The sequence below is a fragment of the Sminthopsis crassicaudata genome, chromosome 2 (genome assembly GCF_048593235.1).
Source record: "Sminthopsis crassicaudata isolate SCR6 chromosome 2, ASM4859323v1, whole genome shotgun sequence".
Classification (NCBI taxonomy): domain Eukaryota; kingdom Metazoa; phylum Chordata; class Mammalia; order Dasyuromorphia; family Dasyuridae; genus Sminthopsis; species Sminthopsis crassicaudata.
In genome coordinates this window covers 481,420,383-481,564,561 of record NC_133618.1, presented here as the reverse complement: position 1 = coordinate 481,564,561, position 144,179 = coordinate 481,420,383, and the positions used below count along the sequence as shown (strand labels likewise).

General features: G+C 38.7%; 1 protein-coding gene and 2 long non-coding RNA genes across 4 annotated transcripts; 1 reads left to right on the top strand and 2 right to left on the bottom strand.

Annotated features, from left to right (window-relative positions):
- Window positions 1–59,050: 59,050 nt before the first annotated feature.
- Window positions 59,051–108,194, bottom strand: LOC141553633 (uncharacterized). Its single transcript, XR_012485558.1, has 2 exons — window positions 108,051–108,194; window positions 59,051–59,264 (listed from the first exon to the last, which is right to left on the bottom strand). It is a non-coding gene; the product is annotated as an uncharacterized LOC141553633 (long non-coding RNA).
- Window positions 85,694–99,334, top strand: DNAJA2 (DnaJ heat shock protein family (Hsp40) member A2). Of its 2 annotated transcripts, none has more exons than XM_074293306.1 (9): window positions 85,694–86,165; window positions 87,949–88,008; window positions 88,884–89,107; window positions 91,683–91,763; window positions 91,882–92,015; window positions 92,583–92,779; window positions 97,724–97,868; window positions 98,035–98,162; window positions 98,491–99,334. In XM_074293306.1, the coding sequence occupies exons 1-9, from the start codon at window positions 86,088–86,090 to the stop codon at window positions 98,677–98,679; spliced, it is 1,236 nt and encodes a 411-aa protein (XP_074149407.1). In that variant the 5' UTR covers window positions 85,694–86,087; the 3' UTR covers window positions 98,680–99,334. The 2 variants fall into 2 exon arrangements, with proteins under 2 accessions (XP_074149407.1, XP_074149406.1); XM_074293305.1 differs by lacking the exon at window positions 85,694–86,165 and adding an exon at window positions 86,227–86,819.
- A 13,210-nt stretch (window positions 108,195–121,404) lies between the features above and the next one.
- LOC141557529 (uncharacterized) lies at window positions 121,405–142,905 on the bottom strand. Its single transcript, XR_012486815.1, has 4 exons — window positions 142,464–142,905; window positions 142,197–142,273; window positions 124,771–125,049; window positions 121,405–121,587 (listed from the first exon to the last, which is right to left on the bottom strand). It is a non-coding gene; the product is annotated as an uncharacterized LOC141557529 (long non-coding RNA).
- Between the last annotated feature and the right edge of the window lie 1,274 nt (window positions 142,906–144,179).

Here is a 144,179-nt window from a genome sequence, read left to right as displayed (position 1 = left end):
AGATAGCATAGCTATTAGCTTACAGAGACACAACCTCCTTTGTTTCTGTTTAGAAATACTTCTATTTTATAAAACATGGTGTGGTGACTCACAAGAGTCAGGAGATTATGGCTGGCTATATAGACTTAGCAGTCTATATAGAGTCTGGATAGAAAGACTATATCTATACAGTGATAGACTCTATCTATGGGTAATAACTGAACTTGTGAGAGCTGATGAGATCACTGAGAAAGTATAAAGAGAGAAGAAGCAGGTCTAGGAAAGGAGATGCCTATCCTTATTTAATGGAGAAAAGAAGATAATGATTCAGAAAAGAAAACTAAGAAGTCAGATTCGTAAGAAAACCTGCTGATAATACTATCAGCAAAGAGAAAGTATCCAGGAAGAAGGAAAGGTCTACAATTTCATGACTTAAAGAGGGATAGAGTAGAATGAGACCTAAAAGAAGGTCACTAAAGTAAATACTTAAGAAATAGTTGTTGACCTTGGAGAGAATAAGTTCAGCAAAGTAGTGGGATCAGAAGCAGGTTTTGAGAAGTGAGAGATGAGAAATTAAAGCAATGAATCTAGATAACTTTGGAAATTTGTATGTAAATGAAAGAAGAGCTATGGAATGACCTTTTAAGAGAAAGGCTTAGTCAAGAGTAGAGTAGTTAAGGCTAGAATTGTTCATGTTTTTAGAGCATAGGGAAGAAGCCAGTGAATAAAATAAATAATAAATTTTTTGAGCACTTATATGCCAGGCACTGTACTAAGTGCTGGGCATAACAATATAAGCAAAAAAGATGGCTCAGCTTTCAGGAAGACAAGACATAAGGAGGGGGTGGGGGACATAGTGGGTGCCCTTGAGGGTGCCACTGTCAAAGAGGTAAAGTTCAAAGAGTCAAGGCAAGAATGAAATAATATGGATGGGGCCCCCTCATGAAGCTAAGGAACCATTCCTGAAGATTCTTTAGGATGAGAAAGCTATTAGCAAAGAACTTAGAAGTTCAGAGAGTGGTAGAAAATGAGAAAGAAAGATCACGAGACAAAAGGAGACAGAAACAAGGGCACAGACAAAGGGATTGTCCTTTGACTTTGGCAAAGAGCAGTGCCACCTCTTCCTCCAAAACTTGAGCAAAGAAATAGAGTGAGTATTTATGTCGATATATTGATGTGTCTCTTCTCAAATTTAATAACTATCAATGAAGCAGTGTGTCCCATCCCTGCTACCCTGGGGTCTCTTGTGCATCACTTGGTATCATTTCCGTATGACAAGGGTAAGTATTCCAATAAGAATTGGAATGAGAAAGTCCTTAAGAGATAGCTCTAGTTACATTTCTGGTGTAGTGCTTCTTTCAAGACTCTGCCCCATTATCCTATGGGCATGTTTTGAGAACCTGCATTTAAATACTCCACAAAAATTTTTCTATATGCTTTATAGAAACTCCAAAGACATTGGACATATCTCCTGGAGTTTCCTGGCAGAAAGCAGTCCTTGCTTGTACTTGTCTGGGAGCAAGGATAGAGCAATGGGGTGGGGGTGGGGGTGGGGGTGTCCTGAACACTCTGTTCCATTGGGTTTTGGCCCACACTGCCTGGAAGATTTCACCCAGCCCAGGTGGGTAAGAAGAGAAGAAAAGAAAAGTTAGAGCATGCCAGTCAGAGAAGAGACCACGTCAGCCTTGGCTCCAGCCAGCACACTGACTTCTAAATGACTTTACTGGCTTCACTGAGAGGCGCCAGCTGGTCGGCTTGACTGGTGCCCTGGCCTGCTGCCTCTGTGGATTTGAATCCTGGTCATCTTTGGGTCAACAGTATAAGTGAGGCTGCCCAGCTGGGCACCATTCCTAGAGGCTGTCAGCCTCTAGCATACCACCTGATGCCCTAGGCTAGAAAGGACTGTAGCAACCCAGCAGGAAGAAAATCCCTTCTGTCCCAGGATGCCCAATTGTGTCTCCCATCTCATCAGAATGACAGGCTCTGTGTCACACTCTTCCCTCATTGATGGAGAAAAAGCAGAATCTTCCCATACTCAGCAATAGGATCTTAGATTCAGACTTAGTCACTTATATTTCCCTCTGCCCTTTAGGTCTCTTAATGCAGCACTAAAGAAATAAATCATTCCCCTAAATCAAGACTTCCTCCTCTCATATGATCTACCCTGGTCAGAACAAATGTATTTCAAGCTGCAGACTTCTTTCCTGCAAATACTTCCTGAGAATGTACTCTGTGCAAGACCCAGACATAAGTGTGGAGAGGGGTAGGACAATAAATAATTCAACAAGCATTTATTAAGTGCCTCTTCTACACAATTCACTTTGCTTGGGAAGAGACAAAGGTAGAAAATGACATGGTATATGCCCTCAAATATCTTATAATTTCATAGAAGTGTAAGATGCACATAAATAACTATAGATTTTTTTCTATCTGGATCTATATTTTCACAGAAAAAGGGAGCTTCTATTGAGAAAACTCCCCCAATTAATATAAATCAACAAAAGCTCTGCACTTATAAAATTAGTTGCCTGGGGAACTCAGTGGATAAGTTGCCCAAGGTTACACAGTCAGTGTATCTCAGAGATGAAACTTGAATCTAAGTTTTCCCAGCTCCCAAGTCGACTTTCCAAGCTACCTCTCACAGTAATACAAGCTAGAATGAGAAAAGTGGTTTTTGAGAGTTAGAGTGCCAGATATATTATGGAAAGAAGATTCTCTTGCTGTTCAGAATAGAGCAGATCATAAAGGAAGAAATACTGAAGAAAGACGTTGAATAAAGGGCAAAATCTCAACAATCAAAGATGATAGGAAAAGGGCATTCAAAGCAGAAGAAAGAACATGAGCAAACCTACACACACACGCACACACACACACACACACATGAACACATGCACACATATACACACACATACATTCCCCATACATTCTCTCCTGGGGTAAAGGTACACTTTCCTTTCCATCAGCAGAATATTAGAAATGCCTTACAAGGTCAATCCCATGTGCAAGATTCCTAATGTCTTGTGTCCAAATCTAATGAATTTATTCAGTCTCTGATGGGAGCAATAAGAGAGAAATTATGAAAGAGACTGGATATTCTCTTTTCTCCTCGATTCTCTCTCAAGGTGGAAGGAACTACCTGGAGAAAATCTGTTTAAATGAATCTAAACTTAGGATGCTCACTTTTATTCATTTTAAAAAAACTCTCTTTTAGCCACATAAATCTTTTAAGTAAATGTCCTTTCTTTCCTCCATCACCACACCCCTGAGCAATATTGGTAGTCCTACTCCAAGGGTTCTTCTCATCGCAAGTCAGGTCTCAGCAACATATAGGGTGGATGCAGTCAAAGGATTTAGTCTACCAAAATTAAGAAAGGCTCATTACCACAAGATTTGCTGCTAAGTGACAAATTTACAGTGACTCATGAAGCATTTATAGTAATTTCATCACAATTCACCTCTTGGAAGTGGAATGAGTACCTACCTAAAATCCCAGACAAATATTGGCCCCAGGAGACAGAATTATAAGCAACAGGTAGATATTGCAAAGTGAAAAATTTAAACTTGCTTTTAAGGAAAAATTTACTGAGCTATTCTAAATTGAAATAGTCTGTCTAGGAAGGTATTGACTCCTTAGAGGGCTTCAGGCAAAGGCTTGATTTGTATGTTTGCCATAGAGGGCATTCCTGTTCAAGTATGAATTGGACTAGAACAAGGCTTCTTAAACTTTTTTCACTTATAACCCCTTTTTACCTGAGAAATTTTTATGTGACTCCAAGTATATAGGTATATAAATCAAACATTCACTGATAATAAATCATAATCTCATGATTCCCACATTCAGTTACAAGACTCCATATGGGAGTTGCAAACCACAGTTTAAAAAGCTGGGAACTAGATGAACTCTGAGATCCCTTCCAAATCTACTATTCATGATTCTATGATGTTGGTTGAACTTATCTTGAGCCTCTATTCTATACAACTTCTTGAGATAATGAAATGGTTTATTCTTCACTGTGTAAAATAAGATATATCCTCCTTTGGTTTTTTTCCCTTTCTTTAATTTCCTTTTTCAAATTCCCAAGAAAACACTAATATTGGTGTTTTGTGATTTTAGTGAACAACAATAACAATAATATGTTTTACATATTGAGTTAAGGTTTTCAAGGTATTTTATTTGTGTGGTTCATGCTCTCCCTCCACCAATCTGTCCTCCTTAAATTTTTTTCTAAATATTCAGTATGATACAGTGGAAAGTCAGTCAATAAGCATTTATTAAGCCCTTACTATGTATTAGACATGGTGCTAAATTCTGGGAATACAAATGCAAACAAAAAGAAAGCTAGTCTCTGTTCTCAAGAGCTTAAATTAGATGTTTATCAGCATCCCTCTGGGTGGAAGGAATTTCCAATGTGTAAAGTCCAGGTATGAAGTGATCTTTAAGGGGGAAATCATTTCTTAGGCATTGTAAAGAAAGCCCTGGAGAGTCAAGAGTACAGGAGGGAGAAGAATGAAAGCAACTCTAATTTGGAGTCAGAAAATGTGTGCTCAAATCTCAGTTCTACCCTTTTACTATTTGCATGGGCTTGGCTAGGTCATTTGATATCCATTGTCTGCTCATCTATAAAATGAAATAGATGGACTAGGCATCTAAGAAATCTTTCAGCCTTAAACGTATGATACTATGCTTTCTCAATTGTTTGTGTTTCCACCCATTTTTCAGTCATGTCTTTGTGACACCATTTAGGATTTTCTTGGCAAGGATACTATAGGGGTTCACCATTTCCTTTTCCAGATTCTTTTGCATATAAAGAAACTGAAGCAAACAGTTAAATGACTTACCTGGGATCACACAGTTAATAAGTGTCTGAAGTTAGATTTGAACTCACAAAGATGAGTCTCTCTAACTTCAGGCCTGACATTCTACCCTCTGTGCTTCCTTATACCCTGTAATCTTTATCATTTTAGTTTATCTCCTGTATTCCATTCAAAATCTTAGCTCTGCTCCTCTGAATTTCCTTTTTGTTTCGTTGTAAAACTCTGAAAGAGTAGTAACTAGAGAATGCTCAACGACATTCTGGGGACACATTGCACCATGGTTTTTCTACAAAGGAAGAATAGTGTTTGTGGTTAATAGTTCTAATTTCGTTAAGAGTTAGGTCCACTGTATGTGCCAAAATGTTTGTGGCAGCTCTTTTTGTAGTGGCCAGAAACTGGAAGATGAATGGATGTCCATCAATTGGAGAATGGTTGGGTAAATTATGGTATATGAAGGTTATGGAATATTATTGTTCTGTAAGAAATGACCAGCAGGAGGAATACAGAGAGGCTTGGAGAGACTTAAATCAACTGTTGCTGAGTGAAATGAATAGAACCAGAAGATCGCTGTACACTTCAATGCTGTATGAAGATGTATTCTGATGGAAGTGGATATCTTCAGCATAAAGAAGATCCAACTCACTTCCAGTTGATCAATGATGGACAGAAACAACTACACCCAGAGAAGGAACACTTGGAAGTGAATGTAAACTGTTAGCACTACTGTCTATCTACCCAGGTTACTTATACCTTTGGAATTTAATACTTAATGTGCAACAAGAAAATGGTATTTACACACATATATTGTATCTAGGTTATATTGTAACATATGTAAAATGTATGGGATTACCTGTCATCAAGAGGAGGGAGTAGAGGGAGGGAGGGGATAATTTGGAAAAATGAATACAAGGGATAATGTTTTTTTAAAAATTACTCATGCACATATACTGTCAAAAAAAAATTATAAATAAATAAACGTCTTTGTTCCTTAAAAAAAAAAAAAAGAGTTAGGTCCAGCACCACTTACATTAGGCTTTTCCTGAATAACCCTACTCCTAATGAATCCTGCTCTAAAACTGCCACATATTTACTTTGCATAAATCTTGTATATACTTATTTAACCTGAGGAATAGCTGTTGGATCTCCCAGGGGCTGGGGCACAACGCTGACTCTCTGCTCCGTACCTAGACATGTGGTTTGAACTCGTTCAGTCCTGGGGACTCCAGCTTCTAATGAGAGAGTGACAGGATTCTGTTTTCTCACTCTTTTGCCTGATTTAGAATACACACACACACACACACACACACACACACACACACACACACAAGCAGATGTGTGCTCTTTATCTCCTATCTTAAACCAAGTTGGCCCTTTCCCCACTCCTTTCTCCAGAAGCAGCTTCAAATAAGTCTGATTCAAATTGTAATTGAAAATCGAAGAAGGCAGCTTTCTGAATCCAGGAAGGGCAACTAAGCAGGATGGCCCCTATAGAGTCTAATTCTATCTGTCTACATATATATGCATGTGCTATCTCCCCTAAGAGAAGGTAAGCTCTTTGATTTATATCTCTAAAGCCTCCCACAGAGCTTGGCACATAGTAAGTGGTTAATAAAGGCCTAATTGATCCTTTCTGATAATGCTCATTAACACAAAATGCATTGTTAAATTCTTAATTGTATTGGGCTGAAGATTATACTGAAAAATAGGCAACTAGTTGACACAGGTGCCAGGCCTGAAGTCAGGAAGATTTATAATTTCCTGAGTTCAAATCCGATCTAGCCTCAGCTACTTACTAGCTATAGGACTGATGGGAGTAGACTGAAACTGTGTTCCCCTTTAATCTGTAAAAGAAGGGAGATTTGGAGTCTCAGGCCCTCCTCTGGGAAAGCACGTTGTCCCAGACAAGTTAAATTGTTTCAATTGAAGATCTTGATCAAATCACCCTCCACTGATGTTTTGGAAGTGGCAGGGATCCCCTTCAGGAAATCCCCAAGACTGGGGAAAAGCCTTCAAAATGGTTTTATTCAGTTGGAGATCTCAGCCTGATATTCCTATTGAGTGGCTTGAAACTCCAAGATAAGGACTCTCTTTTCAACTAAAAATCTAGCCCCTGACAACATTGAAGGAATCTCATCCAATGGAAGTCCTAGCCCCAAACTGCCAATAAAAAGACAACTCTGAACCCCAAATCTTTGCAGAGGACCGAAGCAGGATTATGCCTTGCCAAGGAACCTCTCTCCTTGGCAAAGCTGCCCTCCAAGACTCCTGCCCACTGTGAAGATACCCTCTTCTCAATGATAACCTTATTTCTCTGACAGGACCTTGCCACTAAGGAGTCTATTTTCCTAGCAAAGCTGACTTCTCAGTGCCAATAAAAATCCCTTTTGCCATTCAGAATTTTTGGATTCTCAAATTCTTTCACATTGGACCTGTATGCCGACCAGAGGGGATTCCCCACCTCAATTCTCACACCTCTCCACTACTACTAGACCCATATCAGGATCCTGAGCAAATCATTTAATTATGTTTCCTTCAGTTTCTTCACCTGTAAAATGAATGGAGAAGGAAAAGGAAAACCACTCCTGAATCTTTACCAAGAAAATCCCAAATGGTGTCACAAAGAGTCAGACACAAATGAAATGACTCAGCAATAACTCCTGAAAAATAATCATTATCCCAGCAAGGTTATCCATTCAGGGATCACTCACTCAAAACCTGAGGATTCAAATAAAAATTCCCTTTAATAAAAAAAATATATATTCAAATCCTCTCAAAGCAGCCAAGGAAAGTAAAAGCAACTAAGGTCTTTACAAGGAAATTAAAAGCAATTGGCAAAAAGGTACCCTGGAGTCGGAACTCTTCATCAAAGTCCTAAAAACTACTTTAGCATTCATCTTGCCCAAAATCTCTCATTTACATCCCAGATCAATCCAGCTAGGGATAAAATTAACTCAAACTCTCCCAGATCTGCGCCCTAGTCCCTTCTCCCACAACAGTCCAGGTTGGGATTATGGGAATGTGAAGGGTTAACTCAGGTCTCTTCAGTTCCACCAGAATCCTGACTCACAACAGACATAGTCTCCATTCTAATGGATTTTTCATTTTCATTTTAAATTTTAAACAGACATGTAGAAACCAATATACCTTTGTAGAACCCACAGACAACTAAACAGAAACAACGTTGAAGGGCCCTGGCCTTCCAGGCTTGGGGTTAGCTGGCTAGGGAAAAGTTCTCTCTCCTTCATCAACCCCCAGGTTTCCCTTTCTTTTAGCACAAAGGTGCTTAGTAACCAAGAGAACGGCACTCAGTAGTTTGTCTTCCATGAACCCAGATAGGAGTTTCTCCTGCTTCTCCCAGAGTTGTCTCCAAACTAATGGGAGATGCTGATGCTTTAGCCTTTAATAGAGCTGGAGAACATCCCAATATGTTATTTTGTCACCATCTGGAAGCAGTGCATTGACAGCCATGAGGACTCCCTCTGCCAGGGCTCCTGACTGGAGACATTGTAAATTGAGGTTACACTGACACCAGCTGCTCTGGTCACTGTGAACATGCCAAGCCTTCATTCTCCCTCTTTTTCCCTCTCTGTTTATCTCTTTTCCTCTGCCCTTCCTCCTCCCCTCTCTCTCTCTGTGTCTCTCATTTCTCTGTCTCCACCACCACCACCACACATACACACTTTTCACTTTATTCTGTTCTTTTTCTGATTCCCTTCATCCTTCTGTCTCTGGGGCTCCATTTCTGGAATTACAGTTCTCTGATTCAGTAAGGAAAGCTTTATAGGCAATTCTAAGCAGTCCTGAGTGACCTTTTCATACCCATGTAACAAGTTTTCCAGCAGTCTTTCAATCAATAGCAATTTGAATCCTCTAGTAAGAGCTTGTTCTGATTCCTGATCCCTTCTTTGTCAGTCAGGTAAGTGAAGATGGAAAGATCCTTGTCACAGAGTGCGGAAGGTGGTCACGACCAAGGAAGAGGGAAAAAAGATAATCACCTAATTCATTACTCTTTGAGGATGAAGGAGATGTGGGGCAGCTACACGGCATAGTGGATAGAGCACAGACCCCGAGTTCAAATCTAGCCCCAGACTCTTGATACTTAAGTATATGAGCCACTTAATTTTGATTGCCTTGTGTGTGTGTGTGTGTGTGTGTGTGTGTGTGTGTGTGTGTGTGTGTACAAGAGAGAATGAGGAACAGATACACACACATACAAACACATACACACACACACATGGGGGGGGAAGAAAGAGAAAAGAAGAAGAAGAAGAAGAAGAAGAAGAAGAAGAAGAAGAAGAAGAAGAAGAAGAAGAAGAAGAAGAAGAAGAAGAAGAAGAAGAAGAAGAAGAAGAAGAAGAAGAAGAAGAAGAAGAAGAAGAAGAAGAAGAAGAAGAAGAAGAAGAAGGAAGAGGAGGAGGAGAAATAGAGAGATAGAGACAGAAAGACAGAGAGACAAAAAGACAGAGAGACAGAGAGAGAGAATAAGAATAAAGGAGGTAAGTTAAGAAAATGAGAAAGAGAAGGGAAGTTACAAGGTGGTAACAGGTTAGAGACTATTCTAAGCTAGTGTTTCTGTAGCATTCATTCCCCTTTGGGCTTACTCTCCAACTCCCAATCATAGTGACAGTCACACCCTTGCTCAGGTGGTTTGGATTTTTGTGGGTCACAGTGTCTCAGGTGACAGGTCAATTCACTTCTGGTTTATATTAATCAAATTATTCAAATGCTATGCTGGTTCCTCCCCTGATTTGGTTGCTATGGCTATTGGCTTTGGTTGCTAGTGAGATCTCTGGTGGCTCTGATGGATCCCAAATTCACCTGGTACTCCCCTCCCAGAATGTTGTTTTGTCCTTCATTTTCTAAGGGGACCAATGATATTATTCAGTGATGTCTTGACCGGTAAGTCAATTGCATTTAAGTGATGCAGTTGCACAAAGGTATCAGCTCACTCTCTCTTCAAGAGTAATGGAAAGTCAGGACGATGGTGATAACCTGGGTTATTATAGATAAACTTTAGTTTATCTCTAAGCTCTACAGGCTCCATAGCACCTGCTTCAATGGCCTTCATGACTGTATGAACAAATTCTCATCTACCCATTCCATTGGGGAAGTCTTCTGATTCTTGGGTAGATATCCCTTTACTTCACCAAGAGGTCTGAGATCTGTCAATTATCCTTTACCAGTTATCCTCAATTTGGTTTAGCCCATTTAAGAGAGGATTTAACTGGGCATGTTACAGCTTCTTAAAACCACAGATGAGGGTTGGGTTAAGATGGAGACTAAAAGTGGATGAACAACCCTGAAAACTGTTCTGTAAACTCTCACAGAGGATGTAGTAGTCTTCCTCAACACCCCCTAAACCGTATTTGCCAAAGAGCCAAAAAGAGAGAAAAGAAACAGATAAAATGTATTCATTGGCACATAATGGCCAGGTGGGAAAATAAAGCAGTCATCACCTTCCCCCTTCCAAAGGCTCATAGTAGTTTTCACTTCAGGCAAAAAAAAAAAAAAAAAAAAAAAAAAAAAAGTGCAAAAGATACCAAAGAAGGGGCATATTAGATCATTTTTTCTTTCTCTCTCTCTGTGTCTCTGTGACTCTCTCTCTCTTCTCTCTCTCCTCTCTCTGTCTCTCTGTCTGTCTCTGTCTCTGTGTCTCTGTGATTCTCTCTCTCTCTCTCTCTCTCTCTCTCTCTCTCTCTCTCTCTCTCTCTCTCTCTCTCTCTCTCTCTCTCTCTCTTTCTCTCCCTTTCTATGCCTGTCTGTCTGTCTCTGTCTCTGTCTCTGTCTCTCTATATGAACTTAGTTCCAATGCCTCCAGTCATTTATCCTTATAGCTCAGATATCAATTCAAGAGTTTTGGTTTTTTGGGGGTTTTTTGCACTACACAATATAGAACTGTTTTATAATGGCCAAAATCAGTTTCTGAAAGGCAGGCAATTAGTTTCTGGCTTCGGACTGGGTCCTCACTCAGTGAGTGATCTTCCCATTATAACTCCTTTATCTTTAGCCCACATCCAGACTTCCTTTTTCATCACCACTACCCTCACACACATATACTCAAGTGCTGTATCTCCCAGCAGCCAAACCTCTAATTTCCTATGCCTGTGGGACATAGATCAAAGCCACTGGTATTCCCAAGTACATTTTCCATTCATTCCCCAGGACACTATGGGAATATGGATCAAGGTGACTGTAAATTCCTGCAAAGTTTTATTGAGGTTTGGGGGTATTGGACCCCAAAAACACATTGAGGTTACAGGCTGGTGTTGCAGAAGAATGTGTAGGCTTAGACCTTCTCCAAATCAAGAAGCAAAAATTTTATTATCCTGTTAAGAGCTAGCAAATCCATAAAGGTTTTTAGCAAGGAAGGGGATTTAGCAATTAACAAGGGGACTGCAGTGGCAAATTGGGGGATTATGCCAGTTAATAGTAGGTTAAACTCCTAAGTAGTTTGAAGGAGTGGATTTACAGTAGGATTAGGGTTTAAAGGGGAAATTTAACCTGGAGTTGACATCATAATTTATGGTAAACCTTGAGATTCTAAAGATTTTGTCTAGGCAAGTTATTAGACAAGAAGCAAAATGCCCACTTATGAATAAAAGGCCCATCAGTGATCCAAAGCAATCCCAATAGACTTTGAACAGAAAATACCATCTTCATCTGGAAAAAGATCTAAGGAGACTGAATGTGAATCAACAAATGCTAGGTTTACTTCTTTTTTCTGTTTTGTTTTTTTAATTTCTCCATGGTTTTTCCCTTTTGCTCTGATTTTTCTCTCCCAACATAATTCATAAAGTAATAAGTATTAAAAAATAAACTTACTACAAAAAAAAAAAAAATGAAAGGCTCAGTGCTCTTCCCTGATTGATTCTGGGAATAGTTAGGCTTCCAAATTCCAGAATTTCAGGGTCTCTCCAGATACTCCTTGCTACCAAAGACCTTGGGGTCTTATTCAGCCCCCATCAGCTTCCTGTGTGAAGATTTCCTTATTTTCAGATGTCCCCAAGAAATAGTTATCTTGATAAGAAGATAAAATAAAAGACTTCTCCTGTCCTGGATCTTGTCAAACTCAACTGACCTAATCTGACCTTGTCCCCATTTCCAGACCCATGAATTGCTTGAGACAGACCAGACATTATCACTCATTATCACTGACTAATTTTGCAAATGTCTTAAACTCTCTCTGCCAGAGATTCTCAAGCTTTCTTTAAGGATTTATGCTTGTTATATAAAATAACTTCCCTAGCAATACTTTGAGCTATCCCAACCCTCCCATCTGCAACCTGGCTATTCCCTCTGCCTTAGTAGCCCATGTAAGCCTTATTCCCAGTCCCCTTCTTGGGTACCCCAGCACTTGCTGTTTGATATCTTAGGTATGCCCTGATTAAAGACTTCAATTTTGCTACATCAGCAGTTTTATTTTGAATTCAGATTGACAACTTAGAACAGGAATCAGTCGGAAAAGACAGACAGATAAACACACACTTGGTAGGTGCTGGGCACTGTGTGAAGTCCTGGTGTTTGGTAAGGATCACAACTCCCCCCTTTCAATTAGTCAATCAGAGACTTGTCTTAGGAGAGGCAAAAATGATTTTTTTTTCATGTTCTCATGAAAAAAAGGACACACCCACTGTCAGCCAAAATGGCATCTGCAAGGGAGTGCAAAGGTGAGCAGTTCTCAGCAAGTTTATATAGTCCCCACCCACCCCTGGCTCTTGCTGACATTGGCTGGCCTTCACAGCTTAGGCAGGAATTTTCCCCAGGCACAAAAGAGTCCAAAACAAAGGTGCTTGCTCAAGAGGGAGGGGGGTCCAAGAGAAAAAGCAAGTTCTAGCAAGGAAAGCCAACCTCACCCCTCCCTTATCTAGAGTGAGGGAGGTGTGGGGCAAGAATGTAAATGCTCGGAGGGGGCTTCCTGGGGTAAAGCTAGGGGCAAAGAACAAAAGATTCTTCTCCAATCTCAGGGCACCACCTTTCATTACAAAACCCAGGCCCTGCCCCTAAGGAGCCTCCATTAAGCTCCACCCTGACTGATGGGATCTGTGATGTGTGATTGGTCACCAAATGGTGGCAGGTACCTGCAGTTGGGGTTTGGTCAAGAGAAGAATCCACAATGGCCATTTTCTTTGGAAAAAAGTAATTAGGGGAAGAGGTTCAGACAAAATGGAAGGACACAGTAGTCACCAGGAATGGTAAATATGAAATAAGATTGGGAGAGCATATGAAAGACAAGTTTCTCAGTGGAATTCACAATTACCCAGTAGAAAGGGAGCACCCCATGAGGTTGGGGATGTCCTTAGCTGGCAGGCTAAGTCCTCGAAGGGACCTAGCACCCTAAAAGAGTTAGCTCAAAGGAGAAGTGGGGTTGAGAAACATCATGGAGTTAGGAGAGATACCCCGTGGCATGAGGGGAAGGGAAGGGGAAAGAACCAAAATGCAGAGTGCCATGGTGGACTGACTGACCCAAAAGCACTGAACATAAGTTGTCTTATAAGGAGAATTTAGTCTTAGGGATTGACATAACTTGGATTTCTGATTGGATTACTTCCGTGGAAATAAACTGATCTTGGTTATCAAAGGCTTCTTCCTGCCTGCCCCAGAGAATAATTTTTATCAATTCTTCAGTCTCTTTCTGCCCACCATACCCGCCATTCAGGATCTCATCACCATCTACCCACCAAACTCAACCCTCCAATTCAAGTCCCATTTCTCCGATTCAGCCTTCATAACGGTGGAAATCAAACAAATATGCATCCACTTCTCACATTGGTAAAAAGAGAGTCTATTCTCAAGGAGATTTCTAATGGAGGGGGACAACACATAAATGGGAAATAGCAAGGAGAAGAGTCAAGAGAAAGGTTTAAAGCAGGGACAACACAGCTGGGGAAGAGGTGATGGAATCCAAGGAGGAATTTGTAGTAGGAATGAATCAAGATTGGCCGTGGCCCCTCATGAAAGAATATTCTGAGGCTGAATCAATTGGAGAAATGAATGGAATTGTATTTGGTTTCCATGGAGTTATGAAAATTAAATTGAAGAAATGAAACTTAAATTAGAAAATTTAAACCCAAGGATATCAAAGAATAATCAGGGGTGGAGGTTTTAGATTTGAGCAAGATTCCTCTGAACTTACCTCCATAAGGCTGTAAGCTTTATATCCCAAAGAGATGATAAAGGGTCCCATATGTGCAAAAATGTTTATGTAATGGCTATAAACTGGAAACTGAGTGGATGCATCAATGCTAAGTGAAATGAGCAGAACCAGGAGAACATTGTACACAGCAACAATAAGATTATTTGATGATCAGTTCTGATGGACATGGCTCTCTTCAACAATGAGATGATTTGGACCAGTTCCAATGGACTTGTGATGGAGAGAACCATTCAGAGAGAGGACAGTGGGAACTGAGCATAGATCACAACATAGTATTTTCATTCTCTTTGTTGCTTGTTTGCATTTTGGGTTTTTTTTCTCATTTTTTTTTTCTTTTTGATTTTATTTTTCTTGTGAAGCAAGATAATTGTATAAAGATGTATACATAAAAAAAAAAAAAAAAAAAGATTGTAAGTTCCTTGGGGACTTTCGGTAACACCCAATTAATGGAGAATGGGGGGAGGGAGAGTGAGATTCTTGACCTTTAGGATAGGACATAAAACATTGCCTTTGCAGTTCCAAAAGTGGTCTTCTAATCTAGGCACTCATTCTTGCAAGAATGTAAAAGAAATCTTTCCTGCATTTGTCAGTGAATCTGTGGAGTTCTTGGTAAGATTTTGTACCTTACAGTCACCAATATTGAGATACTGAGAGCAAGCTGCAGGGTGGAGGTTTCCCCAGAGTGGGAAGGAAAGCAACTAGTGAAGAGGCAGAGAAGACTGGGGAGTGAATCTATCAAGGAAAAGGATGAACAATGACCTTTTTTCCCACTTACCTCTATTTCTGGTGAAACAGGGAGCCTATTTCTTCTTCTATCAGATTCAGTGGAATGGTTTGAGTAATCAGTTATACAAATCACAACCAAGGTCCCATCTAGCACAATATCCAATAGGAATGCATTGCAGGCACAAAGATCATATTAAAACCAAGAGGAAATAAAATAGTAGAATGATTCTCTATCTCATAAACAAATGGAGATAATCTTTTACATATTCCCAGGAGGGCAGATAGAATATAAATCTCATAGGAAAAATTTTAAAAGGAGTGAGAAAACTGTTACTGTCCCCAACTCTTCTCTGGATGCTTAATCATCCAATTAACATTTACTAAACAAGCACTGATGTGGTTCAAGCAAAACGATGTGGGTGATGAAGGCACCAGATCATGACAGGCAGCAAAAGTTGGGTTCAGTCATGTGATGATCATGGCCTTGAGAATGGCCATTCTCTTTAGCAAAAGATAGGTTTATTTAGGGGAAGGGGTACAGACAAAATTAAGGAATACAATAGACACCAGGAATGGTGAATATGAAATAAAGTGGGAGAGCATTGTTGAGGGGGAAAGGTATCCCAATAATGTTAGGGGTTCCCAGGTTGTTGTCATAGATGTGGCAAAAGAATTTGCAAACACAGTTCATTTCCACAAAAAAAAACAAAACAAAACAAACAAACAAAAAAAAAAAACCTAAAAGGGACAAAGATTTATTAAGCTGATAAAAGTGAGCTAAGTTCCAAAAAGGATTAGTAGAGAACTAGGAGCAGGAAGATAAATTTATAGGACAAAATTAGAGAGACCAGAGCTTCATGTTACTTATTTGCCAATTTTATGGCTTGCAGGTAGGTTTGAGGGGTAGCCTATTCATTATTGTCTCAGGAGTTTGGTTATCACTGACCAACAGATTGTCTATCTGAAAGTCAGCAGTGTTTGTAGGACTATATTCTAGTATTCCTAAGGCCAGGAGACTTAAAATCATTGACAGACAGATTGTTAGAAGAATAGCACCCTAAGGTCAGGGTGTTGAGGTTCAGAAGGGACCCCAAAAGGTTGAGGTCACAAACTGGTGTCACAAGGTGTCTCAAAAGAATTTGTAGGCTTGAACTCATATCCAAGTCAAGAGGCAAAATTTATTGTAATTGTAAGCCCAGATGAACCGGGCTAAGTTCCAAAAAAATTTAGTCCCAGGTTATCACTGACCAGCAGATTTAGGACTATCCTAAGGCTAGAAGACATTAGAATCATTGACACATAGATTATCATAACAATAGCACTCTAAGGTTAGAGAGTCTTGGAACTAATATATGTTCCCTAAAGACTAAGGGAAGAATTATTATATTCCTGGCCCAGAAGACTTTTACAATCATTGATGGACAGATTGTTAGAACAAAAGCACTCTAAGGTTGAGGCATTTCAGGATCACTGATTTTAAAGCAGAAGACTGGCTTAGTTCATTCACTGTAAGGAGGAAGAGTGGGGTTGAGAAACATTGTAGAATTAGGGGAGATACCACGTGGTATGGGAGAAGGGGAAGGGGAAAGACATCATGAGGCAGAGTGCCATGGCAAACTGACCCGCAGCAGCCATGGGATGGCCCATAAGAAAAGATCTAACCTCAGGGACATGAGTGGGATTTCTGACAGGATATGACAAAGTGAGACTGCTTCAGACCTCTACAGAGGGTAGTTCTCAGGGGTTTGACAGAACATGAATTTCAGACTATACTATCACCCCAGAAAGTGGGACGATAGAGCTAAACAGGTCTCTAACAGAATCTTCTTTTCGCCTGTCTCAGGGATTAATTTTTATTAATTCCGCTGCTAACATTGAAAACCTCAGCAACTATTAATTGCCAGGTACTGTATTAGGAAGTAGGACTACAAAGAAAGAAAAAAAAAACAGTTCCTGTCAAGGGGGTCACAGTTTAATACTCAGTAACTAACATATTTCTAACCTTCTAGAGTAGGCTGGAATCTGCTGGAGCCCCTCAAAATTGTTCTTAGAAGGGAGCAGACACAGGAAGTAATGGGCTAAGATCTTGCATACTTTTTCCAGGTTAGTCTTTTGAGGATTAGTTAGTCATTTAGTCATTCAACAAGTACTTATCAAGCATTGTGCTAATCACTGGTGATACAAAAAAAAGGAAAAACCACAGCTTCTTGAGTTGCTCTCATTCTAAGGAAGAAGATAATACGAGAACCATCATATATATATATATATATATATATATATATATATATATATATATATATATATATATATATACAATACACATGTATATGTATACAAAATATGTGGATATTATAGTATAAATGTAATGTGGACTTTGAACCAGCTTATTTCCTTCCTCATATCCTGGGAAGGAACCTACCCAGCTATTATCAGCCATAATCAAATCCCAGACTATCATGTTTGTGTAGCATTGTCTAGAATTCCAATCTTCTGAGTCTGTCTAGTTAGCATCTTTAAACAACCTGAGATCTTGATTAGCATATCTTTAGACTAGTCTATGACCTGGTCAGTTAAATACATTCCTCCAGTATAGAGAGCTAGATAACGGGGGAACTCTGTGTAAGGTAGAAGGCCCTTTAGCCCAGAAGAAACCCCTGACAATGTCTGGTTTGGCTCCCCATTTCCCTTGGTGTTTACCCCTTTTCCTCAGAAGTCAGGGAGTTCGTGACCACCTGTGTTCTATTTGAATCAAGGGATACTTTCAATAGCAGGATGCTCATAGCACTTACTCAGGGTGATTGATGAGATAATGGCTCTCTAGTTAGCACAAACTTAGTGTGCTGTAATGATGTAATCATACTGAGGTATTTAAGGGCTGAGAGGACTGGAAATATAGACACGCTCTCCATCTTCAACCAACTGGGTGGCTCTCCTGCCTCCTTCACTCCTCCACTAAAGACCAAAACTGGTCCTCCAGAGAGCTAGTCCTGCCATTACACTCCAGGATAAAGAGCCTGTCTTTATCTCTCCTAACTCCTCCCTGGTTCCTATCCTTACCTCCTAGGTCCTGCCTCCACTGCTCTGAGACTTTGAAAGTTTGTGTATTCCAAAATGCAACCTGTTCATTCATTTGTGATTCTGCACTGTAATTCCTGAGCCTATGAAGCTATTTTCAATTAAATAAAGTAGCACTCCTTTGCAACCTGTGATAGATATCTATGAAAATTTCTTTATGCCATAAACTATTAGACTATTTTAAAAATAACATTCTTTACATTTATGCTCTCCCAAACTTATTTCATGTTACCACTTCTGGTGCCTATTTTATCTGTTCAAATAGGAGGTGGTCTCTAAGGAAAGACCTCCATAGTGAAATGGAAAGGAAGATCAGGGAGGAAGGGAAAGTCAGACAGAAGTCCTGAAGAAGGTAGGATTCAAAGTGAGTCTTGAAAGGAGAATTCAGGAGATGAAAGAATGGAGGGAGATCATTCTAGGAACTGAGTCAAAAGGTGATGTATGGAAAAGCTAGAAGGCTAGTACTGGAACAAAATAATTGGAGAACAAAATGTATAAAGACTGGAAAGGCAGGAAGAGGTCATGCTGTGACTCCTTTAAATGCCAAACACAGGATTTTATAATTGATCTTGGCAGTAACAGGAAGCCACTGGAGTTTATTGGGTAGGAGGTAGGGGTGTCAGGTGAGCAGACTGTGCTTTCAGAAAATCATCTTGGCTGCAGAATGAAAGATGGATTTTGCAAGGGGAGAGACCAGTCAAAAGGTCAAGGAGAAAACTGATGAAGGCCTGAACTAAGGTGCTAGCTGTATGAAGGGATATTTTGGAGATATGTTGTGATGGTAGAAATGACAAAAGTTGACAACAGATTGAATATGGAGGGTGTGTGTGAGTATGGAGTCCAGGATGAGACTGAGGTTGAGTGTCTTGATGGCTGGGAGAACAGTAGCTTTATATCACTCATTTTATATCACTTTATATCACTCAGTTTCTAGCACAGTGTTTTGAACAAGGAAGATAATTAACTCAGCAAGTAATTTCTATGTGTAAAGCATCATTTGAGGTGCTATTAGACAAATTTTTGAATTCAATTAATGTGACCTAACATTAATTACAAAAGCATCTCCGACTTATTGTTGAATCACCTTAAAATATTGTGGCTAGCTAAAAGCCCCAGATCTTTTTTTATATTAACTGATGGCAAGTCAATTCATTCCCACTAAACAAGAAGCATACTATTATAGGGGTGGCAGTAAGAGTCAAATTAGATAAAAGGGTTTGAAGGGAAAGGCAAGCACTTTTTTGGACATGATGAGCTTGAAATGCCTGTAAGACATCAGTTTGAGACATCCAAAAATATGTTAGTATGTTAGTAATACAAGAGTAGGGCTCATGAGAGAAATTTTGAGGGGGGAGAGAAAGAGGGAGAAAGGGAAGGAGGAAGGAAGGGAAAAGGGTGTTAAGGGAGAGAGAGAGATAATAGGCAAATGGATAAATGAGGGAACCATAAGAATAGAAATCATAATTAAACTGGAAGTTGATGAGATCGTCAGAGAAATTATACAGAAGGAAAAGAGGAGACAATAAAACAAAGCCTTTGGGAATAACTGCAATTAGTGGTAGTGACAAAAATGAAGATTCATCAAAAATTGAGTAGTCATGTTGAGGTTGGGAAAGGGGGACCTCAAAATTTTGGGGTCCCACACCTGTGTTGCAAGGTGTCTCAAAAGAGTTTGCATGCTTGACCCCATCTCCTTAGCCAAGGGACAAAGCTTTATTGAAATAGTAATGCCATTACAAAGCAGGCTGGAATTCTAAGGGAATTTCAGCAGAGAAACTGAAGCAAGGAGATATATTTATCCAGGTTTCTAATTCTATGGCTCAAGGGTAGGGATAGAGGGTTGATCAAATTATTACTGGCAAGATTACCATTCAGCAATGAATTGAGGAGTGGTCTTATTGTCTAAGGAGTTTGATCTGTGGGAGTTTCCTGAGGCCAGAAGCAATCTGACTAAGGAGTAGTCAGAATCAGATCGGCCTTGGGAGTTTCCTGAGGCAGAAAAATCTAGAATCACCAACATTACCAGAAGTCCCCCTAAAATCATATTACATCAGTCAGATGGGTAGAAAAAGAACCAGGAGTTTGAAGGGCCCTAAAAACCTAGAGTGAAACATCCAGGAGAAAATTGATATAATCATGATAAATGATGGGGTTTAATCAGACACTTCCCACTCCACCAAAATGATGGGGTTTGGTCACTAAATGATGGGGTACAGAGTGATACCCAAGAATATATTAGGGTTACAGGTCAGTGTCACCAATTGTCTCAAAAGAATTTGTAGGCTTAGACATCCTTCAAATCAAGGGGCAAAGATATCATTACGCTGCTAAAAGCAATTACTTGACTAACCTGAAAAAAGAATTTGCTATAACAAGGAGTATGCCATTAGCTGATGGACTGAATTCATAGATAAGTTACCTAGTGTGACATTTTAGCAAGCAGACTAACCCCCAAAAGGAGTTAGTTATTATAACCAGCAGAATGATGCTATAAGGCAAGAGTATGCCATTTCCTGGCAGGCTAGCCTTAAAAAAAGAGTTAGTGAAGAGCTACAGTATGCAACAGATCTTTTATAGGGGAAATATAATCTCAGGAGTTTGACGTTATGTCTTGGCTTTCTGCTTGTATAAAGTAAACTGCAGTTATGATGAGTTTGTCATAATAAGTAACAAAAGACCTACTTAAAAACAAAAGGCCCTCTTAAGCCAGAAATGATCCTATCAAAGCTCCTCCCTACTTGCCTCAGGGAGTAGAGAGGCTTCCAGATTGTTTACAATAATTCAAGCTTTCTCTACCAAAGCCAAGTTGGCTATCCAGGATCTCATCAAAAGTGTACAGAAAGATCAAAATGACAAAGATCAAAGAGAACGAAAAGGCAAAGATCACTCCAGACAAAAAGACTGCTAGGTGGTGTGTACATGGAGTGCAAGATCTGGAGTCAGAAAGACTCATCTTCCTGAATTTAAATCAGGTTTCAGACTCTGGCCGATCTGGAGAAAGACACAGAAAACCACTTTCCAATATAAGACACTCCATTGTCTTTGCCAAGAAAAACCCAAGTGGGGTCATTAAAAAAAATCAGACACAAACAATGACTAAAACAATTTCAGATGGAATTATGAAGTCAGCTAACTTCACTTTTGGTTTCTTCTTGTTGTCTTCCTATTTCTACCTCTCTTGTCTCCTACTTTGGCCAGACAACTATTCAGTATCTCATCCCCACAGAGGTTTACTCTCAGGAATTTGTCATTGAAACCCCCATAAAATGTTATCTATTAGAATTTAATTCTGATCTTTCCCTGGAGTGTTTGAGGATGAAAAACCTTTAAAATCCAAAAGGATTCATTTTAAGGTGATAGTGTTGTGCCACAGTTTCCTTTTATTGTCCTGCCTCAGTTTCCCTAAATTGTTCTGCCTCAATCCCCCTGGTTGCAGCCCCCCTTCCTGACCATGAGGACTGAGATAATTAGGGCTGGAAGCCCTGACCATTAGCATTCCATAGGCAGATAAGTTACTAAGAGAGATGCTTATATGTCTCTTGTTCCAGACTTTCTGTCTCTAGTGACTACCCCCTTCACTCCCAATTTATCAGAATTTATGGTTTTACCCCCAATCTGTCAGAACCAAATTGATGGGTTCATTCCTGGAAATTCTCAAGCTCACCAGTGTTCAGACTCCACCCCTGCCTTTGTCACTTGGAGCCATATAAAAATCATTGGAATCTCACATGTGATGCTAGATTCTTTGAGAGGAAAGTCCAGTTCAGCCCTGGAGGCAGAATGGATTCTGCTCTGCTTTCAGACTATCTCTCCCTCTCAGAAACTCAAATAAAATATTAAAAACTCTCTAATCTCTAGCTTGCCTCAGTTTCTCCAGCATTACAATAACTAATAGAACTGAATATGATATAGTGAAAAAGAGCCCTGGATTTCAGTCTGAGGATCTGTGTTCAAATTCTGGAGGGGATTGAGGAAGTTTTTTTTGTTTGTTTGTTTTTTGAGTTTTGTTTTGTTTTGGTTGTTTTTTTTTTGGTCTATATTCAATATTAATTTATTTCTAAAGTTAAAACCTTTTCTGTCCCTAATTAATAATATGCACCATAAAAGCTTAAAGAACAGAAAACCATATAATTGATTCCAATTGCAGCTGCTATTGGCTTTTCTAGGGCTGCTTCTTTATCTGCAGATTAACCTCCATTACTACTAGGAGTCTATAGGATCAGAAATCTGGAGCCAGAAGTGACCCCAGTGGCTACTATCAAATCTAACGCCTTCATTTTACAAGTGGGGAAGCTGTAGCCCAGAGAGATTAAGTTACTTGCTCAAAGTCAACAATCTATTAAGTGAGGCAGGATTTAAATTCTTATCTAGCACTCTGTCCACTGCACCCCCTACCTGTCCCTTCAGGTGGAGACTTGTAACTTCTGGGTTCTCAGACTTCCTTTCTAGACCACCTCTTCTTCCCCAGGACCATGAGAAATATTCAGTAACTGAACCAAGTTTAAGTTGCTAAAGAGTCTATATACCTCTTTAAAAATCAAGGCTTCAGTTTGACTCCTTCCTCTCAATCTAGTATTCCTGATGGTTGTTTTTCCCTTGATTTAGTTAAATGTGCATTTAGGGTTAGGGTCAGGAAGGTAATTCTAACCCTAATCCTAAAACCCTACCTGGAGTTTTCTTAGCAAAGACACTGTAGTGTTTTGCCTTTCTTATTTTACAAATGAGGAAACTGAGGCAGAATTAAGAGCTAACATGTGTCTGATGCCAGATTTGAACTCAGGGAGATGTCTCCCTGATCCTACACCCAGAACTTTATCCACTAGCTACCTCAGTGTTACAGAATTTAACTTCTGGCACGAAAGAAACATAACAGCAAGAATCAAGCCACAACATTGACAGTGTTTGATAATGGCAGTGTGCAGAATGGAAAACTGAAAAAGAACAAGAAATCTAGACCTGCAGACTTTTGTGAACTTTGATTAGGGTGAAGAAGAAAAACAATATTGTTGCTTGTTCTCTTGTTGCAGAAAAGGACCAATGATTTCAGGAAGAACCAAAGATTTCCAGGAAGTCTTGACTTATGTGTGAACTGTATTAAAATGAGGTAGAACTATTCAAAGTCATCAACCTCACTCTTTCCTCTGGAGCCGCCAGAATCCAGTGGCAAGACAAGTCAAGGCAAGAAGGCTGGCGATGGCCAAGAGAGTGAAAGCCCGGCAGCAAATATATGCCAAAGATGATTATCCCATTCTCAGGAGCATGAGCCAGGTATGTTTCACATCTGTGTGACTTCTCTGGGTCTCAGCAGCTCATTTATAATATAAAGGTGTTTTCCACTGTGATCCTGTGATGTCCCAAAGCTAGGAGCCCTGTTTGGCAGTAATTTACTAAAACGACCCTAACCCTGTCTCCCCTTCTCTGCTCCCTCCTTTCTCTTGCCCATCAAAGCTTAGACTGAAAAAGGAGCAATGCTCTCTCTCCTCACCTGCCTCCTGGCTTCCTCCAAGTCTCAGCTAAAATCCTTTCCCAGTCCCTCTTAATTCTAGTGCTTTCCTCTGTTGATTATTTTCTATTTATCTGACATGTAGCTTGTTTGTATAGAATTGTTTGCAGAAGACGCCCCATTAGATTGTGTGATCCTCACAGGCAGAGATTGCCTTTTCCCTTTTCTCTGCATCCCCAGTGTTTAACAGAGTACATACTAAGTGCTTAATAAATGCTTATGGACTAATTGAACCTACCCTCTGCACAATATTTTGCATCTTGAAGAAAAGTACTTCATAATTCAGCCGCTGAGAATGAGGTGAACTTCATCACAAAGCTTTCTCTCCATTTCAGAGAAAAAGAGAAAGCAAAAGGACTTCCTTTCTTTTTTATTATCTGGAGAAAATCATTTTAACAAACTGAAACTCCCTCTGGTGGTAAGAAGTGATAAAGATTCTCAAGCACTCACAATACAGGATGAAAATGAAGTTTTCGCTCAACTTCTTAGCAAGGTAGGCCCAGGCAGGAATTTACTTGTGAGGAACATTTCAGAAGAAATCTCTAAAAGATCTTGGTGTGCAGTCATCCCAAAGCATGTCTAGAGGCTGAAAGCAAAAAGAGGTGGAGGTGGGAAGCACTGATAGGGATGGCAGTGGTGACAATCACAGGAGCCAGAGAAAAGGAGTAGAAACATGTGGGAGGTGTGGAGCAGTGACAAGCACAGAGGGAAGATTGACTGGAGTTCTCTGGCCCCACTCTGGTATCACCTTCCAGATTCAAGGGTGGGCAGGGAGGGAGGGGGGGAGGCAAAGAGATCATGATGTGTGAAAATGGCTCCAGTTTGGAAGGAGACGCTTGTACTTAGTTGTTACTCTATCTTTTTTAGGAATACCCTATAAAAATTCTTTGATATTGATATATTAAATTAATACTGGGGCACTAATTATTGGATTATTCAGCTACATAAAAAAGACACTATAATTGGTGACTGATGAAAATGATGAGGAGCATGATAGCATTTATGAGACAGCACTATGCTAAGTGCTTAACAATTATGTTCTCATTAGGGAGGACATACTAGAAAGGGAGAGAGCTTAAGCCAATGGCCTTTGAAAAATATCTCATAACCTCTGAGAGATACCCCTGGAACTCAAAGGAGAACTATAGCCAGCTGCTCTATGGGATCCCCACTAGTCAGTGTGAGTAACAAGGACCATTTGAGTTTATATAGCTCACACAACTAAATCTAAACAAGATATTTGAACTTAAAGCAACTTCTTTACAAAGCAAAAATAAATGGGGAAAATTTGACTTCAGGCTCCCATTCCTATAGTTTGGGTCACTGTCCCCACAAAAGATTAATGACACCAAAAAAAAAAAAAAAAGAAAGAAAGAAAAGAAAAAAGTCCATGTAACTTGAGCAAGTAGCTTGTGGGGCAGCAAGGGAGGGTATTGGATAGAGTTTCAGACCTAGGGTTAGGAAGACATCTTCCTGACTTCAAATCTGGCCTCAGATACTTACTGGCTGTATGACCCTGGATAAATCACTTAACCCTGTTTGCCTCAGTTTCCTCATCTGTCCAGTGAGCTGGAGAAGGAACTGGCAAACCACTCTAGTATTTCTGCCAAGAAAATTCCAAATGGGGTAAGATAGAGTTGGACACAATTGAAATGGCGAAACGTCCACAAAGTCTGAGTGCACTGTCTTTGTGGGTTCAGGACACTGAGATGAGCTGCCTATGTCCCAGCTCCAGGCCTTGGCTGTACACTGCTGCTGCAGCCACCCATATCAGCCATTTGCCTTCTACTACACTCTGCTCCTGGCTTGTGGCTTCCCTGACTTCCAGCAACTCTGAAAGATGCTCCCTGAAAAATGCCTGGTGGGTGTTCTCCCAGTAATCCCTGAAAGCACAGTGGGCACCAGTGTCATGATTACTTTCCTATGAGCACATTTTCTTAGCCCCTTGAAAATGACTGAGGTCAGTAAAAAAGGAGGAAAGGACTGTCCTTTGTCTCAAGAATGTTTGTAACATATATATAAAAGGTTCATTGAGAAATATAGGATCAACTTGATAAGACTAAAGTGACTATTTGATTGAATCTTCTTATGGAGAACATGAATAAATGATTACCTGATTGAGCAGATCTCATCAGTATCAGTCAAGTATCTCAGCCTGGGATCCTTTTAATTTATTTACCTCTCCTTGGAGAGGAGTAAATGAGTAACAGGAATTGGGGATAATTTGATTAATTTGGTTGTGGCAAATCAAAACTACTCTTTTGTGCTGGATACATAGCTGGCAGAATATAGTGTGTGTTTTTTTTTTAATTTCAATTAACAAAAATCTATATTTTCTCCCTCTTGTCTCTTTCTCACTGAGGGAAAAAGCAACTTTATAATAAGCAAAAAAGCTTTACATCAAGAAAAACAAATTGACACATTGGCCATGATGGAAAAAATACGTTTTTCATTCTGCACATTGAATCTATTATCTTTCTATCATGCAGATAGCATTCTCATTATTGGTTCTCCAAAATAGTGGTTGATCACTGTTATATTGATCAGAGTTCTTAAGCTACTCCTCAAGTGATTTGACATCCCTTTATTTTCCAATTTCTTGTCACCACATAAAGGGTGTTATAAATATTTTAACTGAATTTTATATTTTTAATTATCATAAGTTTGTTTTTCCCTCCCACCTCCCTATCCTTATTAAATTTTAAAAATCTCTTACAAAAAAAATATTCATAGTCAAATAAAATCCCTGCATTATCTACTTCATTCATGTACAAAAAAATTTTCATTCTAGACCCTGAGTCCATCACCTCTCTTCTCAGGAAATGGAAGCAGACTTTATTATTGTCTTAATCAGAGTTCTTAAATCATTCAATCTTTTGTTTTTATTTTTACAGTGTTGTTATTGTAGAAATTATCCTCCCAATTCTACTCACTTCACTCCTTAGCAGTTCATACAAATCTTTCCAAGTGTCACTGAAACTATCCTCTTCATTATTTTTATTGTCCAATAATAACATTCATATACAATAATTTTTTAGACATTCTCCAGATGCTGGGTATGCCCTTTGTTTCCTGATCTTTGCCCCTACAAAAATATCTGCTATTTTGTGTATACACAAACATTTGTGTATACATAAGTCCTGTTCTACTTTCTTTGATGTGATAGTTTTATGCTTTTGATGAAGGTGAAAAAGAAGAGTATAAAAACTGACTTGAAGCTTAATATTAAACAAACAAATAAAATCACTAAGATCATGAAAACTGGTTTTATCACTTTCTGACATATAGAGGGAGAAAAAAAGGAAGCAGTGTCAGATTTTATATTCTTGGGTTCAAAGATCTGTAGATGTAGATTGCAATCATGAAATTAAAAAATGCTTGCTCTCTGGAAGAAAAGCTATGGCAAATTTGGACAGCACACTAAAAAGCAGAAATATCTTCGTGCTAACAAAACTATGACTTTTTTCCAGTAATAATGTATGTTAGATTGTGAGAGTTGGATTATAAGAAAAGCTGAGTACCATAAAATCAGTGCCTCTGAAGAGTGCTGGAGAAGACTTTTAAAAGTCTTTCGGATAGCAAGGAGATAAAATCAGTCAATCCTTAAAGAAATTAATTCAGATTACTCATTGGAAGGACAAATACTGAAGCTGAAGCTTATATAATTTGGCCACATAAAAACACAGGATTCAATGGAAAAACCCAAATGTTCAGAAAGATTGAAGGCAAAAGGAGAAGGGAATGACAGAAGATGAGATAGATAGTGTCATAGAATCAACAAACATGAGCTTGGGCGGATTTAGAGAGATAGAAGAAGAAAGAATGACTTGCTATGCTATGATTCATAGAGTAACAGAGAGGTAGACATAACTGCATGACTGAACAACAATACTGATGGTATATCTTTGGGTCAAAAGGCATGCACAGTTTAGTGACTTTTGAGCATTGTTCCAAATTATTTTCCAGACAGCTACATTAACAGTATAATACTGTATTTTTTTTCTCACAGCTTCACTAACATTTGTTACTTTTTTTTTCAATGTTGACGATCTGATGGGTATGAGGTGAAACCTCAGAGTTTCTTTAATTTCTCTAATTATTGGTAATTTAAAACTTTTTTTTTCATATGGTTGTTAATAAATTGGATTTCTTCCTTTGAAAATTACACTTGGTCTTTCTTCTCTTAACCATTTATCTGTTGGAAAAAGGCTTTTATTCTTTTTTAAAATTAAAAAAAAATTATTAAAGCTTTTTATTGTCAAAATATATGCATGGATAATTTTTCACCATTGACCCTTTTAAAACCTTGTTTTCCAATTTTTCCCTTTCTTCCCCCATCCCTCCCCTAGATGGTAAGTCATCCAGTCTATGTTAAACATGGTAAAAAAAAAAATATATATATATATATATGTTAAATCCAATATATATATACATATTTATACAATTATCATGCTGTACAAGAAAATAAAGATCAAAAAGGAAAAAAAGAAAGAAAGAAAATGCAAGCAAACAGCAACAAAAAGAGTGAAAATGCTATGTTGTGATCCACAATCAGTTCCCACAGTCTTCTCTCTGGATGTAGATGGCTCTCTTCACCACAAGATCATTGGGACTGACCTGACTCACCTCACTGTTGAAAAGTCATGTCCTTCAGAATTGACCATCAAATAATCTTGTTGTTGCCTCCTGGTTCTACTCATTTCACTTAATTCATGTAAGTTCAGGACTCTGAAAGCATCCTGATCATTTCTTATAGAACAATAATATTCCATAACATTCATATAACATCACGTATTCAGCCATTCTCAACTCCATATATATCTTGGAAATGAAACCTTTATTATAGAAACTTGTTGCAAAGATTTTTCCCCCAGTTACCTGGTTCCCTCCTAATTCTAGCTACATTAGTTTTGTTTCAGCAAAAACATTTTACTTATCAGGGATCAAATTGTCTGATTTATCTTCTGTGGCCCTTACTTGTTTAGTCATGAACTCTTCCCCTCGCCATAAATCTGAAAGGAGGTGGCAGTCTTTTAAAATTTTTTTTACTAAGTCAATTGGGGTTAAATAACTGTGTGCCCAGGGTCACACAGCTAGGAATTGTTAAGTTTCTGAGGTCAGATTTGAACTTAGGTTCTCCTGACTTCAGGGCCGGTACTCTATCCACTGTACCATCTAGCTGCCCAGCAGTCTATATTTTTTTACTTTTTATTTTTATTTATTTTTTTATTTTTAAAAAGCTTTTTAAATTAAATTAAATTTAAATTTAAACTAAATTAAATTAAATTAAAAAAAAAAAAAAAAAGATCCTGAAAACAGAACAAAAACCTAAATTCTAAGAATGGACCAGGTCCCTGAGCAGAGTAAAGAAAGCCTGAAGAATTATCCAATGGCCTCACATTGGAAAAAAAACAAAGAAGGAATTGTGCCCAGAAGGGAGAAGCAAAAACCTCTCCCACACTATTCTCTGATACTCAGAGGATTATTGTTTTTTAACCACCTTGTTTATTTCCTTCCCAAAGTTGTTCAAACCCTTATATTACCATATATCTAGGGGACAGCATAAATCACTGAGAATAAAAGTTAATATTATGTCGTATTTTGGAGCAGCTAGGAGGCACAGCAGATAAGAACACTAACCCTGGACTCAGGAGCACCTGAACTAAAATCTGACCTCAGATACTTATTAGCCGTGTAACCATGGGCAAGCCATTTAACTCTGTTTACCTCAGTTTCCTTATCTGTAAAATAAGCTGGAGAAGAGGTTGGCAAACCACTCCAGTATTTTTGCCAAGAAAATCCCAAATGGGGTCAGGCAAAGTCAGACACAATTGAAATGACTGCTGGACTGGTTTGCCATTTTCTTCTCCAGCTCCTTTTACAGATGAGCAAATGGGCAGACAGGGTTAAGTGACTTACCCAGGGTCTCACAACTAGTCAGTATCTGAGATTTGAACCCAGGGTTTCCTGACTCTGGGCCTGGCACTCTATTCATTGCATCAATTCGCTGCCCAAGAGTTTTGAATTTTATCATAAAGGTAATAGGACACCTCAGAAGATTTTTAGCACTGGTGTCAGTTTGGCTATTGTGCAGAGAATAAATTGGGGAAGGAGAGATTAGACCCATAAAATAGGGGAGAACAAAACCTAGCCCAGCCAGTACAGAAAGAATGGGCATTATGGTTTGGTTCTTTTTTTAAATATAAGCACTAATTAATTAAATATAACCTATTATGGGTGGGGATAATGTGCCACTGAAAGAATCTTATTACTGATTCTGGGCATTGTTCATCAGAAAGGTAAGAAACTACTGAAACTTTCTGCCTGCTCCTTAGCATATATGGGGATTCTCATAGTCCTGACAGTGGGATTCGATATGCTCAGTCCCAGCTGGATGGAAATTTTCTATTCTTGTATATGTCACACTCAGCAAGAAGGAAGGGAAAGTTTGGGGCCAGCAGCAAGTACCTTTCATTAAGATGGTGATGAATTCTGAAGACAACTTATCATGATGAGCATCGCCTCTGACATTTGTCATCACAAGGAAATTGTCTTCTAGGCCATAGCTTTTTTTTTTTTTTAACCTGATAGTATCTATAACAGCCATAAAGTATCTTAAAGATAGAATTTCCCTCATTTCCCTATGCAAAAGTTTATTTTGGGCATATGAAAAATGTATTATAATAGTCAATGGGAAGTATTCACTTGCTGAAGCTTGTCTTCCATAGCCTCTCTCCACAAACCCTGCAATAGATCTATGTATACACTAATATTAGAACACATTTATAATGATCTACTGTAATTACACAGGACAAGAGTTTGATTATTTTACAGCTCTTTATTTTGTTAGAGAGCAATTGAAGCATTAAATCACATTAGACAATCCACGCCAGTGCTGTTACAAAACATCTTTGTATTTGGAGCAAATTTGGAATGTCTTTTCTAATATCACAGATTATTCATCTTCAGCTTTGAAATCCTTGATGTCCACATTCTCAAATTTTGGTATCAACAGAGAGAGCAAAAAGAGAGAGAAAAAAACTACAAACCAATTTCTCTAATGAATATTGATGCAAGATTTTAAATAAAAAACTAGTAAGGAGATTATAGCAATATGTTTCAAAGACTATACATTATGAAGAGATGGGAATACCAAGAATGTAGGACTGATTAAATATTGAAAAACTATAAGAATAATTGATCATATCAGTAAAAAACAAACAAACAAACAAACAAAAACAAACAAGAATACAATAGGTACAGACAAAACTTTTAACTAAAATACAACATCCGTTGCTATTAAAAACCCTAGAAAGGATAGGAATAAATGGAGTCCTGTAATGAGAATAAACTAAAAGCCTTACCTGTATGGTCAGGAGTGAATCAAGGATGTCCATTATACCCACTCTTGTTCAATATTGTATTAGAAATACTAGCTGAGGCGATGACAAGAAAAAAGAAATTGAAGAAATAAAAATTGCAATGAGTAAATAAAATGATCACTCTTCAGATAAAAAAGGATTAGAGAATCCTAGAGAATAAACTGAAAAACTAGTTAAAATAATTAACAATTTTAGCCAAGTTGCAGAATATAAAATAAACTCATGTAAATCATCAACATCTCTATATATTAGCAACAAAACCTAGCAAAAAGATATAGGAAAAGAAATTCCACTTAAAATAACTGCAGAAAATATAAAATACTTGAGAACTTACCTGCCAAAAAACTAAGGGACTTTATGAATATAATTGCAAAACACTTTTTCCACAAATAAAGACAGGTCTAAATTATGGGAGAAATATTCATTGCTTGCAGGCAGGCCCAATCAATGTAATAAAAATACCAATTCTATTGAAATTAATTTACTTATTCAATGTCATATTGATCATTCTACCAAAGATTTTTTTAATAGAGCTAGAAATATATGTAGATAGATAGATCAAAAGGTCAACACTATGAAGTGAACTAATAAAAATAAATATGAAGGAATGTAGATTAGCAGTACCAGATTTCAAACTATGTTATAAAGTGGCAATGATCAAATAATCTGGTATTGGCTAAGAAATAGAGTGGTGGATCAGTGGAATAGATTAAATGACATAATACATAGTAGGATGTGACTATAGTAACCTAGCATTTGATAAAACTAAAGATCCAGGTTTTAAGGGCAAGAAGTTATCATTTGACAAAAATTGCTGGGAAAATTGGAAAGATTTGGTAGAAACTAAGCATAGATCAACATCTCACACCATGTACAAAATAAGATCAAATAGGGAAATGATCTAGTGATGAAAGGTAATATACAAGTAAATTAGGAGAGCATGGAAAAATTGATCTATCAGATCTATGGATAAGGGTAAAGTTTGTGATCAAACAAGGGATAGGATAATGAGAAATATAATGAATAACTAACTTTGAGGAAATTAAAAAGAGTTGTATAAACAAAACCTGTAAAGGGCTGAAATTCTTGAGTTAATGCACTGAAGACAGAGCAATCTAGCACTTAAGACTAATTACCAATTGGACAATCCTCTATCAGAATATGCTTGGAAAATGGCTCTTCCCACTATCCTGTGCTGGCCCAATCATTTAGTGTATACAGAGAATTGTGGGAGGGACTAGGGGGTGTAGTAAGACTAGCCAGAGTCACTTCTGGGTGGGAGACAAGAGGTGAGATTGCAGAGATCCTGCATCCATCCCCTTCACTTCTCCTGCTAAAGACAAAGAATAAAGACCAAGGACTTTTGCTTATCCTGACTCTGGCTGATTCTAAAGTATCCAGGGTGATAACGTGGTCATCATATTCAGGGTGCTAACGTGGTCATCACAAAAACCAATCAACACAGCCAAAATTAGAAGGAAAGCAGGAAACTGGAATAGTTTTATAGCAAGTTTCTCTGATTAAAAAAAAAAAAAAAAAAAAAAAAAGCTTCATTTCTCAAATATATAGGGAACTAAGCCAAATTTATAAAAATATGGATCACTCCCCAATTTACGTGGCCAATAGATATGAATGGGAAAAGCTCAATAGTCACATGAAAAAATACTCTGTATTGCTATTGATTAGAGAAATACTGAAGTACTACCTCACACCTATCAAATTAGATTATATGATAGAAAAGAAAAATGATAAATGCTGGAGGAGATGTTGAAAAATAGGTACATTGTTAGTAGAATTGTGAATTAATCCAACCATTCTGGAGAACAATTTGGAATTATGCTCAAAGGGTTATAAAACTGTGCACAACCTTCGACCCAATAATACCTCACCTAAGTCTGAATGCTAAATAGATTAAAGAAAAGGGAAAAGACCCATTTGTATAAAAATATTTATAGCAGTTGTGTTTTGGGGGGGATATGATTGTGATGTAATACTATTGTGGCATAAGAAATGAGGAACAGGATGGTTTCAGAAAAATCTGAGAAGACATATATAAACTAATGCAAAGTGAAGTGAACAGAACCAGAACATTGTATCTAATAATAGCAGTATTATGATCAATTATGAAAGACTTAGCTACTTTCATCAATAAAATGATCCAAGACAATTCCAAAGGACTGACATGAAATGTAGTATTTATCTCCAGAAAAATAACTGACAAACTCTAAGTGTAGATTAAAGCATATCTTTTCCCATTTCTTTAGCTTTCTTCCTTTTTTTTCCATTTTTTTCTGTAACATGACTAATAGGGAAATATATTTTGCATAGTTCCACATATAAAATTTATATCATATTATTGCCTTCTCAGTGGATAGGGGCAAGATGGAAGGGAGGGAGAGAATTTGGAAGTCAACATTTTTCTAATGATTTCCTTTTTTTATAAATGTTGTGAAGATAATACCTTGCTGCAATAATCATTTCAGGGAGGAAAAAAAAAGATACTTATATAGAAGTTTCTGAATTTTAGCCCACCCAGCAAACTCTAAGAAACATTTGTCATTATATAACGCTAGTTTACTTCACAGTAAAACTTCACAGGAAAAAATCTTTTCCTTCATGGCACAATACTAGTGGGAAAATGGGAAGAGAATTAAGAAGAGGGGGGAGGAGAAAGGCAAAAGGAAAGAGCCTGCCAATAATGAAAATGAGAAATCGTCCAGCTATTTGGAAATATCAGTTGTTAAGTCAAGAATTTAAAAGGACTGGCCTTGTTTTTTCTCTTTTCTGACCAATCATGTTAGCAAAATAATCTTGAAGCAATACACCCTGCCCTCTTAGATTGGGCCTAGCTCATAGTCACAAGTGAATGGATAGATCAAGGAAAATGAGCCAAGGACCAGAAGGTTTGCTTTACAGAATGGCAAGTGATATCCCAAGAGTTACAAACGTCTGGATAAAATAGCTTCTTTTAAAAACAAAACAAAACTTTTCATCCAGATTTTATGATTACATAGATACAATCTCTATCACCTCATCCAAACCCGTGAGTCAAGAAATTCTACTGACTTGAATGCAAATGAGATTAGGAAAATAATCACATATGACCTACAACTAGTAATTATCTGTGAGAGGTGATAAGGGCCCTGACAAGACAAAGACAAAATATCTTACAAAATGTCAAGAGAATTCAAATAGTTGGAAACATCTATTTCATAAGTTTATTAAAGTATTTTTTTCTTTTGGAGAAACCAAACTCTCCATACTCCATTCATTTTACTTTATATAGCAAAGTTTAAGAAAAACTGAAAAGTCCAAAAATGACCATTTTTTTCTTGCTCTGTGCTGATTTTTTAGGCATTTTTTAAAAATAAGGAGAGAACAATTCTTTCTTATGAACAATCTTTTTGATAGTGGCTATAAACTAAAATAAGAAAATAAAAATGCGTAAGTTATTCATTCAGATGGTATCACTCCTCCCAGTAATGGGAAAAGGTTCATTTGTCCTCATTCTAGTTCCATCAAAACTTTTCTTAGCAATTTGTCAAAAGTGGAGGGACAAAAATCTCTTACTGTATAGAAATGAACAGAGACCCATGACTCTTTCATGCTTTATCTTAATAAGAAAAAACAATTACATTAAAAAAAAACCTATCAATGATTAGAGCCTTCATCATACATTTTTATGGCACTTAAAGGTTGGTCCTTTCTCATTTAATTTTCTCAATAATACTATAAGATAGGTACAATTGTTATCTCTATTTTACAGGTATAAAAACTGAGGAGATACAATCTAGCTAAAGGCCTGAAGGTCCAATTCATTTACAAAGAATCACAGTCTCACTTTATTTTGAAACTTTCCTCAGCTTCAATGACAGAAAATTATGGTGCAGGTTTCAGGAATGTTACTTGGTAATGGTAGTCTGGTCACAATTTCCTTCGATATGTACCTTTTCTTTGAAATATAAGTGACACTGAGGTGTCTAGACAAATGTACCTATTGAGGTGACCACAGTTGTTCTTACCTGAATTGATAATTAGTCTTCCTAAAACTCTAGCTATTTCATATTCTCCATGAAAGGAAGGGACATGATGAAAGAGGAGATGTGTTTCTTTTTTTCTTTATTTATTTATAATACACATTGCTTTATGAATAAATCAGAGCAAAAGGAAAAAATCATGGGAGAGATTAAAAAACAAAAAAAACAAAAAAGGAAGTGAAGATAGAATTTATTGATTTGCATTCAGTCTCCTTAAATCTTTTTCTGGATGCAGATGGCAATTTTCTGTCCAAAGTCAATTGGGATTGCTTTGAATCACTGAACCACTGAGAAGAACCAGGCCTTTCACAGCTGATCATCCCATATTCTTCCTGTTATTGTGTACAATGCATTCCTGGTTCTATTCTTTTTGCTCAGCATCAGTTCGTGTAAATCTTTCCAGGTCTTTCTAAAATCAGCTTGTTCATCACTTTTTATACAGCAATAATATTCTATTATCTTCATGTACCACAGGCTGTTTCCCATATGATGGTCATGCACTTCTTTTTCAATTCTTTGCTACCACAAAAAAGCAGCATAAAAAGAGCTTCTACATTTTTGCACATGTGGGTCCTTTTCTGTCCTTTATGATTTCCTTGGGATACAGACCCAGCAAAGGCACTACTGGGTCGAAAGGTATGCACAGTTTTATGGCCATTTGGGCATAGTTCCAGATTGCTCTCCAGAATGATTATCCCCTTATCATTTTCCCCTTTTTCTTAACTGACCAGAATTTAGCATAAATTCAATCAATTTACTGATTATTATTTGTCTATTGTGGATGTTAAGCCCTTTACACTTTTCTCTCTATATTCTCTCTCATTGATCGCTTCAGTTCCCATGAGCTTAATTATCATTGCCAAACTAATAATTTACACATACATTCATGTATACAAATATATATATATATGTGTGTGTGTATATGTATACACATGTACACATACACATATATATACCTATCTCCCGACTTAGTCTCTCTTCTTTAATTTCCCATTACCAATTGCTGATTGGACATTTCAAACCAGATGTCCCAAAAACATCTCAAATCCATTAGAATTTGTTATCTTTCTCCTCAAACCCACTTCTGAACTTCCCTACTTCTGTCATAGGCACTACCATTTTTCCATTCTTTTAGATTCATAATTTTGATATTGTATTAAATTTCTTACCGTCTTTTATGGTATAGCTCCAACCAGTTATCAAATAATGTTGCTTTCATCTCCATAATATCTCTTAAAATGTACTTCTCTCCACACAGCTGCCACTTTAGGCCTTTATTTCTTTTCCCATTCCCTATCCTAATTAATCTCCTTTACCTAAAGTCACCACTATAGTCCATCTTCTACATTTCTGCCAAAATGTAATGTAACATAGAAATGGTGGCTAAAAAGGAAGGTCCCGTTACAGTGAAAGTACCAATGGGTCTTCTTTTAACAGGCTATACTGGGCTTCACAGAGATACATGTAGAAAGATATGAGATATGGTCTGGCTTACCCCATTTCTGTTGAGATAATTTCCAACTCTGCAGAGCAGTAGGAAAACCATGCTTGGGTCCTCATTTCTCTACTTTCCTACTGTAATGCTGGAGAAACTGAGGCAAGATAGGATTAGAGAGTTTTTAATATTTTATTGAAAGGGAGAGATTTATTGGGACCAAATGGATCGATGGTTTGGTCCCATCCCAGGGCTGAATGAAACTATTGTCTCCAAAAATTCAGCAAACAATATGAGTTCTCCATGACATATTTATACACAGTAGATAAACAAAGGCAGGGGGATGGAGTCCAAACCCTGGTGAGCGGGAATCTCCAGGCAGGAACCATGGTTCTGATAGGATGGGGGGAGGGATAGGACCATAAATTCTTACTAACTGGGAGGTAAGAAAGTGTTTGTAAGGACAGAAAGTCTGGACTCCCCCTTTTTGAGTTTACACATTGACAGTTTATAACCTCTGAGTAATACCAGTCTTAATGAATCAGAGGGGGAGGTTGCAATTAAGGGGATTGAGGCAGAATAGTAAAGGAAACTGAGGCAGGATGAATAATCTGAGGAAGGGCAATTTAGGGAAACTGAGCCAGGACAATAAACGAGAACTGTGGCACAACACTAACTCCAAGAGATGTTGTGGTATGGTGATTGAACCCCCAAAATATTTTGGGGTTTGGAACCAGTGCTGGAGAATGTATCAAAAGAATTTGTAGGCTTAGACCATCTCCAAATCAAGAGGCAAATGTTATATTATTACACTATTGACTGGTAAGCTAAATTTGAAAAAGAGAGTTTAATGAGATTAACAAGGGAAAAGTTCACTAACAAAACTTGGAATTTGCCATTCACAAAGGGTAAGATACCATAAGGTAGGCTAGCGTCCTAAAAAAGTTAGCAGAGTGTTGGGCTAAATCCCCAAAATGAGTTAGTCATTGTGAAGATTAGCAAGTGGACCAATCCTAAAAGGAATTAGCATCCAGTGGAAAAAAAAAAGGGGGGGTACCAGTAGTTCTTTTATAAGAAAAAAATAACTTCAGGTGTTAACCTCATAACTTGGACTTTTAATTGGATACAGCAACAGGGGATCATGATACTATTGGTTAATGCAAGGAATTCGGGGACCTACTGCAATAAAAGTCCATTTAAGATAACAAAAGGTCTCCTTAAGAACAAAAAGAACATTTAAAGAAGGATAATTGGATCAATGTTCCTCTCTGATTGCGTCTGGAAATAGTTTGGCTTCCTGATTGTTTACAGTAATTTAATCTCTCCTATATTAACACCCCTTTGTAAGACCGACCCAGCAACTAAGGACCTGGGATTTTTATTCACCCTCATCAGAGTATTAGTCAAAACTAATTGTTGTTATTCAGTCATTTCTGCCATGTCTGACTTTTTAGTTACCACATTTAGAGGTTTTCTTGGCAAAGATACTGGAGCACTTTGCCATTTCCTATTCCAGTTCATTTTATAAATGAGGAAACTGAGGCAAACAGTGTTAAAGTGATTGATTTATTTAGGGTCACACAGCTAACTGTGTTCAAATCTGAGGCCAGATTTGAACTCATGAACATGAGTTTTCCAAGTGTTCTATCCATTGTACAACCTACCTGTATTTGGTTGAGGGGCATTCTGGGAAGATGATGAAGCAAGTCAGAAATTTCTAGACTTCCCTAAAGTCAGGAGGACCTGAGTTCAAATGTGACTTCAGTCACTTAATACTTCCTGACTGTGTGACCCTGGGCAAGTCACTTAACCCCAATTGCCTCAGCAAAAAAAAAAAAAAAAAAGAAAAAGAAAAGAAAGAAAGAAATTTCTAGGCTTTCCAGGTTTCCCTCGAAAACTGAAAATCATCAGCAAAAATAAAGGGGCAAACTAGTTGTCCTCTTAAGAAAATTTAAGAGGAAAAAAGACAGGATCTGCAGGGGCTGAGGTTTGGCGTGAGTGAGTTTGGCTTGGAGATGATTCCATTGAATCAATAAACAGTAGGCCCTAATGGCAGCTCTGTTGGGAAGCAAAATAAGAGTCAAGAAACTTCACCTCAATTTTTGCCTCACAAAAATCTTTTTTTTTTTTTTTTTTTTTTTTTTCTGAGGCTGGGGTTAAGTGACTTGCCCAGGGTCACACAGCTAGGTTTAAGTGTCTGAGACCAGATTTGAACTGGGGTCCTCCCGACTTCAGGGCTGCTCTATCCACTGCACCACCTAGCTGCCCCTCTCACAAAACTTTAGGAAAGAGAGAGCATGTGTTAGGTGAGTGTGGTACCATAAGGAGCAAGAACATTTTCAGAACAGCATGAGTGAGGGTCCCAACTGAGAATTAAGGGAGGAGGAGAGTCCCTGAAGTTGAACCCTTGGACAAAACTCAGAAAATAACAGTAAGAAGGACCTGAGGCTCAGGGCAACGTTACTCACAATTCAGGATTAAAACTTCGTTACAATAATAAGCTGCTAAAAAAAAAATTTAAAACAAAATAAAAATAAAAGTAAATAATGTCAAATGGCCACAGACCCAAAAAAAGCACTTGGAAGAACTTAAAAAGAAAGATTAAAGAAAGATTGGGGGGAGAAATGAAAGCAAGAAAATTATAAAAAGAAAATTAACCAACTGGAAAAAGAAGTATGAAATCCTGAGGAAGAAGAAAATAACTAGTTATTATTAATAAATTATATAACTATAATTAATAGTATTAGCTGCACTGATAAAATTATAAATAACTAGTTATTATTAATTAATTATATAACTAGAATTAATAGTATTAGCTGCAGATAAAAATTATACATAAATGCTATTATTTCCCCCAATTTAGAGATAAGAAAATGAAAAGGGAAATTAAGTAACTTTCCCAGAATTATACCTCTCATAAGGGTCTGAGGCTGTTTTGAATTTAAGCCCACCCAATTTCAACTTCAGTGCTAGTCACTGTCACAGACTTGCTGGCCTGCCCTTTGTATTTATTCTTTGTGTATATGCATAGATACTTGTTGACTCCTGCATTAGAAAGTAGTTTTCAAGAAAAACAATTGTTTTACCAATTGTATTTGCATTCCTAGTGCTTAGCACAGTGCTTGATACATGATAATTTCTTTTAAAATAATTATTGAGGGGCAGCTAGTTGGTTTTGTGGATAGAGCACCAGCCCCGAAGTCCGGAGGACCGGTGTTCAAATCTTATCTCAGGCACTTAACACTTCCTAGCTGTGTGACCCTGGGCAAGTCACTTGATCTCAATTGCCTCAGCAAAAAATAAAAAATAATAATTGTTGATAGATTTACATCCTAATAATGATATTTTATGTCTGATAAGTGAATAAACCAGAGTATCTGAAAAAATCAATTAGGTATTGTGACAGCTTCCAGAAGAAAAACTATTTAGAAAAACTAATTTCCCTAGTGCATGGTGAAGTTGATGAGAAAACCCCAAAACTGAAAAATCCTTAAAAAAGAAAGCCTCCTTGGACCCTGCCTCAGGGAGGGGGCTCTAGCCCAACCACAAACAATTTCATCTTTGTTATCTGGGTGGGGATGGCTCAGTCCCAAAACCCATAGAATTCAATTCAAATTCTAACCCTGGCTGAAACCTAGCCAGGAGCCAATCTGGGACCCCACCCATAGGCCCCTTTAGCTAAATCTCTCATTATAAAAGAGCCAAGCTGGAGTCCTCTCTTGACAGAGGGTCTAAATGTGCCCTCACCATGCCTGGCACCAAAGTCTCTCTGCCCACTGGAATCCTATTTCCAATGCCCTTTTATCTCTACCTTCAACTTTACTAACTAGATTTTACTTCCAACCCCATAATAAACCTCTTTTATCAATCTAGGTTTTCGGGTCTATAAATTCCTTTACAGGGGACTCTTGCGCTGCCACTAGACCTCATTTAACTCTGTATCCTTGCGCCGAATCCAAAGGGGATGCAGGGGAGCTCTATTTGACTCCCTGTATCCCAAACCTGCCACTAGACCTCAATTAAACCCTAATTTCATTTGGGTACCCCAATTTTAGACCTCATCAAAGTCATTTTGTCAAAGATGATTGCTGACCTCTGGCATAACTGGTCTATAGCTACACACACAGACACACACACACATATCAAGCTCTCTCTATATATATAAAACAAACGATAACTTAGTGATCTCATCAGTTCTCATAAGTCCATTTATCACCTCTCTGAAGATAACTCAATGTATCCAGCCTCCTCTTTCTCCTGAACTCTAGTAGCACATCTCCAAATACTGTAGGTAATCTCCAGCTAGTTGTCTCATAAATATCTCAAACTCAACAAGTCCAAAACAGAACTATTTTCTTTCCCCCTCCTCCCAAGTTCTCCATTTCTCTCAAAGATACTACCATCTTTCACAGTCACTCATTTCCAATGTCCAATCAGTTATAAAGTTTTATTCGATTTATTTCCACAATATTGTCTTCACAAACACCTGTCACTCTAATTCAGGCCTTCATCACTTCTTACTTGATCTGTTATAATAATCTTCTAACTGGCCTTCCTGCACTCAGGCTTTGACTCTCTAATCCATCATCCACACAGCTGCAAAACTGGTATTCTAAGTGTGCAGATCCTAATTTGTTTCTCCCTACTCAAGAAGTTCCAAGAAAGGTCAAAGGATGTAAAGGACTTCATGTGAAAGATTCATTAAAAGGACATGGACAAGGCTGACAAAGATGGGTTAGGATATACTTTGTCAGAGAAAATATCCCCATTACTGTGATCATAGGTAGGTAAAGTATTAAAAGAAGACTTAGCAGTGTTTTATACCTAGGGAACATAAACTAAGAATGTAGAAGGAAGGGATTTCATAGAAAACTGGAGACAAATATGTAGAAAAAAGGGATAATGAGTACCAAGATATTCTGTAAGCCTCATTCTATGCAGTATTCCCTAATGCAAAAAAATATTGGCTTAACAACCAAGAATAGATTATTCTGCAAAACTAAGCATGATCTCAGAGGAGAAAAAATATATTTTTTTAATTTAATAGTGAATTTTCCAGAATTTCTGATGAAAAGATCAGAGCTAAGAATAAACTTTAAAATATAAATAAACACAAGAGTAAAGAAAATCTCAGAAGATAAATTTATTTACAGCTGGTGTGGAATAGGCAGTAATTTCTCTCCCATACCTGTGAGATACCAGAGTAGCTGGAGAGAAATTCAATGTTGTCCTGCTAAAATAGCATGGGAAATCAGAGCACAAAGATGACCCTTTAATTATCTGTAAAGCATATTTCTTAATTTTTCTTTTTATTCTGAGCACCAAAAAAGAGAACAGTTCAATCTAGACACAACACAAAAAAGAATATTGGATATGAAGTGAAGAGTCTTCATTTCACATGGCTTGATTTTTTAAAATATATAATAAATTTAACACATTACTTTCAAAACTGACTTGCTTGTCTGTGCTTTCTAAATTTCCTGATCTTCTATTTTGAACATTTAAAAAATGGCCTTTTTTAATATCACTATTGCTAAAAATGTGTTAAATAAAATGAATCCATATAACGGCTATGTCCAACAACATATATATATCTGCTGTGGGTTGATCACCTCTCTGTCAGGAGGCTGGCAACATGTTTCATCATAGCTCCTACAGAGATGTGGATATATGGCTAATTATTGTTTTAATTAGGGTTCTTACACACACACACACACACACATAAAATCCCTCCCTTATTGCTACAAACCATGTTGTTGTGAATTGAGGCCAGGTGAAAGGGAAGGGGGTATGAGCCAGAACCAGGAGATTTAGGGTTTTCTGACCCAGGCCCCTACAAAAATCAGGGGACCAAAGAGTCTTATTACATCATTGCCATTCTCTGCCTCCTTGAATTTGCTCAGGCTACCCTCTATGCTTAGAATATGCCTTCTTCCTGAATTCTTAGCTTCTTTCAAACATTAGATCAAACCTCCTATACATAGTCTTCCCAGATCCCCCTACTAAAAGGTTTATCTGTTTCAGATTTTCTAAAATAAATTTCTCCCATCACTACCTGTTTACTATTATGGCCATCTCTGTATAATACATAAGTTAATATGCCTTCTGCAAACTTATTTCATATATAGAGCTGGAAGTGAAGATAAGCTAAGAGTTGAGAGCTCAAAAATCCTCTAGTCATGCAACACTGCCTCATAATTCAGCCAAGAGAACAGAACTAGAGAATTTGCAGATCCCAGGTTCATGGGTTTTGTTTAAGCTAACAGAGCTTTAACACTACCTCAGAAGGTTAAAAAAAAGAGGACGTCAGCAAAAAAATGGCCATGCCCAGCAAGAAAATAGAAACTTGAAAAAAGAGGGACCTCTCCCATCAGTGAGTTGTTGCGCAGATTGCTCTGCTAGGAAAAAAAAAGACATCAAGCACTTACTCCAGAGTTGTGAGTTGTATAGATGTACCCTGACTGCAAACTTTGGTATTTAGTAGACTTTGTCTTTGTAAGTAGAAGAGACAAACGGGATGTAAGAGGAAGAAGGTAATATATAGTGCAAAGTGCTGGATAGATCAGAGACTTGTCCTCTCCAAGCCAAACATTCAGATGCAACAAAAGCAACATCCCCTACCGTAAGACTTAATGTCAACAGATTAGAGTACTTCTCCACACCTGAAATGTCTAACTTGGAAGGAAACAGACAACACAGAGTTGACAACAGTGATGCAGAAAAGGAAGGAACAACTTTCAGAGATCTGGTATACAGCACCCCATTTTACTCATTTGGGTCAGAACACTCACAAACATCAGGATTGGTTTGATGAAATGATGGGGAAATTCAGAAGTTACTAAATGACAAACAAAAACACAAAAATCAGTAAGATAGTCCATCCATCTCTGAAAAGGCAGCATTTAACTCCAACAAAAATAAAGTCCAAGCAAAACCTAGAGAGGTGTAGGATTCTTGACTCAGTAAGAATGCAGATGAACTTCAGTTTTATACTGATATAATCCAAAGTACTTTTATGATACCCTGAAACCTACTTATAAACCAAAGACCAAAAACATCTCAATTACTCAGCTCTGATGGAGACACATTGATTAGTGATAAAAATCTGATCCTGGAGAGATGGGCTTAACACTTCCATAGTGTTTTTGATATGGTATAGCTTCTAGGGAAATATAGCAGTGGTTTTGGGGTCCCCTGGCCTTGGGACTTCTGTCCAGCAATCTATCTGATTCTAAAGTCCTCTGGCTTTACCCACAAGTACACACACACACACACACACACACACACACACACACACACACACATTCTGGAGACCATTTCTCAATTCATTACTGACTGATAATCTTGTCAGCAAGAACCAGATTCAGGAGACCACTCTTCCTTCTTACCTATAGAATTAGCATATAATAAAAAGTGTGTCTCCTTGCTTCTGTTTCTCTGCTAATTTCTTTTAGAAATTCAGCTCACTTTTGTAATGGCATCACAATTACAATAAACTTTGACTAAGAGATGCGTTCAACCCTGCAAATTTGTTTGAGACATCTTGTGACACTGGTCTGTGATCCCAAACTTTTGGGACCCTCCTTCCCCACCTCAACATTCTCAGTAGCCATCATCAATCCATTGACCATATGGCCAAATCCTCTCTAGCTGAACTTCCATTTGAAGAAGAGATTCTGAATGCCATTAGACTCCTCCCATGTGGCCATGCTCCTGATGCTGATTCTATTCTAGCAGAAATTTACAAAGCAGGGGTCCAACGTTTATGTAAAAGCTGATTAAAATCTTCTAGGTTATGTGGCAAGAGGAAGTTTTCCCCTAGGAGGTCAAGAATGCTTCCATTATCTCTATAAAGAAAAAAGAAATGAGTTGCTCTGTGACAATCATGGAGGAGAGGGTCTCTGTCTTAGTCATTGGTAATGAGATTCTTGCCATAATACTCCTAAATAATCCATTCTTTCACTTGAAAGATGGTCCTCTGCCTGAGAGTCAGCTTCAGAAAGGGTTTAGGAAGGGCTGATATGGTGTTTGCTGCCTGACACCACCAGGAGAAACGCCAGGAGCATAATAGAGGTCTGTCCAGAGATCTGTCAGTCACAAGGGGTTTTGGGAGATCTTGGTAAAATTTGGGTGTGTGGGGATTAAAATTATCCCACCTATAATAAGGCAGCCTGAGGCAGAGGTCTGAGCCACTGGCACCTGGTTCCCTCTAATGAAGTGGACCTCAGATCTTCCTCATGCTCTGAGGTGCCTCCTCCTTCCACATGAGATGGAGGAACTTCTCTTTATTTTGGGCAGAAGAAAATGGCACAAGCTCTCACAGTCAATGACCTAAGTGGTCATATGATAGTCACATATTCCTATTGGACAAAGGATTAGTTTGGAGGTACAAAAATGTTCTGGGGGACTTTCCATGCAGTTGTGATCTCTGTCATGCTGGACTTGGTCATCATTATAAGGCAAAACAAGGGGGGAAGGCTTTAATTTTCTATAGTGAAGCAAGCAAACTTAGAATCTGCAGCTCCAAGCTCTGGGACTTTATATGATTCTATCAAAGTGAGTAATATTGATCAGAATAGAGGAGGAGTCTAAAATGAAGTATTTCTCTAATTCACTCAGAGAAGGTAATCAGAATTGCATGTCCGTTTCATGATGACATGCTTGCATGGGTTCTGGATAATGGAAGATACTTCCGTATTTTCCCAGTCATCAATGGAGTGAAACATAGCTATATGTTTGTTCCCATGCTTTTTAGCATGATGTTGTGATATCTTCAGAGAGGATGAAAACAACATCTGGGTCAGTTATTGACCTACGAGATTCCGATGGCAAAATAGTTAACAAAAAAAAAAAAAAAAATCAAGACTACAGTAGAGGGAGAATTGGTGCTCAATTTTTTGTTCACAGATGATTGTACACTCAGGGCAGTCTCAGAGGTTGAGATGCAACAGAATAGGGATCAACTCTCTTTGCCACTTGTGCTCATTTTGGCCACCCAATTAACACTAAGAAACGAAGTTCTCCTGCAGCCAGCACCACACCATCTGTATGTAGAACCATTTGATACAGCAAATGGAGAAATTTTAAATGTTGTGAGTAAGTTCATTCACCTTGGCAGCACACTTTCCAAGGATGTTCCCAGAGATGAGCCTGATGCACGCATTGCCAGAGCCAGCTCAGTGTTCGGGAGGCTCTGGAGGAAAGGATGGGAGAGGGGAGGGATCAGGGTGCCTATCAAACTGAACATCTTCAGAGCCATTGCACTGATTTCATTGCTGTATGCTTGTGAAATCTAGACAACACCCCGATGCCATTTGACTAGTCTTCAGAAGATCACTTGTCAAGATAAAGAACTAGACCCCGAGGTCTTTTCCTGAGCAGAGCTGCCAAGCCTTCACACTTCACTGCAGAGAGTGCAACTCTGAGGCGCTGGACATGTTGTTCAAATGCCAATTGTATATTTGCCTGAAAGACCATTCTACAGAGAGCTCCCACAAGGCAACTGCCATGGAGGTCAGAGGAAGGGGTGCAAGGACACACTCAGGGTCTCTCTGAGGAATTTGGAATTGAGTGTGAGACATGGGAGACACTGGTGTAGGACCACTCAGCAAGGTGTGCTTACCTCAAAGAAAGCAATGTGCTCTGTGGAAAAAACAATGGAGCAATGCAGAAGAAATGGGAGATTTATTTAGAGACATCTCCATTTCCAATGTTCATAGGGACTATTTGGTCTGACATATGGTAGAACCTTCTGAGCTCGTTTAGGTCTGATCAGCCACAGTAGGACACATTGTACATTGACCCCGACATAATGATGCCATTTTGATCTTCTTCAAGCAAAAAGGACAACAAATAGGTACTTGTTACCTGCTTGTACGGCTTCTTGCTATGATGCTCTAAATTAGTAATTATTTTCCCCCACGAACATTGCACATATTAGTAGGAGAGCATGTTCCTTGGTTTAAAGGTAGAATGTTATATTTATTTATTTATGTTATCTATTTAATCAATTTTTCTGATCTAGAATTAATGGAATTTTCTTAGTTGGTTTCTTAGTGGCCTCCACAGTGGAGATTCAAGAGTTTCCTCTGGAAAGCTCCAAACTGCTGATATACATGTGACAGAGTGAGCAGACCAGAAAGAGAAAAGAGAAGAGTTGGGATTGGGACCTCCTTTCCTAGCTAAACAGGTTTTATTCAATTATATTTAATTGAATGTTTCATTTGCTCATATGCTTTAAGTCCATCTCCACAGTGTCATCTCTCTGAGTGCAAACTTCTAAAAAGCAAGGATTATGACTATATGCCTGTTAGCTTAGTCTATAAGCAACTAGCAGAATCACAGACGTACATATAGACTTAGCAGGCATTTGCCTGCTGACTAGCAAATGTGGCTTGAAAAGGAAGAGTATTTTTCTTGTCATTTTTCAATTTCACAGAAAAGATTTTGATTCTTAAGAGTTACATTCCTCTCTCTAGCTGGAAAATTAAACTGAAAGCTCAATTGGAGATACAATTCTGTCCTGTAAGGTCTTAATAGACTGGAATCACGTTGGAGTTTTCCAGAGCAGAACTGTGAACAATCAGAGACTCTGTTTCTAAAGCAATTCTGGAATGGAGTGTCTGCACATGAAAAGACGATCTGCTGAACTCATTTATGGATTCTTTATGACCTTCTTGACCAATTTCTGATTTTAGCACCAGAGGCCTGCTTCAATTATAACTTTAAGAAATGCCTTTTCTGATTAAAAAGTGTATGCAAAGGAAGACTTGCCTTTAATATATCTATTTTTAACAGTGGCTTATTTTATGAAGAATATTTTTTCAAAAATTAGAATTTTCTTAATCTCAGCAATCCACTCAAATCCTCTAAGGAAATAACTAATTTATTAGCAATGATAAGGATTTTTTTAAGGTCTTCTAAAACAAATAAAAAAGTCTCTAATTTTCAAGGAATCACCAAAACTGTTTAAACCCTTACAAATAAATTACTTGTTTATTTCAATAATCCTTTCTTCCTAAATTCATAAAGAAAGTCATAAAAAGGATAATAGAATCAATAAGTAACCACACTGGCCATTATGGCTGAGTCTATTGGCCACATGAAAAATAGAAAAATAAAAAAGCAATTGCTTCTTATTACCATGACATGGAACCTGTTTGAGTTTTTAAAATTATTTGACTCAATTCATTCCTGGTATGATAATCACATAAGTATACAATAGAATTCTGTTAGAGCTCAAACATGATAATTATAGAATTAATTTCTTCCCTTTAGTTAATGGATTCTCAAAGAATTATTTGATCAGGACATTTATGGAAATCAAAGTAATTGCTAATTACTACATACACACTTTACTCTGTGTTGCTTGGGTGTATGCATAGCTAGATCCAAACTATTTTTAATGCCTTCTCTCTTCTTTAGGAAACTATCACTACTAAAGAAAAAAAAAAAACAAGGTTCATAAATTCATTCATTTATTCAACATGTATTTATTAGGCACTGGGCACAATGCTAGGCACCAAGGATGGATACAAAGACAAAGAAACATAGCAGTCATTTATATTTTGGACATTTGTCAATGTTCTTAATGAAATATGATATACAGAGATCAGTGTTATCTGCCAGGTAGGGTCTGACCAGGACAGAGCACAGTCCTGCTGAGTGGATTCTGAATTTTCACTCTCTACTTCATCCAACTCTTTTTTTCCATCTCCATTATACTTGTACCAATAAGCACATCATTGTACTGTTCCTCTCCATTCCCCATTATACTAATCCATCAGTTGTCAGCTATAGTATTTTGTAGATTGCTGACATGTCATCTTTTATTTTTCACTTAGGCAAGTTACACATTTTTAGCTCCTTTAATCTTTCCTCATATTTCAGCCCCTCTAACCTTTTAATCACATATCATTCTCCCACACAGGGTGGGCCTATGCCCAGAAGGCAGTCAGACAGCAGCTAAGTTACACAGAATCTCAGAGTTGGAAGGGCCTTCAAAGGCCATTTAAGCCAACCTGAATCTGACCAAGAATCCTGCCTACATCATCCCACAAGCAGCTATTCAGCCCCTCATTCAAAACCTCCTGGGAGGCAGAATCCCCCTGGCAGTAACTCGTTCCATTTTTGGACAATTCAAGTTATTCTAAATACCTCTAATTGCTAGCAAAGTTTTTCTTACATTGTGCTAAAATGTGCACTCTTAAACTTCAACCCAACTTTTGCACTTCCCTGAGTCAGGAGTAACAGCAGCCTCAATCTCTGGAAATTAAACTGAAAAATTCTCAGTAGCCTAGTGGTCAGGCCTCTTCATAAAGCTGTTCATCCCTGTTTCTGACCTACATTCTCATGTACATGGCAGGAAGAGGGGAAAAGTTGGGAGGAAAAGAATACCATTGAGTCTCTTGGTAACAAATCTAATGTCTATATAGTGAAAATTTGTACATGCCCAAATCTCCTAATATGGAAGCACCCTGCTTTTGGAAATAGTTTTCCTTCCATCCTATGTTATCCTATAACATGGTTGGGAATAACCTTCTATAATTCGTTGCATAGTTGGAACAGGCTACATCTTTAAAACTGCCAGACTCTGGGACAGCCTTATTCTCTTTCCTGTGAGCTCTTTTCCTGCAGCATCCAAAGCTTGAAGATCATATACAGTTCACTCACAATGTGGATGCCATGAACTGAACTGGGGAGGGAGGGTACCTTCCTTCCCTCCCTCTCTCTTTTAAACCCCATCATTCCAATAAATGGATTTGGGATCTCTATTCTGTTTTTGTTCTCAGTTTCATTTGCAGACAGCAATCCCCACTAGTCCAGGAGTTTGAGCTATGGCAACCATAGAGTCAGGATTCTAGGAAGGGTATTGCATTCAACTAACCTAGTAGGGAAGTAATGAAAAGCCAAAGTATCTGGAACTCAAACCCCATGATAAGTTTTGGACTTGGAACTTCAGATTTGCTCTACAGGAATTAACTAAGCTATTTGTATATTTGTTTTTATATCTTTGAAGTAAAAATTTCTTTGTAGCAATATGAGCATCAAGTGGGTAAATGAAATTGAGATGCAAGTAATTGAGAGAATACCATTGATAAGGGCAGAAGACATTAGCAGAGAGTCTAAGTACCCCAAACTCCCCTAAGGGTACTAGAGAACTCTGGGAGAAGGGTGGAATGTAACATATCTAGTCTTCAAGCGGCAAGCCAAGATAATCAGTGTTATATCGATAAAGCTAAATTGATGAAATACACAATTTAGGGAATGATTTCTTGCCTTACAAAAAATATTTTTCACTTTTTGGAAGCTCCTTTGAATAGTCAACTTCCCTAATACATTTAAAATTCTTTAATTTACCAACATTCAATTGACAGAAACAACCTGTATGAGAAGAGGCACCTTTCTATCAACAATCAGCAAGCAATTACTAAATTCCTGCTCTGTGCCAGGTACAGTGATAGCACTGGGGACACAAAAACAAAAGTGAAATAGTCACTGACTTTAAGGAGTTTGCAATCTAGCTAGGGGAAATAAAACATATATATATATATATATATATATATATATATATATATATATATATATATATATATATATAAAATGACAAGAAATAATTACAAAGTAATTAGGGGAAATAGAGTAGAAATAGTACAGTTGAGCTCTCCCCAAAACTTCCTCCAAACATTTGTAGAAAATGCACCAAACTGGATCTTCATGAGGAAATTCCAGAAAAAGTTACAATAAGTCATTTTTCAAGTCCAAATTGATATAGGGAGACAGAGAGGTCTATGGACACTGGAGATGGATTCTGACTAGAAATGCTAGGCAGAGAATATTTTAGCACAGGAAAAGGCTATTCACCAGAACAAGCAAAAATCCCAGGTGCTTATCAGGGCATCCCCAGACTCATACCAGGACATCTTAATGAGGAGAGGTGCCAACAAATAGTTTTGCTTTCCGTTACTCAGCTCCAGGGTGAATTGATGAGGAGAATTTGTGCCCAATAGGGGTGTTCACTGGGTAGAGAGACGCTGAGTGATATGCTAAGGAAGGGGCAGATTCAGAAGCAAGCAACATGAGCATAAAGCCTGTAGAGGAATAATCAGGACAAGGATTCTAGACCAAAGGGGACCTTGTAGTTCTATTACTCTGAAACAGCATAACTTTCCAGCTAGCTGATAGTGGCTGAGTCTAGCAGTAATTTTATGGTTTAGACAGACCCAAGGCTGAGTCAGGAGCAGAACTTAAATCCAGAGAGAAGCAATCAATTTTTCTTGGATTAGACCATTTTGAGAGCTTTTAGGATTCTGCCTGAACTGTCCCTGAGCTTCTGTAATAACACTCAATAACCTCAAGAAAGCAGTCAGAGAAAAAGATCAGATCCCTCCAGAAGTGCAGCAGAGTCTAGTTTTAACTTCAAGTCTAAAGTTAGAAAGTAGACTGGAAGAATAAACAGAAGAAGAATCCCATCATACAAAACTATCATTCAAGATACAGAGAAGAGAATGACTCCAAAACAGCTATAATGAAAGCCTTAAAGAAAAACATAGCTTGGATACATCTTGGAATTACTGAAAGGAATGGAGCAAGAGTTTTAAAAAATGGTTTTGTCAATGAAATGACAGTGCTGAAAGGGAAAATTGGAAAAGAAATGAAAGTTAGAGAAGAATTGGAAGGGGAATGAATAGCTTGGCACAAGACCTACAAATCTAAACAGCACACACCTATAAAATTTTCTTGTTCAGTTGTTTTTGACTCTCTTTGACGTCTTTTGGTGTTTTCGTGGCAAAGATACTGGAATGGTTTACCATTTCCTTATCCAGTTCATTTTATAAATAAGGAAACTGAAGCAAATAGGGTTAAGCGACTTCCCTGAGTCACAGCAGCTGAGGCCAAATTTGAATGCAAGTCTTCCTGACTCCAGGCCCAATGTTCTATTCATTGCACCACCTAATTGTCTCTTAAAAATTATAATGGACTAAATAGAAGACAATGATTCCATGAGAAAAAAAAAAATTTAAGCAAAGTCAAAAAAATCTTTTAAAAAATAGAAGAGAATATAAAATATTTCATAACAAAAATTGACTCGACAAATTGAAAAGGGCTAAAACTCTGAGTTGATGCGCTGGAATCAGACAACTGAGCACTTAAGGCTATTACCGTTTGGACAATACTGTATAAGAATATGCTTGGAAAATGGCCCTTCCCACTATTCTGTGATGGCTGGATCTTTTGGTGTATACAGATAATTGTAGGAGGGATTAGGGGGTGGAGTAAGACAAGCCAGGGTCACTTTGGCAGTAGACGAGGAGAAGGGAGGTCGTGGAGATCCTGTGTCCATCCCCTTCACTTCTACCTCTAAAGACCAAGAATAAAAACCAAGGAATTTTGCTTATCCTGACTCCAGCTTATTCCAAGGCATCCAGGGTGCTAACTCGGTCTTCATAACAAACAAATAAAGGAAAAAAAGATTTTAAGTCACAGGATTATGTGAACCCCATGACCAAAACAAGAACCCAGGCAAAATATTTTGAGAACTCTCAAAACTGCTCAGATCTCTTAGAACTGAAGAGCAAAGTGAAAATAGAAAGAATCCACCAATTTCCTTCTGAAAGAAATCCCTAAATAAAACTAAATGAAACATTACAGCCCAAAATCAGAGATTCTAGGCTAAAGAAAAAAAATTGTTAAAGCAGTCAGAAAGTAAGAATCCAAGTACTGAGGAATCAGTCAAGATCACACATGACTCAGTTGCCATCATTATCAACAGGTGGAGAACTAATACCATATTTAAGGAGTCAACAGATATAAGATTATAGCCAAAAAATAACTTATCCAGAAAAACCAAATATCATTCTAAAGAGAGAAAAATGCATCTTTAAAGTGAAAACCAGCCTTACAGGCATTCATGATGAAATGATCAAGTCTGTGTAAAAACTTTGAATCTCAAACACAGAATTTAAGTGGGGGTGGGAGGAAGGTTGTAAGGGAAATATGAAGGAATAGTGATAAAAGGCTAAACAAAAAGTGTTCACATTCTAACATGTGGATGTTTCCCTACTGAACCCTATTAGCTTGAGGAATCATAGAGGGAATCTAGTTAGACAGAATGTCTGGGAATAATACTATAATATCTGGATTTTAAGAGAAGAATGGAAAGAAAGAAAGACAAATAGACTGGGGCAGGGAAAGGAAGATTAGGGAACACTATTTCATGTATATAATTTAGATACAAAGTTGGCATCCATACAAACAAGAGGCAGAGGACAATAAAGGGAGTAGCTGACACTTGAACCTCACTATTATCTGAACTGGTCAGAGAAGAGATGGATATTTACATCCATAGCTGGGTACAAAAATATATCTCACTCAACAGGGAAATGGGAGAAAGGAGAATTGATGGAAGAGTAATTTAAGGTTCTAAGCAAAATAATCTCTAAAAATGTAAAAAAAAAAAAATAACTTTGAGGTGACAAAGATTGGGAATCTGAGGGGGTGCCCATCAACTGGAAAATAGCTGATCAATTTATTATATAAAAATGTGTTTAGGATATTATTTTGCTCTAAGTGATTTTAAAAAGGGTTTCAGAGAAATCTGGGTAAGTAGGTATGGCCTGATACAGAGTCAAGTACACAGATACAATGATAGCAATATAGTAAAGGCAAAACGCTTTGAAAGAACTCAGTGTAATCACCAATTATGATCCCAGAGGAGTAATGATGAAATTCGCTGTCCATCTCCAGATAGAAAGGTGAAGGACTAAGAGTGAAGAACAAATGGTTCTGGATTTTCTTCATTTTCAATTTAGGAATGAGGTTAGGATAGAAGAGAAAGATAGAAGATTTTTGCTGATTTTAAAAAAATAATTTTTTTTAAAATAAGAATTAAAAGAAAGGGGCACTAGGAACTGAAGGGATCAAAAAAAGTTTCAGGTAGGACACAACATTTGAGGTAAGCCTTCAGGGAAGCTAAGGATCCTAAGAGGTAGAGCTAAGGAAGGGCATGCTTCATGTGAGCACAGACAGTACAAAGATACAGAGGTAAGAGTTGGAGCACCATGAGTTAGGAAGACTAAGACCAGTTTGGATAGGTCATAGTGTTTGTAGTTTGTAAAAGGCTGAAAGGAATATGGAACCAGCAACCTGCCATCAGGGTGGGAGGGAAGGAGAGGAAAAATTAGAACAAAAGGTTTGCAATTGTCAATGTTGTAAAATTACCCATGCATATATCCGGTAAATAAAAACTATTAAAGAAAATAAATAAATTTTTAAAAAAAGAAAGAAAAAAGAATATGGAACTAGGTTTTGGGTGGCTTCAATTATACTCCTCTACTGAATTGCCCCAAACCAAATACACCAATTTTATAGAAAGATTACCCTCCTACTCTATACGGGCCACTTAATATCACCTCTAGTATATAAGCAAGGACATTATTCATTTATGAGTCTTAGGAAATCACAAGTTCCTCCCAAGTTTAATATCAGAATCTACCAGAAATTAATACAACAGAAGAAGGTCCCATTTTCCCCCTGTATTACTGAATGTGTTAGAATACACTTTAAAAGATCCTTATATCATAGAACCTTAGACCTGGAGCTGGCAAGCACTTTTAAAGTCGAGTCAACAAGCACATATTAAGTACTATGTGTGAGGCACTGTGCTAAGCACTGAGTTTACAAATACAAGACAGAAAGACAGCTCCTGTCTTAAAGGAACTTGCATTTTAACAAAAATGACAACACATATAAGAGAACTGAAAAGCTAAGTATGAGGTATTGAAGGAAGGCCACAAAATGAAAGATGGGATGGTCTGAACCTGTCCTTAATATGGACATTGCAGGAAGGATGCACTAATGGAAGATCACATGGGTGAAAGGAGAAAGAGCTGAATTACAGTGGTGAAATCTAGAGTATGTCATTGAGAACAACCTTCTCAGTTTACAGATGAAGAAACTGAGGTCCAGAGAGGTTAAACTTTTTCAGAGTCAGCCATTTAGTTCTGTAAACAAGAATTCAACTCAGGTCTTCCTTAATTCCATGTCTAATGCTCAATTCATTATACCACCCTATCTTGTCTAAGATAATAATATACCTCTTTAAAGTTTTCATTTTTTTCTTTTAAATTGTTAATTTCCAATGATTCCTTCCTCCCTCCAACAAATCCTTCTTTTATGACTAATATGTATAGTTGAGCAATCTATATCTGAATATTGGCTATGTCAGAAAATGTGCATATGTTTTATTCTGTTTATACTGTTCAACACCTCTTTGCTGATAGAAAGGAAGTATGCTTTATCAAGTATGATGAATTTAGCAGTTAACAAAATGCCTGGCAAATAGTAGGAATTTAATAAAAGCTTGATTGATGGCTCAATGCACTGATCAGAGTTCTAACATCTTTCAGAAATGTTTTCTAAAACATTATCGTTGGACTTTTTATGTTTCTTATTCATTTTCATCTGCAAATTCCACAAAGGTTGTTCCTGTTCTATGTCCATTAAAAAAACTAGTAAATTTGAGGGGGCAGCTAGGTGGCGCAGTGGATAGAGCACCTAATCTGAATTCAGCAGGACTTGAGTTCAAATCTGATCTTAGACACTTAACATTTCTTAGCTGTGTGACCCTGGGCAAGTCACAAAAAAAACAAAAACAAACAAACAAAAAAAAAACCTAGTAAATTTGAATATTTGAAAAAAAAAAATCCAGGTGCTGCAAATTCTGCCATTTTATTAGCCAGAACAATCAATCAATTGGCATTCCCATGTATATGCTTAATAATGTTCATAGTGATATTGTTGAAAAACAGTGTTAATAATAATAATAAATTATAATAGCTAGAATTTATATAGTTCTTCAAAGATTACAAGCTCCTTGCACTGGTTATATCAAGTGCTTTCTGAGTTAACAAAGAATGTGTTCAGTCTAATGTTTAGTGTTAAATTTATCTTTTCTGTAGCCTAATGTATTTGACCAATTTATTATATTTTGTTGCATTGAACTGAAACATAATTTAATGCAGTAGTAAAATGTGTCAAATCATGCTTCATATGCTTTTACATGCACATGTGTGTATAACATACATATATGATATTTTTCTATTAAACAAAATGTTTAACTAGTACATGTCATTCACTTAAAGTTATCACATTAAAGATGATTCAATAAGTTTTCAATTCTGATGTTTGAGCTCATATAAACATAGCTTCTATCTATATTTATTTGCTTTCCCAGGCCTTTTAAAAGGATGAGTCAATATTTATGTAACACTGAGATTTTTGCAAAATGCTTTACATATCTCATTTTATCTTTTCCACTAACCTGAGAGGTAAATGTTATAGGTATTGTTTCCTCTTTTGACATATAAAGAAACTAAGCCTAAGAAAGAGTCACTTATAATCCAACCATTCTGGAGAGCAATCTGGAATTATGCCCAAAAAGTTGTCAAACTGTGCATATCCTTTGATCCAGCAGTGCTACTACTGGGCTTATACCCCAAGGAAATACTAAAGAAGGGAAAGGGACCTGTATGTGCCAAAACATTTGTGGCAGCCCTTTTTGTAGTGGCTAGAAACTGGAAAATGAATGGATGTCTATCAGTTGGAGAATGGTTGGGTAAATTATGGTATATGAAGGTTATGGAATATTATTGTTCTGTAAGAAATGACCAGCAGGATGAATACAGAGAGGCTTGGAGAGACTTACATGAACTGATGCTGAGTGAAATGAGCAGAACTAGGAGATCATTATACACTTCAACAACAATACTGTATGAGGATGTATTCTGATGGAAGTGGATATCTTCAACATAAAGAAGAGCTAATCCAATTCCAATTGATCAATGATGGACAGAAATAACTATACCCAGAGAAGGAACACTGGGAAATGAGTGTAAATTGTTAGTATTTTTTGTTTTTCTCCCCAGATTATTTTTACCTTCCGAATCCAATTCTTCCTTTGCAACAACAACAACAACAACAACAAAATTCAGTTCTGCACATATATATTGTACCTAGGATATACTGTAACATATTTAATATGTATGGGAATGCCTGCCATCTAGGGGAGGGGGTGGAGGGAAGGAGGGGAAAATTCGGAACAGAAGGGAGTACAAGGGATAATGTTGTAAAAAATTACCTATGCATATGTACTGTCAAAAATGTTATAATTATAAAATTAATTTTTAAAAATTAAAATTAAAAAAAAAAAGAAAGAGTCACTTATATGCCAGGAATCAAACAGGTAGAAAAATGCCCAATATTCTTCCAATCCAAATCCTCCTGGCTCTAAATCCTAGACTTCATCCACTATGCCATGCTGATTAAACCCTGACAATCAACAATTTCCTCCCTAGATACTTGGTCATTTATCATTGTTTATTTTTTCAACCATTTCTTCATTCCTATGAACATTTTTTTTTAATGCAAGTTAAATTAAAATTGGGAAATCATGCAAGACATTCAAAGATCTCAAGCTGCTCCCAGACACAAAAGCTCATCTTTTTAATGCCAATATTATCTCAATGACACTATGAGGATGCAAATCATGGGCGCTCAATCTCAGAAGAATCATAATTGTGAATCTATATTGATAAAATTGTAAACTCATAAAAACACTGAAGCATAAATTAAAATAATTTGCAAGTAACATTTTGAAAAATTATAGTTGGCAAATGCTTTGATACAACAGAAAATGGACTATCTCCCTTGTTCATACAATCTACTAGTATTGTGTTTTATTAAAAATATATATTTGATTCAAAAATGGTTTTTAGTCCATATATTCAAAATACTTTTTTGATATTCATAATCCCATTTTTTTAGGCATTCATAGATATTATCTTCCAATTATTTTATTTTGCAAAGCAGTAAAATGAATTAAGGATTTTTTCAAATGATGGAAATCTGCAAAAAGAAATCAATATGGTATTTCTAAATTTGCCAAGTTCCTTTGTCAAAAATTAAGTAGAAATTGTTGAGTAAGAATATGGGGAAATGATTAATTTGTATGAACCACTGTGGAGTATTTGAGGCCATTGCTTCATTTTGGGTTCCTGAGGCTCCATCTGGACATTGCCCCATCTCAAAATATCCATTTGTTGATGACATTGAGAGGAAGACTAAGTTGCAAACTGAAGTGTGCTAGAAAGTCTGTTACTGTTCTGGTATTTCTAGAATGGTAGCACATTACATCTTCAGACTGCTGCCTAGAATGTCTTCCTTTTGCTGAATCAGAGGAGGAGACAGGTTAAAGTATTAGCATTCCAGTGTTCCATGACTGGCTGACTGAGCTGTCAAATAGCACCAAGTCAGCCAGTTTGTGTGTAAACAGTAATTATAATTGACAGTTCACCCAGATCCTTTGATGTTGATGTGTACCACAACTAATTTTGGAAACTTATTATTATAAAATTCTTTCATATATCCTTTATTAATATTATAAACTATATGATACCTGCATTTGTTTAAATTGTAAATACTCTTCCTTAGCTACACAAAGATTCAGAGTCTTTTGAGGTCATTATTTAAACAAAATCATAGTTGAAACTCCAAAAGCTATATCAGCCCGTCACAAATAACACATGAATTCAAAAGCAAATGGCTTTTAGCTAAAACAATACAGTAAGATAAGTAATAACAAATTTAATCAGGTCATAAACATTGGTTATATCTATGATATCTATATCCCAAATCTTCAGGGAAACTCTTGTCAATTCCTCTATGTCATCAACATAGCAGTGAAACCAAATTCATATTTCAAGTATTGAAGTAAAGAATTCAAAGCTGGCTGATCACTGTTCCTTTCCATCTCAATGCAATAGTTTAGTCCATTAGTGAAAAAGCACTGATTTGGGGGCCTAAAGCCATTTTTGAATCATTTTGTTGTACCATTAGAATAATCTAAATAGGATACCAGAGTCTAAGACCAAGTCAACCCCATTTTCTTTCTCTCCTTTCTTTTTCTTCTATTTTTGCTCGTGTCTACACTCATTTCTCTGTACCAGCCTTTCACTGTGATGTTTTGAAATACTTTTTTTAAATTCCCAGAGGAAAATCAAGCAAGAAGTGTTACACCAACTTCACTGGGTAAATTTGGGAGATACATTGGAGGCTTCAGAGAGCATCTAGAGCTATCCCAGAATCGGGAGTGCCCGACAACAGTTTCTGCATCATGCCCTGAGAAATATACTGAGGATAAACTGGACACAACAATAAATCTCAGAACTATACAGAGGTACTGATACTCAGAATCCAACCCTAAACATCTTGAATATGCAAAATGAGAGTGTACTCACAGTTTTAGAAGATATCTCTTTGATATCTTTAATGTCTTTGATATACCTCATAATTAAATACCCTTTCTAAAAGTTAATTAACTCTGCCTGATAATCAATAGTAATATACATTACTAGAAAATTCCAATCCTTTAGTTACCCTTATGATCTTGATGGGAGGACTAGTCAGCTATCCTCTGGGGATTCAACCTACCAATGTTAGTAAAACTTTGGGAAGTACCCCTGAAGAATACAAAATATATATCTATATCTATATCTATCTATACATATAGATATAGATATATACACACATATACATATATACATATATATATATATATGTCCTTGCATATATACACACACACACTTAATTTCATTTTGACTTTAAGGTATATAATATTGCTATAATTTTGGAAGAAACATTTATTTCATACCATTCTACTAGATTAGATCTCTAATTATTATCATTATTTTATTTAAATAACAAAAGAAGCTTTGACCAGAAAGGCTAGAACATTAGATTCCTATTTTCTTTAAAGTTTCACAGAGAGAAAAAAACCACAAGGAAATATGTAAGATAAAATAAAATATTTGTATAAAGCAACCCAAAGACCAATAAATTTTAATAAAGTTATATCTGGGAATCTGCTCAAGAGTAAACAGAAACAGGTTTTTAGATACAGCATTCTTTATGTAAATTTACCTAATGACAATAGATGAACAAATAAATCAAGACAGGGATCTACCTCAATGATTGCAGCTCTGCAAGGAAACACAGAATGTGATCACTGAGATTTCTTTTCACAATGGTAGAGAAATAATAATAAACTCCTGTCCATTAGTTAAGCTTTCTGGGACTTTCTGCCTTTCAGGTCTAAGACTGGCTGCAAAAAGAGAGAGAATAATGCATTTTAGACTCATGGAGCTTTTTGGACCATTAAATTCTGACCAGATGATCCATTTTTAATAGATTCTATTTAACTCAATGAGGCCTGAAGTCATTATATCTTTGAAATTCTTTCTATGCAGTCAAAACCAAGTGTGGAAATGAGCAAGGCCTAAAGAATTTAAACACTGTATACAGTCAATATAGAAAATTGTAGCCCATGTATGTAATGAGAGTTCGAATGCTTATAAACTAGGGATCAAACCCCCATTCTTAAAAATACAATACAAAACAAAAAACTTAATGTTTCTAATAGTATGAAATTGTCTAATAAATTAAGAGGCACTGAAGTAAAAAGGTAAGATATAGAGTCAAAAGACCTGATTTTGAATCCTGATTCTACTCTCCAAATTCTAAGCAAATCTCCAGGCCTAAGTTCTCTCATCTCTAAAAAGAAATTGTTTTAGATTGTCCCTTCTAACTTTAAATGCCATTAAGTCAGAATAGAATGTTCCTGCAACATGACTTACTGTTTTAGATCTATACTATGCATCCTAAAACACAAGATCATACAGTAACATCCTGTCTCTTGGAGGTAGGGCTGTTCCTGACAGTCTTATTATAAAGAGGTTAAACTGCAGTTTTTAAAATTTAGATTTGGGGCAAGAGATTTAGGGACAAGTCTCTATCTAAATTGATTCTCTTCCCTTTTTACATTTAGATTTTTAGGAAGGAAATTGATTTTTAAAAAAACTTTTAAATACTTTTCATAAAACAATTCCCCAATTTACCTCCACTATTACTATTATTAATGGGAATGAATTTGGTTTTAATTTTCTTCCCTAAATCTTCAAATTATTATTTATTTAAGGAAATGAAAAACATTTATTCTTTTCCACAGCTCTAAATGATTCTAGTGACTCCAATTTTAGTGTTAGCCATCCAATTTGGTGTCCAGTTAGTTCAGAAAATAATTTTCTGCTGAATTAATTCTATCAGTTCACAGCTGTCCTGATCTTTTGATATGACAATGAATCCTGCTTCCTTTTAAGTTATCATTGACAGCTTATACCTAAGTATTATTCCCCTACTCTGCCATTGCTATTTTATTCCCTGTTCATCCATCAAATACATGATAGATACTTATCAAATAATTACAAAAAAACAAGAATCAAACCATTATCTTGTAACAGAGGATCAGAGAAATTCCTTTGTGGGATATAGGACAGGAGGTCTCTCCAGCTGTTGGAAGACTGCCTTCCCCTTTTATATGATTTCAAACATTCCTGGGGAGGCTACTCCAAATAAACATTGCTTCAGGATCTGTGCAAATAAAGTAAAACTCGTATCTTAACAATCTTTCTGCTCCAGCCAAGTGTGTCAAATTTCATGGGCTTCAAAGGCCCAGTAGAATTTCAGACTAACTGCCCCACAGTAATGGTGTAATTATCAGCTTCCATATATCTACTATCAGGCACTCCTCTGGAGGAAGAAAATGGATAACAGCATTGTCCCCATTGCACAGAAAAGCTAACTGATATGGTACAATGGATAGAACACTATATTTAAAACTAGACATCCTATTTTCAAATACTTGGTTTTCCCCCATTGTTACTAAAAGAAGATATATTTAGCTATAAAAAGAAAAGAATATCCAACAAATATTTTTATCGATAACAACCTGAGTTAATTCTGAATGAAGTTCCCTTGTCTGACTTGCCCATTGTGGTCTGCCTACCAAAATCAGAGAGCATCTGGAACACCTTGTATCATTTTATATTCTATAACAAGAGATGATGTCAACTATCTTTAGACATCTGAGTCAATAAAATCTCAAGAATGGTTCCAATCCAATTTAAAGAAACACTAACCTAATTTGAATAGGGTCAAGGGTTAATATATTTCTCTTACCATTATTCTACTGACTTAGACTATGACAATGTCAACTGAGGTAGAAGCAAATATGCGTAGTCTACGAACAATATAAAACAATATTGTGGGAAACTTTTACAAGAACCTCTATTATCTCATCAAGATACTTGTCTTCCTTCATGTTATGTGCTCTAATATACTATTTCCAGGACTACTTTTTGTTTGCCTTTCTTCCTGTCTGTGACTTGGATAGTTATCCTATAAACTCTACCTTAACTCAGCATCCAGGTAGCCTGGATGACCAGGAAGCAACTTTGGGCTCTAAATCTACACTTTTATGAGCAATTGGCTGGAGCTTATATGGAATTATTTGCCTTTTTTCATGGCAAGAGACAAAGTCTTTAGCTTACATTGATTATTTACAAGAAGTAGGTTAGAGTTTTACATTTTATCTGTAAAATGTGACTTTTTTTTTACCACAACAAAAGTAAAATGTTGCTTTGTACCTGGTGTCTTTTATTAAGATTTACTCCCCCCATTTCTCACCGAGAATAATAGTCGGGAGTCATAGGTCACAATACAATAGAAATGTTAGCAACCAGATTCAAGTAAGGGCTTTAGTGGTTCTCATGAATTCCATGACTTTGTACTGCTCACATTAAGCTAATCAGAAAAGTAATTAGTCAGTTATCACAAACACCATCCCTTTAATTAGTTACCACAAATTTTATCACAAACTCATTTTTATAATGCCACAAAGTAGATGCAAATGTTATTACTTGTGTGCATCTAAGGAAATGTAATTTTAAAAATTTTGTAATAAATCCCAAAACTGTCAACAAAGACAATCAAATAAACATACAAAATAATTAAAAACTTACTCAAAATACCACAAACCACTTCATTAAAGTAAAACTGAATAAATTAAAAATCAGTATACAAAAGGGAAAAAATGCTCTTATTCTATGTTTTCTTCTAGGTCTTTTTTTCTATGTACTTCTGATTTTGTTTTACTTTCTTTTTAAATATCACTGTAGTTAATGTATACACAATTCTCTACTGAACCTTCTCTCACTTATCATTTTAATCACTTTCTATAGGTCTTCCCAAATTTCCATGTATTTTTCATATTTTTGATTTTTTAAAATGGCAACATAATGATCTATTATCCTAACATATAATAATTTACTTTATTAATTTTTCATTTAACTTTTTAAATTAGCAACCATTTTAAAATTCATTCTATCTCTTGCCCCAATTTGAAAAAAAAGAAAGAAAACTCTTGTAACAAATTTGAAGTCAAGAAAAACAAATTCCTATACTCAATCTGATGAGGTTCGTATCCCCTCGATTCCTGGTGGTGATAAAGTTAGTGGCAATAAGAGAGTTGTTAAAATCCCCGCTAGTTGGCCACAGGTTCAAAATGAAAGAATTCACTCATCCCAAAATATTATTGGCAAAATGAAAGTTTATTGTTGGATAGACCAGTTTGCCAAGAAACTGACTTCTATAGTGGCAAAGTCCTATCAGGGAAATGGACTTTGGCACTGAGAAAAGAATGCCTTCTCAGTGGGCAGAGGGTCCCAGCAGCTGAGCAAGCTATTTTAGGCCTTCTACAAGGACTGAATTTAAGGAAACCTATTATATGGTTAGCTCTTGGTGGGGGGTCTGGAACAGCCAGCCATGCTGATCAAACCAGGATTTCTCAATTGAATGAGAATTTAGAATTTCAAAAACATCAATGGGAGTTGATTTGCTTCCTGAGAGGATGGGTCCTCTTCCTAGACTCCTTGGAGCCTGGGAGATCCTGATCTCTCAGATCAAAAAGAGGACACAATTTTAATTTTAAAGGGAACAGTTTCAGAAAAGGGAACACAGTTTCAGAGTGATAATCTTAAAGGGAAAATAGCTTCCGTAAAGGGAAGTTTCCCTCCCTCTTCAAATCAGTCCAAAAATTATATCAATTTATTTAAGCATTCTATAACTGCTAAACACATAAGCTATTTCCAATTTTTAACTTTTATAAATAAAGCAGCATAAATATTTTTGTATAGGTTAAGACCTTCCTTTTCTTATGATATTTTTAGCATCAGGTCCTAGTAATGATAAGCAGCACAGAATAATGTTGAAAACTCTCTTTTGAATCAGGCAGGCCTAGGTTCAAGTCCTATTTCTGACCTATAATAATAAAGCATTTATTCTTTGAGCAACTCACTTAAACCTATTTGCCTCAGTTTCTTTATCTATTAACATGAACTGAAAGAGGAAATGGCAAACCACTCTAATATCTTTACCAAGAAAACCCCAAGTGAGGTAACAAAGAGTTGGACACAACTGAAATGACTGAACAATAACATTTATTTATTTATTTATTATTAATAGTTTTTATTTACCAGATATATGCAAGGGTAATTTTACAACATTGACAATTGCCAAACCTTTTGTTCCAATTTTTCCCCTCCCCCCTATGGCAGGTTGACCAATACATGTTAAATATGTTAAAGCATAAATTAAATACAATATATGTATACATGGCCAAACAGTTGTTTTGCTGTACAAAAAGAATCGGATTTTGAAATAGTGTACATTTAGCCTGTGAAGGAAATCCAAAATGCAGGCGGACAAAAATAGAGGGATTGGGAATTCTATGTAGTGGTTCATAGTCATCTCCCAGAGTTCTTTCTCTGGGTGTAGCTAGTTCAATTCATATTGCTCTATTGGAACTGATTTGGTTCATCTCGAGGGCCACATCCATCAGAATTGATCATCATACAGTATTGTTGTTAAATCATATAATGATCTCCTGGTCCTGCTCATTTCACTCAGCATCAGTTCATGTAAGTCTCTCCAGGCCTTTCTGAAATCATCCTGTTGGTCATTTCTTACAAAACAATAATATTAACAATAACATTTATATAATGCTTTAAGATATACAAAGCACTTTACCCATATTATCTCATTATATCCTCCCAACAACCCTTTGAAGTACGAGCTATTATTACTATTACCATAAAGCTGAGATGTTTTTAATTCAAAGAACTTTATTTTACCAGCTGTCATGTTTGACCCTAATCATTTAGTCCTTCAGTGACTGCAGCTAACACACTAAAAATGCAAGTTGAAAATCAGTGTTGATAAAGGAAATTTCTTTCCTAGAAATTCCCCATATCTATATAGTCGCAAGTCTAAATAACAAACCACAACAAAATTTAGAAATAGATAGATTTTTTTTTTTTTTTTTTTTACCTTTATGGTATATTTTTCTCCAATGTATCAGTGTTTGTTCCTCTGAAATCCCAATGTCATTGACTTTTTTTTTTTTTTTTCCCTGAGGCTGGGGTTAAGTGACCTGCCCAAGGGTTGCACAGCTAGGAAGTGTTAAGTGTCTGAAACCAGATTTGAACTTGGGTCCTCCTGAATTCAGGGCTGGTGCTCTCTCCACTGCACCAACCTAGCTGCCCCCATATCACCTATTTTAAAGAAATGTGGTAGGGATATATATTTACTCCTACAATAGTGCTATGGCTCAAAAAAAATCTGTGAAATCACTTTTTAAATGACCCTCCCATCACAAGGAAATATATTTGTGTGTGAAATATAGACATAATACACATGCAACTAATAATAATTACTAAAGTTAAATATGGTTTCACACCAAGGAGAATTACACCGAACTAAAAAGAATTTTTGAAAAATATTATATCTCCCTTATCCCCTACCTGCAGGCTGCAAGATGACATACCTCAATTTAGAGTTGGGGAAAATAATTGTTCTTGCTATGCCATTTTAGTAAATTCCTTTACAACAAACTAATATTGGCAGATGAGTAATGGGAAAAAACAGTGGTAGAAGCTCATAACCTACAAATTAAGTTAGATTTAGGAGTAACCACAGAGTGACTCCTAGAACACAAGGTAGTAAGTGTTCCCTCAGGGGATCCAATGTTCAGTCATCTCAGTCATATCCCATCTCTTTGTGACCCCATTTGGGATTATTTAACAAAAGGGAAATGGTTTGCCATTTCCTTCTCCAACTCATTTTATAGATGAGCAACTGAAGCAAACAGAATTAAGGGGAATAGACCAGTGGCTATTACTTATAGATTCTCTTATATTGATTAGAAAACCATTTTTAATAACCACATAATATATGAACATGGGGGAAGGGTTAGTATTCTATTCTCACTATTCCCCCCACTTGATATAATCACAGAAAAGAGCACATAACTGAAAAAGAAATATGTTAATGAAGTACAAAGTCACAGCTTAAGGTAGCATAAAAAAACGTTTCCCTTATTGAATTGGAAGGGAATCTTGTTATCCACTAGTCACACTTCTCAAGATCTTTTAAAAATTTGCTAGTTCTGGGAGGTTGTGAGATGTTACTTCAGAGTTGTTTTAGTTTATATTTTTCTAATGATTTAGAGCATTTTTTCCACCTGATTATTATGAATGGCTTTATTTTCTTCATCTGGAAATTGTGTGTTCATAACCTTTGACCAATTTTATTCAATTTCCTCTATATTTTAGAAATGAGGCCTTTATTAGAAACATTGGTCGTAAAAACTGTTTTCTAGCTTTCTGCTTCCTTTTTAATCTTGGCTGCATTGATTTTGTGGAAAAACTTTTTAATGTAACAAAAATTATCCATTTTGCATTTCATAATATTCTCTATTTCTTCTTTGACCATAAGTTCCTTTTCCAAAGATGTGACAAGTAAACTACCCCTTGTCCTCCTAACTTGCTTATATCGCCTTTTATGTCTAAATCATGAATCCATTTTGAATCTTGTCAGACATTGGTCTATGCCTAGTTTCTGCCATACTATTTTCAAGTGTTCTGGCAATTTTTGTCAAATACTGTTTTCTATCTCAGGAGCTGAAGTCTATGGCTTCATCAGACAATAGGTTTGAGCCACTGACTATTGTGTCTTGTGTACCTAACCTATTGCCCTGATCCACCATAGAGAATCTTTTAACAATGGAATAACTATGGATTCAGGACAGAGTTAGCCCTGGAAATAAAAAGTCAAGCTGAAGAGAAGAATACCCAGGGATCCCAGTAGAGTGATTTTGATGCCATTAGGGAACCAAATGATGCGGTTAGTGGCAGGGCAAAGAGTTGTGGGAACTCCTCTTTGGTTGGTGCAGGTCCAATGTGAAAAAATTCATGAACCCAAAATATTAGACTGGCAAAAGGAAGCTTATTGTTGGCACTGCAGAAGCCAGCTTTTGCTAGGAAGACTGACTTCTGAGTGACAAAGTCCTGGCAGAGAGATAAAAGGTCCTAGCAGAGAAATCCTGGCAGAGAGATAAACAGAGGGGCTAACACTGAGAAGAGAATGTCTTCTCCAGTGCCAGGGGTCCTGATAGGCAGTTGTGCCAAGGAGAGAGGTTCCCTAACACGGTGTGGTCCTGCTTTGGGCCTCTGTAAAAACTGAATGAACAGAAACCCATTTTATGAGCAGATCTTGGGAGGGGGGAGGCTATCAGGATCACCCAATTGAATGAAATTACTTTGAAGGCTTTTTCAGCCTGAATTTGAGTGGGGATCCTGCTATCAATGGGGGCAGGGAGGAGGGGAATAATTTGCCTTAGAAAAGGCCAGCCAAGAGAATATGCTCTTCTCATAGACTGGGAGACCAGGAATCTCCCTTCTTTTATAGATCAAAAGGGGACACAATTTTAGAGTGAATATTTTACAGATTAAAGAACAGTTTCACTGCCCCCCCCCATCAATTTCATCTAGCAAAAATACTATCCAGAAGGCAGCAATGTATGGCACCACAAGAAAAGGGCACGTGTTGCTATGGCCACATGACCTCTATGAGTATGCCTTACTACAAATGCATTCCAAATTTTTGCACAATATTCTCATAAGTGCTAAGGATCTTTGTGGAAAAGTACTGCCCCCATCCAGGTTTATTGGGGAATGTTTCATAGCTATGAATGAGATGAGGTGAGATCTTTTAAGACAGTTGTGAAAATCGAGTAAGGCTTCATCTACTTCAGTGTTTGAGTAGGCCTAAAGGACTGTGAACATCAAGTCAAGGGCATAATTGCGTTCCCCTCTCATGATATCTCCTCCCTATTTCAGCCAAATATGGGCAACTATGTACTTATTGGTCAAGTTCAATTTCATGGGCAGATCTCGCATTTAGAGTGTAAGACTCTCAGCCAATGAGGATGAGGGTCAGTGGTGGGAGGGGGCGTTTTGCATTAGGGATTAAAGGGGCTGTCCTGCCCACAGGAGGTGCTTCCTCTCTTCGATTGTCTGCTGGAAGGGTGGGACACCCTTCTCCTAAGAATGTACAATCAACTTTGCTTTTCTCTAGAGCTCTCTCCAGCTTTTTTTATTAAATGGTGACTCCTCACCATTTCCGTACCACACAGCTACAATTTGTAAATGTTTGTAAATGCCTTTTTTGTTTTTAATTAATTTTGTCTACTGGATTGATATGGATTGTGGTGCCTTTAAGAAACTAATCCTTTCAGATGGATTTATTCCTTTCTGATTCCCAGCCCCTCCTAGCTGATGCATTTACAATTCAAGAAGCTAGGACCTTTGATTCACAAATCCTGGTCAAAAGCTCCCTTTGAATTCCAATAGAAGATCTGGGCTCTCCTAGCCCCCATCTGATCTGAGCCAACTTGGGACACCACCCACTGGCCCCTTTAGCTAAATCTCTCATTATAAATAAAAGAGCCAAGCTGGAGTTCTCTCTTGGCAGAGGTTCCTAACATGGCAGCCTTACACCTGTCATGCCAAGGATCTCTGCCCACTGGAACACTGTTTCTGGTGCCCTTTTGTCTCTACCTTCAACCTTACTAACTAGACTTTAACTTTACTTCCAAACCTCATAAAAAACCTTTTATCAATCTAGGTTTTCGGGTCTGTAAATTCCTTTTACAGGGGACTCTTACACGGCCACTAGACCTCATTGAACTATGTATCCTTGCGCTGAATCCAAAGGAGTTACAGGGATGCTCTGACTCTCTGTACCCAGAACCTGTCACTAGACCTCAATTAAACTCTAATTTCATTTAGATACCCCAATTCTAGATCTCATCAGGATGACTATTAAGGGTATACTCACTAGCTAGGGCTCATATGCTCTACCTTTAGGAATATGGACCCATAGAGGTTCTTTGGAGTAGTTATACTGTTAGGGGTCTAACCTGAAAAGCTGTGAGTGTTAAGATGAAAAGGTAGTCCATAGTGGGTGTTATGTTTAAGAACCAAATAAAAATACTTAACTTGAATTAATATGGAATTTCTTAGTGAAAATTGAATTTTAGACTAATTAGATCTGTTTGCTCTAAACAAATACTAATTTTTTTTTACTACAAGGTCATCAGACAAGGTTGCACTCACAACTGCAGTAAGTTATAAATCTATCTCCCCATGAAAATGCACAAAGGAATACATGGTTCCTCTTCTTTCCTTTACCTGGATGTTTCAGGAAGCAGAGCCAAATATTTATCAGATACCCAAGGAGAATCAAGGAAGACTATTGAGAAGAGAATATTGCTTTTCATAACTCATAGACTTATAAAGGAAGAAGGTATACCACCTATCTGAGGGGTTACAGGTTATAGAATTGAAAAGTAGAGCCCACAGAGAAAGTTAGTTTCTGAAAAACCTCACAAATGTGATTCTTCTATGAAATCATAATACAAAAACAGACTTCAAAGAGGGAAATATTCTGGTATGGAGGTATGTTTTGCTCTCTAAACACACCTCTGCTAAGACAAACTCTAGAATACAGTTTTAACTTTTTTGATGTCATGGATGCCTTTGACAATGGGGGGAAATCTATAGAATCCACAGAATTATGTTTTTAATGCATGAAATAAAATACACAGACTTACAAAGGTTACAAATTACATTTTCCATTTAATGATTAGAAAATTATGAAAATAACTATTTCAATTATATCAAAATATTAAAGTTCATGGATTCCACATTAAGAACTCCTGCTCTAGTCTTCCTATCTGGGCCATGATAGAAAGCTAGTCCCCTCGGAAAAGGAATAAATGTTAAGTTATTTTATGTAGCAAAAACATATATTGGGTAAATAAGAAGGGGACTAAGAAAAAATCTTAAAAGCTTAACTGTATCCTATTAACATGATTTATTGTTTCACAACTCTCCCAGTCTAAATTTTTTCCAAATTTCCTCCTCTTGAAAATTGCCTTTTTTTTAAGTCTTTTTTCTCTTGCATGTCATGGCATCACTTTCCTGATGTCTCTTCTGAGAACAAAGGGGAAACAATAGTACAATCATCTTATATTTAAAAGGTTTTGTGACATCAGCTAATCTACAATACAATCAAATGTCTACCATAAATACTTTTGACATTGGTTCACTTTATTAAAACTTTATTGTATATAATTTGCATTGTATTTTGCAATTCGTTTCAAAAGACCTTTGAGTGAAAGTCTGTAATATAAAAAAGTAATACAAATACGATGATCATGATTACATAAAAATGAATTCAGAAAAAGAGACCACATTTTTTATCTTAATTTTTCAACACAGTTGAGGAACTCTCAGAATGAATATATAACAAGAGTAAGCTTCACCAAAGAAGAGTTTTGTAGGACAAATTAAATGAGATGTTTAACAAACCTATCTAAATTACACATCCAGTTATGTTAATTACTCACAAGTGAAATCTTTCAAAGCCAAAATCTGTGTATAAGCAATATTCCCAGTACACCTTTTAATTTCAGCATTTTATAATCAGTAATAATACTTTTGAATTGACCCATTTGTATCAGTGCTGGTTAAAATTAAATGATCCATTTAGAAGTAGAAATTAAAATAAAGAACTTTTAAACTATCTCAAGCACCACCTTATTCAATGCAGAAAATGAATTTATAATATTCTGTTTCATAATTGAAAGGAAAAAGGACTTCTGCTAAAACCTTAAATTTTTCTTTGGTAGAGACCTTTGAGAGTAGCTTATTCCCAGGCAGAATACAAAAGGTGAGATTTTTTAAAAGAGGATTTTTCATACAGAAATATGCATACATATACATATGTGTACAAAGTTACATATAAATTTAATTCAACAAACATTATTAAACACCTTCTATATGGAAGAAAAAGTCCGGTAAGATATAATATGCAAACAAACAAGTAGATGAATATACAGATGATATATATGCACAAAAAACACATATATGATAATTTGAGGAAAGACTATCAGTAATTTATATTTCTTGTGGAAGATGACATATTAACTGTCTGGCAAGAAGCTAAAGATTCAAAAAAGCAGAGCTGAGGAAGAATGGAACTTCATAATAATCTTTAAAATAAAGTTAATCTCAACAAATATAAACAACTAATTAGAATTTTTAAAATTTCAAATAAAACTTAGTACCTAACTATGAACTTTAATAAAATAGTTATAACTTATTTGTTCATATTCTCCTTTGATCTCTTTTCTACCTGTCTACTTATAAAGTTTGACTACTATTAAAGTCTTGTTATGTTACACATATACTAGAATTTCATTGGCATAAGGAACTCGCAATGAGGAAATCCTTTTTACCAATATAGATCAGCCCAACAAAAAAGCTCAAAATAAACACAAAAGAGGACATATTGGAAATTAGAGGAGGAGGAGATATATTAGAAGCAAAAAAGACCACAGAAACAACAAAACATCCCAGAAAAAGATGTCAGAAGTAGCTTTGCAGATAGCCATAAAATGGCAGCTCTACGGAAAGAAACATATATGTGCCAAAATGTTTGTGGCAGCTCTTTTTGTTGTGGCTAGAAACTGGAAGATGAATGGATGTCCATCAGTTGGAGAATGGTTGGGTAAATTGTGGTATATGAAGGTTATGGAATATTATTGCTCGGTAAGAAATGACCAGCAGGAGGAATATAGAGAGGCCTGGAGAGACTTAAATCAACTGATGCTGAGTGAAATGAGCAGAACCAGAAGATCACTGTACACTTCAACAACAATACTGTATGAGGATGTATTCTGATGGAAGTGGAAATCTTCAACATAAAGAAGATCCAACTCACTTCCAGTTGATCAATGATGGACAGAGGTAGCTACACCCAGAGAAGAAACACTGGGAGGGGAATGTAAATTGTTAGCACTAATATCTGTCTGCCCAGGTTGCATGTACCTTCGGATTCTAATGTTTATTGTGCAACAAGAAAATGATATTCACACACATGTATTGTACCTAGACTATATTGTAACACATGTAAAATGTATGGTATTGCCTGTCGTCGGGGGGAGGGTTAGGGTTAGGGAGGGGGGGTAATTTGGAAAAATGAATACAAGGGATAATATTATAAAATATATATATATATAATTTTTAAAAAAATGGCAGCTCTATAAGGTAGAGATGTAAAGTATTTGTGGAGGCAGAATGAAAAAAAAAAGAAAGGTATAGTCAACTGCTAAGAAATGGATATATGAAAAGTATATAATGTATTACCATAATATATGCACTAATTTTTGTCTATCAACAGATTTTAGTGGATTAGTTACCATCAATTACACACCAAGAAAACTATGTCAAAAATTCAACATACCAATTACCCATCAAGCAAACTATGCAAAAAATTCCATATGCCAAGAAAACCTCACAAAAATCCAACATGCCAATTACACACCAAGAACATGTCTATTGCATGCCAAGAACACCACATCAAAAATCCAACATTATCCATTTTTTTCAAATTTGGGAGTTCATTTATAACTTGTTCAATACCTTATTCTGACATTGGGTTATTTAAATTTTTGTTCTATTCACCTAAGCCTATATTTTATAAATAGCCATTGGTGGCTTTATTGGCATATGATTGGGTAAAACATTTTCCTTTTTAAATTTTTAAATTTGCATTCTGAATTCATATCTTCCAGTAATCTTAACTGATCTCATAAACAAGATTTTTTTTAAAAGGCTTTGTTTTTATGTGTTGTAGAGTTTTCTTTATTTAAATTTGGCACCCCTGATTCCAAAAAAATTCTTTAATGTGAATGTCTTTTTTTTTTTTTTTTTGCTCATTCTTCTACACTTATATCTGTGGACACCAAAAACAGAGTATGACTAAGAGAATACTGTACAGTGAATTCTAGTATAACAGAAAAGAAAGATCAAAGCTGTAGACTAGAAAAAACCATATAAAGGTACTCTTAAACTTGTCCAGGATATAGGAAGTCCAGGGTTGACTGAGAAGACATTCCAGTGACATTCCAGGTTGAGGAGCAGTCATGGATCCTAAACTATATAATGAACAGCAACAAAAAAAAAAAAGTTCGGAAGCAAAGAGGAGTTGTACAGCTCTAATGCCAGGAATTGAGTAGAGGTTTCAGTTCCAGCCTCCAGCCAATCCACTAGAAGGAGACTAACTTCAGCAAAACAAAAAGGAGCTTGTAGTTTTATCATTTTGAACCAGCAGGGCTTCTAAGATGGCTGAAAGTTGATGAATGCAGTATTAATCCACTGAAACTTCCAACAAGAAATGAGGCAATAGGATAGTTATGCAGGGGCAGCTAGGTGGCGCAGTGAATAGAGCACCAGCCTTGAATTCAGGAGGACCCGAGTTCAGATCTGGTCTCAGACACTTAACACTTCCTAGCTGTGTGACCCTGGGCAAGTCACTTAACCCCAGCCTCAAAAAAAAAAAAAAAAAAAAAAAAAAAGAAAAGAATAGGATAGTTATGCAGATATTAACCCAGGTCAGGAACTTGAAGAGTTCAAATAAGGGAGGGCAGTAATCAGACTTTGCTCTAAAACCAATTTGAGAATACTGAAAGTTTATTGATCTTTAGTCTAAATTGTCTCTGAAATACTAAACTATACTCAGTAATCCAAGAAAGCAGCAGGAAAATTTAAGAGAACAAAAGCTCAGTTCAGACATTCCCCCTCAGAAATGTGGAAAGCCTGGTTCTAACATTAAGCATAATGTCAGGAAATAAACTGGAAGAATGAATAAGCAAAAAGAAAAGAAAACAAAAAAACCTATCATAAAATTATTGTGATGACACAAATTCAAAGACAATGATTGTAAAGCATGTACAAGCAAAGAAAAACACAGCTTATTTACAACTTCAAGCAGAATTCCTGGAAGAGATAAAAGCAGGAGGGTTTTTTGAGAGCTAAAAATTGATTTTTTTTTTAAATTGTAGCTACCAAAGAAATATTTGGAAACTAGGAATAAGAAGTATAAAACCTGATTGAAAGAAGAAACTCCATGAAAATTGGAATGACCAAATAGGAGCTAATGACTCTATAAAATAACAAGAAATAAAACAAATTCAAAAGACTGAAAAAGAAAATCTAAAGTGTCTTATACCAAAAACAACTGACCTAGGAAAGAGGACAGAAAATGTAAGAATATATATATATTAAATGCCATGATACCCCTCCCCCCAATTTTAAAGAAATCATAAAAGTAAACTCTCCAGGATCTTTTAGAAATGAAGGCCAAAATGAGAAATGTTTTCAAACTATTGCCTTCTAAAAAAAAAAAAAAAAAAAAAAGAAAGAAAGAAAAAGAAAAAAAGAAAGAAAAAACAAAACTTCAGGAATTCTCAGTTATAGAGCAAACTCAAAAGTTTCTGAGTCCAAGATAAAAATATTGCCATACAGAAAAGTATTGAGGAGCCAGTGAAGATCATACAAGATTAAACAGCCACCATGAAAAAAGAAGCAGAAAACTTTTAAGGTGATATTTCAGAAGGCAAAAGCTGACCAAAAGACATAGGCTTACAATCAACAAGTACTGGCCAATAGGGACAGTTTATAATCCTAGGAGGTTGAAGGTGAGAAGTCAGGAAGGATGGACTTTTAAGGAAAAAGGAATTCTAAACATTCTTAATTAAGAGAGCTATGTAGAAATTTGAAATATAAACACTGGAGTTAAGAGAAACAAAAGTGGTACACAAAATCAAACAACTTTAAGGGACTAAATGAGAATAAATTGTTTACATTGCAGTATAGGAAAATTATTAATGCATCCCTCAGAACTTTGTAATCATTAAGTGTCTTAGTGGAAATATCATTAAAAGGTCTGTGAAAGGCTATGTTCTAATCTTGTTTTGATTTTTTAAAAGAATAATGAAGAGAAGGGGAATACATTGGGAGGGGGTGAAAGAAAATCCTCTCACATAATTGATGTGCAAGTAGAAATCTCTAGAATAAGGACCTTACTCTCATACAGAGTTGGGTTCAAAAATAATTTAGAAAGAAATCTAGGCAAATTTTTAATATTCTCTTTGGTAACTTTTGAGTTCCAAATTCTCTTCCTCCCTCTAGCCCCTACTCTACTCATTGAGAAGACAATTTATTAATAATAAATGCAAAGTCATGCAAAATGTAGGAAGACAAGCAACTTCCCTGAGTAGGCCCCACCAGTTTAAGTGCCAAATTTTAACTACTAGAGTACCTAAGAGGAAAGTAGCTTTTGAAGAGAATATTAAAAGTCTGTGAACCCATTTTGGGGCTCTGGGTAAGTGAAGGAGAAGAGGGGCAAGGGAAGAGAAGTAAATTACATCAAAACTAGAGTACCAGTGCTAAACTACAATGGTTCCTTATTACCTCTGGCAGCAAATATAAAATCATCCATTTGGCTTTTAAAGTTCTTCATAATCTTATTTTCCTCCTACCTTTCCAATTTTCGTTACACTTTATTCTTTACTTATTACTTTTTAATCCAGTGGGTAAAGCAAGGGTGTCCATTATCACTTTACCATTCAATATATTGCTAGAAATGCCTGAAGTCTATGGGATAAAGGGAAAACTAGTATCTCTAGACTGGTGAGGAGGCTGCTGAGCTTTTTTAGGGCTGCTTTACCTCTTTGGTATCCACTTTCCACCCAACTCTCACCTGTAGCTCCAGGAAGCTGCCACATGCACAGCAGCTGCACCCCATTAAACCATTTCAGCAGATAAGGCTAAGGGCTGAGGGTAACCTAATGTGCCTTAAACCTGTCAATGAGTTCGTAGTTGTCTACATCAAACTTATGAATACTTTTCCAGCAGAATAAGTGGATGTGAACTATTTGGTTCAATGGACCATGAAGGTAGCAGAAGCAGTTGCTGTGGAGTGCTTAGAGCTTTGTTAGACATCAAAGATAACAAGGTCATTCACTGATGCTGAGCCATTGACAGTTGGCTGGAATTTTGTTTTGCCATTGGACTCCCGGATGACTTTAGAAGTGAGACCAAATGTCTTTCTGCAATTCTGCCTTACAAATCCAATTTATGGGCAAGTCAAAAGGCATTACTCACATCATTTTGCCATTTTCATCTTCCTTGGAGTCTCCTGGTGACAGGCAAGTGACGAAGCAAAAGTTGTACATATGTTGGCAGCTAGAGTCACAACACTGAACATAGGTAGCCCAAAACAGAGCATCTTCTCACTGGACTGAAGCAGCGCGCACATAGCCCCCAGGTGTCTGAGCACTGTTTTTTTTAAGAAACAAATGGCTCACCTGCTGACATGAGGTAGGGGTTAGAAAAGGTGCTCTGAAAATTGTCTACTTTAACTAATCTATCCCTGGCCTGCTTATGGAGCAGGCAGGGATCCTATCCTATAGTTGAAACAACCAAAAAATGTAGAAAAAATTCTGTGAAGATGATTCCACTTATCATCAGCAGTATATGGAATGTATGCATGAAATCCAATGTATCTGAAAGTCAAATAGCTCTTGTTGCAAGAGAACACAAATATTCCATATAGTAGCAGCCCTGAATGAAATGATGTTGGCAAATAAAGACCACCTTAACCAAGTCAGAGATTGATACACATTTTTCTGGAGTGGTTGCCGTGATGTGGAGTGCCATGAAGCTGGTGTAGGTTTTGCAATCAAAACTAATCTAGTTAAGAAGCTTGTATGTCTCCCCAAAAGAATGACAGGCTCTTTGCTACCATCATTAGTGTGTATGTTCCCACCATTACAAGGCCTAATGTGAATGATTCTCATCATCAATGTGCCAAAAGAGAGCAAGCGTATAATTTTGGGTGATTTTAACCACAGTGTAGGCACAGACTATCAGACATGGCAGGGAGTCTTTGGAATGAAGTCAGAAACAAAAAGTCACTACTAAAGGCTTGTTTCATGACCTTTCCATTACCAATACAGTCTTTACCTAAATACAATAAAACTTCATCAATACATCCTGAATAAACATTGACACTGAATAGACCCCAAACACTTCCAGAAAAAAATGCTCAGAACTTCTAAACATAAAAAATGAGATTCCAAAAAATGAAAGAATTTATAAATGTCCTCCAGAAAAAAACTTAACATTCATGGGTAGGATGGATGAGTTAATAAAAAATAATAGTATCTGAAGTAGTTTTATTTATTCATAAATTTCAAATTTACTTATTCAGGACCATACTAATGAAACTACCAAGAGACTGCTTGATAAAACTAAAAAAAACAACAAAACTCATTAGGTAAAACAAAGTCAAGAGTTTCAAAGTAATTAATATTTTTTAAAAGTGAGAAGGAGAGAGTTTAACATTATCAGATTTAAAACTGCACTTCAAAGCAGTAATCATTGAAATAATTTGGTGCTAGCTAAGAAACAGAGAAATCCAGAGTTTGATCAGTAGAATAGATACAAAATATATGGCAGGAAACAGACATAATAATCTTAGGTTTAATAACCAAAAATTTCAGCTATGATGATAAGGGAATGGTATTTGGGTTAAAAACAAGCAAGAAACTTGTTAGGACAACTCACTCTTTATTGATAAGCTTCAAAGGATACATGACTTGGACAGAGATAAATGATACCATAAAAAAAATCAGAGGAACATGGAATAAATTATTTGTCAGATCTATAGGTAGGGGACGAGTTCCTGATTAAACAAAACATAGAATGACAAAAGCTAAACACTTTTGACTGCACAAAATTTTAAAGTATTTTTTTCAACAAACAAAATCAATATAGCTAAAATCAGAAAAGCAGATAAATGAGAAGAAATCTTTGCAGCAAATTTCTGTGACAAATATCCCTAGCACCTTTATGTTAGAGAAATGAGCATCTTAGAGAAACATCTCTAAGACATTCTAAAATGTATATGGAAATGACTCGTTTATAAGTCATTCCCCAAATGGTAATATGGTAAAAGAATATGAACAAGAAGCTTTCAGAATAAAAGCAAATGTACAAATAATCATATTTTTAAATGCTTTAAGTCAGTAACAATTGGAGAAACACAAATTAAATCTTAGGTTTCACTTTACAACTAAAAGACCGAATTTGACCAAAAACAAAAAACAAAACTCAAATGCCGGAGGAACTATGAAATAACAGCTATATTAATTTCCCAATGGTGAATGGGAACAACCATTCAGGAAAATAATTTAGCACTATTGTCCCCCCTAAAGTTATTCAACTTTGTATATTTTTTTTATTTGACACTACTACTATTACTAGGTCTGTATTCCGAAGAGATCAAAAGAAGAGGGAAAGGATCTATATGTGCAAAAATATTTATAGCAATTCTATTTGGGCTGGCAAAAAAAGACCAAACAAACAAACAAAAAAACATTAAAACTGAGGGAATGTCTATCAAATGAAGAATTTGATAGACTTAGTTAAACAAGTACAGTATTTGAATGTGATGGAATACTATTATACTGTAACAAATGAAAGGGATAATTTGAAAAACGAGGAATATCTGAAAGAACTGCTGCAGAATGAAGTGACCAGAACCAGGAGAACAATTCATAACAATGTTCTAAAGGTGATTAATCAACTTTAGAAAACTTAAGAACTCTCATTATCACAATGACTAACCCTAATTCCAAAGGACTTATGATTTAACAGGATACTCCTAAAAGGGAGGTGATGGAGTCAAAGTACAAACTGAGACATAATTTTTTTGGACATGGTCAATGGAAGAATTTGTTTTGCTTGACTACATATTTTGTAACGCTGGTTTTGGTTTTTTGTTTTCTCAATTGGGCATGTAAAGTGAAGGAAGGGATGTAAAAGGTAGATCTTCATTTGAGGAAATGAAATTTAACATAAAAAAAGAAATTTAAGAACATTGGCAGAAGATAAGAAAAAGAAAATGCAGGGAGGGAACAGACCAATTCTATATGAGCCAATCTAATTGATCTTGAAGGTAAGAGAGATCTAGAAGAAAGCCCCAAGTGAATTCAAGATCTAGTAAGCATTATCTATGCTTGTAATGGTCTACATGCCAGTCTGGGCCCTTCATCAAAATGGAGGTTCCAGTAAAAACTCACCAATGGAAGAAGGCAGTTGCAGAGTCAATAGGGGAAGGCCGCTGAAATTAGGAAAGTTAAATATGTTGGGTATACTCCCACTGTTGATTCCTGGGAAGACATGAACATGATCCAAAGAGAATGAAAAGGCATAGATGCTCTACAATTTGCATTGTTGAAGGTAGTATCCTGTCAAGTTCTGAATTGTAAAGTTCTGGTTGTCTCTCAATTGTAATCCTTCTCTGGGAGGAGGTTTCTTTTCTCTGTGAATCTTTTTCTCTGTCCTCTTCACTTGCAAATCCACGCAACATCTTCTTGATCCAATCTAGAACTGACTTTCTTCTTTTATCCTCCCTGAGAATGGGAGTGGAATAACTCAGGGGCTTGTGGGAGAAATAACCTTGCTCTATTTTAGTGAAAGCCTCTCCCTGATCTTTCTGTCCAGGGAGGACACCCCAAGCTTTTATTGCAGCCTCAGCAATTTGCTCATATACTGTCATGGGATAATTAATCTGTTCTGAATTCTCTCCATATTGACCTTCACCAGCTAATTGCTCAAAAGTGAATTGTGTTAACTCCTATTTTCAAATTGCATAGAACTTGGATCTTGCATAATTCATGAAACTCCGCAAGCCACAATAAGTTTTGTCCAGGTTCTAGACATGTCCTTGCTATGGATTTCCAATCATTCGGGATTAGGACTTCATAAGACAAACCATCTAGTAACATTTTAACATAAGCTGATGTAGCCCCATAAAGGGTACAACCTTTTTTCAAATCTTTAATTTTATTCAAATCTAAAGGTTTATATCTTCTTTTTTGACCTACAGAGTCAATATGCATGTATAAAATCACTCATATCCTGTCTTTCTCTCTTAGCCTTAACCAATGCTTTTTCTAATCTTGTCATAGGCTGCTTAACAGGCGATTCTGTTTGTACTTCTGCCTCTTCCCCTCCTCCTCCTTGCTCTACCCCTGAAGGGTTGAGGGAAGAGATGGGAAATGCTCCTGTTGCTCAGTTTTGTACTTAACTCCATTGTTATCTGATTCATCCTCTTCACCTAGTTTAGTTGGATCCTCCCCCTCTGGCTCCTTTAGTCTAACAATTTTTAAAGCTATGTGGAATAAATTGTAGGTATGAAGTGTACCTTTGGAAATTAAGTTTGGTTTGGAATTGTAGTGTTTACCTAATTGCTCTCCTACTAATTCCCATTCATCTAGATCCAATTCTTTTTCCAGAGAAAAACAAGGACATATGACCTGCACAGTTTTTAAAAGTTCAATAATCTCCTCCATAATTATAATCAATCCTTGGCTTTTCATAACCTTGCTAATGCTCTCTAAACATTTTCCTTGAACAGAAGGCATTTGCCCCATTTCACTGAAATTCTACTTTAGCAAAGTTAAACAAAAGTTTAACAAAGTTTCCTTGTTACTCAGCTTCTGGGTCAGAGAGACTTTTCCACTGAAATCTGGATCAGAGGCTTTTCCACTGAGATCAGGATCTTGTCAGTCCCTGTCAAAATGTCAAGGTACGGGCTAGCTCCTCTGAAAGGCTCAGAATCAGTCCTTGTCAGGATAAACAAAAGTCCTTGCCCCATGTTGTGGGCACCAAAATGTCAAGTTCTGATGGTCTTTCAGTTGTAATCCTTCTCTGGGAGGAGGTTTCTTTTCTCTGTGAATCTTTTTCTCTGTCCTCTTCACTTGAGAATCCACGGGAAGTCTTCTCCTTGATCCAATCCAGAACTGACTTTCCAGACTCTAACTTCTTCTTTTATCCTCCCAGAGAATGGGTGTGGAATAACTCAGGGGCTTGTGGGAGAAATACTTCAACCAATGAACTTACTCCTCTTAAACATGTAAGCTCCTCCCCAGAAGTTCAGAGGGATAAAACTCCCTTTAAAGGTCGGAACTAGATAATTGTTAAGTACCGGCTTAGCACTTAGTAAGAACCTAATATCTCATTATCTCATTAGCACTTAGTAAGAACCTAACAGTATCCACTTTTGAGCATGAGTCCATCAAAGAAGTACCTTAGCAAAGTCCCAACATTATGGAATAGGGAGAAAATCAAAATATTCAGAACTAGAAAGATGAATACCTCTCATTTTATAGAGACAGAAAGTGAGAATAACTTTTTATAATGACATTACAGAATCTGGAAAGGTAGAAAGCTTTTGGCAAGGAACCACACTAGAGCCTCCTTCAGGTACCAGAACAAAGAATGGGGATACTGCACTCTAGTGAGAAAAGGAGATAAAAAGCTCAACTGTATATTTCACAATTTTGCTGAGGGTTAATTAATTTAGGCTAACTTTAAGGGATATACTGGATTCCTTACCTGTAAAATGAATGGGTTGAAACTAGACAATTTCTGTAAATCTATGCCCTCTAAGAACATATTGCCAAAAACAAATGTATGCTTTTCCTTGCTGTTCAAATAAATAATCAGTGCATATAGCCAGAATTAAAAATTTAATTTTCTTGTTGTTAAAATAGATTAGAGCCCAGTCTTGGCCTTCCAGTTAATGTCAGAAGAAAAAAAAAAAAACAACTACTAACTCAATTAAATTTTAATCATTTAATTTTCAATAAGTGTTTGTTAAGCACCTCCTATTGTGATATCCAGCAAGAGCTAAGACTTGAGAGAAGCACAAAGAGCATTTTAGTTTAGTAACAGAACATCTCAGAGTGCAATGTTCTTTCCAAATGAGACACAAGCTTACTGCTACAATAATTTCAATGTGTCACACATAGAACAGAATGATTTTACTGTGTATCACTGAATATTCTTTTCTTTAAAAAAGACTGAGACTTCCAATGCTGACTTAAGAGAAAAAATTCCTGGGTTCCTTTCCTCTGTTTTTTTTTTGTTGTTGTTGTTTGTTTTGTTTTGTTTTGTTTTGTTTTTTTCCCCAATAGAACCAGAGAATATTTCCTTAGTAGAAGACATTTGCCAACTGAAGTTAAAATTGAAATACTGTCTTCATTATTGTAATCTAGAAATTGTAATTCAAAGCTACTGTTCTTACATTTTCAAGGTATCTTTCTCTAAATCATAAGTGAAGGCTGATAACCTAAATCTCAAATGGCAAAAACTTACATTGATGAATATGAACTCTAGATGATTGTTTCCTGTGAGTCTAGTAAATGAACTCCAATGGCTTCCTATTTATACCTTTAGGAACAGTTTCCTCTGTTTAGTTTTTAAAGTAATTTATTACCTGGTTCCAATATATGTTTCCAACTTTATGTCTTTCCCCAACCCACTCTGCAACCCAATCAAGCTGGGTTTCTTGATGTTCCTCACATATTATTCTATTTTCAATCTCTTTGTGCTGCATAGTACCATACCTGGAATATACTTCCTCACCTTTGTCTCTTAGCCTTGTTTCCTTAAAGATTCAGCTCAAGTAACATCTACATGAAACTTTTTTTGCTTTCCCTAGTCTAAAAAACCCGCTTTATATTTATTTTGTGTATACTACATTATGTGTATATTGTCTCCGGATTAGGCTACTAGGGCCTTAGATATCAGTCTGTCCATTTTTCTTTGCATCCTGAGTGCCTAAGGACTAATTGGTATAGTACATAAGATTGCTCAGCTGGCAGTTAAGAAAGACCTGAGATCAAATCTTAAGACACTTAAGAGCTGTGCAATCCTGGCTAAGTCATATAACCCTGTTTGCCTCAGTTTTCTCATTTGTAAAATGAGCTAAAGAAGGAATGGCAATCCACTCCAGTATCTTTGCCCAAAAGACCCTAAGGACATACACTGACTGAGATGATTAAACAATTCCTCAGAGTTTCACACAGTGCCTGGTCCTTAGTTCAACAAATGCTTCTTGGTTGATTATGTGATTCTACCCATCAGGATCTAATACAGTTACAGAATGATTCTTTTTTTTCCCTGGAAGTAATTGGGGCTAAGTGACTTGCCCAGAGTCACACAGTTAATATTAAGTATCTGAGATCAAATTTCAATTCATGTTCTCCTGACTTCAGGGCTGGTGCTCTATTCACTGTACCGCCTAGCTGCTCCTCAGAATAATTCTTAAAAATTCATTCCTTTATGGGCAGCTAGGAGGACCCTAGTTCAAATCTGGTCTCAGACACTTAACACTTCGTAGCTGTGTGGCCCTGGGCAAGTCACTTAACCCCAGCCTCAGAAAAAAAAGAAAAAAAAAATTCATTCCTTTTAGTTAAAAATGCTGTTTGGTATTCCCCATACTTTCTTTCCTGTCTTCTTACACTTTACTCCTTCTACCCCTTGGGCTTCCCTGCTGTTCCACAAACAAGACACTCCCTGTTTCAGCACCAGGTATTTTCTCTGGCTATTCCTCATGACTGGAAAGCTCTCACTCCTTTACTCTAATTCTAGCATGTTCCCTCTCTTAATTATTTTCCTATTAATCTTGTATATAGCTTGCTTTATATTTGTTTTCATGTTGGCTACCTTATTAGATTATAAGTTTCTTAAGGGCAAGGATGTCCTTTTGACTCTCTGCATGCCAACTCTTTGTGACCACATTTGGAGGTTTCTTGGCAAAGATGCTAGAGTGCTTTGCCATTTTCTTCTTGTGCTCATTTTACAGATGAGAAACTAAGGCCAAATGGGTTAAATGACTTGCCCAGGAACAAACAACTAGTAGTGTCTGAGGCTAAATTTAAACTCTGAAAGATGCGTCTTCCTAATTCCAAACCCAGTGATCTCTCCACAGTGTCACCAATGTGCTCTACTGGCATTTAACAGGCACTTAACAAATGTTGATTGATTGATTGATTGAAAGAAAATTTGAAATTTAAACTATTCAAGATAAATACATTCAGATTTGGAGAATTTAATACAGTAAAAGAATATGATGTATTAAAAGTTGAACAACCCTTCCAAAGGCATTTTCAATTCTGTCATACCGCCTTAAATAAGAACTCTGACATAGATTTTTCATAGACTTAGTTTAAATTTAAAAACCAATATTTTCTTTCTTATTTCAAGACTCCAAGGATCTTTAATTTAATTAAGAATGGGTATTCCTTCATTCAATGGATCAAGACCCTTTACTAAGTCCTGAGACTCTGTGACCAGCAATTTCATCCTGATTTTATTATAATTAATATTATATAGAAAAAAATGTTATTCTCTAACACTGACACAACCAAAAAGTTTCTTCAATTCTTTTGAAAATTGGTTAGGATGGGGGCAGTTAGGTGGCCAAGTGCATAGAGCACAAGGACTGAAGTCAGGAGGACCCGAGTTCAAATCTGATCTCAGACACTTAACACTTCCTGGCTGTGTGACCCTGAGCAAGTCACTTAACCCCAATTGCCTCAGCAGGAAAAAAAAGAAAAAAGAAAAAGAAAATTGGTTAGGATCATAAATCTAGTACTTTAAAAGAGTTGACTAAAGCATACACCATTAATTGGCCTGAAGATTAAAAATGAGCTTTTGAGAACCTAATGACTATAAGTTTATAGTTTAATCTTTGGTCAAATTTAGCTAATGAGACATAAAAATCATTGTTACTATCTATAATTTTTGCAATCTTTTTTTTTTTTTGAGTTGGCATTGCCAAAGTAACTTTTGCAGCAAGAGATCAAGAGGCAAAAAAAAAAAAAAAAAAGATATTGTTCTATCTTTCCCATTCATGGTAAAAAACACAGCCTTGGATCAATAGTCTTGTATTTAGGACAAAAAAATTCATTGAAACACCGACACTATTCTGTACTCCATTTTAAAAAATGTTAGTCTGAAATCACTTATGAAAACTCGTAAATATTGCTTTAAGATTTGTAAAACTTTATAAATAAATTAGGAATAAAGAAATAGCCCACAAATAGATAGGAATCACTATGAATTGAGTTCCCAACCTACAATCAGAAAGCCCTGTGTTCAAATTAAGCTCCTGAGATTTCCTAGCTGTGTGATATTAGAAATGTTGCTTAAACACAAGCAGCATTATTTTCAGTCCAGGACTAATTGGGAATAAGTAATTTCGGCACTAAATGCTTCAGGGGCCAAAATTCTAAGCAAACGTTTTGCAAATGTTGTGATATCCTCCTTTTCCTTCCCATTCCCATTCTCTAAATAAATACATAAAGAAATGAAGCAACAAAATAAACCTGGCAGAAATCGGAAATGACTCTAAACTTGCACTTTAAATCACTTGCGGAACTATCTCAGCTGCACGGTGACTCAGCATTTTATAACGCCAGAAACTAAGTGAGATAAAGGCCTTTCTCTTCAATTGCACAGGCTAAAGGTACCTCAGAATAAAAAGTAAAGAGTTGGAAAATTTTGTGATTAGTGTGTAAATGGCTTGACGTGGTACCCGGTAACCGACCTGGGGCTCACTGAAGTGGATCACAGTGTCTACAACTGAAAAGGAGGAGGGAGACTCGTTGGCATATTAGTCACAAATAACCAAGTAGGCTACAATGAAGCAGAGGGGGAAAAAAAGATTACCTGTAACTACCCTTAAGTCATGAATGTTTTACAATCAGCAAACCAGCAATTCAAGTATTGGGAAAGTATTTCCTCACTTTTTCTTAATGCAAACAAAACTGAATCAATATGAGGAGAGAATTAAAAAAAAAAAAAAAAAAAAAAAAAAAGTAAAATTAAGTCCCATAGAAAACAATCCATCTCTATTCAAACTGAAAGTAGCGAGAAATAGAAACTAACTCTGCCAGAAGGTTAGAAAAACCAGACAGCAGGCAGGGGGGCGGGGGGGGGGGTTAAGAAAGCCGCCCAAAGACTGGGGCGTGAGTGTGGGAAGAGGGAAAGGAGGTGTGGGGAAGACAGAGGAAAATGCCGACTAAGGAACAGGGGGCTCCCCTTAGGCCAGAGGTAACACGTCCCACAGAACGGACCCTTAAACATTTAAGTGAGTCAGCTTCACTGGGAGAGACAGTGGCGGGGGCCGGACTAACGCGGGGCCGCCCGAGCAGTCAGGGAGGGAGCCCCGCCTTTACACCAGCTGCGGGGCCAGAGCACTGGCCACTGCCGGTCAGTGATGTCCCGCGGGGACAAAAGTCCAGGATTCGAGGGCAGATGGAGAGCGCCCTAAAACGCCCCCAGCCGAAAGAACCCACACACTGGGAGGAGTCCGGCAGGGGCCAATCGCTTCTCTGAGCCTCAGTTTCCCTGGCTGTAAATAGAGAGGGCAAGTCTTCCTCGCAGTTTCCAAAGTCCCCCACCGCGACATGACGTGGGATCTCCGAGTCGGAGAGGCCTGAAGTCCACGTCACATTTTCCTTAGTTATTTTCCTCGCACAACCAAGAAACAAAAAAGAAAAAAGAAACCTTGGAGATATCTTCCGCTTCTACGTCAGGAGTCAGTGCCCCACCACAAGCCGGCTTCCCCTCCCTTCCCCTCCCCTCCTTTCTCCTCTGCTCTCCTCCGCTCCGCTCTGCTCCTTCCCTTTTCCTCCCTTCCCTCCTCTCCCCCCTCCCTCCCCTCCCTTGCCAGCCCCGCTAAACTAACCCCGCAACTGCTGGTTCCAAGTCTCTTAGATGGGGGGCGGGGCTGCGCTGCAGCGTCCAGCGACCGAGGGGGGCGGAGCTGGCTTGCGACGTTATACGTGAGGTCAGGGTTCAACCCCTCCTCTTCTTCCCTCCTCCACCTCTCGCGTCTCCTTCTCCTCAGCCGCCGCCGCTGCTGCCGCTCGAGGGCCCGGGTTCGCCGCCGCTTTCTGCAGTCTCCCGCCCTCTGCCCCGCGATGGCGAACGTGGCCGATACAAAGCTCTACGACATCCTCGGGGTTCCTCCAGGCGCCAGCGAGAACGAGCTGAAGAAGGTAGCGGCATGCGCGGGCGGTGCGGCGCGGAGCCGGCTGGCGGGCGACCGGCCGGCCGACCGGCGCGGGGTCGGGACTCAGGCTGAGGCGCGGGGCAGGCTTAGAGCTGGGCAGCCCCCAGCGGGGCGAGGGGCCAGAGGCGGGAGGAGTTGTACGGCGTACGGGGTTTGGGGCCGCACCGGGGCCTGCCGGGGAAAGCGGAGCAGGCCTGGCTAGGGCCCACATGCGGCGCCCGGGCCTCGGCCTCCAGGCGGCTCCCTTCCTCCTTCGGCTTCCTGCTGCCGCCGCACCGGTAGCTCCCCCACCCCCACCCCCCCGATCCTACTCATCCTGCTGACCTTGGGAGCAGCGATGCCGGGCGGAAATGGAGGCCGGGTCTCCCTGGGGAAACGTCCTGGGGCCTCCTACTTGCTTTTTCATGCTGTACCTTCCCCTAAACAAGGAAAACTCTCGAGGCCCAGGCGCAGAAACCTCCGCCCTGTGGCCGGCCCCGAAAAGCGCCCCACCTCCCTCGCATCCCGGTGCCGAGGTCACCACCCCTGGAAGAACAGGTTGAACCAAGGCACAGGGGTGCATCCTCGGCCCGGCTTTTACCCCCTTCTTAGAAAAGCAGCCACAGATAAAAGGGATGTGTGCATTGGGACCAGAGAGAAGGTTAGTTGAGAAGGATCTTTCCACTGTGTCATCAGTGGCTGAAGCCCTTGCCCCTCCTGTGGGCCGGTGCTAGGAAAAAGCTCCCGGCAAAAGCCGGCCCGAGCTCCTGTTGGCACTGGAGCAGCTGTGCGTGTGAGAACTGTTTTCGTGGACGCTGTTGCTACTTCATAACATGCCTCCTCGGCATGGGTGACTAACCTGGGGCGTAGCACATGGACACGTTGGGCTGCATTGTTGTGAAGCCTGGGCTAAGTGTCGGTTCTACTTGGTCTGAAGTAAACACTAGAGAGCCCTCCCTTAGGAAAAAAAAAGAAAGAAAGAAATGGAAGATCCTGATTCGTTGTAGTGCTTCGGTCTTTCATCTGTCAATTTCAGAATTCTTAAGATATTTGATTAATCTTCACAGCATTCTTTGGACATAATATCAAAATTTGTGAACTAGCTGAAACGGAACCCTGGCAGTGAGGCAGAGGACTGCTGGGAGTAAAATCTCTGAAAATGGGCTTCCTGTCACCTTACCGGAAGTGATTTACTATTATATAATTCATTTCTCTGCAGGAAGGCATTAGTAAAATTTGTGTTTAATCTTTTAGTTTAGCATGTATTTCCATTTCAGTCAAGCCAAAGAGCGCAATATGACTTAATTATCCACAGTATTCCTGTAAGAAAACAAGTTGTACGCCTATTTAGTAGTTTCGTTTTTCCCCGTTCCTGTTTGGGTAGTTGGCCGGGGATTCGCACTTGTACTAGAGCTTATTTACCATCCGCTCTGAATATTCATTAATTCCTAGCACATATATAAATGACTGAAAACTTTTTGCTTGATTCTTTTCAATAAAATACTCAAGAATAAGTGAGGGTATGAAACAATGTTCCATTTTTTTTCTCACTATTTGTATCTCATTTTTTTTAACTCTAAAGCAATAATTGTAACTGGGATGTTTTGGCTACATAAGCAAATCATATTCAAACTGAAATTATTAAATAAAGTATCCTGGTGGAAAGGAGGTATATAAATTTAGGATATAAGCTTGATGAATTTTTTTTTTAACACTTCAAATTCTTATTGAAAAAAGTGTATAGTCTTTTAAGCTATTTATGTGAATAACTTTATTGTCCTTTCTTAAAGGCTTATAGAAAGTTGGCCAAGGAATACCACCCTGATAAGAATCCAAATGCTGGGGACAAAGTAAGTTTTTAGTTGTCTTTTACAAGGTATTTCATGTTTACGCTTTATGATTACTTTTGGAGACTATTATGCACAAAATTTTTGGATTTCTCCCCTAAATCATCTTCATAAAGTAAATCCCTGCCCTTAGAGCATTTGCAGTCTTTATGGGACTGCAACATATACAAATATACATATACAAATAACTAATATAAAATAACGCCTAAGTATATGAAAATTGCAAGGAAAGTATCTTAATAGTTCTGAATTGGGGTGAAGGTAATTGCTGAAGGGAAGGAAGGAAGTCTTGAGTTGATATTTGCTTTGGACATTAAAGGGTTGGTTTGTAAATCAGTGGTTGGGAAAGACAATTACTAAAATGAGAAACAGCCCAAGCAAAAGTACAGAAAGACATCATAGGATGACGGGAAGATTTATATGTTGTGACCTTGAGTGAGTCACTTGTTTTCTGGGCTTAGTTTCCTCAATATTGGATTATATGACTGAACATTATTTCCCTATGTGATAAATTTAGATGGACAATATTTGTTTATACTGCAGCAGGTTTTAAATTAGAGGTTGATTGCTGTACCCACTGTATGGCTAGACAATATAAACAGATTTTAATGTTAGCCTAACCAAAATATAATCAAGAGGATAATTCGCTGCAGTGGGAAAATAGAAAACTAAGTGAAAATATTTTTAGTATTAATGAATATTAGAGAATTAATTGTGACTTTTTTCCTCTTCTAAAAGTCTGAGAAAGAAATCTCATAAATCAGAGAGCCCTGAAAAAAGTAGAAGATCCACCCTCTAGCCCTATCTAGTCAGCCAAATAGAGGAAATCTAAAGTCTCTTCTAGCACTAAAATTCATTTTTAAAATTTTCTTTTGTAGTTCAAAGAAATCAGTTTCGCATATGAAGTTTTATCAAACCCCGAGAAACGGGAGTTATATGATCGGTATGGAGAGCAAGGCCTTCGAGAAGGTAGTGGTGGAGGCAGTGGCATGGATGACATTTTTTCTCACATTTTTGGTGGAGGATTGTTCAGTTTTATGGGTAATCAAAATAGAAGTCGAAATGGTAGAAGAAGAGGTGAGGACATGATGCATCCACTCAAGTGAGTATTTTTTTTTTTTTTTTTTTGTAATCCAGTTGTTATAAATTAATGTATTTATTGAGAATTAAAATTAATTCTATAGAAGTTTTAGAATTGCCAATATTTTGTATGCCTGTACCACATGCTTGTTTTAGGAAGAGGCAGCAGGGGATAGAGAACTCAACTTCAGGGAGAGGAATGCTTAGGTTCAAGTCCATTGGCCTACACTTTCTGGGTTGAAAGCCTAAACAGTTCATGATTTTGAGTATTGAAGGTGCCAAGTGGCATGGTGTGTATCAGAAAAAAATATTTTTGTTTATGATCTTCCATGAAACTGGTTTTATTATACAAGTCACATGGTTATGCTTTAGTTATGATTTTGGCCTAATTTAATGTCACTTTTTTGGAAGGTGCTTTGTGAAGTGCTTCTGAGGCTGATTGTTATATGACAAATCTTCAAAGCTGTTCTGTTTTGAAGTAATTAAATATTTGTTTTAACTCTGGTTAGATAGAACCCATCAAATTCAGTGACTTTCATATAAAGCAGTAGATTTGTTTGCAAGTAAAATTGGATTGATTCCTTAGCATAAGACCCTAAATTTCTATTGGAGTATATTGGCTTTTAGCCTATACTAATCTGCCAGCATATGATCAGTCTCTGACCTTGATCTTGCACTTGGAACCTAGAAGTCCTCTAAGATTTGAAAATGGCTGTTTCACATTATGTAACATAGGAAGTTTTGTTACCTATTAAATGTTATATGGATTAACAGTAACTTTGAAGAATTCCTTAGTTTCAGAAAATTAAGTACTCTTAGTATTTCTAACTACCTAGCTTTCACATTTGAATAAAAAATGAAATCCTTTATGAACTTAATCACTTTTATATTCAGAACTACTGGGATTTAAAAAAATGTATTTTCCCTTTTTTAATCTGTGGGAAAACTTAATGTTCTATTCCAGGGAGGTATGGATTTAATTCATATTTTCATATCTGTACATCTTCCAAGTTTGAGACTAGAGTTTCTTTGTATTATCTTATTTAGTTGTGATATTAAGGTAATGTGGAGGACTGTGAGGTTTGAGGTTTTGTTTTTGTTTTTTCCAAATGACTATAAATACTGTTATGGTTCCTTCATATTTTTTTAGAACAAACCTTGGGTCTGTATGTTTTCAACTAGGATTGTTTTGTACCATCTAAGATGATTAGTTTTCTCTATTTGAAGCTCTTTTGGAGCTAGAAGAACATGAACACATACAGTACATTTATTTACCTTTAAACCATTAGGTTAGATTAGATATTTTCAAATGTAAAATATTATTCTGAGCTGGAGAGATGTCATTAATTGGAAATGTTACTCAGTGTTTTATCCTAGAATGTCTTAGGCCCCTTTACATGCAAGTAGAGCTTAATGATAAATTTGAGTTAAACTCCTTTTTTCATTGGGGTTTGTGATGGTGTTCCAGCCTAGTTTTTCCAAATAGTGTGACTCTAGCAGATTCTGTCAAGCTAGAAAGTTTTCTAGCATGGGTTCAGATAAATCCTCCATTGTGAGCATTTGCCTATCCCATCATTAAATTAATTGCAGAGTGATTAATTTTTCAGCTTGTGTGTGTGTAATGTTTGTTAAAAATACTAGCTTGAAATTTGCTGGAATAAAGAATGAGAAACTTGAGGGTTTCTTTTGTTGAAGTTATATTTATTGTAATTTTCAAAGGTTTCTTCCATTACTTGAGTGAAAAACATTTAGTAAAAATTTACTTTTGTCAAGCACTGTGCTAATTGAAAATAAAAATAAAAATTGAAGATTATCTCTGGCCTCAAGGAATTTACATTCTAATGAGCACTAGTAGCCAAGGAATGTTTTGGTTTTTGGAAGCTACTGGAATGTGAGAAGAGTGCCCTGATTCCATTCCTTTGCTCCTCCCAGAAGCAATGAGAGTATTGATTTGCTTACCATTAAGGGTGCTAGAAGAGGACTGGTTGCAAGAAAGATGAAGGTGGAATTAATGCTCTGGAGCCACATAGATTACAGTGGACTTTTTGAGCTTACCCTCATTTAACTTAACAATTGGAATAGCTCAGACACAGAATGATTCCATTTTGGCTCTAGTGATAGTATATTATCTGCAGTGTGTTCTGCAATTGCAATCGAGAAAGGATGCCTTTTTCTTCCACTCTGCTTTTGTTGAAAAGGATTAGAAACATTTTATTTAATCTGGAGGGTGACTGTATCCTCTATACTAAGGACTTAAGAACACACATTAAGCTTCTCCCACCCTCTACTTCTGCTCCAACCCATAGTAGAATTTTGTTCTTTTCAACAGTCTTATCAGTGCATTTAAAAGAACAAAACCCAGAAAGCTGGGCTTTATATTCTGATATATGAGGGGTCCACCTATAAGAAAATCAGCTTCATAGTATAGCTACAACAATAAACAATAAAACATCAGTTGGATTGATTTTAAAAGGATTGCTTAGTAATTCTCTATTGTAAAAGTGTTAGTGAAATTGGATATGAAAAAAACATGTTAGTGCTAGAGGCTGATTCAGCAATACTAGAAGTTGAGCTTAATCTTACTTTAATATTTTCAGGGTGTCCTTAGAAGATCTTTATAATGGCAAGACCACCAAACTGCAGCTTAGCAAAAATGTTCTTTGTAGTGCATGTAATGGGTAAGTGTATATTTTTATTTTTGTCTTATTAGGAAGATTTCTTTCAGTTATTTTAATAACAAAATCTATACCATGGGTTTTCTGTTAAGTCTCATTAAGAAATTTGCTTCATTTTTAGCCAAGGTGGCAAGACGGGAGCTGTTCAGAAATGTAGTGCATGTCGAGGTCGAGGTGTGCGAATAATGATAAGACAGCTGGCTCCTGGGATGGTACAGCAGATGCAATCTGTGTGCTCTGATTGTAATGGAGAAGGTATGCCTACATTTCTTTTCCTTTGCTTTTGTTGAAAAAGGTTGGAAATCCAGCAAATGGAATGAATAGCTGTTATTTTATTTTTCAATGTTTTTATTCACCTCTTTGCCTAGTACTGACAAAATTAGATGTTCTGTGATCTGTTCATCACTAGAATAAATGACTATTACCTCTAAACTGGTTTGAGATGTTTCATCTCCAATAAGATAAATGATAAACAGTTCTGTTTTCTTCTTGAAGTATACAAAACTTAGAATAATTTCTCTTTTCATTTTAAAGGTTATTTGAATGGACTGGGTGACAGCAAATTGATAGTTAACATTTAGATAAGTGAAGAATTTAAAATTAGTTTTTACTTACAAGAAGGACAGGTATTGATGGAGACAAAGTAACACTTTCTAAGTGTGGTTAAAATACCTAGGGTTACAGGCTGAAATATGCTTATCCACTTTCTGAAAGAGATATTAGTGACAGATTTTTTTTTTTTTTTTTTAACATGGTGAGGTAGAATTTGTTTTGATCATGAATAGCATATTTTTAAAATGTATATATCATAATTTTTTCTAGGAGAAGTAATTAATGAGAAAGATCGTTGTAAAAAATGTGAAGGAAAGAAGGTGATAAAAGAAGTGAAAATTCTTGAGGTCCATGTAGATAAAGGAATGAAACATGGACAGAGAATTACATTTACTGGGGAAGCAGACCAGGCCCCAGGAGTGGAACCTGGAGACATTGTTCTTTTGCTACAAGAGAAGGAGCATGAGGTAATTTCTTTAATTGATATAACTAGATGTGTGACATCAAGCAAATTTTGTTGTCTATGGTAGCCATGTAATTTTGGTTGAACCTAAAGGGAAGTTGACAAATGGTTTCTATTGAAATTGTGGAAGGTAAAGTTTGAGGTAATGGGATATTAGCACCTCAGTTTAGTTATCATTATTAATGGAAGTCATTGATAAATGTGTTTAATAAATTTATATTGAATTGAGGGTATAATATAAAATAAGTGTTTTGTGTTTTCGTGGACTTTTTTTTTTTTTTTTTAAGTCAATTCAAAAATGAAACCCTGCTGTCACATCTTGCATCCATATCTGGTTGAGTGAGGTCTGTTTACATTGTTAGACTGAAACAAACACAATGCTAGGTAGGAGGAAAGTTGCCTTTTAAAGTCAATAATGGCAGATTGTTCACCATAGAATTTTTGCTTGGTGGGCTAGATTAACCAATTCTCTAAAGTAGAAAACAAAAAAGGTTGTGAAAAGGTGGTAAGATGACCACCCTGGGTTTTGACTTAAGAGAATGATAGAATATAATGCACTGTTAAAACTTAGCTTAGTTTTCTTTATTTTCCTTGTTTGCCTCCTGTTCAAAAACAGTTAAAAAAAAAATAGAAGGGTAACTAGATGGTGCAGTGGACAAAAGCACTAGCTAGCTATGGAATCTGGAGGACCTGAGTTCAAATCTAGCTTCCGACACTTCCTAGCTACATAACCTTGCACTTAATTCCAAATTGCCTTGTAAAAAAAGAAAATTGAGCCGTTGGCCAAAATTGAAATATTTTCTTTCAGCTTCACCCTCTTGAGGAAACCAGAATGCTATGAGCTAGGACATAAAGCAGCACTTTTTTGTTTCAATGTAAATTTAACCAGCAAAAACAAATCAGATAAATCAAAAGTTGACATATCTTACCCTAAAACTTTATCCTTTAATAAGACAGGCAAATGTCTGTGAGTTAATGAACAGGCAGAGAAAATGGTTCTGTTCTTTGGCCACTTAGGACTTTACAAGTTTTACCTTATTTGACCCTGGTTCTGATTTTCGTTTGTTGAATGTCACTTTGTCTAATTTCTTATGTCCTTCTTTGCTATTGCTCTTCATAGCTATGTAATAACTCTGATATGAGTTAATTATTCTCTAAATGGTTAGCTCTAGGTTTTGATCTAGTCACAGGGGAAAAAAAACTTCATATTGCTGTCTCATCAACAAATTAGCATGCCTTTTTCCTCATCTTAAATTAGATTTTAACCCTTTTTTCTCAAGTTTTGCTATTCTAGTAAAAAAAAGGTATCTAAAGGCTTTAATTTGCATTTCTCAAATTACTGGGCCATTAAAGCATTTTTTCATGTCATTTAAGTTTTTATCTCCTTTGCAAATTGTCTTTTTATCCTTTGACCACTGCTACATTGAGAATTTTATGTTGTCTTGTAAACTGTATCTGATTTTGGCCGTTCTTTCAAATCTGGTAAAGGGATAGAGCATGGGAGAGGCCTATGTAATGGCATAGAGATGGAAAATATTGTGAAGACACAGCAAGTGGGCCATTATAAATCCATCGAGAAATTAAAGTGTAAGAAAACTGGAAGTGTAAGTTGTAGGAAAGGATCCGGTTATGAGAAACTTTAATTGGCAAATACAGAACTTTTTATTTTGATCTTCTAAGTAATAGGGGAGCCACTGGAGATTTGAGAATAAAGGAATGGCATGATGAGAACTACCTGTGCTTTAACAAAATCACTTTAGCAGTTGGGTGTAAAGCAGAAAGACCTATTGAAAGGCATTTGTGATTATTCAGATGAGAAGTCATAAGGACCTCAACTAGAGTGGTAGATATGTAAGTAGTCAGAGGTATCATAAAAGAAACGTTGTGAAAGTAGCATAATTTCTGGCCGTAAATTAGATGTGTGAGATGGATTAGCCTGAGTATAGAGAGAATGGTAATGCCTTTAATAGTCAAGAGAAATTCAGAAAAGGAGAGAGGATTTGGTTAGAAAGATCAAGTTCTGTTTTGGATATTTTGAATTTTTGATTGCAGGACAGAACACCCAGTTTGAGTCAGTGATACTACACTGTAACTCAAAGAGACTAGGGCTAAATAGGTAGATGATTTTCATCTGCATTAATAACTGAGCTCAGGGGGACTGAAGAAATCACCAAGTGAAATAGTATAAAGAGAAAAGATGACCTGTGTAGAAACAAACTTGAATACCTTTAGGAATTATTTACTATTTTTTAAAAAATGTATTTAGTGATAATTTTTTCCCCATGCAGATGAGAAGCAGATAGTTTCTGTTGGAGGAAGATGTGACCACAAGTTGTCTTTTGTGGAAAAGCACATTGAATAGATATCTCTTACCACTCTTTTAAAGCACTACCATGATTCCCTACCAAATTTGTTGTCTCAAAACATCAGAAAATACATTCTACATTTAGTATATATAATATACATTTAAAATGTGTTTTTTAATATTCTGCTCTTTTGTTGCATCTATTATAATGGGTGTAAACAGTCAAGAACTGTATTAGGTATTTAGCTTTCTTGGATCCGTGTAGCAGGTTGTGCTTTGACCAAGAGATTCCCTTGCTGCTTCTTAGAAATTTTTTAGAAATGCCTTATGCTTCCTCAGTTTGCCGTGCTAATAGAATAAACTGAAGTAAACTTTTTTTTTTGGAAGATACATACTAATAAAATCCAAGTTTGAGGTACTTTCCATATGTTGTATACTTTTATTTTTACCTAAAAGTTCAAAAGCTAAAATTTAAGCAAGCAAAAGCAAAAATAAATTTCCTTACATCAGAGTGAGTGCCTAAACATACCAGAACCTCAAAGGGGTTTTCACATTAGCATTATTCAACCCAAACTATATTAAATTTTCCACTTCAAACCAATAGCTCTTCTAGCATGAAGGAGGAGGCAAGTATACCTTCTATTTTGATGTTTTAAAGCAAAACAATGATCCCTGAATCTAGTATCTTTTTTATTTTATAAAGAAAAAAGTTGAGGCCCTGTTACGAGGATTACCATGGTTATTATACAGCCAATAGCAGAGTCAGATCTCTAGAATCTGGGATTCCTTTATCCCTGTCCATTCACTATCCTATTCCCTAATTTAAAATCTGTTTTTCCCAAAGCATTAGCATACAAGATAATTTTTTTCCTAAGCAGTTTATTTTATTCTGTGCTTAAAAGCTAAATATTTTCTATTTTTCATAGTTCACCTGTTATGAGAGGCAATATAAAGTAGTGTATAAAGAACTGCCACTAATTTCAAGATGTCTTCATATTCGTAATCAAATTCCTAAGATGTCTTCATATTTCTAATAAAATATTAGTACAGCTCTTCAGACGACATAAGACTTGAAGAGGAAGAGCTGATCCAGTCTCCGTCCCTAATGTTATAGACTAACTAGACCATTTATAACTATCATTTTGGAAAAATGAGTGCAGAGTTCCAAACCATTTTAGGAATTGGGTTTTGGAAGCTTGCTTGTAAATTGATTACCACCCATATTTCTGTTTAAAATGAGAGCTTCTCTAATCCATCTCCTAACCTAAAGGATTACTATAATGGTTCAGATTTCAAATACGTTAATAATCATTTTAGTATGTTTAATAGACAGCATCATTGGTGGTATATGCACTAAACTTGAAGTGAGGATAGATCTGGATTTGAATCCCATCTGACACTTTAATTCTGTGACTATGAACAAGTCATTTTGACCTTTCTGAATCTTTCCTCTTGTGTAAAATGGGCATAATATCTGTAGTATCTGCAAGGTATGGTGAAGGGGACTAAATAAAAATATACATGGAGTGCTCTGTAAATATTAGGAGAAATGTGGCTTTTGCTATTTCAGTTTCTTGAATTGCCCTATGCTAATTAATATATACCTATCCACTTAGGGCTAGCTGTTTATAGTTAAGAAATTCTTATTCATTATTCACAAGAGTTGTAAAATTGAATTTGTTATTTCTTTTGATCCTTACAGCTCTTTTTAAAGTAAGAGCTATTAGTCTCATTTTACAGATGAGGAAAACCAGACAAAGAGTTTAATTGATTTGCCCAGGGCTTGCCAGTAATTTGAGCTGAGTTTTCCTGATTTGAAGTGTTCAATGCACTGTGCTCCCAACCTGCTTGTATATCTTGAAATTTTATGTCAGCATAATTTCTTCCCCCGCCCCCCCCAGATGCAATGAGGTTAAGTGAATTGCCCAAGGTCACAGCTAGGAAGTGTTAATGCAGTAGTGTTCTTAATAAATGTCTCCAGATACATCTTAATTAGCTGTCTTGCCTTGGCTTTTTCTCTATATCTTAAGATGTGTTCAACCAGTCCCAATCCTGTCCATTCTTTACCTGTCTTTTCTAGCCTTTTTTGATCCCTTCTTAATTTGCTTCATTACTTGGAATCTGTATCACAGTTTAACTCTTAAAGTTACATGCTCATGTTTTGTTTCGGGTCCAGTTCTAATTTCCTAACTCCCTCACAGAATTGAGTTCCTTCAAGGTAAGGCAATGTGTCACACCCTGTGCTTGCCTAATTTCAGTGATTAGCTGGACAATTGGGTATTAAACAAATAATTATTATCCAAGTCCCCAGATCAGGGAACCTGAAGAAAAACAAAGTAAATGATAGTGAATATAGCTGCTCAATACCTTACTTCAGAGCTGTTCATTTCTGCCTTCAATACATGAATGAACCACTTCTTTTTGGAACTTAATTAGGATAAATTGAGCGATGATCAACTGTTACTGTTTTTTTGTTTTTGTTTTTTCCAGAAAATTTTTCTTTTATGTTTACTTGCTATTTAGGGGAGGGGGAAATTGAAATAGAATGTTTTGCAAGGGGTCAACTTTTAAAACAATATATAATCTCTATGTATTCATGCTAGCCCTTGATTATATAGTTAAGTTCTGTTTTTCAATCCACAGGTATTTCAGAGAGATGGAAATGATTTACATATGACACACAAGATAGGACTTGTTGAAGCACTATGTGGATTTCAGTTCACGTTTAAGCACCTAGATGCCCGTCAGATTGTGGTGAAATATCCACCTGGCAAAGTAATTGAACCAGGTATTTTGTTTTAAAGACCCAATAATTAGATGTAATCCTGGTTTTCATGTGTTAATGACAATATGTAGTTTCATTTTTTAAAAAACTAGGCAAAATATGTCTGGAGCATGTTAAACTGGTTAACATACTGATTTATAGTTCTCTTTTTGGATTTTCAAATATAAAGGCTGTGTCCGTGTAGTTCGAGGAGAAGGAATGCCACAGTATCGTAATCCCTTTGAAAAAGGTGATCTTTACATAAAGTTTGATGTACAATTTCCTGAAAACAACTGGATTAGCCCAGAGAAACTTTCTGTAAGTATTTTACCAACTAATTTATGTAGTGAGTGGATATCTGTGTGATTAATGATAGTTATTTTAATTTTGGAAACTTAGTTGTTGAATTTACAATAATGGCAGAATTATAAAAATCTCTGTTTATATATTGATATGATTTGCTCATAAAATTTCTCTATTTGGGTGTTTCTACTTATTTGATATGTTATCCTGGTAATTGCTTCATTCAAGGTCAGTAATCTCTTTCCTTTAGAAGTTAAAAAAAGCATTTCCATTTAGATCTTGTCCAAAGGAAGATTGAATATGTCACCTTAAGAACCTAATAACTTTTTTTTTTTCCCTAAAGGAACTTGAAGACCTCCTTCCAGCTAGACCTGAAGTTCCTAGTGTGATTGGTGACACAGAAGAGGTAGATCTTCAGGAATTTGATAGTACTCGAGGCTCTGCTGGTGGTCAGAGGAGGGAGGCTTATAATGACAGCTCTGATGAGGAAAGTAGCCATCATGGACCTGGAGTACAGTGTGCCCACCAGTAAACATTGCTTTAAAAAAAAAAAAAAGAAGAAGAAGAAGAAGTTGCACAAGAGGAAATATCTTTCCAGTTTTGCCTGATTTGTTTTCACCGATCTAGCTGGATTGTCTAAGCAATCCAGATGAACTGATGGACATCTATTGCTGTATGTGTAACTTTAAATTGGTTATAGTATCTACAGAGAGTGTATAATTTAAACTAACCACAAAGCTTTACATCTTCATTTTGACTGTTCTCTAGCAGAATAAAGCACTTGAAAGGAAAAGATTCCCTTTCACATGGGTTCTAAGTTTCAGTACCTGGTATCCGTGCTTGATTTTTACAGTTTGTGTAGATTTTGTTTCCTATTTTAAATTCAACTCCTACATTGTAAAGTTTGTGTACAATTTGTCCTGAGGCTTTGTATTTGGCTGCACTTGCATAAGCTGCTACAAATAGAATAAAGAATTTCATAGCCTGTATCTATCATTTAGATGCATGGTCAATGGGCTTTGCACACAATGGGTTTGGAGCTGAGTGGGAACAATGGAAAAACAACATTGGAAGTGGTTGTGAAGTTTTGGGAGGTTTTCATTTTGTTTTGATTTGGTTTTAATTTTTTTTTTACCATCTTGTGAAAGTTTCTGAACTGAGTAATAAAAATAGTTGATGGAAATTAATCCTGTGTGTCACATTTTTAGAGGGATGCACACACATTGAGAGGGGAAAAATCTTGTTCTGCTTCTTAAACAGCCCTTTAAAAAACCCATTGGTGTAAAAAGTTTTTGTGCTCTAAGCACCTGCCCATTTTGTAGTTAAAAATGACAAAAGTTCGATTTTGGTAGAAACAGGCTTTATTGGTAATAAAAATGAGACTTTGTAGTGTGTGTCAGCCAACAAGGATATCTAAGTTATATAACCACTAAGTCTTGATCCTCCCAGCAATGCTGGCCAGGCTAATGCCTTTCTATACTCCCTTTTTATAGGGCTTCAACTAAGGTTACAGCAAATCAGTAGTAGAACCATGTCTATATAGAACCTATTACAGTGCTGTATTCATAAGTGTTAAGTAAGTTAATAATGATCTGTCTTCCACTTTCAGTTGAGTATTTGAAATTGGGGGAGCAATGATTGTTACTAGTATTTTAGAAAAGTAAGAAGGTTAAGCTGGTATAAGAGAAATCGGGTAAAACTATAACATGAAGGTGTAAAAAGTGTTTTGAAGTTATTATGTTTCTGTTCTTTCTACTACCCTTTGATCTTTCCTTTACTCCCACGTATAGATGTTCATTGAACACACTGATTTGAGGGGGGAAAGGTAGAAGTCAAATTATCTATTACATCATTTAATAGCTTCTGTAAATGGGATACATAGGAAAGGAGGTAAAACAAAGCCAAACTATTGAATTATGTGTTATGCCATCCATTAGCCTGGCTAACCAAGACTTTTGGGTTCATTAATTCCAAGGTCTAGCAAAATCTGAAGGAGTGAAAATTTCAGGGAAATATTCCTGACAATAATCAGGGCCTATGAGACTTAAGTTATTACCCAACAACCTCCACTGTACCAAAAAATAAAACCAGCCTTGGCTAGAAATCAAAATTTTTGTACCCAAGGTTACTTCCCCACAAGCACTGAACAAAAGAAAAACAGTGACTTAATATTAAAAGTTTGTGGCCTTTCCAATAAAGGTTTATAAAACAGTGTTTCAGTGTAATCTTTCTTTCAGCTCCTACCCAGGTGAAGGGAAAGTAGTATGAAAGAACATCTTCAGAATTCCAAGTTATTAGTATAATTTAAGTCCATGAGCTTATTTAGGAGATCTGCAATTTCATCAGGAATGAGAATAATACAGACAGCAGCCTGCCTCCTTAGATAATTTCCATGAATTGTTTTGGTCAGTCTTTTGAGAATCATTTCATGTTATTCCCTTATGCATTTCAGAGAGATGTTCCAGCTAAACTGGACTAATTTTCCCAGATCTTACCTTCTCCTACAGTAATAAAGCATTCATGTTGACTAGAGCTTCTTAAACTTGCAACCTTTTTTTTGCCCAAGAAATTTTTATATCACCCTGGAGTATGAAACTCCATAAAGAGTCACAAACCATAGTTTTAAGAAGCTAAAGTGTAAACCATCTACCTCACAGCTGCATCACACTCCACTAATTTACATCTTTATTTTCCCTCAGGACCCAGTTCAGATGTTGTCTTAATTTAAGTTAAGCCCCTTTTTATCCAGTCCTTAGTAAAAGTGATTTCAATTCACTTCAGGAAGCATTACTTAACTTTTACAAGCTAGGGATACAAAGATGAAATAAACCCTACCTTCCAAGAGTTTACATACTAAAATTATAAATTAGCCTTCCCTAAGATACTTTGCCCAGATCCTATCCTACTTTGTATAATATTTAATAGGTAAGAGAACACTGGATTTAGAATTAGAAGACCCAAATTCAAATCCTAACTAAATCTCTATGGGAATTTGGGCACAGCAGTTAACCTTTTCTAAGCTCTCACTTTTTATGTTAAGATTCCTTCTAGCTCTGCTTCTAGATTGTTCCCATCTTTGATTTAATGCCCTCAAGAGTTTATTCTTTACTAGCATAATTTTTAAGTATTATATTCCTACCCTGCTAAGGAATCAAGATAGATATAAATCATTTACAATTTAGGTAAAGGAGACAAGATAACTGATTTGTAATACCCAATTAGACTAACTTTAAAAAGAGGAAGAAGCAACTGATAGCAACTGGCACTAGCTTAGTAAGGTAAGTTTTTCTTGCCTTAATTTGATCATTCCTAAAAAGACCTTGTATTTACTGTGTTAGGGAAGCATTTCACACCTCCCATTTAGGATGTAGAAAATTTAAGAAACTGAAACAGCAATTGATCTAATTAAATCTGCATTCTCATTAAAAGCACTTGAATTTATAAAATATAATGCTTTATTGTTTCAATCATGTCTGACTCTTCATGGTCCCATTCCAGGCTTTTCTTGGCAAAGATTCTGAAGTGAATTGCCATTTTCTTCTCCAGCTAATTTTATAGATGATGAATTAAGGCATGCAGTTAATGACTTGCCCAGGGTCACACAGCTGATAATTACTTTAGGTCTGTCACTATCCATGGTGCCATTTAGCTTTTCTTGCTTTCTGTTTTAGTTCATACTAATTTAATGTTAGTTAGTGTTAGGGACTATGAACATTTATCCAGGCAAGTTTATCCAAGAAGTTGAGGACAATAGCAGGGCATGATTTTTTTCAAGTGGGAAACACTTGTTACTAATTGGATGAAATTGTAAAGTTTAGGTAATATGATACAGGCTTCCAGAGAGTACAATGGACGTTTCTATTTGTCTTTATCCAAAAGTTCAGTTAAACTTCAGTCAGACTAGATGATTCAAGTTAAGATTAGAAAAGAATGTAGTACTCTAAATAGAGGATGCTTTCTTAAAAAGAAAACTTGACAACACTGGTAAGCTTTTCAATCTCTTGATTATTCTAGGTATGAAATTTTGAAAAATAAAACTGTTCTCAATTGAGTTTATGTATAAAACCAGAGGTAGATAACAAAAGTGAATTTTTCCCCATGGTGAATAAGAATTAAAATAACCTCCCTCCACTATTCCAGAAAACACTGTCTTAGCAAAGTCAAATGATCGATGTGCTATGTTTTCCATTTACTCCAATAGAAGATTGCCAATTGCCCAATTTCAATATGTAAATATAGCAAGGAATTTCTGTTAAGTTACTAGCAATAGATTAGAGAAAAGTTGCTATAGATCATTAATTTTAGAGGACCTTTGGTGGGACACTCCTTTGCCACTGAACACTGCCCAGGGCAACTAGGTCTCACACGTTGACATGGACTATTTGTCCATTGGTTAATAAGATACTAATGTATGGAAAGGTTTTAATGTGGGCTGGAAGGTTTTTCTGTGAAGAATAAGGTTCTCTATGGGTTGCTAGAAGGAAAGTTGGAGGAGCTGTCTTTTTTTTATGAAAAAAACTCTGCCTCTAGTTTAATGCCCTCCCTTGACAATAAAAGGCATTAAGTACTGTTGGAGTTGTGAACTGCTTCAATCATTCTGGAGAGTGATTTGGAACTATACTCAAAAAAACTAAAATTGCATGCCCCTTGATCCTGCAATACCACTACTAGGTCTGTATTCCAATGAGATTTTTTTAAATAGGAGGCAGGCATAAAAGACCTATTTGTACAAAAATATATATCACAGCTCTTTGTGGTGACTAAGAATTGAATATTGAGGGAATAAGATGCCCATCAATTGAAAAATGGGTAAGTTGTAGTTCATGATTGTAATGGAATACTGTTGTATTATAAGAAATGGCTAGCAGAATGATTTCAGAAAAACCTGAGAAGAGCTGCATGAACTGATGCAGAGTAAAGTAAGCAGAACCAGGAGAACAGTATACCTAATAATGTACAATAATCAATTGTGAATGACTTGGCCATTCTTAGCAATACAATGATCCAAAACAATTCCAAAGTACTCATGACCTTGTATACCATCTGCCTCCAGAAAAAGAACTGATGGAATCTGAATACAGATTGAAATGGTATTTTTCATTTCCTTTCTCATTTTTTTGGAGAGGTAAAAGGAAAGGAGGGTCGAGTTTTCTTTCACAAAATGACTAATATGGAAATATGATTTACATGACTGCATATGAATAAACCTATGTCAGATTGTTTTCCATCTCAGAGAGGGAGGAGAAAAAGAGAGTAGTAGGGAATTTTGAACTCAAAATTAAAAATCATTTTCACATGTAATTGGGGATGGGGAAGTAAAATAGTATTTTTAAAAAGATGTTATTAAGCACCTCCTATGCATCATGCATAGTGCTACAATAATCAAGTTTACAGAAAGTCCATACCAGAGAGCCTACAGGAAATTAACATCAGGAATTAAAATGAAGGAAATGCATTCAATTAGACAATTGAGAAAAGTATTGAAAACTCAGTTCTCTGCAAGTGAATTATCTACAGCAGACTAGCAAACTAAGCAAAGCATATTAGAAATGAAAAAGTCCCCAGCCAAATCCAAAAGAAAAAATTGGGGGAGGAGGAAGGGGAGGGAAGGATTTAGAGAAAATAAGAACATCATCCCAGAGAATGATTATATTTTAGGAAGCTGGAGTATAATTTTATTTATTTTTAAATGGTTTACAAAAAACTTCTGGATCTTTTCCCTTTCTGCCTGCAGATTCCCCCCATCTCATTGAGAAGACACAGGTAAAATTATGCAAAACATTTCTATAAAAGTCATTGCAAAAGAAAACAAAATCCGCCCCCCCCCAAAAAACAAACAAACAAACAAACAAAAAACCTCAAGACAAAGGATTTTTTTTTTTTTTTAAGTATGCTTCACTGTATTCAGACACAATCAGTTCTTTCTCTGGGTTTGGATAACATTTTTCATCTTAAGTCCTTCAGAGTATATTATGGATCATGTATTACTGTGAACGGCAAAGTCATTCACAGCTGATCATCCCACAACATAGTTGTTACTTTGTACACAGTACATTTCACTTTGCATAAGCTCATGGAGGACTTTCCAGGATTTTCTGAGCATCCTGCTCCTCATTTCTTATGGAACAATAATATTCCATCATAATCACATACCACAATTTATTAAGTCATTCCCCAATTGATGAGTATCCCCTCGATTCTAATTCTTTGTCGAGAAAAAAGAGCTTCTCAAATATTTTTGTACATATAGATCTTTAGAAATTCTCTATGGGGATATATGCTAAGTAGTAATATTGTTAAGTCAAAGAGTATGCATGATTTTATAGCCCTTTGGACATAGATCATATCTTTTGATCATTTATCAGTTGGAGAATGGCATATATACATATATATATATAGATATAGATATAAATTTGACTCAGTTCCCTATACATTTGAGAAATGAAGCCTTCAGAGAAACTTTAAAATTCTTTTCACAATTACTATCAATAACTATTTCCTTTTTATTCTATTCTCTTTCTCCTTTCACCTGTCCCTCTTCAAAAGTGTTTTTCTTCTGACCACCCCCTCCTCCAATATGTTTTCTATCACTCTCCCACCATTCTTGTATCCCCTTCCCAGGGTAAGATAAATTTCTGTACCCATATTGAGTGTGTATGTTACTTTCTCTCTGAGCCAATTCTGATAAGAGTAAGGTTCATTGCATTCCTATTCCCTTCCACTTTAAAAGGTTTTTTTTGCCTGTTGTGGCAGATAATTTAGACTATTTGGGGTGTCATTTAATATTACCTGACCCTAACCTAGATGGAAGCTGGCATGGCAAAGGCAGACTTGACAGCAAAGCATCACCTGGCTCAGACAGTTCAAGGATTCCCCAGGCTTCTCTAATTCATCTCAGTTTGAAGGGGATACAACTACCCAAATACAGTTCAAATGGGGAAGCTCTGATTTGTCATTCCTTAAGTCAGCTGTCTAGGAATTATGTATAGCCCCCTCTCCCCCCCAAAAAGGTACTGGCATCCAAATTCCAGGGCCACCAGTGCTATCTAAGATTCAATCACTCCAAAACAGGGAAGAGAATAAAGGAAGAGAGACCTAATGTCAAGAGAAGGTTTTATAATCCTATTCTAGGATTGCCATATGATATTTTATAGAATCATAAACTTTAAGAGGCAAAAAAGGCCTTAAAGATTAGCTGGTCCTGAACTTACCTGACCTGTGAATCCCTTCTGCCAAATCACAGCCTCTTGAGTACACAGTACATCTTCCCTCACTATATCATAAGCCCATAAATAAAATAGGATGGTATTCTGGTCTCTAAACTGCTGTTTACTGTTGATTTATAATACTGAAGTTGGTAGACAGGGATGTTTACTCCAAATTAGGAGCAAAAAATGAAAAACAACTAATTTTGTTAAAAAATTTTTTTTTGTACAAATCTTAAATCACTGAATAAGCACTGATGATATTGTTATTTTATTATTATTATGTGGTTTACTTATTTTGCTTCTAAATAGAGGAAAGGATAAGAAGCAAAGGAATATCAAAAAATGGAGTGGTAAATTGCCAGCACTCCCAACTACAATATTGCTTTGACCACCTCATAATTCTTAATAAAGTTCTCAATTTAAATAAGAAATTAAAATGAAATATTTGGAGAAGTTGCAATAAAGTTTTATTCTCCAATTCCTACAGGTAAAACAACTGATACCTGAACCTTTTTTCATTCCAACTTTAAATCCATGGAAATATCCTCCCTCTTATCTAAACAAAGAGCTATTCTCGTGAACTTCTTTGGAAGACATTAGTGACTTCATCTTGGCTTCTTTTCAAAAACAATAGAAAAGTTGAGATTGGGCAGTGTAAAAAAAAATTAATTTCAAACTTTCTAAGAGTAGCACAATTCAGCCTGAAGACAGGATAAATATCTAGCTTAAGTTCTAGAGATGATATGCTAGAGATGTGATAAAATGAGCTCATTCTCATTGTCAGAATTATTTTTTTAAGCTCATAAAGACTTGAGGGAAAGGAATAATGAATGTTTCATGTGACTTGTAATACATATGGAGGATTTTTTTTAAATTCTAAAATGTTTATATTTTTATACTGAATTTAGTTTCACATCAAAAGAAACATGAAACCTTTCTTCCCCCCCCCTTCTAAATTCATAGAGTTCTCTCTCAATCTTGCTGTCTTGCTCTCTTTCATTGACCCTCCCATTCCATAACCTTACTGTGTAATTTAAAAGTATGGTCTGTGGCCATGAAACATGATCACAGGTTAACATTTCATGACTCTGAACTCCTTAACAAGCCCTGTCCTCAAGAAAATTACACTCAAAATATGTCTTAGCCCCTGCTTAACTCCTAATCAGTATTGTGATTTGATCTCTGCAAATAAACAATTTAAGAAACCTTTCCAGAATGGAAAATCAAAATCCAGCTAGGTATGATTTTTAAAGGTATTCTTAGTTATGAACAGGAATATGGCTTCAGGGGACCCTTTGCTCTAAGAGGTCAATCTTGTTTGGGTAAATCCTGGGAAGTCACTCTACTCTACACTCTCACCTTCAAGAGAAAGTATTAGCAGCAGTTCTTGAGATTAGGATAACTTGTACATTCAACTTCATTTGTCAACTTCCCTATGGAAGCAAGAAATGAAGTCAGCACAAGAAAAAGAGAATAATAAATATTCCTCCAAAGATGCCCATATTTATAGCCAGTGATTCATCAGACCTTCCCAGAGCCAACTACCAAAACTGAATATTACTGAATATACCCCAGAAACTCCTGAATTTACATTAACATTCACACAATACTTTAAGTTTCTTTCCTCCTTAGTGAGTCCACTGCCTTCCTCAATAAGGCTTTTCTTTTCAGGGCTAAAGTATCAGGGGTATATGTACAAGAATGTTTGTGGCAGCCCTTTTTGTAGTGTCCAGAAACTGGAAACTGAGTGGATGCTCAACAGCTGGAGAATGGTTGAATAAGTTATGGGATATGAGTGTTATGGAATATTATTGTTCTATAAGGAATGACCAGCAGGATGATTTCAGAGAGGCCTGGAGAGACTTCCATGAACTGATGCTGAGTGAAATGAGCAGGACCAGGAGGTCATTATACACTTCAACAACAAGATTATATGATGATCAATTCTGATGGACATGGCCCTCCTCAACAATGGTCTTGTGATGCAGAAAGCCATTTACACCCAGAGAGAGGACACTGGGAACTGAGTGTGGACTACAACACATCATTCTCACTCTTTCTGTTGTTTTCTTTCTCATTTTTTTTTCTTTTTTTCTTGATCTGATTTTTCTTGTGCAGGAAGATAACTGTATAAATATGTATACATGTATTGAATTTAACATATATTTTGACATATTTAACATGTATTGTTCTACCTGCCATCTAGGAGAGGGGATAGAGGGAAGGAAAGGAAAATTTGGAACAGAAGGCTTTGCAAGGTTCAATGTTGAAAAATTACCCATGTATATATTTTGTAAATAAAAAGTTTTGATAAAAAAAAAATAAAGTATCAAGGGTTTGATAAATATTTTGGAAGACACTCTGTAACCAGAGTTTCCCCCACAGAAAGATGACAAGCAATTTAGATATTAAGAGATTTGAGTTCTCTCATTCTGCTCTGGACGTTCGGTTCATCCCGCAGCGCCAGTTCTGCTTACCAAAAGTGGCCCACTAGGCACTCGCATTCCACGCCCGGCTCCAAGCCAGCGAGCCGGGCTTCTTACCCATTGAAAGTTTGAGAATAGGTTGAGATCGTTTCGGCCCCAAGACCTCTAATCATTCGCTTGACCAGTATGTACCAGTATTTACCTTCAAGTTAAGGGTCAAGATTGACACAGGAGCTGCTTAGTGTCAGCTGGATCACCACAACACATACCTGATCCTACTTTTCCTGAAGACAGTGGATCTCTGAAGTCTAGTTCAGCTCTAAATGCTGTCATCAAGCTGCTCAGAGCTGTGGTCAAGAAGTTCCCCACTTTTGTGGAACAGGGACCAGATTACCTATAACTCCTCCCAGTTCTAAATCCCATGATTCTATTTATTAGTTATGTTACTATGAGTAACAGAGCTGTCAGACAGCTAATGGAAAGAATCCTGGGCTAGTAACAATAAACCTAGATGCTAGTTAGTTCTTGCCCTGCCATTGGCTGAATGATTGGCCAAGTCTGTTTACATCTCTGCGCCTGGATTTCTTCATCCATATCATGGAGATAACTAATACATATTCCTTCCTATCACAAAGATCAAGGGAAAAAATGAATGTGGGAAAAAAAAAAAAAAAAACTTTTTTGGAGTTTTGTTTTGGATTGCACAGACATAGCGAACAGGGAGAAAGCTCCCCCTTGCCAGTACACATCAGCAATTGCTCTGCAATCTAGAGTCCTCTGAGAAGTTTACAGATTTGTCCAGGACCACAGAATCAGCATATGAGAGATGGGACTTGAACCCAAGTCTTGCTGACACTGAATCCAGTCTTTTATCCACTGCCTTTCCTGAAAATATTTCATCTTTTCAAAACATTATGCTATCACAATGAATTGTTAATAATGGGTTCTGCTAGTAGAGAGATTGGGCCTCTTTTACTGTACTTTCTCCTTCGTGTATTCTACAGACAGTAGCATAGGATGGCTCTATTAGCATCAAATTACCCCCTCTTCATGCTCAGGGCTTCCCCCCAGAAGTTCATGGGGTCATGTCATCAGATAATTGCATGAACTATAGAATCTTTTTCCTAGGAGAGTCACACAAATCCACAGAATCATACCTTTAGAACACAAGTTCCAGAAGGGACAAAATCATCTAATCTGACCCCTTCATTTAACAGATGGAGAAACTGAGGCACAATAAAAGGTAAGTTACCTGCCCAAAGTTTCACAGGGCAGGATATACGTCGGGTCTCCTGATTTTTAGATTAAAATAAAGAGTCTTATTACATAAAACTATAATACCTCCCTTTATTGAGATTGGGAAGGGAACCCAAAAGGCTAGGGGTCACAAACTGGTGTTGTGAGGTATCTCAAAAGAATTTGTAAGCTTGAACCATATCCAACTCAAGGAACAAAGTTTATTGTAATTGTAAGGCCAATTGAAGCAGTCTAAATTACTAGAGAATTTAGCAAAGAAATAGAAGAAGGGAGGTACATTTAACTAGTCTTTCATGTTATTGATATGCTAATTTTATGGCCTAGAAGTAGGACCTAGGAGTGCTCTCAAGAATTTGGTCATCATTGGTCTACAGACAGTAATGTTTGTAGGACTATTCTAAGGCCAGAAGACTTGAAATCACTGACAGAGTGTTAGAACAATAGTCTCAGGATCACTAATATATCTTCCCTAAAGTCTAAGGGAAAAAATATTATTATATTCCTAGGCCACAGGACATTTATAATCATTGACAGAACAGCAGCATTCTAAGAGGGCCTCTGGATCATATTCCAAAGCCAGAAGATTTAGAATCACTGGCAGATTGTTAGAACAGAAACCCTCTAAGGTCAGAGGACCTTAAAATTATTGTTGTCTCCCCTAGAAGCTATATTACATCATGTCCTCTCTCAAGAAGTTTTCACCCCAAATTCATTTGGGACAAAGGATGGAGATCTCATCTTCTGGAGCTGCTTCATGCTGATCAGGGGTGTAAAAGCTGTCCCTGCCTAGTATGGCAGATGAGGGGAGGCAAGTGACTTAAAGATGGTGGCAGCAATAGTCAGAGGGGTCCTGAGTGTCAGAATCAGTTAGCCGATGGTATTCAGGGTGAACAAAGAGTCAGGAGTTCATAGCTTGTAGTCTGGAGGAAACAAATCTACCAATAGGAATGTTAGTTCTCAGGAGGTTTATGAAGAAGCTTCAAGGAAGATGGTATAAAAGCATTATGAGAGAGTTTGCCAGAATAATTTTGGAATGGATATCCTGCAATTATTATGTGAGAAAGATATCTTTTCTGGCAAGAAAATGGGGGATAATCAAGTTAAAGTTATTCCCCAAATGAGGTAGAGATGGGGACAAATGAGAATTTGCAAATAAAGCATCAGGTCACATATGTGGGCTGCCAAGAGGATGCTGAGGGCCCACCCAACAATCCTAAATGACCCCATTGCCCACAGAGTTCCCTAGTCTGACTAAAGACTAAGGAATTATCTCTCCACTGCTGGGGGCCCACAGTGACATCAGGAGAACTGGAGAGAAAAATGCTAGGAGCCAAGCTCCCATCCTTGGAGTTATAAAGGTACACCTGGAAAAAGTGGAAAATAACAAGAGGGGCAGCTAGGTGGCGCAGTGGATAGAATACCAACCCTAGTCAGGAGGAGCCAAGTTCAAATCTGACCTCAGACACAACACTTCCTGGCTGTGCGACCCTGGACAAGTCACTTAACCCTAATTGCCTCAGCAAAAAATATAAAATAAAATAAAAATAACAAGGAAAAAAAAAGAAAGCTAGAGTGAGAGAGAGAACGCCACAGGCAATTTCACCCTTCTCTGTCCAGTATGTTTCCCTGTTTCCAAGAGTCCTGTGGAAGACTAGTGTCAGGTCCTCTCAGGTTTTCTATGGGTTCACAGGAATAGCACTTTTAATTCTAGAAACATGAGTCCTGCTAGGGAAACCTGCAAGTTGGAATAGTCAGAATGACTACAAATGGTCCTTTCTAATGGGTGATTCTTCACCAATTCTCTGGGGTCTCCAGGCACAGTTAGTAAGGACCACCTTCCCAGAAGATTTAGGCCTCCAGGCAGAGGGGAGATGATAAGTAATCTTGAGTGCCTCAGCCACCTTTGAACTATTTGAGAGGTGAAGGCTGGACCATTGTCGCTGGGCAAAGAACTGGGCAGACAAAAGAAGTTCCTACTGGCTTGCCTCTGGGTTAGAAGTTGGCATGAAGGTGTAGGGATAATAGAATATTTTTGCTGTCAAAAGTCCCCTTTCTTTCCATATATCCCTGTGAGCTTGCAAAATATGAAAAGCGTATTTGGAGTCAGTAGAGATATTCACTCTCATTCCTTTCCCCAGTTCCAAAGCTCTGGTCAGGGCAATGAGTTCAGCTTTCTGGGCAGAAGTCCCAGGAGGCAGTGGCTTAGCTTCCAGGGGGCCATTGAGGGTCACCACAGAATAACCTGCCTTTCTTTTCCACTTTTCAAGAGAACTCGACCCATCTGTAAACTATTTACCATCGGGGTTGTCAAGAGGAATGTCCCTCAAGTCAGGTCGGCTGGAGTAGACAGAATCTAAAGCTTCCTCACAATGATGTGCCCCATCAGGGAGCAGGGTGGCAGGACTGGGAGTGTAACACACCTGGAGAGTCAGGTTGGGGGTGTCCATCAGGAGAGCCTGATATCCAGCAAGCTGCCCACCAGCAAGCCACTGGTGCCCTTTGGCTTTCAAAATGTTCTGAACCAGTTCGGGGTTAGAACCTCTAATGTATGGCCTAGGGTGAGCTTAGAGCTTCCTTAATTAGAAGGGCAGTGGCAGCTAGCTCTAAGGCAGGAGGGTCACCCCCAAAACATCAAGTTTCTGTGAGAAGTAAGCAATGGTCTGGGATAGGGTTTCAGAGATCCTAGTTGAGTCAAGACCCCTAAGGACCTGGCCCCGCCTCCCGTTAATGTACAGTGTAAAAGGCTTTAGGCAGGGCTAAGGCCAGGGCAAGAGATTAGTTTAGCTTTCAGATAAAAATCTTGGCCTAATCAGGGCCCCATTCCAGGGGAATTGGGGTCAGGATCTTGAATAGAATCATAGAGGAGCCAGGTAATAATTAAAGTTAGGTATAAAATCCAGCCATGCCCAGGAAAGTACACAACAGTTCAGGGAGTGATTAATCAAATTGATAGACTGTGTGGGCCTTTAGACAAAGAAACTTCATAGCCCAGCATGGGGAGAGGGGGCTGGAAGTTAGGGGTTTGCATGGCTGCAGCCAGACAAGACTCTTGGGTGGGGCTGCAGATCAAGACATCATCTTCATCCTGGATAGCAGGACCTGTCCTAATATGTGGGGTTGTCACAGAAGTCCTAAGCTAAGTCCATGTTATGGACATGACTGCCCATATTCATTGGGGGGGGGTTATGCTCCCCTGAATTTGCCCCTTCAAGGGCAAAAAAGAAATTGTGAATGTTTTATGCAATGAAATCCAAAAGAAAGCATCTTTAAGATCTAGGTAGAACTACACACCTGTCAGATTGACTAAGATGACAGGAAAAGATAATGACGAATGTTGGAGGGAATGTGGGAAAACTGGGACACTGATGCATTGTTGGTGGAATTGTGAATACATACAAACATTCTGGAGAGTAATTTGGAATTATGCTCAAAAAGTTATCAAACTGTGCATACCTTTTGATCCAGCAGTGCTACTACTGGGCTTATATCCCAAAGAGATCTTAAAGGAGGGAAAGGGACCCACATGTACAAAAATGTTTGTGGCAGCTCTTTTCGTAGTGGCCATTAACTGGAAAGTGAGTGGATGCCCATCAATTGGAGAATGGCTGAATAAATTATGGTATATGAATATTATGGAATATTATTGTTCTGTAAGAAATGACCAGTGGGATGATTTCAGAGAGGCCTGGAGAGACTTACATGAACTGATGCTGAGTGAAATGAGCAGGACCAGATCATTATACATGACAACAACAAGACTATATGATGATCAATTCTGATAGACGTGGCTCTCTTCAACAATGAGAGAATTGATCCAGCTCCAATGATCTTGTGATAAACAGAGCCATTCCATATCCAGAGAGAGACTGTGGGAACTGAGTGTGAACCACAACAAAGCATTGTCACTCTCTCTGTTGTTCTGTTGATCACTTGTTGCATTTTGTTTTCTTACTCATTTACTTTCCTTTTGGATCTGATTTTTCTTGTGCAGCAAGAGAATTGTATTAATATGTTTACACATATTGGATTTAATACATATTTAACATGTTTAACATATATTGAATTGCTTGCTATCTAGGGGAGGAAGTGGGAGGAAGGGGGGAAATCTGAATCACAAGGCTATGCAAGAGTTAATGTTGAAAAATTGCATATGTTTTGAAAATAAAAAGTTAAAAAAAACAATTTCAATGATATTTTATGTTAATAAAATATCTGCAATCTAAGAAAAAAAGCTAAGGTAGAAAACCATTATGTCCCCTGGGATACTTGTATTGGGCTCATGGCTTCTACTGACCATTTGCTCAGAATATAGACATTTCCTATAAGTGGAAAAAGCAGGGACATGATTATAACAACATCAAAACAGATCCTTCAGGCTTCATCCTGAGAACACACACATGACAGGATAAAGCATCCTTAGATCTGTTTGACAGCCAATCATGCAGTAATAATTCCACCTCATAGCCAGACTCAGGAATAATCAGGTGGGAAACAAAAAAATAGAACTGAGAAACTAAGGAAGGATCCCATCTTAAGCAGAGGCCAAGATCGTCCTCCCAGCTCTTGCCCAGATAAGACATCCAGGAAGGCATTCCTCTGAGTAACTTACAGCATTTCTCTGGAATGGTGGGTTACTGACTTCATGGTCAGGGAATCAAATTCAGAACTCAAAAGAATATAGTTCCAAGAGATTTTATCTCTAATAGCAAATTCTACTAATCACAGCTCAGGACTAGATACATTATTTTAAAAGTTAACCAGGACTTACATATGAGATTTTAGTTTAACATGTTTTATATGTTTAAAGTTATCCTGGTGCAAAGGATGAATCATAAAACAAGCTTATATATTCTTAGTAAACACCTTCCCTGTTTAGAAATATAAATCCTAAATAGGCTCATTTCTCAGGGCTGTTGATTTTGCTTACCCTGATAGTTTCAAGAAAACTGGCAAGCTTACAAATTAAGGGGAGTTGACAGAGACCCCCGGGAGGGGGTAAGCTTGCTGTTACCCACCCCAACTATTCTTAGTGTTTTCATGTGCTGTGCTATTTGATACTTCTCACTCTGTGAAGGTGGAAAAGGCATTGCATACTTTATACTTGGAAGTGAACTGATAAGGCTTTCATGTCATCCCTCTTGTTTCACATACAGTAATTAAGTTCTAGATTTAATATGATGACAATAAATCCAAATAACTTAGTTAACAATTTTTAAATTTTCCTAAGTAATGGCCAAATAGTCTTAGCTGAAGTTTCTATTTCCTTAAACAAGTTTCCCTTTTGTTTTAGGGAGAAAGCAGACAATTCTTAAAATTAGATAGATTTTTAAATTGGCTTAACTTTAGTTAATGAGATTCTCTAGATTCTGATTAAATGTTCTAAACAAACTGAATTGCCATTTGGTTATTTTCCAATTTACAAAAATCATTTCTCTTCTGAGAGCCAGGAAAAGGGTTAAGGTGCCAATTTTTACTGACAGGGCCCTCAGAAGTCTGACTCTGGATAACTCAAAAAGCAGGCTGTTTGTAGCTAGAGTTTTAAAAATAGTAGCGTACTGCTTTTCTGTTTTCCTAAAGTTCCCAAACTTTTCTGTTAACTCTATCAGTGCAAATAGACTATAATTTGCATATCCCTGGAGTAGGCTTTAATTAGAGTTCCTTTAAAATTGCTTTTACCACCATATCTCTAAATTACTTTACATACACATAGAAATCATTTGTCAGTTGATCACATCTGAAAAAACCCATAAAGTCATTAAATATGAAGCAATCATATCCAATAAAGTAGTTAACAATCAGATAGTATGTTTTATGATAAGCACTTTTGCAATCATGTAGTCTTCACAACAATTATTTCTCTTTACAAATCAGAAAACTGGGCAGAGATAAAATAATTTGCTATAAATTACATAGCTAACACATATCCACAATTGAAATAAAAACGGTGATCTTTTTTTTTCCCTCTTTTATTTATTTATTTATTTAATTATAGCTTTTTATTGACAAAATATATGCATAGGTAATTTTTCAGCATTGACAATTGCAAAACCTTTTGTTCCAACTTTTCCCCTCCTTTCCCCCACCCTCTCCCCCAGATGGCAGGTTGACCAATACATGTTAAATATGTTAAAATATAAGTTAAATACAATATATGTATACATTGTCCAAACAGTTGTTTTGCTGTACAAAAAGAATCGGACTTTGAAATAGTGTACAATTAGCCTGTGAAGGAAATTAAAAATGCAGGTGGACAAAAACAGAGGGATTGGGAATTTTATGTAGTGGTTCATAGTCATCTCCCAGAGTTCTTTCGCTGAGTGTAGCTGGTTCAATTCATTACTGCTCTATTAGAGTTGATTTGGTTTATCTCATTATTGAAGAGAGCCATGTCCATCAGAACTGATCATCATATAGTATTGTTGTTGAAGTATATAATGATCTTCCTGCTCACAGAAATGGTGATCTTACCAAATTCAGAGACAGATTGGCTTTCTCACCTCACACTGCTATGCTGGATGGTTGGCAGGTGTACCTGAATTCTTCCCAAGCAGTTCCTGGACAGAACCTGCTGAAAGCTGGGGTGACTGGGGCCAGGATCTCTCTTTGATGATAATTTCAGGTGCCAGGGCTCAGGGAATATTGACCAGGGAACCTGATCCCCACTCCCCCAACCTGGGCTGATGAGGTGCTAGGCAAGGTTGTGTGGGGTCCCACAACTACTTCCCCTGTTTTTGCAGGTGAGGCAGAATTTGAGTTTTTAATCTGATTTGAGATGAAAGAAGTTAGCAAATAGAGGGACATGGGCTATATTGATCTTATTAGCAATCTTTAAACTCTGGGGAGTGGGGCAGAGAAAGTTCCTTAATACCTTCTGGGGTGCTTTCCCAAAGGAGCAAAAGGGGACTCTGGACAAAATAGGAGTCAAGGAAGAGTTAGCAAAAAGTTGCTATTTACTTAATTTGTGTTTCCTTTTTCTTTTCTTCCAGAATGGGGCAAATTCCTGGATTCATTCTTAATGTTTCAGGAATTTTTTTTGCAGTCTTAAAACAATTAATTGCCAAACTTCTTAATCATTGCTCTCAAAACTTGAGAATCCACTAAGATGTTTTTTTCATTTTAATTAACTTTTTTGTGTAGACGCTAGCTTGGCCAGACTGGAAATCCACAGGAAAAAAGTTAGGCTTTTTAAGAAAATTTCCCAGTATCCTAACTACAGCATAAAGGTTTTTTTCTTGCTGGTTATGTTTTAAATATTTCCAGGTAACAAAATCTAGCTCACAGAGCAAACATGACACAGACATTCTTTTTTTTTTTTTTCAACTTTTTTTTATTTATAATTTTTTTCACAGTATATATGCATGAGTAATTTTTTTTATAATATTATCCCTTGTATTCATTTTTCCAAATTATCCCCTCCCTCCCTCTACTCCCTCCCCTTGATGACAGGCAATCCCATACATTTTACATGTGTTACAGTATAACCTAGATACAATATATATGTGTAAATACCATTTTCTTGTTGTACATTAAGTATTAGATTCCAAAGGTATAAGTAACCTGGCTAGATAGACAGTAGTGTTAACAATTTACATTCGCTTCCCAGTGTTCCTTCTCTGGGTATAGTTATTTCTGTCCATCATTGATCAACTGGAAGTGAGTTGGATCTTCTTTATGTTGAAGATTTCCACTTCCATCAGAATACATCTTCATACAACATTGAAGTGTACAGTGATCTTCTGGTTCTATTCATTTCACTCAGCATCAGTTGATGTAAGTCTCTCCAACCTCTCTGTATTCCTCCTGCTGGTCATTTCTTACAGAGCAATAATATTCCATAATATTCATATACCATAATTTACCCAACCATTCTCCAATTGATGGATATCCATTCATCTTCCAGTTTCTAGATACTACAAAAAGAGCTGCCACAAACATTTTGGCACATACAGGTCCCTTTCCCTTCTTTAGTATTTCTTTGGGATATAAGCCCAATAGCAGCAATGCTGATTCAAAGGGTATGCACAGTTTGATAACTTTTTGGACATAGTTCCAAATTGCTCTCCAGAATGGCTGGATTCTTTCACAACTCCACCAACAATGTATTAGTGTCCCACTTTTCCCACATCCCCTCCAACATTCATCATTATTTGTTCCTGTCATCTTAGCCAATCTGACAAGTGACACAGACATTCTGCACAGAAATGCAGACACAGACAAAATGGCATGAAAGAAGACAGTCTCATCCTTGCCAAAAGCCATAAAATTTTGCACAAAGTCAACCTATAGCACTCCATCTCCTCTGGCATCCCAGAGAAGATGAAAAGGTGGCAAAGATTCCCTAGGAACTTTGCAGAAAATTGCAAGAATTTCCAATTCTGGGTGGATCCAATAAAGGAAAACTGCCTAATGTGGAGCTCACAAAGACACAAACAAGCCTTCTCCCAGTAGCTGGGGCCTATAACCCCAGCTATAAGATTGAGGGAGAGAAATAAATTGGGGGGGACTTACCTTGATAAGCCAGAGGAAGCCAGACTCTTCCCTTACAGGCCACCAAATGTTTTACAGATCAGAGGGGACACAGTTTCAGTGATTCTTTTACAAATTAATGGGGACACAATTTTAGAGTTCACCCTCATCACCATCAAAGCAGCTTGGCGATCACAACATAGAATGTTGAGCCTGTAGTCAAGAAATCGAATTCGATCTCGGAAACTTCCCAGCTGTGGTGCCCTGGACAAAAGTGGCTTACCGGCTTTCTGCTTCGATTTCCTCATCAGTGGTAAAATGGGGATAATACTCATAGCTCCCACCGCCCAGACTTGTGAGAATTAAATGAGACCCGATGCCTCTTCTGGTAACAGGGCTGGGCACAGAGTATGTGCTTAATAAATGCTTAATAAATGATTAATATCTTTGAAGAGCTTAACAGTGGCTGGCACAAAATGGCACCTAATAAATGTTTTCCTCCTTTCTTCCCCACCTCAGAAGGAATCCGAGTGGATAAGGGAAGGAAAAAGAAAAAGCAGATATAGAGGGAAAGAGTTGTAAGAAAAGGGACAGAATAAAGGGGAAGGAGGAAAGAAAAGGTGGGAAGACATAGAGGCTCCAGCTGAATTCACTGTATCTGACACAATGGCTCGTCAGGGTTCACAGTCCCCTGCTCCCTAATTCAGGTCAACCCTAGCCCTAGGAACACACCCGGAGCCTGAAATCCCCCAGCCCTCCAGGGGCGGCCTTCGCACATTTCCCGGCTTCGAACAGTCCTCACCAGCGCGGGGGCGTGTCAGGGACGCTCCAGGGAGATCCGCGCCAGGAACCTCACCTGGGCAGGAAAAGTCTGAGAGGGGTCCGCAGTCTCGCTGCGGCGGCAGCCCTGGCCCAGCCGCGTCAAGGCCGTGAATGTGGCCCCGGGACCCGGGGAGCCAATGTGGATCCACCTGCTTCCCTCCACGAAGTAATCCATCTGGGCAGCGGCTTTCTGCGGGCGGCCCCTGGGGGTGCGGTCCCGAGCCAGCTCACCTGTTTACAGCCAAAGGCTGGCTTCTAGCTCTCCGAGGCTCCGCCTCCTGGCTCGGAATTGGAACGGAGGCCTCTTTGCCCCTCCCTCGACTCCCTCCCTCCCTAAATCCCCTGGACGCAGGCGGAGGTGGAGACGGGTATCCAAACTGAGAGAGAAGGCCCTGGGCCGGGGTCCTGAAGGGCTGAGGGAAACGCAGGTTCGTTTTCAGAAGGCCAGAGAGCGTTTCTATTGCGGCTTGCAAAGCCCCGAAAAAATACTCTGTTATATCCTCAGAAGAACCCTATGAAGGAATAGCAGAGGATAAGGGAAGGAGAGAAAGGAAGCACAGAGGGAAAAGCCGAGGAGTTGTAACAAAAGGGACAGAGTTAGGTACAGGGGAAGGAGGAAGGAAAAGGTTGAGTGGGGAGGTAAGTGCTGTCATTATATATAGCTCATCTTACATGTGGACAAATGAGGGATGAGGAGTTATCATTTGCTAGGGACCTACAACTAACAGATCTGAAGCGGGGTTTAAACTGAAGCAGGGTGATTAATCTAAATCCCCCACCGCCATCGACCCGCTGCCATTGCGGGAGCCGAGGGGCTCCGGAATGAGCCATGGACACGGCTGGTGGATTTCCCCAGGGCCGGTCAGTCACCTGAATTCAGTTGCACCTGTTGTGCAGGGGAGCATCCAGAAATACTGCTTCTCTCCAAAACGTTCCATCTATGAGAGGCACCTTGTGCAGGGCTGGGACACTGACCTTAGGGGTCACTGCACTTGTCTCAGCTTCATTTTCCTAATCAGGGGCGTGATTCCGTAGTTTTTAGTTTCCCCTATGATTCTATGAAGTGTAACTAGGTCTGGCTAAAACTTATGAATAATCTGTCACGTTGTATAAAGGAGTACTGGAGTGGGAATGACACGGTCTGTTTTAGTCCCCGTCCTCCTCTTTCTGACTTTGTCACTAAAATTATAACTTCCTCTTTCTGAGTCTTTTTTGCACAATCTCCCACAAGTGACATTGGCAGATTGGGTCTCCCCCAGAGGATAACTACCTCAAATTCAAGGCCCTCTGGGGCTATATGCTCCTAAAACTGTATTTGATGAGCCCCCAGCAATGTGTCTATCCCTAGTAGCCAGAGGACACAGATCAAAACCAATGCATGTATTGGAATAGTTTAGTACAAAACAGCTTTCCCATAATCCTAGGGCACACCCTCCCACAAGAACACACTACCTCAGTAGAAAGAGTTTATAAGTAAATAAAGTAAACAGTATCGGATTGTTTACCTTCTCAGGAAAGGGGGAGGAAAAGATGGAAGATAGAATTTGGAACTCAAAAATTTTTTTAAATGGTTAAAAGTTGTTTTAATACATAATTAGGAGAAAAATAAAATATATTAAAATAGAAATAAACACATGAAACTGATGTTGTTAGGGTACATATGAAAAGGTGTGACTCATATCTTCAATGCTGCAGTAGTAGACATCTTTGACTTGTTCCCATTGACCCACTGTTCTAATGATCTACTGAGTGTACTTGTGGGTTGCATAATGCTGATTCTGGAGGCAGTTGGTGGTGCATTTGATTACATTGTTGGGCCTAGAATCAGGAATACCTAAGTTCAATTGTCTTCTTTCACTTATTAACTGGTACAGTCTCTGTTACCTCCACAGCAGGCTCAGCAGAGACTTGACTCTGGGGACTGCCTTCTCCTGAGACGCAGGGGCCCAGGCTTGGGCCTTAAGCTCTCTCTGTTCTTTCCAACCTCCATTTAACCCTTGAACTAGACTCGGGAATCAGTAGGTTGCCTGTAAGTACTTGTCTCCTATACTTAAGTGCTTCTGGTGTAAGAGCCATTATCAGTAATATGGAAGGGAGAGAAAAATCTCACCTTCCTGCCCCCTTTTTTTCCTAGAGGCATGGAGGAAAAACAGAATTATTTTCTCAGGGCTGAAGAAAGAAGAGAATAGCACTTAATTTGTGACAGACAGTGCTAAAGTGCTTTAAAAATTTTTTTAAACAAATTCTATTTCATTTGATCCTTATAACAAACCTTCAAGTTAGATGCTATTTAGTATCACCATTTTACAGATGAGGAAACTGAGGCAAGCAGATGTTAAATGGCTTGCCCAAACTCACACAGCTAATAAGTATCTGAACCCAGATATGAATGTAAACCTTCTTGACTCCAGGCCCAGAACTTCAACACTAGTTGCCTTAGACACTTTGACAGAAGCTGCTTTTCTGCTTTTAAACTCTGTTACTCCCACTCTTGGGCTCAACCTGTGAGTGAGAGGGCAAAAACCACTCAAGGAAAAAGGCAAGTGCTAACATTTCATTGTCTCTGTTCCCTGATCCTTATATCTTGTACTTTACTCAAGTGAATTGCCAAGAGTTAATTGGTCAGTGTTTGCTTATTATTTATAATACCTACCTCATTGGTTATGGGGGAGATATTTTCTATACAGTAGTGTGATTTTTCCTTTCTCTACCCACATGTAATACTATGGTTTTAAAGTTAAAAGATCTGAGAGGGCTAATCTAATACTTCCATTTTACAGAGAAAGAAACCAAGGTCCAGAGAGGACACTTGTATCTATGATTCCCCTTTGGGGTTCTGAGGTTGTTTGGATCCTGATATTTATACAACCTACTAGCAGTAGAAGCACACAATCAAAGTAGGTTATCTTTAACCCTCATCAAAGCCAAACATATCCTGGGAGAAGTTCATGTTACCTTCTTTCCAGATGGCTTGGAACAGTAGCAAAGAATTGGGAAATGAGATGTCTATCAATTGGGAAATGGCAGATCAAGTTGTGGTATATGAAGATAATGGAATATTATCGTTCTATACAAATGATGAACAAGTTGATTATAGAAAGGCCTGGAAAGATTTACATGGAATGATACTGAGGCAAAAGAAGTAGAACCACAAATACACTGTAAGCAGTAATAGTAAGAATGTTCGATCAACTATGAGACTTGGTACTTCTCACTGGTTCAGCTGAGCAATCTCAATAGACTTTGGACAGAAAATGCCATCTGCAGCGAGAAAAAGAAGAATGTAAATCAACACATGCTATGTTCATTTCTTTTTTTTTTCCTGTTTTTTCTCTCCCATGGTTTTTCTCTTTTGCTCTGATTTTTCTCTCCCAATAGGATTAATAAAGTAATGTGTATTACAAAATGTTTAAATGATTTGGAATAGCCCCTGCCTTAACAGCCTCAGAAGGAAGCAAAATCATATAAATATCTATCATTAAAAGTTTAGAAAGAACCTTAGGGACCTTTTGAGTGAAATTTAATTTATTAAGCATAAACTATGGGCATGAAGTCTTTGCACACTGCAAATAGGAAACATAAAGAGGCCCTCCTTTCAAGGGGGTCATATTCTAATAAACAACTCCAGCTCTATAGGGAAGATGTCTTGGACCAGAGGTCTTTAGGTTACTTTAGAGGTTAGGCCACACTGATAAATTAGTGGAAGGCTGGGTGATCCTTCATCTTGCTAAAAGGATGTAGTTGGTTATTCCTTGCTCACATAAGTGGTGTGATAGCTTATCCTTGAAAGGAAATGGGACAGTGGACTGACGGTGATGGTTGGAGTTAAATTGGGACTCAGTTCCTTTCCCATGTGGGTACAGATGGAGTTAGGGGGTTAGCATCTAGTTAGGGGAGAGAAAAGGAAAAGGGTGTTGAGAGAAAAGTTGGAAGGACCCATTTAGTCCAATGTGCCTCCATCCCCACTTTGGAAGAGTAGGAAACTAAGGGTAAGAAAGATGAAGTGACAGCTAAAGACATGTGGTAAGTTAGCTGGGATCTTGGTCTCCTAACATCTAGTCCAATACTCTTTCCTTTCAGGAGGCTAAAAATAAGATTGCAGGTAGGACATTGGAAACTCATAGAGTTTCTCACCAAGCTTTGGATACAAGAAATATTTATGTTCCTCTGACATTTCCCAAACAATTACCCAAAAAACAAGAATTGATTAGGTGCTAAGAACTAGGCACTATATTAAGTGCTGGGGATTAAAAAAAAAAAAAACAAAACAAAACTCTACTTTCAAGATGCTTATATTCTTCCAAACACAAACTGAAGTAGCTGCCCACAAAGAATTCAGATTCAGCCATTCTTTATTTGCTAGTGCAGCTTTAGATACCAAGTCAGGAAAGTGACAGCATGGTGCATTGGAAAGGGAACTAGAGTTGGAGGACCTGGGTTCAAATCCCACATCTCCTAGTTTCTGGGTCTCAGTTTCCCCATCTGTAAAGGATGGCTAATGGACTGGATTACTTATGAGATCTCTTCCAGCTCTAAATTTGTGGTCTGATTTCTAGTCCTAGTTCAGGCAATAATCACTATAGTTATATGCTCTGGCCAGCCTTTACCCCTCTGGTTCTATAGTTTCCCATTCCTTAAATGAGGCAAGTAGGTTGGATGATCTTTAAGGTCCATCACAGCTGTAACAATCTTGAGTCTGGGATTCCTGACTTGTGGCATTCCTAGAATGGGATGAGGTGGGGAGGGGATGGAGACTCAGCTTAAGTTGAAAAGAATCCTCCTTCCTTCCCCTCCCTCCAATTCAAGAAATTTAACCAGAAACATAATACGTAATACATAATAAGTGAAAGTTCTTAGAGAAAGCTTGGGAATATCTGGAGGGGAGAGTTAAAGACTTTTACAAAATTAGTTAGGATTAGGAGTGATGGTATCTGGTTAGCCTTCAGATCCAGATGTCTGGGTCAGATTCAACTTGCTGAGTTTACCACTATTTTTGTTACCTTAAATAACTCTCTTCCTCTATTGGAACCTGTAAAATGGTGATTAAAGGATGGGGAGTGATTAATGTGATCTCTAAGATCCTTTTGAGTTTTAAATACTTTAATTCTATAAGGATTCCAACAGGTAGAATGAGGCATGAAGGATACTGTGAATAAATCAGTGGGATTTGGAGCATATAGGAAATCAGAATACTCCAATTTTTCAGGCATATGTAAGAAAAGGAGTAAGGAGTAAGACTTGTTGTTTAGTCTTTTTTTTTTTTTTTTTTTTTTTTTTTTTAAGTCATGTCTGACTCTGTGTCCCATTTAGAGTTTTCTTGGCAAAAACACTGGAAGAGTTTGCCGTTTCTTTCTCCAGCTCATTTTACAGATAAGGAAACTGAAGCAAATAGGATCAAGTGATTTGTCCAGGGTCACACAGCTACCTGAAGCCAGATCTGAACTCAAATGAGGCTGGAGTAGCAAAAAAATAGATTTAATATATTTTTGTTGCTCTCAAGTCCCAGACTTAAAAAAAAAAAAAAAAAAAAAAAAAAGCAGTTCTCAGGATGCCATTAGGATAGAACAAATCCATTCTAAAAAGATCAAAATAGCATGTATTTTGGTGATTTCAAAATATCTCATTCTTAAATGGAGATAAAGTACCAAGCAGACCTATACTTCAAAGCACAAGGGAAATAGAGAATCCTGTGATGAAACTAGAGAGATGACCATCTGATAGAATCTTAGCTGTTGTCCCAGACCCAATAATCCTGTCATTTTCTCACTCTCATGGATTTCATTGGAACAAAATGGCCTTTTTCTTTTTCCATGCATCCCTTTGTCCCATTATAGGGGCTTTTCTGAGATTTTCCAACTATGCAAAATCTCCTTTGAGATCATTCAATTTTCTGATTTGCCCAATTCTCCAGGCTTTTCCCTTGCTTTCCCTTCTCTGTATAAACCTCACTCTGCTGGGTTGCTCCCCTCCCTTAAGGAGGAACCCCACAGGTTGTATCATCCCTTACCTCAAATGGTTTGAGCCTGGATTCTTTCAGAGATGACACTAAATCCCACAGCTCACAACCCCAACATCTTTGGTGTACCCCAACACATCTGTTGCCCAGAGTGCTCTGTGAAGTTGCCTAACCACATGGTGAGAGGAACCTGAGCCAGGAGCAATTCTAACACTAGTGTCCTAGCTACTCTTAGAAGATGGATCAGTTCAGAGAGGATCAGTTTTCCATGCTGTCCCTGCAAGCAAACACTACCCTGCAGCCTGTAGTGATGACTAACACTTTTTACCTTAGGCTGCAGGAATGATAGAATGCTGGGCTGAAGTTAGGAAGATTTGAGTTCAAATCCTGCCTCTTGTACTTAGAAAATGTATAACTGTAAAGATCTGGAAAGACTTTACATGAACTGATGCTGAGTGAAGCAAGTACAACCAGGAAAACATACATACCCAGCAACAGCGAGATGATGTGATGATCAACTATGGTAGACCTAGCTCTTCTCAGCAATTCAGTGATCCAAGGCAATTTCAATAAACTTTGATGGAAGATGCCATCTACATCCAGAGAGATAACTATGGAGACGAAATGTGGATCAAAGCATACTGATTTCACTTCTTTTTTCCTTCTGTTCTTTTTTTCTTTCTCATGGTTTTTCCCTTTTGTTCCTTTTTGTTTCTCTCCCAACATGATTCATGGAAATTTGTAAAAAATTAATGCACATGTATAACCTAAAAAATAAAATTTTAAATAATTTTTTTTAAAAAAATAGAATGTGTAATTATGGACAAAACCCACAAAAACCTTATCTCTTGTTTTTCCTAAGTGTTCATCCAGCCTCTACTTGATGACTTCCAGTGTGATGGGCAATTCACTGATTCCAAAGGCAATCCATTCCAGTTTAAAGGAAATCTTGAATAGCTCTATTAGGAGCCTAAATGTGCTTCTCTGAAATTTCTTGCTGTTCCCAATTTTATCTTTTAAGCCCAACCTGAAAAAAATAATTTCCCCTTCTACAAAAAACTTTTCAAATGCTTGAAATATAGTCAGTTGTGATGTAAAGAGACATTCATTCTGAAAATTCACCATGCTATACAAAAAAATGCAATAAAAACTACAGAGATTATGAGGGAAATGGGGTTCAAGTCACAACACTTAAAAACTTCATCAGTGACATTTTTAAAAAAAGAAATATGAACCTGATAAACATGGAAGCACAATTTAATACATGTTACAAGTCTATATTATGAGTCCTTGACCTCTGACACAGATTATGAGTGAGGGGGGGCCCCTTGGGTGCCTTTAAGGCCCATATTCTCTCTCATCCTCTTCAATTTCCTTATGGTCCTCAAAGACCTCAAAGTGTAGCTCTAGAAGCAGAGGCATCTGATAAGTCCGTGTTCCCCAACAAATACCACTATAGAATCCCCCAAGAGCAGGGAGAATCTCTAATGTGTCAGATGGGACTTTTTATACACAAAAACAGGAAAAGAAGAAACCCTTTGAGGAATTGTCACACTACTCAGTCTGGAAGTGGATTTAGAAGCCCAAAGAATCACTTTCTTGTCTCCAGATGTTGTGAAGGACATCCTTCAGTAAATCTCTTTTGGTTTCCTTGTTTGCCCTGAGGATGATGCCTTTGTGAGGATGCCTGAGTTACACAGAACCACTTATTGAGAGAATTATTTGTCACTAAATGAAGAAATTAATCAAGTCACTTAGAATTGAGAGAGCCCTCCTTCCAAATGCTGGAGTGAAACCAATTTATTGCTTTCACAGTATTGTAATGAGAATCAAAAATGAAACACACTTCTCCATCTCTTAAGTCTCCAGTGTTTAGCAAACACAATCCAAACCATATCTCAGGAGGCCTTTAATGTTCTTCTCACTTCCACCAATTACTTTGCATTTGTTTTGAATATATTTACTCAGGTCTATGTTGTTTCCCTTCCAATAGAATTTAAGTTTTTCAAGAGCAGCATGGCTCAGTGAATGGCACATAATGGAACATTTAATAAATGCTTGTTTATGTTATTTTTGAAAAGCATGATTGCCATGAAAGACACTAATATAAGCTGTTATTAGCAGTCTCAAGTTTCAAGTAGGTGGATAGTTTTTCCCCAACTAATAACCTGGTTCCTAAAAAGAGGACATGAACAGTATATTGTATAATAGGCACTCACTATGGCTAATGGTAATGGGGAGGGGTGCATGAATGAATCTGAGATGCTAAGACTTTTATATTGTATGAAATCACTTAACTGCTTGCCTCAGTTTCTTCATCTTAAAATAAGTTGGAGAAGACTATAGCAAACCACTCCAGTATTTTTGCCAAGAAAACCCCAAATGAGGTCACAGAGTCTAACATTCATTGCAAAACCGGCACCTTAAGATTTAAACAATGGCATTATGCAACTTTAAAGAGGCCTCCTGGTTTAGGGGTTAAGGTATTGGATTTTATCAGGTCTGGCTTTGAAACTCACCTCAGACACTTAATAGCTATGTGACATACCCTTCATTTCCCAGTGATTCTGAACTCTTGTAGATCATCACACAAAGCCTATTCCCCAACCCTTCCCACTTATTTCCTTATTCCCGTTCCCCTCAAAACTTCCACCTAACTACATCTAGCCTCTGCTGTGCCTTCTAGAATACCTGTTCCACAGGCAATAATCTTAATCTCTTTCCTCCCCACTTCTACCATCTACCAGTTTTTACTGAAACCTGCTGACCTCCCTCTGAGGACATAACCTCCCTAGCCACTCTTCCCAGGACTGACTGCATCTTCATTCTTTCTTCATGACTCACTGGTTCAGGAGAGTTGGAATACTCCTTGCTCTTCATTGCCCCCTTTCAGTTTTGCCCTTTACTTCCTTCACTCAATAACATCTCTTTCCTTGAAGTTCATGCTATTTATATCTATCACCCAATCAAAATCACGATCTTGTGATTATCTACAAATGTACCAACCCTACATTCAAGAATTCTGAAAACCCTTATCTGACCTTAATCTATTGGCTTTTCACTTTTTCTTGTACCTTCCCTTACAAAACCCTATTCTCCCATCACACAGTGACTGCCAATCCCTTCACTCTTCAGTTCTTTCCTAGACCATCTCCCCTGCACTAGCCACTTTCTCCTGTTCTCGTGGTGAACTATTCACCTCTACAGTTCTTTCTTGAATCCCTAGCATCCTTATATCAATTAAACCCAGCCAAGCCTCAACCTTGGATCCCTCCCACCACACACCTGCCTTTGCTTTTCCACACACACTGCTTAAGAAAGAGGGGAAAAATAATGCAACTAGTTCTGATTGATTCTACTACAAATTTGTTATGCAACTTCAACTAGATGCTTACTGCTGCTAGCAATCATCCTATGCCTCCCTTATTAACTCACCACTCAACTTTACAGAGTGCCTCTTCCAGACCTTTTCATCCCTCCTCAAACTTCCCAACACTTTCAGCTGAAAACCTTGCCTCATTTTACAGAAAAAAATGAGGCTATTTGCCATGGACTTCCTCTTCTCCCCTCTTCCTCATTCCTATCACCTGGGTGCCTTCTACCACATTCTCCTTCATTCCTGCCTCCCACGATGAGGTGGCTATCCCATCCCATTCCATCTCCAACAGATTGCCCTCTTCCATACTTCCTCTTTTCCTCATCTTTCCCCCCCTGAAACAATTAGGGTTAAGTGACTTGCCCAGGTTCACACAGTAGGAAGTATTAAGTGTCTGAGACCAGATTTGAACTCGGGTGCTCCTGAGGGCTGGTACTCTATCCACTGCACCACCTAGCTGCTCCCTCTTTTCCTTATTCTTAATCTCTCCTCCACAAGCTCATAAACTACTGCCTACAGACATGACCATGTCTTTTCCCTCATTTGATCTCTGCTAACTATTGTTTCTATTCTGCAGCTTTGTGGCTAAACTGCATCCTGCAGGGCCATCTCCAGTGGTCCTGATCTATGTCTGGCCACTGGTCCCAGATGCTCTTGGGGAAGGTGAATCAGTGACCTTGCCCAGATTCCCTCACTTAAATCCAACTCACTCACATGTCACAGCACCACCTCTCTGATGTCCTGGTCCTCTTCAAGGCCGAAGGACAAACAAAAACTGCTAAACTCCTTGAAAAGATCTTCTACAATAGATAGATGCTTCTACATTCTCCACTCTTAATGTCTTAATTCTTTCCTGGCCAGCTTCCAACTTTATCATCTCATTGAAACTGCCCTTTCCAAAGTAACTAACGCTCTCTTAGCTGGTCCAATGACCACTTCTCAATCCTCCTCCTCCATTTCTCAGCAGCCTTTGACATGCGTTCTCTTTGATCCTGTCTTCTCTAGGGTTTCAGAATATTACTCTCCCTGGTTCTGCTTTCATCCCTCCCACAGCAAGCTGCTCCTTCTCTGTCTTCTTTGTTAACTCCCTTTTAGATTATATTCTTTACCTATGGGTATCCTTCAAATCCTCTATACTATTTCACTTGCTGATCTCATCAGTTCCCATGGATTTAATTACCACTTCTCTGCTGGTGATTCACAAATCTACCTATCCTTCTCCAAAGTCTCTGCTGACCACCTCAAAGGTGCATTGGGTATGTAAAGCATTTTGCAAATGTAAACCATGTGCTGAGCAAGTGACATGTAGCCATCAAAAATGAGAAGGTAAACTGAATCCCAGATGCCATCTAAGTTCATGTGCTATCTATAAATTGCCTCCCATCTTACTTCCCTACAATCTCAGCTTTTTTTTTTTAAAGGACTTAAAGCCAGTACCTGCTTGAGCAGTCAGTGAATAATGTCCTAAGTAGACATACCTTGTAGTTCACAATGTACTCTCCCAAATATGATCTCATTTGATCCGCACAACACCTTGAGGTAGGGTGGACAGGTTACTGTCCCCATTTTACAAGAACCCGGCCCAAGAACTTGCTCATAGTAATATAATTAATAGAATTTTGCAATTGACAACTGGAAGAGATGTAGATAATCTAGTGTCTATTCCACAAAAAGGGAAATAAATCTTGGAAAATAATTTAATTAATCTTGAAGTTTCATTAGGGTGATGTTTCATTTACAAAAGGATACAGAGCTTAAGACTTACTGGCCTCAAAGGAAGATAACAGATCAACATTTATGGGAAGCCTTAAAGGAACTAGATGTGCTGGGGAGACTCAGATTTGGGGGGCTAGCTATTCTATAACATCTTTCCCTACTGGAGGTGAGAAACTTTTAAGCTAAAATACTAAACCTAGGGTCTATGAATTTTTAAAAAATGTGTATCAATATATTATGTTTCTTTGTAATCCTATTTTACTTTTTAAAAAAATATTATTGAGGTTTACTTGGCTTTACCAGAATGCTAAAGGGTTCCATGATTTAAAAAAAAAATGTTAAAACTTTATTTTAAGCCATATCCCACTAAAGCAACTCCACCCCAGTCCTACACTTCTACCTCTTGCCACATCTCTTCACATTTGGGGCTAAGGGTAGCCTGATGAGGTAAACTAGTAAAAGTTTCAATGCAATAAAGCAACTTCTTCCTGGTTCTGGCCTATGACCCCTGCAACTGTCCATTGTTGGCCTAATCAGAACAAATCTTAACAAATAATGGCCTTAATAATCAAGGCTTTCTCCAGGTCAGCCTCTACTATATGTGGATCTCTGCACTGGAGAAGAGGGAATAAGGGGTGGAAATCATCTTTAGATTTTTGGTTCCAGCATCAACCATCATCAAGACCCTCCAGATCTCTCCTCACCCTCATCCCACCCCTTGCAAATTACTCATTGGTTCTCAGGCAAGCTACCTCAGACATCCCTGTGAGTGTCAAAGACACTTTCCTCCTTTTCCTATTGGATTCAAAATACATATTTTGAAGATACTTTGATTTGCTACAAAAAAATCAGCTGTTTCATTATCGTAGTAGGAAGGCAGTTTTTAAATTCAACTACTCAAGAGAGCAAGGTGACTAGATCTCTGGGGCTGGAGTCAGGAAGACCCATCTTTCCTGAATTCAAATCCAACCTAAGACATTTATAGCTATGTGACCCCGGCAATCATTTACCCTTATTTGCCTCAGTTTCTTATCTATAAAATGAGCTAGAGAAGAAAATGGGAAACTACTACAAGAAAACCTCATACAGGGTCACAAATAATTGAACACAACCAAACAAGGAAATTCAAGTATTTGAGAGGCAGCTTGGCTTAACAGAGAGCAGTCAGTGTTGAAGTTAAGAAAACCAAGGTTTAAGTTCTCTTCTCAAAGTAATGGCTGTGTAACTTTTAAGAAAGTCAGCCCATCATTGCCTGAGGCAACTTTCAATCTTTGTGGTGGTGGAGTGAGTATATTGGTATGGAAACCTGGCAAGACCCCTTACCTTGGATTTCCTTATATGTAAAATGAGAATAGCAGTATCTACCTGACAATTATAGTGTGGATTAAATAAGTATAAAATGCATCACAAACCTTAAAATGCTACAGAAATATTAACCATTATTATTGGTAGAGTAAGTTTCTTCACAGGGAGTTCCTTATGGCAATAAAATCATAGATCTGTGATTATTTAGATGCAGCCCAAATAAGAGAATTGGGCCTAGCATCTGGTTAGAGTGGATGGAGACTTGGGCTTAGTCAGGAAGGCCAGGGTCCAAATTCCACTTCTGAGACTTATTTAGTTATGGGACATCAGGCAAGTCACTTAACCTCTAAGTACCTCAGGTAACTAAGTCCCTACAAATTTATCTACTAAGTCACAGATCGATCTCATTTCTTACTGGTGGACATGAGGAAGTCTCTACATTGGTGGACAAGATGCTTACAATGTGATGAGGTTCTGGGGAGGTAAACAGGCTTCAACAGAGAGAGCCTGGAGCATTGATAGGATACTCATGGCAGCAAGAAGCACTGATAGGGTCATTTCCATAACGATTAGTCTGGCCCCAGAAGAAGGTCTTGTTATATGCAATCAGAAAGCCAAGTTATGAAGCCAAATGCTCAGATTATATTTTTCCTATAAATGATGTGCTTATACTCTAAATCCTTGCTAAACCTCTTTACAAATTTAGCTCCTTCCCCTTCCCCTAGTCAATGATGTAATTTCACCTTAAGGCATCTTCTTCCTGATAAATTGTAAGTTCCATTAGAGAACTTGTCTTCTCCTAGTTAATTGCTAACACCCCTTTCCTTGCTACCTTCTCTTAGAATTTAGCCTAAGGGTCAGCTATGTGGGGCAGTGGATAGAGCACCAACCTTGAATTCAGGAGGACTTGAGTTCAAATTTGGTCTCAGACACTTAACACTTCCTAGCTGTGTGACCCTGGGCAAGTCACTTAACCCCAGCCTCAGGGGGAAAAAAAAAAAAAAAAAGAATTTAGCTTACTCTTAGCAGCTTAGCAAAATTTTGGCCCCTTGATTTGGAGGTGAATGCCTACAAATTCTTTTGGGAGGACTAACAGCCCAGAAGCCCAATATATTTTGGGGTGTCACACCATACCTCATTTGGTGGCTAACCCATCATTCTGACTGTACCCCACATGTAGGGCAGTTCTTAACATTTTCTTGGGTCACAGGTCCCTGTCCATGTATTTGTGGTGAAGCCTATAGACTCCTGGAATAAAATTTTTAAAGGCATAATAAGAGATATAGAATTAGAAGAAACCAAATGTTAGTGACAACACCAATGTAAAGTGTTGGGTTTTTTCTCCATCCAGGTTCTCAGTATCTATCCACAGAACCCAGTTAAAACCCCCTCATATGGTTCTCTCTCTTTATGGTGGCAATCAAGCCTAAGTGACTTGTCCAGGGTTATATAACTAGTAAGTGCCTGAGGTTGCATTTTAACTTGGGTCCTCCTGACTCCAAAACTGGTGTTCGAAACATTGCACATCTAGCTGCCATTTCCTGATGTAGTTTCAAGGAGGTATTTCAGGAAGTGAAATCTAGGAGAAAAATTTATAGTTTAAGTAAATTTTTAAAAAAGAGAGAGAGAGAGCTGAGGAGACCAGGCCTAGAGTTTGTATTAGGGTAAAATCTCATGAACTCTTTTAGAACAATAACACAAAGCCCCACCTGTTGCATCAGCAGCTTCTGCAAAAAAAGTTAAACCCAACCACCTATTTTGTATGTTTCATTGTTTTAAAACTTCCAATATAATAGCTATCATTAAAGACCATACCAGGAGATCCCTATGAGAACCCAAACAGGAAACATGCAGAATTAAGTCTGTATTTGCTTTTAGTGGCAAGCTACAGTTAACCATGGAGACAGAATTCAACAACCTGGGCTTACAATTCCAGGAACTTACCGGGGTCCAGCCAGGGCTTGGCTTGGCTAGGCTAGGTTGGGCAGGTGGGCTAGGTCGGGCCCGGGGTCCAGGGCCCAGCCGGGGCTTGGCTTGGCTAGGCTAGGTGGGGCCCGGTGTTGGGGGACATTTGTGGCTTGGCTTGGCAAGGCTACATCGGCGGGTAGTCTAGGTTGGGCCCGGGGTCCGTGGTCCAGCCTGGGCTTGGATTGGCTAGGCTAGGTCGGGCCCGGGGTCCAGCCGGGGCTTGGCTTGGCTAGGTCGGGCGGGTGGGCTAGGTCGGGCCCAGGGTTGAGGGTCTAGCCCGGGCTTGGCTTGCCTAGGCTAGGTCGGTCCCAGGGTCTGGGGTCCAGCCCTGGCTTGGCTTGGCTAGGCTAGGTCGGGCCCGTGGTCCAGGATCTAGCCGGGTCTTGACTTGGCTTGCCTAGTTCAGGCGGGTGAGCTAGGTTGGGCCCGTGGTCCGGGGTCCAGCCGGGGCTTGGCTTGCCTAGGCTAGGTCGGGCCTGTTGTTCGGGGTCAAGCCAGGGCTTTGCTTGGCTAGGCTAGGGCAGGCCCTGTGTCCGGGCTTCAGCCGGGGCTTGGCTTGGTTAGGCTAGGTCGAGCCCTGGGTCCGGGGTCCAGCCGGGACTTGGCTTGGCCAGGCTAGGTTGGGCCTGTGGCTGGGGTCCAGCCGGGGCTTGGCTTGTTTGGGCTACGTCGACCCCCTGGGTCCGGGGGTCCAGCCGGGACTTGCCTTGGCTAGGCTAGGTCGGTTGGGTGGCCTAGGTCGGGCCTGGGGGCCGGGGTCTAGGCGGGGCTTGCCTTGGATAGGCGAGGTCAGGCGGGTGGGCTAGGTTGGGCCCAGGGTCCGGGTTCCAGCCCTGGCTTGGCTTGGCTAGGCTAGGTCGGTCCCAGGGTCCGGGGTCCAGCCCTGGCTTGGCTAGGCTAGGTAAGGCCCGGGGTCCAGGATCCAGCTGGGGCTTGGCTTGGCTAGGTCGGTCCCAGGGTCCGGGGTCCAGCCGGGGCTTGGCTTGGCTAGGCTAAGTTGGGCCCGGGCTCCTGGGTTAAGCCGGGGCTTGGCTTGGCTAAGCTGGGTCGGGCCTGGGGTCGGGGGTCCATCCAGGGCTTGGCTTGGCTAGGATATGTCGGGCCCTGGGTCGGGGTTCCAGCCGGTCCTTGGCTTGGCTAGGATGTGTCGGGCGGGTGGTCTAGGTCGGGCCTGGGGTCCGGGGTCCAGCCGCAGCTTGTCTTGGCTAGGCTAGGTTGGGCCAAGCCTGGCCTAGGCTAGGTCAGGCCCGGGGTCCAGGATCCAGCCGGCGCTTGGTTTGGCTAGGCTAAGTTTGACCTGAGCTCTTGGGTTAAGCCGGGGCTTGGCTTGGCTAAGCTGGGTTGGGCCCGGGGTCGGGGGTCCAGCCGGTCCTTGGCTTGGCTAGGATATATCGGGCGGGTGGGCTAGGTTGGGCCCGGTGACCGGGGTCCAGCCGCAGCTTGGCTTGTTTAGGCTAGGTCGAGCCTGGGTCCAGGGTCCAGTCGGAGCTTGGCTTGGCTAGGCTACGTCGGTCCCAGGGTCCGGGGTCTAGTCAAGCCCGGGTTAGGCTAAGTCAGGCCCGGGGTCCAGGATCCAGCCGGGGCTTGGCTTGGCTAGGCTAAGTTAGCCCCGGGCTCTTGGGTTAAGCCAGGGCTTGGCTTGGCTAAGCTGGGTCAGGCTCGGGGTCGGGGGTCCATCCAGGGCTTGGCTTGGCTAGGCTAGGTCGGGTGTGTGGCCTAGGTCGGGCCTGGGGTCTGGGGTCCAGTCGGAGCTTGGCTTGGCTAGGCTAGGTCGGGCCCGTGGTCTGGGGTCCAGCCAGGTCTTGGCTTGGCTAGTTCAGGTGGGTGAGCTAGGTCGGGCCCTGGGTCCGGGGTCCAGCTGGGGCTTGGCTTGGCTAGGCTAGGTTGGGCCTGTGGTTCGGGGTCCAGCCAGGGTTTTGCTTGGCTAGGCTAGGGCAGGCCCTGTGTCCGGGCTTCAGCCGGGGCTTAGCTTGGTTAGGCTAGGTCGAGCCCTGGGTCTAGGGTCCAGCCGGGACTTGGCTTGGCCAGGCTAGGTTGGGCCCTTGGTCCGGGGTCCAGCCGGGGCTTGGCTTTTTTGGGCTAGGTTGACCCCTGGGTCCGGGGGTCCAACCGGGACTTGCCTTGGCTAGGCTAGGTCGGGTGGGTGGCCTAGGTTGGGCCTGGGGTCCGGGGTCCAGTCGGAGCTTGGCGTGGCTAGGCTAAGTTGGGCCTGTCGTTCTGTGTACAGCCAGGGCTTGGCTTGGCTAGGCTAGGTCGGGCCCGGGGTCCAGGGTACAGCTCTGGCTTGGCTTGGCTAGGCTAGGTCAGGCCCGGGTTCCAGGTTCCAGCCAGGAATTGGCTTGGCTAGGCTAGTTCAGGCGGGTGAGCTAGGTCGGGTCCTGGTTCCGGGGTCCAGCCGGGGCTTGGCTTGGCTAGGCTAGAGCAGGCCCGGTGTCCGGGCTGCAGCCGGAGCTTGGCTTGGTTAGGCTAGGTCAAGCCCCGGGTCCGGGGTCCAGCCGGGACTTTGCTTGGCTAGGCTAGGTTGGGCCCAGGGTCCGGGATCCATCTAGGGCTTGGCATGGCTAGGCTTGGTTGGGTGGGTGGCCTAGGTCAGGTTTGGGGTCCGGGGTCCATCCAGGGCTTGGCTTGGCTAGGCTGGGTTGGGCCTGGGGTCAGGTTCCAGCCGGGGCTTGGCTTGGCTAGGCTCGGTTGGGCTAGCGGGCTAGTTCGTGCCCGGGGTCCGCGGTCCAGCCCAGGCTTGTTTTGGCTAGGCTAGCTCGGTTGGCTGCGCTAGGTCGGGCCCGGGGTACAGTGTCCGGGGTCCAGCTGGGGCTTGGCTTGGCTAGGCTAGGTCAGGCCCGCGGTCCGGGGTCCAGCTGGGACTTGGCTTGGCTAGGCTAGGTCGGGCCCGGGGTCCGCGGTCCAGCCGGGGCTTGGCTTGGCAAGGCTAGGTCGGGTGGGTGGGCTAGGTCGGGCCTAGGGTCGCGGGTCTAGCCCTGGCTTGACTAGGCTAGGTGAGGTTGGGCCCGGGGACCAGGGTCCAGCCAGGGCTTGGCTTGTCTAGGCTAGGTAGGGCAGGGAGGCTAGGTCGGGCCAGGTTCCAGGGTCCAGCTGGGGCTTGGCTTGGCTAGGCTAGGTCGGGCCCGCAGTCCGGGGCCCAGCCGGGGCTTGGCTTGGCTAGGCTAGGAGGGGCCCAATGTCCGGGGTCCAGTAGTGACTTGGCTTGGCTAGGCTAGGTAGGGCGGGGAGGCTAGGTCGGGCCCAGGTTCCAGGGTCCAGCCGGGGCTTGGCTTGGCTAGTCTAGGTTGGGTGGTTGGGCTAGGTCGGGCCCAGGGTCGGGAGTCTAGTCCGGGCATGGCTTGGCTAGGCTATGTCGGGCAGGTGGGCTAGGCGGGGTCCAGGGTCCAGGGTCCAGGTGGGGCTTGGCTTGGCTAGGCTAGGTCGGGCCTGCAGTCCGGGGCCCAGCCGGGGCTTGGCTTGGCTAGGAGTGGCCCGATGTCCGGGGTCCAGTAGTGACTTGGCTTGGCTAGGCTAGGTCGGTCGGGTGGGCTAGGTCGGACCTGGGGTCTGTGGGCCAGCCTGGGCTTGGATTGGTTAGGCTAGGTCGGGCCTGGGGCTTGGGGTTTAGCCGGGGCTTGCCTTGGCAAGGCTAGGTCAGGCGGGTGGGCTAGGTCAGGCCCGGGGTCCAGGGTCTAGGCGGGGCTTGGCATGGCGAGGCTAGGTCAGACGGTTGGGCTAGGTTGGGCCCAGGGTCTGGGGTCCAGCCCTGGCTTGGCTTGGCTGGTCTAGGTTGGGCCCGCGGTCTGAGGTCTAGCCGGGTCTTGGTTTGGCTACGATAGTTCGGGCGGGTGGGCTAGGTCAGGCCATGGGTCCGGGGTCCAGCAGGGGCTTGCTTTGGTTTGCCTGGGTCAGGCGTGCTGTCCTGGGTCCAGCTGGGGCTTGGCTTGGCTATGTTGGGTCGTTCCCAGGGTCCGGGTTCCAGCCGGGGCTTGGCTTGGCTATGTTGGGTCGGTCCCGGGGTCCGGGGTCCAGCCGGGGCTTGGCTTGTCTTGGCTAGGTCGGGCCTGGGGTCCGGGGTCCAGCCGGGGCTTGGCTTGGCTAGGCTAGGTCAATAAACCTACCGGCCCTAACCATCTAGCTAAGCCAAGGCCTGCCTCTAGGCCCTAACCTACACCTACGGGTCCAAACCCTCTAGCTATGCCAAGCCTTACCTCTAGGCACTAACCTAAATCTACCTGTCCTAACGGTCTAGCTAACCCCTGCTTCTAGGCCCTAACCTAAATCTATCGCCCCTAACCATCTAGCTAAGGCCTGCCTCTAGGCCCTAACTTACACCTACCGGCCCAACTGTCTAGCTCAGCCAAGCCCTGTTTCTCAGCCTTAAAATAAACCTAACGGTCCTAACCGTCTAGCTATGCCAAGCCCTGCCTCTAGGCCCTAACCTAAATGTACCAGCTCTAACCATCTAGCTAAGCCCAGGACTACCTCTAGGCCCTAACCTAAACCTACCGGCCCTAAACGTCTAGCTAAGCCCTGCCTCTAGGCCCTAACCTAAACCTACTGGCCCTGACCATCTAGATAAGCCTTGCCTCTAATCCCTAACATAAACCTAGCAGCCCAAATTGTCTAGCTAAGCCAAGCCCTGCCTCTAGGCCCTCACCTAAACTTACCGCCCCTAAGGGTCTAGCTAACCCCTGCCTCTAGGCCCTAACCTAAACCTACCGGCCCTAACCGTCTAGCTAAGGCTTGCTTCTAGACCCTAACCTAAAACTACCGACCCTAACCATTTGGTAAGCCCTGCCCTTAGGTCCTAACCTAAACCTACTGGCCCTCACAGTCTAGCTAAGACCTGCCTCTAGGCCCTAACCTAAACCTACCGACCCTAAGGGTTATAGCCAACCCCTGCATCTAGGACCTGTTAGGATTACTAGGTGAGAACTCAGGTTGTCTGGACAGTGACAAGGTGAGAATTCAGGTTGTCTGGACAATTACAAGGTGAGAACTCAGGTTGACTTGATAGAAGGAGCAAGCTCATTGGCTGAAGTGGTTCTTCCCAGAAGCCCTTGCATTATCCCACGCCCATTCTCTGGGAGGATAAAAGAGGCAACATTGGGCCTGGAGAGGAGATTGGACTGGAGAAGGACAAGAGTTAAAGAGGAGAAGACTGCACTACATCTGGCTTGACACAGCTCTCTGCATGAAAAGAAGTCGGCTCTCTGCAGGAAGGGAAGTCACTTCTCTGGACAAGAGTTAACAGCAACTACCTGGAGACAACGGTTCACTACAGGAAGAAGAATCTGTCTGAGAGATTTGAGTAGACACAGCAGATCTCTTCCCAGAGAGCGATCCAGCAGCTTCTGGAGACGACAGCTCGCTACACAAATGAACTCTCTATGTGTGGGGGAGGGATAGAACCCTGTAATTATAGCCCCTCTCTCAGAAGCCAGAATGTTGGGCTTATTAGGTGACAAACCCTTTCTAAATGCAGGGAGCCGACTTCCCTTCCTGCAGAGAGCTGTGTCAAGCCAGATGTAGTGCAGTCTTCTCCTCTTTAACTCTTGTCCTTCTCCAGTCCAATCTCCTCTCCAGGCCCAATGTTGCCTCTTTTATCCTCCCAGAGAATGGGCGTGGGATAATGCAAGGGCTTCTGGGAAGAACCACTTCAGCCAATGAGCTTGCTCCTTCTATCAAGTCAACCTGAGTTCTCACCTTGTAATTGTCCAGACAACCTGAATTCTCACCTTGTCACTGTCCAGACAACCTGAGTTCTCACCTAGTAATTCTAACAAGGACCTAACCTAAATCTATCGGCCCTAACCGTCTAGCTAAGGCCTGCCTCTAGGCCCTAACTTACACCTACTGGCCCTAATCGTCTAGCTAAGCCAAGCCCTGTTTCTAGGCCTTAATATAAACGTACTGGTCCTAACTGTCTACCTATGGCAAACCTTGCCTCTAAGCCTTAATGTAAACCTACAGGCCCTAACCGTCTAGCTATGCCCTGTCTCTAAGTCCTAACCTAAACTTACCGGCCCTAACCATCTAGGTAAGCCCTTCCCCTAGGACCAAACCTAAACCTACTGTCCCTCACCGTCTAGCTAACCCCTGACTCTAGGCCCTAACCTAAACCTACCGGCCCTAACCGGCTAGCTAAGCCAAGCCCTGTTTCTAGGCCTTAACATAAACCTACCGGTCCTAACAGTCTAGCTATGCCAAGCCCTGCCTCTAGGGGCTAACCTAAATCTATCGACCCTAACCATCTAGCTAAGCCCTGCCTCTAGGCCCTAACCGAAACCTACCGGACTTAAGGATCTAGCTAACCCCTGCCTCTAGGATCTAACCTAAATCTACCGACCCTAACCGTCTAGCTAAGACAAGCCCTGTTTCTAGGCCTTAACCGAAACCTACCGGCCCTAACCGTCTAGCTAAGCCTTGCCTCTAGGCCATAACATAAACCGACAAGCCCTAACCGTCTAGCTAAGGCCTGCTTCTAGACCCTAACCTAAAACTACCGACATTAACCACCTAGGTAAGCCCTGCCCCTAGGCCCTAACCTAAACCTGCTGGCCCTTGCAGTCTAGTTAAGCCCTGCCTCTAGGCCCTAACCTAAACCTACCGGCCCTAACCATCTAGCTAAGCCAAGCCCTGCCTCTACTCCCTAACCTAAACCTAGGGCGCTAACCGTCTAGCTAAGCCCTGCCTCTAGGCCCTAACTTATACCTACCGGTCCTAACCGTCTAGTTAGGCCCTGCCTCTAGGCAATAAAATAAACCTACCGGCCCTAATCATCTAGCTAAGCCAAGCCCTGCCTCTAGGAACTAACCTAAACCTACAGGCCTTAACCATCTAGCTAAGGCAAGCCCTGCCCCTGGGCCCTAACCTAAACCTACCAGCCCTAACTGTCTAGCTAAGCTCTGCCTCTAGGAACCAACCTAAGTCTATCGGCCCTAACTGTCTAGCTAAGACCTACCTCTAGGCCCTAACTTACACCTACCAGCCCTAACCATCTAGCTAAGCCAACCCCTGCCTCTAGGCCCTAACCTAAACCTACCGGCCCTAACCGTCTAGCTAAGCCCTGCCTCTAGGCCCTAAGCATCTAGGTAAGCCCTTCCCCTAGGCCCTAACCTAAAACTACTGGCCCTCACCGTCTAGTTAAGCCCTGCCTCTAGGCCCTAACCTAAACCTACCGGCCCTAAGGGTCTAGCTAACACCTAACTCTAGGCGCTAACCTAAACCTACCGGCCCTAACTGGCTAGCTAAGCCTTACCTCTAGGCCCTAACTTACACCTACCGGCCCTAACCATCTAACTAAACCCTGCCTCTAATCCCTAAGACAAACCTACCAGCCCAAACCATCTAGCTAAGGGAAGACCTGCTTCTAGGCCTTAACCTCAACCTCCCAGCCCTGACAGTCTAGTTAAGGCCTGCCCCTAGCCCTTAACTTACACCTAACGGCCCTAAACGTCTAGCTAATCCGAGCCCTGTTTCTAGGCCTTAACCTAAACCTACCGGTCCTAACCGTCTAGCTATGCCAAGCCCTGCCTCTTCTCCCTAACCTAAAGCTAGGGCCCTAACAGTCTAGCCAAACCCTCCCTGTAGTCATTAACCTATACCTACAGGCCCTAACCATCTAGCTATGCCAAGCCCTGCCTTTACTCCCTAACCTAAACCTAGGGTCCTAATCGTTTAACTAAGCCCTGCCTGTAGGCCCTAACCTATACCTACCGTCCCTAACTGTCTAGTTAAGCCCTGCCTCTAGGCCCTAAGCTAAGTCTACCGGCCCTAACCGTCTAGTTAGGCCCTGCCTCTAGGCGATAAAATAAACCTACCGGCCCTAACCGTCTAGCTAAGCCAAGCCCTGCCTCTAGGAACTAACCTAAACCTACCGGCCTTAACCATCTAGCTAAGGCAAGCCCTGCCCCTGGACCCTAACCTAAACCTACTAGCCCTAACTGTCTAGCCAAGCCCTGCCTCTAGGCCCTAACCGTCTAGGTGAGCCCTGAATCTTGGCCCTAACCTAAACCTACCGGCCCTAACCGGCTAGCTAAGTCCTGCCTCTAGGCCCTTACCTAAACCTACTGGCCCTAACTGTCTAGTTAAACCCTGCCTCTAGGCGATAAAATAAACCTACCGGCCCTAACCATCTAGCTATGACAAGCCCTGCCTCTAGGCCCTAAACTAAACCTACCGGCCCTAACCGTCTAGGTGAGCCCTGAATCTTGGCCCTAACCTAAACCTACCGGCCCTAACCGGCTAGCTAAGTCCTGCCTCTAGGCCCTTACCTAAACCTACTGGCCCTAACTGTCTAGTTAAACCCTGCCTCTAGGCGATAAAATAAACCTACCGGCCCTAACCATCTAGCTAAGTCCTGCCTCTAGGCCCTTACCTAAACCTACTGGCCCTAACTGTCTAGTTAAACCCTGCCTCTAGGCAATAAAAAAACCCTACTGGCCCTAACCGTCTAGCTAAGCCAATCCCTGCCTCTAGGAACTAACCTAAACCTACCGGTCCAAACCGTCTAGCTATTCTAAGCCCTGCCTCTAGGAACTAACCTAAATCTAGGGCCCTAACCATCTAGCTAAGCCCTGCCTGTAGGCTCTAACCTATACATACCGGCCCTAACAGTCTAGTTAGGCCCTGCCTCTATGCCCTAAAATAAATTACCGGCCCTAACCATCTAGCTAAGCCAACCCCTGCCTCTAGGCCTTAACCTAAACCTATCGGCCCTAACCATCTAGCTAATCCAACCCCTGCTTCTAGGCCTTAACCTAAACCTACCAGCCCTAACCGTCTAGCTAAGGCCTGCCTCTAGGCCCTAACTTACACCTACCGGCCCTAACTGTCTAGCTAAGCCAAGCCTTGCCTCTAGGAACTAACCCAAACCTACCAGCCCGAACCCTCTAGCTAAGACAAGCCCTGCCTCTAGTCCCTAACTTAAACCTACTGGCCCTAACCATCTTACTAAGCCCTGCCTCTACACCCTAAAATAAACCTACCGGCCCTGACCATCTAGCTAAGCCAACCCCTGCCTCTAGGCCTGAACCTAAACCTATGGGCCCTAACTGTCTAGCTAAACAAAGCCCTGCTTCTAAACCCTAAGCAAAACCTACCGCCCCTAACCGTCTACTAAGCCCTGCCTCTAGGCCCTAACCTAAACCTACTGACAAGACATTTGTGTTTTGAAAGCAAGCATTAGAATATAACTGGTGGTTGTTAGATTTTTTTTTTCCTTTTTAGATGTTGTGTTGACATTCTTTTCTATATCACTAACTCTTAAGATTGCTTTGCTTCAAAAGAACTTTTAGATGAATATATATATATATATATATATATATATTTATATGTACATATATTCACATACTTTATATGAATAAACACAAATTATCACATTGGCCATGTATTTCTAAGCTAAAGCATCAAATAATCATGACACATATAAAATTCCCATACATCCATAACAGCAACAATTGCACAATTTACCAATTTCCATCCCAAATCTTTAAAACACTCATCTTATCTCTCTGTTCCACCCAAACTAAAGCAGGGAAGTCCCCTAGGAATAAAAAACCTTACCTGTATGATTCCACTCCAAGGTGCTGGTTTTGTTTCCATCACTCTCTGACCTCAGGAAAGTTGTAGTCATCTCATTTCTAAATATTTGGAGAAATTTTAATTATGGTTCCAGGAGAAACAAGGTAGAATCTCATCCATTAATTCAATCTCCCAACTGGAAGTAAATAATTTCAGAGGTTAACTGAAAAGAAAACCACACATTTATTTGAAACTTCTTAGGATGTCCCTCACTAAGAAATGACTTTCTGTTGGAATACATGGGAGTACCTGCCAGTGGCTGCTGAAAATCCAACCCAGAATGGATCTCCTCTTGTGAAAGGATGATACAAGGAGACTGAGACAGTTGCTGTTCTCTGACATCTTTGACTGAGAGGCCTCCCTCCTCTTCCCTCTGTCTCCAATTTATCTCATTCCAATCCCCAACACCTGTGTCAGAAAAGGTTGCCCAGCAACTCCTTCAGATGGTATGATCCACAGCTGGGGAGGCTCTTGGGGAATTGTCCCTTAACAATTCACCTTTTTGTTTTGTTTTGTTTTTTGCCGTTATTCCCCCTCTCGCCCGCCACAGCATGGTCCACACACTGAGGAATGCAAGAGGCACTATCACTTCTGGATGGTTGTAGCAGGTGTTGATCTTGTGAAAATTTACAAACACATATTAACAGGATTAAAACACCCATAATTAAATAGACAAAGGTCAGGGTCACAACAAAAGCTGCCCATTCTTCTTGTCTTTTTTCTTTCATGTTTCTACTACAAGCATATACATCTAGAATTCATCATTTAGGAGTAGAAACTTGAATACAGAAACTGTAGATGTTTCAGACGCTGCCTAATAGTTAACCTGTTGCCACCTGTCCCTTTCTTTTCTTTATTTTCTCTGGAGAGTTCCTCAAAAATCAACTACCTTATAAAAAACAGACAAGACTTCAGTTTCCCCATCTGAGTACTTATCTAATAACCACAAAAGAATAAGAACAGTAATAACAATTGGATTTTATGTAACATTAAGTATATGGCAAGCACTATTCTAAGTACTTTGCAAATATTTTCTCATTGATTTGGTGTTAGTCTCTTATTTCCAAATTGGGAAGATGTTTGTAACTTTTGAGCATCATATGGCCAAAGCCCTGTCTGAGGTTTTTGTATAAACCTCATTGAGGCAATTTCTGACCTCAGATAACTACATTCTCATAAGGAATGCAAAACATAAAAGAGGCCCTAGAAGAAGAAGTGAAGAGATTGACCAATGTGAGCCAAACAGTTATGGAGAAAGTGGAAAAATCTAGAGAGTTAGGTTTGTTGATGAAGAAACTTGACTTCTAGAGAAATGGTCACAAATAACAGAAGGATTTGAACCTAGGTATTCTCATTGTAAACAACACTTTATACCTTCTCATCATGCTTTTATTATGAGCTATCTCAGACAACCTTCTTTTAATAATTTTATAAAAGAGAAAAATGATATTCATATTTGTTGCCTCAGACAGGATCATGAAATTACTTAGTATCAATTTTGAGACATGGAAGACATGGCACAGAACCACACAGTAAGGAAAATATACATACACACCTGAATATTCAGACTCCATTTTAAATATTGAAATGGACTATTTGTACATGATCTTGTGATAGAGCCTTCAGAACTCATATTGGCCAATTGTCAAATACACTATACCTTGTTCTCAACATCAGGATGTCCTTGCTTTTCTTTGAATACAAAGGAACAAACATCATCCAAAAAGTCAAAACTATATGGTACCATCCCCATCACTAATCAAGTGAATTAATGCTTGTGACTTAATAAAAAAATATTCTAACTGAAAAAAATGCATATTTTAGTGATTTTTTCCCCATACCTTTCACATGTGATTGTATCTTTTTAAACTACCTTTTTTAAGTCACTGAAAAAGTATTCATTGTTCTATATATTTGTCATCTATAACAACCTTGTTTTAACAGTCTTGGGTCTATCACAAAAGT

Excerpts from the sequence above, each read along its gene's own strand:
- DNAJA2 (XM_074293305.1), top strand. The coding sequence starts at position 86,517 with ATGCCGGGCGGAAATGGAGGCCGGGTCTCCCTGGGGAAACGTCCTGGG. Across the intron at positions 88,009-88,883 it reads ATCCAAATGCTGGGGACAAA|TTCAAAGAAATCAGTTTCGC; the intron begins GTAAGTTTTTAG and ends TTTCTTTTGTAG. Across the intron at positions 92,016-92,582 it reads CTCTGATTGTAATGGAGAAG|GAGAAGTAATTAATGAGAAA; the intron begins GTATGCCTACAT and ends AATTTTTTCTAG.